Source organism: Pelodiscus sinensis, chromosome 1 (assembly GCF_049634645.1).
Source record: "Pelodiscus sinensis isolate JC-2024 chromosome 1, ASM4963464v1, whole genome shotgun sequence".
Taxonomy (NCBI): Eukaryota; Metazoa; Chordata; order Testudines; family Trionychidae; genus Pelodiscus; species Pelodiscus sinensis.
The window spans coordinates 163,144,624-163,288,349 of record NC_134711.1 but is presented as its reverse complement, the minus strand read 5'-3'; the positions used below and the strand labels follow the sequence as shown (position 1 = coordinate 163,288,349).

The following is a 143,726-nucleotide window of genomic DNA, read 5'->3' as shown; positions in this document are numbered from 1 at the left end:
TATGATTAAGGGCTCTTGCCTGTACTGCCAAAATAAGAACATGCCAAACTAGTTACAGGAAGACAACTATGGGCCAGCCAGGCTAGGTCCTTGGCAAGGATAACTCATCAGTAGTTCCCATCATTGCCAACTATTCGCTAGATTGTATGTGGATGCAAAGCCTATTGGGGGCCATGTTAAAAGTCGTAGCATAGACAGAGTCTAACAAACGATAGTTCCTTGCAATTTGGGAAGGAAGTTGGTGCCACTATCTGGATGAGTCTGCTGATGTGATTTGTTCATCTGACTGCCAGGCACTTTGCTCCCCATAGTTTTGTCCCCATCCACCCGTTCCTGCCCCAGTCTTATCTGTCTGTTTTTCATGGCAGCTCCTGTTTTTATAAAACAAAAACAAGCTTGGGCTGGGATTACTCTCAGCTGTGTGACTGAAAGGCAGCTTTGTATTTAAACAGCAAACTGCCAGCTTTTCAGCATTGTGTGGCATGGACTCTCTCTACATGTAAAACTGCATGATCAGTGAAAAAGGGAGTGACAGGAAGACTGGATTCTCTTTCCTAAGCAAGTGGATCTCATGCCCTCAGAAGTCCCTGCTAAACCAATTGCTCACCTGACACCACAGGGCTGATATTTTTGTTAATGTCTATGGGTATGCCTACACTACCCCGCTAGTTCGAACTAGCGGGGTAATGTATGCATACCGCACTTGCTAATGAAGCCCGGGATTTGAATTTCCCGGGCTTCATTAGCATAAGCGGGGAGCCGCCATTTTTAAATCCCCGCTGCTTCGAACCCTGTGTAGCGCGGCTACACGGGGCTCGAACTAGGTAGTTCGGACTAGGGTCCTATTCCGAACTACCGTTACTCCTCGTGAAACGAGGTGTACCGGTAGTTCGGAATAGGCACCCTAGTCCGAACTACCTAGTTCGAGCCCCGTGTAGCCGCGCTACACGGGGTTCGAAGCAGCGGGGATTTAAAAATGGCGGCTCCCCGCTTATGCTAATGAAGCCCGGGAAATTCAAATCCCGGGCTTCATTAGCAAGTGCGGTATGCATACATTACCCCGCTAGTTCGAACTAGCGGGGTAGTGTAGACATACCCTATCTCACATAGTGGGAATAGTTTATATATCAGGATATTTGTGTCAGTGTGGATGCATGGGGATGGCAATTTTTCTGCACCTGCCACAAATTATTATGAGTAAAATTACTTTTACTGCAGGACTGCACAGTAAGGTATCGGGTGCTTGCTTGGATCTGATTATATTAGGTATTAGCAGCCCCCAAGAGGTTTGTAAATACCAGGCCAAATCCTCAAGTGGTGTCAGTCAACAGCATTACTGAAGTTTACAGTGCTGTGCCTGTTTTAACCAGGTGACAATCTGGTTCACAGTATAACTGTGGTTTTGAAGTGTACAGACACTTATTTCATAATGACTCAATAGCAGAGCTGGGAATAAATATGACAAAATTAATTCTTCATCCACTGCATTAGACACTAACCTATACCAACTCCCACATTCTATTTTAAGTCAAGACTGCCTCTCTCTTCCCCCATCCACCTATTTTTGTGACTTTGACACTTGCATATTACACTCCTCGCTAAAAAAACCCAACCCCCATGAAATCAATCAGTAACTTGTTCGTAGTGGGAAGCCAAGGAAATTCCTACTCTTAGCTTTCTTTAATTTATCTATTCCATGGCTCTAAATGTTCAGTAACTTCTCAGCTAGGGAGTGGATTTTTGCCCTTCTTTCTTTGTTCTCCTGTGTTTTTCATAACCATTTGTTAAATATATTATTATTACTGTATGTACTAAACTCACAGCTCTGAAGCCATTATGTGACTTCATTAGGAATTTCACCAAGAAATTATTGTATTGACTGTCATTAGTTCTTAAATGATTTCAGATCTTGAAATATACTAATACTTTTACCCTCTATAGGGACTTATATCAAAGTGCTTTACTAATATTAATCAATTAAGCCTCACAACATCCTTGTGAGGTAGAAAATTATTGCTTTGCTGGATTTTACAGTGGAAAAAATTACTTGCTCAAAGTCACCCACTGAATTAGTGGCAGAGCTGTGAATTGAAACCAGGAGGCATGATTCTCAATTCATTGCTCTCTTAAGAAACACTGCCTCTAGTACACGGTACACACATTTGAGCTAGAGAGTATATAAGGAACACAGTGAGACTGTCTGTAACCAGGCTGAGGAACCAAATATGCAGTTGGTTGTATACCACAGGAAGAGTGGAGTATTTTTTCAGTATGCCATGTATCATACTTGGTATTGTACCAGGAGCCCTGCAGCTGCAGCCAGCGTGTGCTACAGATAAATTTAATACACGGGCTTTGTGCAATGTATTTTACCCATATGCTACAGCACAAATTATGTATTCCACACTTCGGCTGTGTCTAGACTGGCCAGTTTTTCCGGAAAATCAGCCGCTTTTCTGGAAAAACTTGCCAGCTGTCTACATTGGCCGCTTGAATTTCCACAAAAGCACTGACTTTCTACTGTAAGAAATCAGTGCTTCTTTCAGAAATACTATTCTGCTCCCGTTCAGGCAAAAGTCCCTTTTGCGCAAAGCTTTTGTGCAAAAGGGCCAGTGTAGACAGCTCAGATTTGTTTTCCACAAAAAAGCCCTGATCGCGAAAATGGCAATCGGGGCTTTTTTGCGGAAAAGCGCGTCTAGATTGGCACGGACACCTTTCCACAAAAAGCGCTTTTGTGGAAAAGCGTCCATGCCAATCTAGATGCTCTGTTCCGAAAATGCTTTTAACGGAAAACTTTTCCGTTAAAAGCATTTCCGGAAAATCATGCCAATCTAGATGCAGCCTTCATGTATAGTATCTGGATTGTGATATTTCAGCCATATTTCTCCCACTGGTACATAAGCATCACTACGATAGGAGTGTTGCATGCATGCACAAAAGAGGGCAGAAATTGGCTCTAATATATGTCAGTGTCAATAACATAGACAATTATTAATATGTTTTATTGTTTAAACGGCCAGTCAGGTAATTAGAAATGTATGCATTGGACCTGTATTGTCATTTTTGGCAGTGTCACATGCTTCAGAGGAAGGAGCAAGAAACCTCATAATGAACAGCAGTTGAATCTCCTGCCAAAGGGGAAGTGTATTTCTAACCCCATTCGGTTTGTGGGCTCATTTATACCATGAAGCATGAGGCTTTATGCTCCTTCTTTAAAATGAAAAATTGTGTACTCTATCCAATGAAACAGCAAATGTTCTTATAATTCATGTAAATGTCTAATCCTATTTTAATCTTACTGAGTTTTTGGCTTCACTGGAATTGTGTGGCAATAAGTTACTCATGTTCATTATGACTTGTACAGAAAGTATTTCCTTTTATTTTCCCACTTTTTGCCTTTCAGTTGCATTGATTGCCCCTCTTGTTTTTGTATTATGAGACACTGGAAGCATTCTACATGGGTTCTCTGCACCATCATTATTTTATATTTCTCTAATAAATACCCTCTTAGTTACCGTATCTCCTCTCTAAATAGATGCAATCTTTAGAGTCTCTCTTCAAAAGAAAGCTTCTGAATGTCTCTCATGATCTTTATCAAGGCTGCAAAGTTTAGAAAAAGACAAGCCCAAAAGGAGCAAAATTCTTAACAATGTAAAAATGTGGCATTGTTATAGTACTAAAGAATCCCAAAACACTTTACAAAACATATACATACATATAGTAATCACGTCACCCACCAGTGAAGTGAAGCCATCTCTGGAGTGGAATATGGCAGCTGTTTAACAAGGCACAGGAACTCCACAGAGCCATTTAGAATAGTATTGCCAAAATCATAATATCCAATGAAACTGAAAGGGGAATTTACTGTTGAGAAACAGAAGTGCCATTCAGCTACATCATCAGAACTCAGTATTTGATCCAAAGCACTTTGAAATCAATTGACTTCAGTGGGCTTCGTGTCCGGCTGTAGGGATACGTCGATACAGTGGCGCTATTTCAGTATAATGTCCATTATACCAAAATAGCGCTGTGCGCATCTTAACAGCATACCCATTATTTTGAAATAGATTTGAAATAAGGGAAGGGGTCTTATTTTGGCTTCCTGTAAGCCTCATTGCATGAGGAATAAGGAAGATGCCAGAATAGTGCTCTATTTCGAAATTTGGTGCTGTGTAGATAGTGCCAAATTTCGAAACAGGCTATTTCGAAATAAGCTACACAATTTGCATAGCTCAAATTGTATAGCTACACGCGACTGTTTAGACGTACCCTAGGAGTCCTGCCCTCATATCATAGTCCACGGGGCCTTTTCTAGCCAGTTGCAGGATTTGGTTTTATGTCTCATGTGAAGTACATTTTCTGAAATGGATTCTATTCCACACTTGAAACAATGTACATGAGCTGCTGCATAGCAGAGAAAATTTGCTGAGCTGGCAGGGACTGAGGTCTGGAAAGCAGAACAGAGGAAAACATGTACCCTAGTACCCATAGTTGAGAGTAATTGTGGGTAAACAGCATTTACCCATTTGTCATTTAGGAAATAAGGTTCGTTTACTCACTTTTGCTTGTTTTTTATCACTGCACATATCTATACTTTTCAGACAACAGATTCAGTCTTTGCATAGTGATTAACTTTTAAACAACTTGCTGCTTTATCCCAGCCAAAGAAAGACTTTTGTGACCCTAACATTTGAAAGCCATTGACATTTTTAACATTAGCTATTACACACTCAGAAAGTGGATGTTCTTTCTTAATTTTTTCTAAAATAAAATAGACTTTGCTGGAGCTTTGTGGCATTCCTTTAGTCCTTTGGGTACAGATATTTTTTCTTACTGATCCTTTGAATGACCTTGCTCTATTCATTTATGTTCATTAGCTAAGTAGACTATTGGAAACTCCTGCAAATTGAGTTTCTTATCAAATTAGCAACAAAGCAGGATGTCTAATGACCGTTGTTATGTTATTCAAAATAAGGGCCTATTTTTCAAACCTGAGCACATAAATCAGGTCAAGAAGTTTGGCATTTGGGTGTTTAAGCAGTCACTTAGCTGCCGAAATTTATATTTTAGGATACCAACTGCCAAGCTGAGTATCTCAACACACTCTCTCAGACTTGTTGAGTGCCCATTTCTTCCTGGGAGTTGCAGGAAGGAAGCACCTTTTGAGATCTAGCTGCAAATGCAGCACTGGGAGCCTTACGTTGGACATTGTGCTCTATGTACAGTAGTTCTACTTACAGATGCCTTCCTATCACTCCTTTGTAAGTCAATTTCCATACCCCAAGTCACCCCACTTAACAACAAATATTAATTTAATTTATTCTTTGCACTAGCCTGACAAAGGTCTTTGACTGAAATGACCCTGTTGGTAATAAATAACCCATTTGTGTGCATCTGCTAAATTCTTACAAGAAACTAGCTTTAATCTTTTCTGTTATCAGCATCACTTGTAGATCAAAAGTGTTTCTAACCAAGGGGATGCCGGGAAGGTATTTATAAGCAACTGAAATTTGCATTCACAAACAAAGCAAGGCCATTTTGGTGATAATACTTTCATCTAGTTTCATGATATTAAACACAGGATCCTTTTTTGTGAATTAAATAACTGCAATTCTATGCTAGCAATGAAGGGAGGACCAATGTCATTATGCCACATGCTAAAACAGAGTAAGAAATATCCAAAGATATCTATTTATCAGCCCTTCAGCCAGATACTGTCTGAAAGAGCCATTTCCCCCATATCTCTAGTGAAATGTGGAACATAAAACTGTCAGCAAGTGCAGCCATAGTAAATACATTTGGATTTTTGTTTTGTTTTAGTTTTAAAATGCTTCAGTGCCATGTATAGCACAGGTGCTGTGAGAAGTGAACTGGCATCTGGAAAAAAAAAAGAAACTGTTCCTTTGAATATGTTACATGATAGCTAGCACCAGCCATGGGACACACAGGACAGACAAGGTGCAGTTACAATGATAGCACCTTTCCAGCGGAGAATCTCAATAGGAAATATTCAAATGACCATTTGAGCATTTTGTTTAAAAACGTGTGATTTTGTGTGTGCGTAGTTACTCCCCACACCCTTATACAGTCAAATCATCTGACCTGGCCCGGCTGCTGGCTTTGCTTAACCTGCTGGGAGGTCTTGTGTCAGTTGTCAGTTCAGCAGGCACTGCAGGCAGTTCCTCTCCTGGCAGTTCCTGTTCCGCTGCCATCTTCTTCACCTCCAGCTCTTCTTCTGGTTCCTGTTGCTCCTCCTCTTCTTCTTGATCCTGCTCCTCTTCCCCTGCCTCTACCTTCTCCTCCTTCTGCTCTTTTGCTTGGGCATAAGATGGTAATCTCTCATCAAAGGTCCTGGAAAGATCTTCTACGGGACCCATACCAAGCTTCTCATCCAAGTCATTGAAAGAAGACGGAGGGGGAGCAGTTTCTACCCCCACTTTTGTCAGAGGTAAGTAACGGGACACCGGCTTCTCTTCCTCCAGCAGCTTGTAGCCCTTGACCTTCTGAATGGAAGAGACTGCAATGGAGTGGAGGGGCTTCTCTGGGATCTCCCCCCGTTGTTGCTCTGTGGGCCTCCTGAAAAACAGGCGAATCTTTTTCAAGCTCAAGTAACTGATCTCCACAAGGTTGAGGACGAGGGATACTGAGGCTACAGCCAGCATAAACATAATGAAGACTGTCTTCTCAGTGGGCCTGGATACAAAGCAGTCCACAAGGTTGGGGCAAGGCCACCGGCCACAGCGGTACAGGGGTAGAATTCGGAAGCCGTACAAGAAGTATTGACCTACTATGAACCCTACCTCGAAAATGGCTTTAAAAATGATGTGACAGATGTAGGTTCCCAGGAGTGTTCCCTCCAGTCGGAACTTCTTGGCCCCCTTGGGATTGATTTCATTGGTGTTCCTGATGTCCTCTTGGTCTGGAGTTAGCGGTAACCTCTCTTCATCCATCTCAGCTTGCTGTTGCCTCTCTGCCTGCTCTCTCTCTCTCCTCTTCTCCACCATCCGCACATGATGCACAGCATGCCCCACATACACCAGTGAAGGAGTAGAGACAAAGATGATCTGCAGGACCCAGAGCCGGATGTGGGAAATGGGGAAGGCTTCATCGTAACAGACATTCTCACAACCAGGCTGCTGCGTGTTGCACACAAAGTCTGACTGTTCATCTCCCCAGACAAATTCAGCAGCTGTTCCCAGAATCAGGATTCGAAAAATGAAGAGCACTGTGAGCCAGACTCTCCCGATGACTGTGGAGTGCTCATTCACTTCTTCTAAAATGTTCCCCAAGAAACTCCAGTCACCCATCTCTTACTATCTAAGAGAAGAGAAGGAAAGAGAATGGCCATAAACCACATTAAACAAACAAGAATCATTTTTCTACTCATATATAACTTGCTTCTGACTTTAAGTCACATGTATTTCTTCTCCAAAGTAGCTTATACCTTGAAAATGTTTTCACCTTATATTACAATACTGGGGGGGAGGGAATAAAAAGACAAGGAAATTTCCTCTGTAAACTCTCTCTTTTGTGGCTGGGAAACCTCTCTGGGTTTTTCTGTCCTTTAGGAATGACACAAATAATTCAACAAGATAAAGACGCATCAAGACTAAAATGGAGTCATTATTCTGGTCCTTCTACCACATGAACATTTATGTCCACATCTCTGTACAAAAACCATTGAGAATGTGATGTCATTCTCCCATTTATACACCTCAGATGTGCAAGCTTGGTGAGCCACAGTTTGGTGATTTAAACAGTAAGACACATTTCTGCTCTATCAGCTACTAAAGTTGTGTAAAAAAGTGTATTAATGTGAGCACTTACTTGAACAAATACAATACAAAGATTTTATTGTTTACATACATTATCTAAACGGATTTAAAAGTTCCATTTCTACAAACACACATAGCATTTCCTGATTAATAAACCAGATAATTAGTGCAACACAATATAAATGTCATTCTCCATTCAGTGTAATTAACAGTCCCACAGATATTCTACACACTTTGCAATAATCTAACACCAAGATCCTCTGCTATCAATAAGCTGCCTTCATTCCATCTTGGAAAAGTGGCATTGTTATGCATTATAAATCTGTTTATCCTCTGACAACTCAATGCAATAGAGAGAGAAAAATGGCTTCATACTACTTTCTTCTAAAATCCTACATGCAACTTGCTGCAAATGGATAAATCTTCTCAGGAACTTCAATAAAGTAGCATCACACATTTCAAAAATCTGCCTTGTCCCACATTCTACTTAATGAGCCTTTATAAATTAAATGGTTCTTAAGCTGCTGCATGTGCTCTTCCCGGCACAGCCCCCCAATCATCTATTACAATTAAATTGGACAAAGCCTTAGAAAAGGTATTTCAAGGGAAAATCCTGCATTGGCTTGAGTTGCATAATATAACAATTTCTTAATTTCTTGAATTCGATCAGAACTGCCCATATCAATCCCCTAAGGTCCAACATGAACAACAGTTTCTTGCACATTTAGTTTGGGTTGTGGCTTTTTTTTTTTAAGTTATAGATTGGGAGTTTCAAAAGTGCCTAAGTGAATTAGGAGCACAAGTTCCATTGAAACCCAACAGGATTTAACAATCCTTCCATTAAATTCCAAATCCTACGATTTGATCAAGCTAGAGACAAAAGAAAGCATATATAGATTAAGGCCATCCACCAAACAACTTGCCACAGTAAAAGACTCCGGTGAAGGAACGTGTCCTCCTTCTCTCTTGGCACTCTGCAGCGAAGAGTGAACTTTTGTCTCTTTCCTTCCCTACTGTAAAAGTCCCAACCTTGTCGCACGACTGAGCAGATATGACTGGATCGGCTCTGATGGGTGGGTTTTAGTTACCCTGCAATATTTAAGCTCCAAGCCAGACAGCTTTATGAAGTGAGCGACATTTGGTGATGTAGAGAACAATAGAGGAGAAAGAGAGTCAGAGATGGAGAGAAGAGGTGAATGCATTGAACATGAAAGGGTGGGGGAGGGCAAAGGGGTAGGCAACAGGCAGTGAAAATTCAACCCATGCATAAATGGAGTTTGCACAGTCCAGAAAAGTTTGTTCAGACTTTCACTTGCACAGGGGGGAAGCTATTAAGCAGGGGCTGAACCTTCCCTGCTATTCTGCTTCACTCTAGCTGAAAAAAAGAGCACTCATCTTTCTCATGATGGCAGATCTGACTAAATGCAAGCGAATGCTGCCTATTGCCCTGTTCCTAGTTCTGGTAGTGGAGTTCCAAAGGCGATTTCTAGAGTCTGCATCAAGCAGTGTTTCAGGCCAGATCTTTTGTAGCATGCAAACACAACTGGGAAAGATCCATTCTTTCCGTCACCTTTCAGCCCAGGCGTTAGGCATTTACCATTGGGGAGGTTTCTTCAGGAATTGGGAAATGTAGTCACATGCAGGGCTCAATCCTCATCTGGTGTCAATCAGATCAGCTCCACTGAAATCGATGGAATGCTGGCAGTTTACATCAGCTGGGATTATAGACCTGAGGCTCTTCATGTTTCTAGTCAAATATCAAACAGTGCACGCATGCACACACACACCCCCCAAAAATAACTAGATCAAATTATTTAGTTAATGAATGCAGTATGATTCCAATAGTCCAACAAACAGAGGGAGCAGCACAATACAACCATCTTCGAAACTGCTGAGGCATGCAGGAGAGCCAGATCAAGGGAAAAGCTACATTTTTGTAACCATTTGCTCACCAACAAGCAAAAATCAATTCCTCCTCCCGAAGCCTGGCTAGAAATGAAAGCAAGAGAATTTCTTGTCACGTCATTCTGAAGCCTCCTCCCTTTGGCCTATCAATATGGAGTTTGAATGTTTCCTGGGGGCAGAAAACTGAAAATGGCACTATTTAAAGAGCAGGGGATTGTGGGAAGCGGCATTATTATGCAGTTTGAGAGCCTCTCAAACACTTTGAGAGTCAACAGATTCAGACATTACAAGAAAAGAATAGGGTCCAAAGAGAATGTACAACATCTGCAGATGACAGGATTTTTATGAGACATCTGTAATCAGATGTGCCAATCAACAACTGGCTTAGTTGCTCACCAACAGCATCATAGAAGATGATATCCATTGATCGATGGCTCAGTCCGTAGTAGTAACTATTATGCAGCAATACAGATAGCATACATCATATTCTGGGGATTCAGTACAGACCAACAAGAGTTGTATCACAGACTGTCCTGTAATCTTGGTTACCTTAAAAAACTGCGGCTGTAACTCTGAGCTCGGACATCATCAGCCATCAGACAAGTATGCAAGTCCCAGACTGTCTGTGTGATGGGCAGCCCAGCTTCAGTGCTGTGAGCCCAGCATACAATGTTAGCAGCTCCACAACCAGCCTTGGTTACTATTTGTAGGGTGACCCCAATACACTTCCTGTCCAGAACTTCCCCAACACTATCCACTCTAACGTGTCTAGCCCTTTCCTTAAGTGGTCAGAATTAATAAGATTTGTTGCTTTTTTAGGGAGGCAAAAGCTTATTACTATAACTGGAGCTAACACATCAATTCAAACAGAGCACAGAGTTGATCTAGAACAAGAGTAGAACAATTGCATATCTTATTTTAAGGCTATTTCAAAATAGCTTATTTTGTCATTTGGCGCTATCTACACAGCACCAGATTTTGAAATAAAGCTCTATTCCAAAACGTCCCTTACTCCTCATAGCATGAGGATTACAGGGACGTCGGAATAGCGAGCCCAAATAACGGGCTTGCTGTGAAGACGCAGAATAGTTATTTTGGGATACTCCAGTATCCCAAAATAGCATTGCAGTGTAGATGTAGGCAAGATGACCACATGCAGTCGTCTTCCCATGCCCTGCTGATCTGTATGTAAACAAATCTTCCTCTTTTTTTTTGGTCACACCTTGCTCAGTTTAATTGGGGACAGGTATATAGCTGCCTTCTCTCCTGTCTACACTACAAAGTTAGTGTGAGTGTGAGTATGAGTATGTCTACACTACAAAGTTAATTCGAACTAACAGCTGTTAGTTCGAATTAACTTTGATAGGTGCTACACAGGCAAACCGCTAGTTCGAACTTAATTTGAATTAGCGGAGCGCTTAATTCGAACAAGGTAGACCTCATTCTACGAGGACTAACACCTAGTTCGAATTAAGCAGTTCGAATTAAGGGCTGTGTGGCCACTTAATTCGAACTTGTGGGAGGCTAGCCCTCCCCAGCTTGCCCTGGTGGCCACTCTGGGCACCACGAGGGAAACTCGTCTGTCCCCCTCCCGGCCCCAGAGTCCTTAAAGGGGCACGGTCTGGCTACGGTGCCCGTGCCAGGTGCAAGCCTGCCAGCACACAGCCAGCAGACCCTGCACCTGGCATGGCACGAGCCGGCCACCCGCTGCCACCCAGCCCTCCGCCTCTTCCCAGGACCAGGCTGGCGGCTCGCAGGAGCCTGCCCGGGGCCGCAAGAGGCGGGCACCCGCCCGGTCTAGTGCGGACATCGTGGACCTCATCCATGACCTCCGCACTAGGCACAGGAAAGTGGCCGTCTAGGGCAGGAGAGCTGCCAGCCTGGCCACCCAGGAGCAGGTTTGCATGAAAATCAAGGTGGTCCAGTGAGACCCCTGACCCGGAGCCCTGAGCTCAGAACATAAAAACTTAAGAATGGCCGTACTGGGTCAGACCAAAGGTCTATCTAGCCCAGTAGCCTGTCTGCCAACAGCGGCCAACACTAGGTACCCAAGGATGGCAGCCTGCGGCAAGTGCAGCCGGGCTGATGGCCGAGTGCTGTGATGTGCCGAGTGTGGGCATTCAGGGCACTCCAAGCCAGGACTGCTTTGCTGTCCCTTATCGAGTTAGACAAGCGAGTGGGGAACCCCTGAGAACTGTCTGTCCGGGGTGGGGGTCAGGTCCCTTTAAGCACAACCCTCAGCTAGCCTGAGACAGCAGCACCACGCTCTAAGTCCTAATCTGATGCCCTGCCAGCACTGCTTCCGGCCAGCCTTAACTTCGGTTCAGGGTCCACTCAATGTGGACATGCTAGTTCGAATTAGCAAAATCCTAATTCGAACTAGTTTTTAGGTCTAGATGCACTAGTTCGAATTAGCTTAGTTCGAATTAACTAATTCGAATTAAGTTAGTTCGAATTAGTGCTGTAGTGTAGACATACCCTATGAGAGAACCTGTTTCTCTCTTTAGTCACAGCCATTAAAATGTGCCAAGAAAATGGGATGTGCCTGGGATGGGATTGCTTCTCATGAAACCATACAGAAAAGTGACAGAATCACCAGGCAAGTGAAAGGGGCTGGCTGGGGGCACTCCTCTCCCTCCATCCAAGACTGCCCCAGCTCCAAGCCTCTCACTCCCAATCATTCTTTAGAGTGGTGGGAGAGCTGAAATCTCCCCCTCCCTCCGCCCAGATTTGTACAGGGACATTGCTGGCTGTTCCCCTACATAAGAGAGTGATGGAAAAGTACACAGTTTTCTGCATTCCTCACTCTAGCTGGGGAGAGCAAGAGGCAGACGAGTTATGCACTTTGCTATCGCTCCCTGACAGGACCAAGAAGAGGAAGAGCAAGCAGCCCTGGTACAAACCTTTGGGGGGACGGCTTTGCCCCAACTGCTCTCCTAATGCCTTCTGGTCTTCTGACCCCTCCTACACTTACACACACACATATACACACAGAGTTCCCTGTCCAGAGTCCCTCCTCACCTCTCAACCGTGACACCTGCAGCCCACAAACTGCCAGCCCCCTGCCCTGAGCCCATCCTTAAGAACAAAAGGGTAAACCTACATTATATTTATGATTTATTTTGCTATAATGTTTACTTTTAAACCAAACTGTAATAGGAATAGGGACAATGGCTAACCTTAATATTTGTTTAAACTTTGAGCTGGCAGTGTGACTCCCAACCCTAAGTCTCATTGACTAGTGCACTTAAAATTGAACCCAGCTGCAACAGCGCAAGTGGTGGAAGGGGCTAACCATCCCTTGATGCACCTTTGGCCTATGATGGGCATACAGTTGAGGCTCCAACCCCAACCCATCCCTGTGGCTACATGCTGCGTTTAGCACACTAGCTTGAGTACTAGTATACAAGTCTCCTTTCGCTGGGAACCATAGCCTCAGTGTGAAGTGTAGACATACCTTTGACTTTCTACAGAAAGCAGTGAGAAGGCGGTTGAAAAATGCTTCCAGGCAGGATGCAGAATTCCTGAAGAATGACTGCAAATTGCCAAATGTGACTGAGCGGTCAAACCACTATCCCAGATCCAAACACTGTGGAAAGATCAGAACACACAACTTGGCTAGACTCTGGCTATGTCTACGCTACAGGGATCTATCAGAAAAAGGTACACAAATTGCACTCTGCAATTTGCATACCTTTTTCCAATAGTTTTTTTTGGAAGAAGCTTTTCCAAAATTTGGCCCATTTACACTGGACCAAATTTTGGAAAAGCCTCCTCTTTTGGAAGAACCCTTCTTCCTCATGGGAAAAATAAAGCAAAAGAGCAGATGCATTCCCTGGACACAGTTGAGTTTTTCTGGGATACCTCTGGTTTCCTGGAAAAAAAACTCCATAGTGTAGACATAGCCTCGAGCTCTAGAATAGGATGAACCAAAATCCCATGGTCAATCAACCCCAGATTTTATGGAAGCCCAGATCCAGTGATTTGTGGCTGATGTCCATTTGTAGACTAAACCGGCTGCTGCCTTGTAAAGTTTCCTTTAACCATTTTGTACTCATCCTTCTAAATACCCAGAAACTGAATATTCTGAATATGCAGAATAATCCACCTTGAAAAATATGGCCAATACACAAGCTATTTGGCAAATATAAGTCATCCATCCTTTCTGTACATTATTACCCTTTCACATAACCATCATAAGTCTTTTTCATAACTATGGTATAGCCCTTCGACATGGGTTGAAATAAGTCACTATGCAGTTAGTTTCTCAGGTCATAGACATTTTTGCATTGGAAAGTTCTGCAGTCTCTTCAGCTGGATTCTGGAAACATTTGCAGCTGAATGCTGGGTCAGATTCTCGGTTGTCTTTCCAGGTCACCATATGGAAGCAGCTTTAACTCAGCTGCAGATGGCTATTAAGGAACCCCTTTGTGCAGGAGAACTCTCTGCCAGTGGAAATACGGCAGAGGCAGTATTGCTGCCTCCTAATCCAAACTTGAGGGGACGGGGCAGAACAGTGCTCCACACCTGATCCTGCAGTTGTATGGGTTGGAACCTTAGGCTGGGCTGCAATTGGCTCCCTGTGTCCTTTCCAGCTCCCACATCTCCATTTGGTCCGAGCATAGTTCAAACAGAGTAGAAAATCAAGACCTTTACCTTCAAGTTCTGGGAACCTGTCTTTCCCCAGCTCCAAAGCATACATTGCATCACCCAATCTCAGTCAAGGTAGTTTCTTTAACAGGGGGTACTGATCTCTACTTCATCTTTGGCCTCCCAGCTTCAGGGTCACCCCTCCCAGGGCTCTCTAGTTCTCCAGCTCCTGTCAGTTTCCTAGCTGCAGTTAGCTCTGCTACCTTCCTAAAGCCACAGTTGCATGACTGCTTTCCTGTGCCCAGACCACCTGGTGCCAGGGACCCATCACAGGTGCTCACTCTACTCCCCTGTACCTTTCCCTTCTGATGGCCCAGGCCTGCCTCCCATAGGAGCCCAATAGCAGCCCTTTGTAGACCCAAATACATCCCAGTCCTCTTTAATTAGCTGGATTGGGCTCACCTGCTCTGTCCAAAGACACTGGGCTCAGCCTAGGACCAACTACTCTGTGACAGGCCCATAAGGCCCACACTGTGGGGACCACAACTTTGGAGGCATTGTTGTGAAGGGCCAGCATTTTCAAACATGGGTTCCTACAATTAGGCTCCTGAGCTTGGATTGAGGTTCCGGACTAACAGAATTTCTGAGGCGCTGAGCGCCTGTAGCTCCCAGTACAGTCAATTCTAGCAAGTTCAGTGTGGTCAGCTAAGCCAGCTGAAGTAGGAAGGTACGGCAGCCCCATGCAGGCTACACAGAGTAACTGAGAAGAGCTTTCATTCTGAGTAAGGTTTGATGTTCCTCTGAGTTGCTCTTTCCTTTTAAAGAAGTGGAAACATTTCCTGGGCCTGGTATCTGTGGCTTTTGTTTAGAAAGGAGTTATCTTACTTGCTGGGGTTGCTGTTCTTTAGCCACTTTGTCCTGGTCTACATTAGGGAGTTATTATGAAATAATTCCCCTTATTTTGAAATAATAAGTGGAGCGTCCACACTACCAAGCCTGTTATTTCGAAATAAGGGGCTGGTTATTTCAAAATTATAACTCCTGCTTTCCACAAGGAATAAAGCTTATTTCAAAACAGTTATTTCAAAATAGTGGCAATGTGGACGCTCCACTGCTGTTATTTTGAAATAACTACTCCCCAGAGTTATTCAAAGTAATTACTCCCCAGTACTTCCCAGAGCTCTAGGTCGAGGGAGCAGGTCCACATTAAGGAAGCCTGCCTCAGACTAATTTCAAGGCTTCCCTGTAGTGTGGACATGCTATTTCAAAGTAGTTATTTCTCAAGATATTATTTCAAAATAAGTTACTTAGGAATAATTTCCTAGCACAGACATGCCCTTAGAGAGGATCTTCACAGGGCTCCCCTTTATCGCTATGACAGGAAAAAGCTAAGGTTCCACTACTGCCCAGCCTTTTTATGAGAACACAGCACATGGTCTTCGGTGCACTGACTGGGGGTGGGGCAGTGTGGGACTTGCAATTCCAAAAGGATTTTCTGTGCAGACATGATGTCAGGACAAGGCAGGGTAGCTCTATTGAGCAGCTCAGTTCATGCATGAAGGCAGATTGTGCCATTTATACAGAGCATAACCCTGGATAACTGGACATCTCCCTTTAACAAAGTTATCATCTCCTGATCTGCATAGCTAGAAAGCAGCACATGCTTCCTGTTCTTGTGCTGAACACACAAATCTCCCAGTAAACATTGAAGATGAGCACTGTCATGTTCAGATTCCCTCCAAGAAACTGTGGAGCAAATTTTTCTCTTATTTACATCCGAGAATATCCAGAGCAATGCAGTTGAAATATGACTGTTTTCTAAGGATGTTTCTGTCTGTCTATTCTAGGGACCTACTGGACTGAGCACAGCAAAGGGAGCTGTTGTATTTTAGTCCCACCTCTGCCACCTACTGGCTTCAATGCTACATTGGGAGTTAGATTTTGTAACCTCCTATGAAGTAGGCAAACATCACTACCCGCAATTTACAACAGGGGAATATAAACTGAAGCTCTCAAATGATGAAAATATTGTCCAAGTTCACACAATAAGTCAATGTCAGTCACAGAGAACTCAGAGGCTGTACAACATCCAGGCACAAAGGGAAGGAAAGAGAGAAGGATAGAAAGAATCAGGAAGGAGGGAAATTTGGGAGAAGCACAGGGAACAGGAGGGGATAGTAGGGAAAATGGGAACTGTCGTCTAGGTAGGGGCTAGGCTGTACAGAGCCCTGAAGCTGAGGATCAGCGGCTTATAATAGGAACACTCATTTTAAGCTTAAAGGATGGAATGAGAACAGGCAACAGATAAGGATAAACAAGGCAAAAGTGTCTATGCTTGCTATGTGGTGCCTTTCAGTCCCTGTATGTCTGAAAGTCCAGTTCTCTGAAAATGAACTGGTCAAATGCCTGCATGGGCTTTAGCAGGTTTTGTCTCTCAAGAGATTTCCAAATCAAATGTGTTCAGTTTAATTTTTTTTCTTAATGGTAAGCCTGGCAAACTCAACCTGAGAACTAAGTGTCAAGCTGAGAACTTTTTAACTCCTGCGTCAGCCCCAATAATATAGATTTAACAAATGGAACAACAAAAAGCTAACGAGAATTAGAAAAGGTGGCACAAGACAGGGAGGCTTAGAAAGAAACTGTTGATGGCCTATGCTCCCATAGGAGTTAAGGGCAAAGAAGAAGAAGAAATGGATCATAATTAACCATCCCATTGATGATCTAAAAGCCAGAAGAGAATACAATTCCCTGTCCAATAGCTTTGTTGACTAGTAGGAATAACTTATTTTGTCATCATTGGAGTAATCAGTTATGTTTCTGAATATGGTCAGGGCACAGACCTGCTCGGCACAAAGGTGCCTGTTATATACTGGGCCTTTTCTAACTATAACTATACTTTCAACTTTTTGTTCTTTTAAGAGACTTGCTATTTTATTTTAAAATTAAATGAATTTTTCATTAAAAACAGTATATTTCAGAGAAACAGAGTTCAATTATCAGATTTATGCATTCATAGTACATCCATAAACAGTAATAATCTCTTGTCTACCTCTTGATATATCAATTAAATTTTCACATTTTACTTTGATGTTGTTTTTAGTGGGTTATTTTCCACAGAAAGTTAGTAGGAACAAGGCTTATCTACTTTTCACCAGTAAAATTGTTATAGTAGCACCAGCAAAGCAAATTTAAGTGTTGGTCTCCAGAAAAAATAAAATTGTTCAGAAGCATTCAGTCTTTCTCCACCAGGGGGCAATATTTTATCACTTCCACTCTACACTGTAGTAAAGAGAATAAAAATGCTACAGAAAAAAGCGTGATGTGATCCAAAATGCTTATTCTTTTATGTTTTTTGCCTAACTCCTTCCTTTGCTTCCCCTAGTCCTCATACTTCACAAATCTTTTCTTCTGCAAAAACAAATCTCTGGCCAGCTCTGTCCTAGACACTTTTTTTCTATACAGAAATGTTGGCAAGAAAAGTGCGGGTCTTGGGGGGTTTTTTTGTATTTTTTTTAACATTTCTATACTGGCAAAATCTCTAGTGAAGACAGATTTATATAGGTTGAACCTCTCTAGTCTGGCACCCTCAGGACCTGACTGGTGCCAAAACAGAGAATTTGTCGAACCATTGGAGATCAAATTGTCTAGCAGCATTATCAACACTTCCACTGCTTACTGGACTCTTAGGGTGTGTCTAGACTACATCCCTCATTTTTTTTAGGAGTACAGGATCTTTCAAAAAAGGGTTTTATTTTTGAAAGATCCCCGTCTAAACTGCTGGATTTTTTTTTCGAAAAAGCCCCGTTTCGAAAAAAAGCAGCAGCCGCCATTATGCAAATGAAGCATGGGAAATTCAAGTCCCCGCTTCATTTGCAATATCAACATGCCTAATTTACATCCCTTTTTTGAAAAAGGGATGTAGTCTAGACACACCCTAAGAGTCCAGTAAACATGTATATGCAACCGCACTGAAGTTGCAGCCCTCGGCATGAGCTGTATCATTGTGGCCCCAGCTTCCAAAGTTGAGTAGCCCTGCTCTAGAATGTCTTGAACTCGTTGATAGAGTGAATGGACCATCATGACTTCAGTTGCAGAGTTCTCAGCACTTTGGAAATTCTGCCCCTTTCCCATAGATGTCTTAACATGGATTTAGGCAACTAAGTTGAAATAACCAAGTTCCCAAATGGTCACCTGACTCTTTAATCCAGGTAGAGAGCAAGTCCAATAGGGTCTATTTCAGACAGTCACTGACTAGATGTTATTGTGGGGCAAGCTGCTTTTCCATTGACTGCAGGCCTTGGAATCTCATAACTCACAGGACCAAATGTAAAGGTTATGCATAAGGAGATGTATGTTAAAAAATTAGTAAGAGGGCCAAGGAGTGGACAAGGAGACACAGTTGCTGTAACTCCAATTACAAGAAGCCAGAAGGAGATGTACATTAAATGAGAGGATGGTTTACATGTACATATACCTTCCTATGGCTGCCTTTTAGTTGCGGCACTCCTCTGGCCCCTCAGTTCAGACTCAGTGATATGAATTCAGAGGGCAGGTATAAGTTACATAACTTACATGGTACTGAGTAATTATAAAAACTAGAGTCTATTCTGATGTAAGCTACAGTTAGGGAGCTGACTGTCTCATATCCTCTCTGTCCTATGCCCTGTAGACTACAGCCTCTCCGCCTCCTTGCAGCCAATCTTTCTCCCTCTACTTGCCTGCCATGTTCCCCTTTTAAGAAGGTCCCTCCTTAGGGAGGGTGCCCAGAAGCTGCCGAGGGGAGGATCTTCTTGGGCCAATACCGTTATTTCCATTTTCACAGTCCAAGACTCACACCTGAGACCAACAGGTCTGTCATAGGAACCATAATCATGGCAAAATCCAGAACAAACCATATATAAATGGCCTGCCAGGCCCAGAAAGCATCATATCTGCCTCTTTGTGGTAGGGTTGGAGCATTCCACTAGAGCTTGGACTTTTTCCTATTAACGAGTGTAGGCACCATTTCCTCATTAAATCCCACAGGTACATTACTTCGTGATTAGCTAGGTGGCATGTAGTGGGGTTAGCTATGAGTGCCACACTTCCAAGGACTTGCAAGACTGTTCTGACATGTTCTAAATGCTCATTCCAGGACTTGCTATAGAGCACAATGTCAAAATACACGGCTGCGGCCTGGTCATGAAGATGAAGCAAGTCATCTATGGGTCTTTGGAAGGTGGCTCCTGCACCCTATAGACCACCTAGGATAGTGTTGCCTGATTTATTGTTTATGGATTAATTTATAGATTCAGTTTGCACTTTGTCATTTGGTAGTTTCTTGTCCCAAGACTAGGTCTAGTATTATCCAAAGTACTACTATGGGAGCCACGTGGAGCACAGCAGTGACAACACTCAGGCTGTGTCCAGACTCCATGCCTCCGTCGACGGAGGCATGTAGATTAGCCAGCTCGGAAGAGGGAAATGAAGCCGCGATTAAAATAATCGCGGCTTCATTTAAATTTAAATGGCTGCCCCGATCTGCCGATCAGCTGTTTGTCGGCAGATCGGGAGAGTCTGGACGCGATGCCCCGACAAAGAAGCCTTTCTTCATCGGCACAGGTAAACCTGGTTTCACGAGGCTTACCTGTGTCGATGAAGAAAGGCTTCTTTGTCGGGGCATCGCGTCCAGACTCTCCCGATCTGCCGACAAACAGCTGATCGGCAGATCGGGGCAGCCATTTAAATTTAAATGAAGCCGCGATTATTTTAATCGCGGCTTCATTTCCCTCTTCCGAGCTGGCTAATCTACATGCCTCCGTCGACGGAGGCATGGAGTCTGGACACAGCCTCAGATGCAGGAAAGCCCTTCTGTAACTGCAAACGTTTCATTATTACAGTTATCCCCAAAAAAATCCAAACATGAACAATGAGATGAGACAGCACTGCTAGGATGCTATTTTTACTCTTTTATACTCACTCTGTCCTTGGGGAAAGCTCTAACTGTTGAGACAGATCCTAATCCAGCTCTGGCCTGCCAAAGAAAAATGCCAGTGGTTATACCTGAGACCAGATATTTTACAGGCCGTGATGTCTCTCGTGCATATGTATACATAGCTCTTCCCTTCTTTACCATATCTTAACTTCTCCATAATAGTGGGATGTCATTAGCCTGTAGTTAGTATGTTAATTAGGCAAAGCTCATTACGATATATATTAATTAGATGACTATGGTAACCTGAGGTTGAGCATATTCCCCTCTGAATATACTCTAAACTGCCTTCTTGCAGTTAGTTACCAATCAGCTGTTTGTCACATTTATAATTAAAGTCTTATGCCGTCTTGTTACTTAATGTCACTATTAGTTTACTTATTTATGATAATGTGTTGAGCACTCTTCTACTCAAGCCATAAGGCCTTATACTAATTACTCAAGTTATTCTTCTATGTCTTCTCTTTCCGACTTTTGCTATCAGTTCCTTATCCCTTTATCCTATTATGATTACTGCCGTAATTACTATGTGGCTACAACTGTTTTAAGTTGATATAAGCCAAATAGTATGTAGAAATCTGTCTTTCTTTTGGGAGGAGGGGGAACTCCAGCCTTACAGGGATCTGCCAATAAACCCTGGTCAGGTCAAGAGCTGTGACATACCTGATTTCTCCTAATCTCTCTAACAACTTGTCAACCCTTAGCATGAGGCAGGCATCTAATTATGACACTGCATTGACCTTCTAGAAATCTGTGCAAAATCTGGTAGACCCATCCTGTTTAGATGCGAACACTATAGGGCTTTGCCACTCATTATGTGACTCCTTGACTATCCCAAGGTCTAATCTAGCTTGCATTTCTTTCTGTATTGTTTCCCACCTATGTTTCAGCAATGGCCAAAAGTTCTTTCTCACCTTTTCTCCTGGTTTGATCTCTATGTGATGGAACACTGGGCGAGTCTCTCTTGGAACTGTGGAAAAGACTAGGTGAATTTTTGGATCTGATGCTTTTGATGCACCTTCAGATCTTCTTCCCTTGGGACTTAGTTGGAACCCAGGACTATATTGCTGAGCTACAGTTCTGGAGCAAATGACCTTACCAGGAGCTCTTCCCAATCTTTCTACACCTCTACTGGGTTGACATAATACACCTTAGTATCTATTCTCTTGCCTTATAGTTTACTCCTCTAATTAGTCTGTTTATTTCAAAGGGACCTTCCCATCTGACCAACCATTTGGATTCTGAGGTGCGAAGCAGGAGTAACACGTGGCCCCCTAGTTGGAGCTCCTGGTTATACACTTCCCTTATTATATGCTTGTGTTTGCCCCTGTTGCACCTTGACTAAATTCTCTCACAAACTCACCTAATATCTATAACTTCTCTCTCAGCTGCAGCATATATTGTACCCAGTCTTTGGTCCTGTAATGACATTCCTTCCATGTATCCTGAGAGAAGTCTAGTATTTCCCTTAGCTGTGTCCCAGGTCCTAATTCAAATGGGGAGAGCTCTGTCAATGCCTGAGGGATTTCATGGTCAGTGATGAAGTGTGACAGAAGTAACTGGATCCACTGGCAAAGTTCCAAGGCTACTAACTACTGCAGCATCCTTTTCAAGTATGTTCAATCTCTATTCCAGTCCATCAGACAGAAAGACACACTGATATTCTTAGGACTTTTATCTTCAACAGTCTACACAGTTCTCATATAACCTTGGACATAAAGTTGGTATCCTGATCTGGGATTGTTTCCCATGGACTCCCCACCCAGATAAACTCTTTACAAAACTCTCGGGCAAGGACCATCACCTCTGTTGAGCAGAGCAGAATTGCCTCACCAGAGCCATGTGGCATAGTCTAACATGACCAGTATGTGCTGGAACCCTGCTGCACTCTCTTTTAAGAGGTTCACCATGCCCATGTCAGTCCTCTCAAATGAGGTCCCCTACCACAGGCAGAGAATCAACTGGGCCTGGGATATGTTCCCTTCACTTGCCCACTAGCATTCTGGGCAGGAGGTGCAGTACTCTCCTACCTCCTGGTGAACACCTCCTCAATAAAAACAAAGTGTCACTTGGCAGAATGTTGTCTCCTGACCAACGTGTCTCCCATGGGATTTTTAGAGTGTGCCATGCAGATCTCTTCAACATGGCTCTGCAACCTCAGCTGCACCTTTTTCATGGGGTAAGGATACATAGCCCCAGGATGCACTGCAAATACATACATTCCACGAGGAGTAACGGTAGTTCAGACTAGGAAGCCTAGTCCAAACTACCTAGTTCGTGCCGCGTGTAGCCGCACGGCACGGGGTTCGAACGAGCAGGGATTTAAAAATGGCAGCGCCCAGTTTATGCAAATGAAGCCCGGGAAATTCAAATCCCGGGCTTCATTTGCAAGTGAGGTATGCCTACATTACCCCGCTAGTTCGAACTAGGAGGGTAGTGTAGACATACCCTTAGAGACTAACAAAAGTATATATAGTGTCATGAGCTTTCGTGGGTAAGACCCACTTCATCACTCCAACTCATCTGAGGAGGTGGGTTTTACCCTCGAAAGCTCATGATTATATTGTTAGTCTCTAAGCTGCTACAGGACTACTCATTGCTTTTAAAGTAGGTCCCCCCAGAGGGAACATGTCAGCTGCTGCTGAGAGGCAGGGTCTTTGTGGCACAATATTGTTCCAGCACTCCCTTAGCCTTAGCATGGGACCTGTAAAACTCCATCAGAGCTCATCATCCCACAGTGCCCAGTGATTCTCCAGCCTCTAAGCATTCCAGTCACTGTGGCTCTTTCCCCCCAAAAACACACACACACGCTTCTTTTCCCCCCTTCTCTCGTAGTCTATCCCCTGTTCTCACACCCTGCAATTGGCTGATTGCTGAGTGGGGAGTGAAGACACCCCGGATATTCTAATGAGAATATCTGGCAATGAGAATATCCGGGGCGTCTTCACTCCTCTCTCCACCATGTCTTCTGCTCATTGACTGGTGTCCATGCTGCAATGTTAAAAATTGTGGCGGGGGGAGGTGGACTGCATGCAGACCTACATATTCCAGCCATTGCGGCTCTTAGGGGGAAATGGTACTAAAAGCCTGACTGGGGCAACAATAGTGGTAATAGGAAGCAGAGTTTGGGGCTCCTCCTGGGATTTGTTTGGTTTTTGTTTTGTTTTTATGGTCTGGAGAAAGAAGCAGATCTTGCCTTGCCCTGTGAGACTCTGGCTGAACCTGACTTCCCACTTCTCACAGCAGAGTGTGTTCCCAGCAGCTGGCTGGCTCCCTCCAGGGAGGACATCCGTGGGGACTGTTCCTGTTTCCCTACCCTTCCAGCCACTTGCCTTCCTGAGGCTGATATGATTGTTTCCCTGGGTATAGCACAAAGATGCCAGCAAGGAACGGAAGCCTCTCATGCTTCAGCAATTTATTAAAAAGAAAAGGTTATTGAACTTGGACGTCGTTGAGCCAGTGGTTCTCTTTTCCTGATATGGGAGATAGCCTATTCACAGACAATTTGTCCATCCACAGGGGGACAACAGGCATTCTCTGGCCATTGAATTACCCTCCTCCTATGTGAATGTCCTGGCTGTGAGGAGAAAATGTCTAGGTGTGCAACACTTTTTGCCCTCGCCTGATATAGTGGGAGCCTTAGAACCCATGTGGCTTCGCCCACTCACATATTCTGCCTGTACACTTGCCCTACCTATCAAGGTGACATAGGCCCAGTTTCTGGAGCAGTGGGAGCTCAGTGGGGTTCGGTTTATATTATTTTCACAAATACTAAGTCCTCCCTAACTGTGCACAATTCATCAGAGCAAGTGCAAGTACTTGTGAACTTGTGTCACTCTCCAGTGGCGGGAGTCCTGAAAAGGAGGAGCTAACCCTCATCCTAGTGCCAGCCAATGGAGAATCTTCTTTAGCTGAAGAAGCAGAAGGTCCAGAGTGCTATGTATGGGTATTCAAGCGAGGGATGTAAACACTGGTTTAAAAAGGTAACTGCATAACTGCTAAAAATCCTAGTGGTTACATGCTGCAAGCTCTGCAGTAGAAAGCTTATTGAAGCTTATTGAAGCTTTCTACTGCAGAGCCCGCACTGAAGACTTGCTCCCACGGAGGCTTCACTGCCACAGAGAAGCCACTTCTCTGGGAGCAGAGCCAGCAGGGGCTGCTGGGCGCACGCCTGGGAAGGAGGCTTTGCTCCTGGGGAGGCTTTGCTGTGGGCTCTGCAACAGGTGCCAGCATGTAACCTGCAATGGGGGGGCCAGGCAGGGCACATTGTGTAACCTGTGGTGGGTCTGTGACGTAGTGGGGGGTACCTTGCTGGTTGCTATGCTGGGCAGTAGGTTGTGAGTGACCCCCACTGGCTGCTGGCTGCAGCACAGCCCAGCAGGGCAGGGGATGAATCATTATGCCAGGGGGCTTCCGAACCTGTCCGACCAGTATCTCCCAGGGAGCAGAACAATGGGAGAGTGGGAGTGGAGCCCTACCTGGGGGAAGGGCAGGAAGTGAGTTGGTTAGTTTCTGTCTGGGAGCATGGAGGAGACAGCCTAGGGAAAGGGGCTGGGATTTAGGGGCCCAGTCTCCCCCATCTCATGGGAGGCTGAGGCATCCTAGGCCTACCCTGTAACCGGATTACATCTGTGCTGTGCTGTATCCTGGAGAAGCAATAAACACCTCTATTCTACTGGCTGCTGGAGTCTGTTCGTGCCATTATAGGGGTGCAGGAGACGGGAAACCCCCAATGCGCCATCACAGAGTCTCACAGAGCTGGAGCAGCCGTCCGCCTAGGGCGGACAGGGAGCTACTCCAGGCCATAGCAGTTAGCCAGAATTGGTCAGTGTGACGGGGTGACGCAACCCCGCCACTTGTTAACGCTGCGTGCCGCGGCTGCTAATGAGGGAATTAGCGCCACGGCCGCAGCCGCGCCAGGCCCCGGAGCTAAAGCGCAGGCACGTCAGCAAGACGCGCCGGGGAGGGGCGCTGACGTCAGCAGCGCGCCCGAGAGGAGGGGGGAGGGGCACCCGGAAGTGCGAGCGTCCGGCGGCGCCGAAGGACGCGCAGATAAAAAGGGCCCTGGGTGAACGAGAAGGAGGTTGGTGCAGGTGCAAGGAGAGGGGAGGAGGGGGCCGGGAGAGGCCGAGAGCTGGGCTGATAACGGCGCGGCGGGGCGGACGTGACCCAGGGCGGGCCGTGGAACCCGGGAACGGGCATGTTTTGGGGTACACCCCCGCCTGTTACCGTCAGGAGGTTCTCTCCTGGCGTTAGGGCCCTGGGTCGGGGTCCAGAGAGAGGGTGGGCCCGGACCCCTCGCCCCTCCGGCGCGAGCTATAATCTGAGGAGGGGCGATTCGCTCCCCAAAAAGGGGGGATGCCCCGTGACAGTCAGCATTACCCGTTTAAGGCAATGCTTACAGGTTAACAGTTAACCGGTTAACCTTTCACATCCCTGATGCAAGTGCAGCTTATCTCAGTTGTGGGTACATCATGCAACCAGGGATTTTGTGTGTGTGTGTCCCTTCATACAGGACACCATCATGTGTTCCTGTATGAAGGCAAATATCCTTCAATGGTACAGGTGTCAATAATGGTTGACTTGTTCCCACTACAGGGCGTCCCTGCTATACACTGTCCCGGTATACATGGGTTCCACACTAACATCATTGACACTTGTAGGAACTGCTGTGTTATAAGTCCCCCCATTCCCCGCTCTTACGTCTCTCTCTCTCTCTCTCTCTCTCTCTCTCTCTCACACACACACACACACACACACACACACACACACACACACACACACACACACACACACACAACCAATCCATGCAAACAGAAGTCAGCGATGGGAAAAAAATATTCTCCGCTGCTCCAGCCCATCCGTGCCCTCTATGCTGTGAGCTGCTCTGGCCAGGCTGGGCCCACTGTTGGCAGGAGTTGCTCTAACTGGGCCCACTGGGTCGTTCTGCGGGCAGCCGTGGGGGAAAGGAGCTCTAGCCGCCTAACCACTGATATCCCTAATTTTCATCCTCATCCACAGCACAGGAACTGTCAAACTAAGGGTGGGCCCATGCTACTGGGTACCAGAAAGCCTCATTTATGTTGTTCTCTGTCTCTCTTAGTTCCTTCTGTTCAACTATGGGGCCTCAAGTGCCTGTACTATGTCTCTAAGGGCCATGAGTTGCTTAGATTTCATGCATACACATGCCCACAAGGCAAGTAACCAGACATGCTGCATTCAGTGCAATAAACTGGATAGTCCCCACTTTGCTGCAGATGTCTGCCTGCCTTTTTTACCTTGCATGTTTTTTTAATGGGTTGCTTATTGACCCAAATTTAGAGCATGTTTGTTAGGTGTATTGGGATTGGTTTAGATATTTTCTTCTCTCTCTCCTCCCACCTCATTCATTTTCATGGGGGGCTTTTCTAGCACCTTTCTAGTAGTTAAGTTATAGCCCCTAGGCCTCCTCCCTCTGCCACTGAACACTTATTGCTGCCAAAATGTCCTGACCTTGGTAGCTCACTCTGTCTCACAGCTCCTAATTGGTAGCAGGGATCTCTCTGCTTGAGACTTGGATCTGAAAGGAATGTTTCCCACACACCCTCACATAACTGTTCCCCAGCTCTTCTGGTCACACAGGAGCTGGCTTGTTAAACTCTTATTCTCCATGGGTTAGCCCCAACCCCTTGTCAAGTGATCCTGAAGGAGTTATGGATAAAGAGATAGAAGGCTGGAACTTTGCTAGTAAGATATCAGCCTAGCCTAGCACACAGCCCCTGGAACATGTCACTCTGGAATCTTCAAGCACACGACCAATTACCAGACAAACTCGCCTCACAAATCACATCACTTCTTCTTCACCAGAAGAACTCCCTTGCAAAACTCCTCTGTTTTCTGCTCCTGTCGACTAGCTTCTTTGCTACCAAATGTGAGACCACAACTTATCTACCATAAGTTTGGATGAAGGCCCTAACTGCCAGTGCATTTCCTCACTTCTGTGAAAGTCATTAGACATTTTAGAGCTACACACTTGATGCCACGGCTTTGTTTGAAGGGCTCAGCTCTATGCTGCCCCTTTTAAGTCAATGGGAATTGAGTAAAGCATTGTCAGAACATACACAAAGCAAAGGAGATTCAAGACAGAATATTCATACAGTTCAGAAGCCATGTAATCAGCATGGAATAGCTACCATGCTGTTTCACCTTCCCTGAAGTCATGAGTCCACAGTCCTAAAGAAAACAGCAAATAAGTGCCTAGACTGCCTCCTTAGGAATGCTAGGTGGCTCTCTGAGCATCCAGTAACAACAAAATCCTGCATATTTTTATGAAATAAGCAAACCTATTTGCTCCATTGGTATCAGACTCTGGGTAAGAGTCACCCAACTATCCTGTGAAATATGCTGAATTGTTTGTCCATGCCATCAGCATATACCTTCTCATCAGCAAGAGCAGGCACAAGTGTCAGTATGTGGAAAGTCTCACCGATAGGTAATCTCCAAAGACCAATACCCTGCAGCCCATTTACTGTAAAAATAACTCGTTCCCTTTCTCACAGCACCGACCACTCCTGATTCCCCTCTCTCCAGGAGTAGGATGAAGGGAAGAGACACTGGAGATCAAGCAGTGACTTCCCTCTTTCTCACATCCCCTTACCACGAGAGAAGTGGCCCCCAAATCCTCCCTATCCAACTTCCCATCCTGGAATCTGAGTGCTTGCCTATTTCCTCTGCATTCCCCATTCTGTGCCTGAGTGGCATGTATCTGTTCTATGGATAAACAAAAGGCTTTATTCTCCATTATGGCTGAATCCACATCATTCATGATCACAAACTAATCCCTAAAAAAAACCCTATTAGCAAACTTCTCCCATTGCTTCTCAAGAACTATGCTGCGAAACCACAAGCCTGCCTAGCAAGCAATCACAACTTTGCAAAGTTCAGCAACTGGACATGAACGCAATAACGTAAGTAACATGAGTAAAAAAAAAATCAAACAGGTATTTGCCACAAAAATTCAGTACCAGCAAATGAGATATAAGAGACCAGTAGATGATTTGAAAGAATGACGGACAAGGGAAGTAGTGGGGGCAAAAGATCTATCTGGCTTCAAGATTAAACTAAATGGGTTTATGAAGGGGATGGTTTGATGAGAGAACATGATCTTGGTAACTAATTGACCTTTCATTATCAGTGGTAAATAGGTCAATGGAGGGATGATAGGAGTTACTATAGAGAACTTTCTGGGTGTCTGGCTGGTGAGTCTTGCCCACATTCACAGGGTTTAGCTGATCGCCATATTTGGGGTCAGGAAGGAATTTTCCTCCAGGGTAGATTGGCAGAGGCCCTGGAGGTTTTTTGCCTTCCTCTGTAGAATGGGGCACAGATCACAGCTGGAGGATTCTCTGCATCTTGGGGTCTTCAAACTATTTGAAGGCTTCAATATCTGAGATATAGGTGAGAGGATTATTCTAGGAGGGAGTGGGTGAGATTCTGTGGCCTGCACTGTGCAGGGGGTCAGACTAGATGATCATAATGGTCCCTTCTGACCTTAAAGTCTATGAGTCTATAAGATTGCAGAAGGGGAGGAGTGAAAAATGTGGAACTGGTGTTACTGAGAAGCGAAATCAGAGAACTGCTTGGAGCACTGCTGGAGAACTGCTGTTACTGACAGGAGAAATCAGAGCAGCAAGGAAAAGAAGGAGCAGCAACCAAAGCGGTAACATAGACAGGACCAAAGGCAGCCCACAGAGAGCTACAACATTATGTGTTCTCTGAACGGTAATAAAGAAGTGTGCCCCGCCAAGACGCTGTCGGGAGGCCCCAGGTTTTTCTCAGTCCAAAGAATATTGGACATTGGAACATGGACTCTCTACATTCAAGATGAAGGTGGCTGCAGTTTTCTTTATTTTCTGCAAATTAAGCTGCAGATTGCAGCTCCTGGTGAGCTGCCAATGTGGCCTACAGATGGGAAAAATGTATGTGGCCCTGTGAAGACATATGAAGGGTGAATTTGCTCACATTGTTACCAGGTTGAAAACACAAAAACTGAAATGATTTATGCAAACTGTATTTGAGGTTGCTTATTATATCTGGAAGTTGTCACATGTCAGTTTCCAGCTGACTGTCACACATACAGATACCACATGCAATCTATAGATGTCTACACCTTAGCTGGAAATTGACATGTGGGCTGATTTCTGGAAGTGACAAATTTAGACAACCCTCCCTCTCCTCCACTTAAATTTGTTGGTGGGCCACAAATGCCTTATGGAGCCACTTCACTTCTGACAAACAACTGAGTGTTGTTAGTCATCTTGAATGTATTTCCATGTTTGCCTAAGCCTAGACAATGGGAGCACAGATCAGTGATGTTGCATACTGTATTACTGGAAAAGGAAGGCATGAGTGGGAATGAAAGTGAAGTGTTTTGGTTTCTCACCCTCCTTCCAGGAATGGATTAATTGCCTCAATCATCCAAGAGGACTCTGGGTGAAAGCAAGATGTCAAGAGGGGTAAGAAAAATCTCACCTGTGAGATTGCAAATCAAAACATATTTCTCATGATAGAAGAACCAGGGGAGAGTCAGGCTGGGATTTTCGAAAGCACTTTGTATTTGCCTAACCTGAAAGCAAAAAGTCCTCTTGACTTCAGTGGGTGCAGAGCTAGGCCAATACTGAGTGCTTTTCCAAAGTCCACCCTCGTTGTAACTGAAAGGCAACAAATTTAAAAGTGACAAAACACAATGCATTTTTACACACACATAATTAATCTGTGGAATTCACTGTGTCAAGATTGCACTGAATCCAAGTCTGAAATCCTAGATCTCAGAAAAGGATTGCATAGCTGTATGGGAATAATGAGAATATCTGCAGTTCCATTGGCCAGCAGAAATCGGCTTAAAAAAAAAGAGTCGACATATGCAAAGAATGGGGTCTGTGTGTAGTTGAACTGAGTCATTACCTCAGCTATTATACACAGTGATAAAGCCCAGATAAAAAGACAGCCAAGCAGCATGAAATGCAGTTTGTGAGGGATAAATGGGGGTGGAGTGGATGTCCATCTTTCAGATCTTAACAAAACAATTCATTTTTAATACCAGGAACCAGATACATGCCTAAAGAATACAGGTTAAGGAGCAAAAAGAGTTACCATCAGGAACTGTACAGCACAAGCGAGAATTTGGCAAGATTCTGGCAGAAGGCATCAAAGCTGATCATTACAAGGGCTGTTTAGGGTCCCTCGTGGCCAGATTGTGCAAACAGCAGGCCTGTGCATGTGCTGGCTCATAGCGATAACATTGTATGCTGAGATTGGCACGAAGTCCTGGTGAAATCATAATTGGAAAGTCTTTCTCCACTCTCAGAACTGAATAGTCACACACAGAGCTCCTAGTTTCCTCCTCAGCCCTAAATGCTATTGCATCTCTCCCCTGGTCACCTCCCCAAACTCAGTCCATTCCACTCTCAAGGGAATATTTTGTCTGGTTTGGCTTTCTTTCATCATGTTGGCACAAGATTGAATCATGAGCAGCCATTGTGTTGTCATGGGAAATATACAGAATGTGACCAGGCAACTTTGGTAATGAGTAAGGGCCCAGATCCTTACCTGGCCTTCATCAGCATAGCTTCACAGACCTCAGAGGCCCTAAGTCCATTTATACCAGCTGAAAATCTGGGATCTTTGCAAAATATTTTCCATTATTCCTACTATGGTGTGAGATTTTTATAACTTTCAGAAACATTCTTATCTGAAGCTGATTTTCTGCCCCACTTCTGGTTTCTGCCAAGGTTAAAGTTATGGCAGAAACCAGAGAAAGGAGAAGAAAGGATTTATCAGTTGTTCTGGAGTGATGGGAATCCCTTTTCCATTGGAAAAAGCCCCAGACTTTCTGGACCAGAACTGCAGGGGGGAGAGGAATGGTTGAGGTCTTGAAATTCGAAAGTTAGGCATGGCCAGGGTCCTGGGCCTAAGGAGAATTAAAACAATACAAATAAAGAAGTTTATAAGCAATTGAAAAATAATAACTTCTGAGCTTATGTAACCCACACACCTTCTGGTGTGGTGTACTCATGCTCAGTGGGCACATGGTAAAAATTTTGAGCAGAGCCTAATAAAGACTCACTTAGGATATGTCTACACTACCACCCTAGTTCGAACTAGGGTGGATAATTTAGTCATTCAAAGTTGCAAATGAAGCTGGGCTTCCTTCCTCCTCTGAATCCAACCCTGCATAGCCGTTGAGGAGCAGGCCTAACTAAAGAGGACTGACCAGCTCAAGACCTCTGGTTATTAAAGGGACAGGCCACCCTATTACAGTGCTTTAACTGGAATATACATAACAACAATCTTGCATTGCTTGGACAGAAACAAGAGTTAATGCCTTAAGCCGCTACCAGGAACATTTGCTTTCAGGAGGTTATAGATGCCTCAAGATTGCATGGAGTTCAAGTGACACATATACAGCAACTGCTACTAAAATAACTGCACATAAAGAGTTTACAATCTAGAATCCCAATCCCACAAAAAACCTAATGATCATGCTTAGCTTTATTTTAAGGCAGGGGTCCTCTCTGTCACGGGCCCTCCCCCCATGCTTTATGAAAATTGACTTATGAATATGCATAACTCGAGGGCATTTTAGGCAAAATACAAATATGACATCATTTTTAAAGTTACAGTCTGCTGAATATGTATATTCTATTTCTGTGCATGTGTCATTCTTGTATGTGAAATTTTAAATGGAAACCTGCTTTGTTAATATAGGTCTTCTTGTGAAAGCTATTAGTGGTACTTAAGGAACTTAATGGCCCAGTGATCAAGCCAATGATCTGTAAATGGTTTTGTTTTTCCTATAAGCCCAAACTATGATTGTTCCTACAAAGACGTGACTATGCCACCTGGTGCTGGAATCCATCTTTAATCTGGTATTTTTCCCTGGGGATGGGGAGATAAAACAAAGGATTCATGCCCCGAGGAAATGCCATTTAAGAAATGGAAACTAATAAGTCTTTGGTCTTCAGATGGCTTTTGAAATTGCTTCCCCACCCTAAGAGGATACACATGAAGAAACCAGAAAACAAAGAACTCTAAAGATGTCTGAGAAGCTGTAGACTCAGACTAGTGAAAAAAGATCAACTCTGTCCTCAAGGATTTTAACTGAAGTAAGAACTAGGATGAGAATTATGATCTGTAACAATCTCTCTTAGTGTATTAGGATTAGCTGGCATGTTTGTTTATTTTGGTTTAGTAACTTGCTTTGATCTGTCTGTTTTCACTTGCAATCACTTAAATCCTACTTTTTATACTTAATAAAAATACTTTTGTTTATTATCAAACCCAGTGCCAATAATTGTTATCTAAGGGGGAGATACAGCTGTGCATCTCTCTCTTCCATTGATAAAGAGAGCAAATATATGAGCTTTCTCTGTGTAAAACTTTTTTGCTCTGCTTGGGAGTGGTTGTGCCAACTCTATGCCTTGCATGGGGTAGACTAGAGCATCTGGCCCAGCAGGACAGGGTGATAGGGCACTCCAGAGGACAGGTTGATGAGTTCAGTGATATGATTAGCACACCAGGTGATAGTCCCAAGGGGATCTCTGTGATCAAACCTGTCACACACTCAAAGGGCATGAAGTTAACCCCATGCTTAAGTCTTTGAAGGGTCAAGCCCTAGAAATAGGAACACCATGCAAAAAGAGTGGGTGGAGGGGATATTATTTGGAAAGAGATCTGCATACACACTTTTTTCAGGTGTATGATTACTCAGATAAATACAGGTTTGAATTCTTGGTTTATAGTTGATTAAGTAATGATCCAAACAAAAGCCATTCAAAATTACAAGTTAGCCTAAATATGGACTCCCCCTGACCTCCCAAAGGCTATGTCTAGACTGCAGGCTTCTTTCGAAAGATGCTCTTTCGAAAGCATCTTTCGAAAGAGCATCTTTCGAAAGATCGCGTCTAGACTGCAGGCGGATCTTTCGAAAGAAAAATCCGCTTTTTCGAAAGAGAGCACCCAGCGAGTCTGGATGCTCTCTTTCGAAGACGGCCTCTTTACATTGAAGAACGCCTTCCTTCGAAAGAGGAACTTTCGAAGGAAGGCATTCTTCCTCGTGAAACGAGGTTTACCGCCATCGAAAGAAAAGCCGCGTTCTTTCGAAATAATTTCGAAAGAACACGGCTTGAGTCTGGATGCAGGGGAAGTTTTTTCAGGAAAAGGCTACTTTTCCCGAAAAAAACCCTGAGTCTGGACACGGCCAAAGTGGAAGCAATTCACTCAGTACTAGTGTATGCTTAACAACAACCCTATCATAATGGGTTGTAGGTATGATGAGTGCCTTTACCTGCTGAGCAATCCCTCATTGTTCAGACTCATGGTGGGCAACAAGTTTGGGATTCTATTTCAGTTAGGATAAGCACCACTGGCTACTCACACCCTGGGTTTCTCACTGGGGGGGGGTGGGATATCGCAAACTGGGTTAAAGGGAGACTGACTAAAGCTGAGTGAAATGTTTTGGCCAATAATAAATTGTCCAAAAATGCATTTTTAAGGCATGAAAGCTGTTCACAAATCGAGGTAAAATTATGCACATCGTTTTAGTAAAAAAAAAAACCCTGAAAATATTTGGAACTGTCAAAATGACAGGCTTTGATGTTTTTTAAAAAATTGATCATTTGGAGTTTTGTTTTGAAGTGACATTTTCAAAATGAAATGTTAATTTGAAACAACATTCAAAATGTTCCGTTCAACTTGGATTACATTTTTTCAGTTTTGTTTTAGTGAGAAAAAACAAACAAAAAAAATAGTTTCAATTAGAAATAGAATTGTTGCCCCAATTTTGGCCACTGAGCAGAAAAATCAATTATTCACTCTACTCTAGTTCTGATTACCCTGCTTTTCTATGTGGCTGGGAGGGAGAGGACTTCTTAAACTTTTTCAAATCGTAACATTGGGTCTCGGCTGGGCACCATTGGCTTAGCCCAACTAAATGAATGACTTGAGCCTGCAGAGCTCATAGAAACAGGTCATTCCTACACACACACGATTTCCCATACTTCTTTCATTTGTTACTTCCTGGTCCAGAGAACAACCTTCCTCCTAGAACGTTTGGGTGATGATTTGGTAGGGAAGGTGGTTTTCCATATCATCCAAACCACTTTGCCCATTACTATGTCAGATCAAATTCCACTGAGGGAACAAGAATATCCAGGACCACAGTGGTTTGGGTTTCTAATTGGTGGTGACTTCTATTATTGTCTTAAGTGGGGTTATATGGAGTAACAGGAGCCACTTTTATCTGAAGAAACCAACCTGGAAATTAATCTTTAGTAGACCTGGTCTACGTCATATGACTGGGGCCAAGAAATGAAGAGAGATGTCCTACCAGCATTCCTGAATGCCAACATACTTAGTTAATAATCATCCTGTTATATGAAACGATAAGTCCAAGTGGGTTATGAAGTGAAATAGCAAACAAATCCATCTGGAGCTCAGTAGCTTTCCAATTATTTTGTGGAAACATGGATCTGCTCCGAGCAACCCAATATGGAGAATCTGGATCTTGCTATGAATAGTGCCTCAGTAATCCTGGAGACTTAATGGCATTACCTGAAGGACAAATATGGCTCTGAGGCTAAGTCTAGACTACAGAGTTTTTCTGGGATATCCCGGAAAAACTCCGCCGCATGCATCCAGGGAACGCGTCTGCTCTTCCGACATTTTTTTGTGGAAGAGCAGATGTGCTCTTTCGGAAGCCTTGTATTCCTTAGTTTATGAAGAATAAGGGTTCTTCCAAAAGAGGTTTTTCCGAAATCTGGCCCAGTGCAGATGGGTCAAATTTCGGAAAAGCCTCTTCCGAAAAAACAATCGGAAAAAGGTATGCAAATTAAAGAGCACAATTTGCATACCTTTTTCCAAAAAAAAGTGGCAGTCTAGACATAGTCTGAGAAAGATTGGTGTGTCCTGTCAGAGCAGTGCATGGGGATACAGCTTTTACTTAAAGACTTCAAGCTCAGTTTCTAACCTGTAACACCAGACCTAACTTACCCAGAACTGAATTCATTATTTCTGGGATGAGTCTGATGGCTTGGATTTTCCATGTGTGTTTTACTATGGTACAACAGCATGTAAGTATTCAACTGTTTCCTTCCCAGTTCATCTTCTCTTTCTTACTCACTTTCATCTTCTTCATCCCCCATTCTGCTCCTCTCCCATTTCTGTATGTCTTTCCTTCCTTCTTTGTGTCATTCCACCCATTCATCTCTCAATGTGCATCCTCTTGAATCATTCTCTCCAGCAGCACCAGGGTTCCCAATCCCCTCTCAGTGATGTGGCAGGAATGCATATTTCAGTAAGACGAAACCTGTAAAGACAAGCAGACGTCTCCTAGTTAATGCCAAATGCTCATTGCAATACAGTGAGGAGACGCCTGTAAAGTGATAGCCTCATATCCGCAAAGACCTTTGGCATTTGGAATGCTCTCTCCTTCCATTTTCAGGGCAAACAGCTGAAGAAACTAGGAATTCTCCTTCCCCATGAGGATCTCCTCTCTCACCGAGACATCCTGGCCCTACAGATACCAACCTTACCTCCAGCCCCTGTTGTTCAGCAAATGCACTATCATATATCCCACTGTTTATCCAGCCCATGCAATCTGATCTGGCACCTATATCCAAGAGGGTGATTAGCATCTATGGGTGCTTGAGAGCTGACTTTCCAAAAGTCATGATGCATTTTTGGAATGGCAGGCGGAGTCAAAAGGCTTGTTAAGCCCTTTGATCAACTAGACTTCCCGTTAGCAGACATGTATCATCACCCGCTCCATAAATCCTGTCACTCATTCCCAGCTACACTACCCCATAGGCCCAGGAACTTATTTCTCAGTCACACTATCCTCCCTCCTCCAGTTACAGGAGTATTGCCTCCAGGTTTTATACGCATTCCCCAGCTCCCAAAGTATTCCAGTTATCATGAGGGAGTTACATTCAAAGGTTCAGACCGCCATTTTGTCACTTGTAAGTCCTTAAAAGCCAGCAATATTAGAGACGGGTTAATAGCGTTCCATCCTTTCTCATAGTTCCCTTTCCCTTTCCCCAGACTCTCAATTAATGCCCAATGTCAACTACCCCTATTAACGCCCTGATATTTGCCACTTTAAAACTCACTTAGGTGGTGGAATTTTGATATCAGAATTAGCCAGGCTTCCCTCCCCCTGTTCATTTGCTCCCTGCCTCTCTTTCCATTGCACTCTGCTCTCTTCCCTTCACCTCCTCACTCTCTGCTGCTCTCATGAGCTTCTCATTGCTCTTGTTTACTGAGAGCTTGGTATAGCGTCGTACCAAGGAAGACTTGGTTGCTTCTCCAAGAACCTTGCAAGCTAATGCAAAGAGATGGGACAGTGCAGGCATGAGACACATTGGGATGACCACATTGTTTCAGAATGGATCAGATTATCTCTTTCCACTGCATATCACATCATCCTACAGCTTCTGATTCAGGTGGCTTGGCATTGCAAGGCTCTGACAAAAAAGTGTGTTGTAAAGAGGGACTTAATGCAGAGAGGGGTCATATTTTTAGCCTGGTTAGAAAGGGATTTCCAAGTGCAAGGACGGGGCATCAAACAAGAGGTTAAGATGAGACTGAGGAAGGACCAAAAAGGGCAACCATGTGGGTAGCTCTGGAGTAATGTCAGTAGCAGAAGGGGAGACAGGAGGTACTAAGGGATGAGATGTGGCCAGGGCATGAGTGGTAGTGCAGAGTGCAGAAAGTGAGGCCGAGAGGTTGGATTTCATAGAATCATAGAATCATAGGACTGGAAGGGACCTCCAGAGGTCATCGAGTCCAGCCCCCCGCCCTCAAGGACAGAAGGCAACAGAAAGCCTGTCAAGGGTGTTGAAGATAGGGAACAACGTACCTGTAGTTAGAGTAGCAGGACTGTAAATGGCCTGAAGGAGGGTGAAGTAACGTTAGGTGATCACTGAAACTGTGATAGCAGTTGAATAGATAGATGGGTTTTAGTGTGGGGAACAGAAAAGAAAGGTCAGATATTAGACATGACACAGAGGAACATCTGGCCTGGGGCAGGGTAGGGCTGGATTATAACACCATGTTTGCAAACCTGGCTATCAATTTCAGCAAGAATAGTGAAATTGTTATAGTGAAGGGGAGGAAACAAGGAAGTTTACTGTTTACCATGTTGAACCTGAGATGTTAGCAGAACATTCCAAAAGAGATGCTGGAAAGATAGCTGGGAAAGAGAGTGGAGAAGCGGGAAAGGTCAAGGTAAAAAGGCAGCCCTGGAAGACATTGGCATAAAGACAGTAACTGAACTCATAAGAACAGATGTGTTTATGTTGATATAAGCAGAAAAGGGAGGAGGAACAAGGACAGAGAATGGAGAGAGCTAGAGAGGCAGTCACCAATGGTGATGCATATTAGAGAAATTCAGGATCAATTCCTGCCTCAGGGACAAGGAACAGAATGAAGGGAAAGGGAGGGATCAGCATAGCTGAAATAAGAAGAAAGATCAAAGAGGATCAAACTAAAAGGCTTCTCTCACTAGGCAGCCCTGTGGGGAACAATTTTGGGGCGATGAAGGTGAAGCTAGGCTGCAAGGGATTCAAGGGAGAATTATAGGGGAAAGAGAAGCCAAAGTCATGAGAACAAACAACACATTCAAGGAACTCACACAATCTTAATTTGTTTGTTAGCTCTTCAGGGCATTGAGCTACGTTCTGTGAAGCGTCATGTATATTTAAGGCACTGTATGATTGTAAATTATAAAAAGTAGGTAACAAGGCAAGAGTGGAGTTAGGGCACAAGGAGAAAAACATACAGAAATGCAAGCCTATTATTAGAGCTGGTTGAACTCTTCTGAAAGAAAGGGTGTCCCCATCAGAAATGGCTGAGTCAACAAAATCTGAACGTTTTGCAGCAACATGTTGATTTAATTTATGTTTTAAATGAAAAATTAGTGAAAATTTTGGGTTCAGTGAGGTTGAAGCACTTTGTTTCAATTTGTTCATGACAAAACAGAAATATAAAATCAAAGTGCTTCAATCTGATCAAGAAACAAAGCCTTTCGATAAAGTTATTTTGATTTTTCCAGCACAAAATTCTTTAGAAATTTTGTTCGGCAGGAGATTCGATTTGTCATTCCGGTTTTTGGAGAAAAAAGTTTGTAAATGTCAGAAAATAAAAGTTTAGTTTTGACCGGCTCTGTTATGTAACAAGTGACCAATGTATCTCCCCGCCCCTCCCCCCCCCCCCCCCAAGGCTAAGCTATGAGTATTGGGGTATGACTGTGCTATTGCATCTAATCTAATGGACACACTCCCTTAATTCAGTAGAGGTTTGTGATTTTACATCCAAAAGTCTTCCTGGACTGAAATTCCTGCAGATGACCTATCCAGGGGAGACGTGGTAAGTGGTATCCCACATGGAAGAGTTCAGTTGTGGTGAATCCAGGCGGAGAGAGGAGGTAACAATTGTATATTCAAAAACAGAAGCAACACTGAATGACAGTTAAAGGTTGTAATAAGACACGCCTCATCCACCCAAAACCTTGAGAGCATGGAAATAAGAAGTGAAGGGGAACACTTGTGAATTTCTTTCCACCTTCATATTGACAGTGTTGTAGGCAATAGCTCCACCATTCCATAAAACTTTCACTTCCAATTCCAATACACACCCCAGCTTCAAACTTGCAGGCTAATGCAAAACCTTCACAGCAACCTCACATGCTGATCTACTGTTAAAAAAACAACAACCCATATCTGATGTTCCCTGTATTTGGGAAGTTTTTCTGCCTTACTGTCTCAGGTTATAGCTATCCTTTATTACCTTGATCTGGACCTTAGTCCAGGCCTGGAGTAGATGCCTGTTCAGCTCATTCGGCCTCTCGTGCTCTGCAGCATTCTCAGCCGAGTTGGTCAGGAGATTACACCCGGGCTGGTATGTTATCAGAGCTGCTACGAGGTGAGTGAAGACGCGATAAGGACGTGTTAAAAGTCAAGGAGGTGCCACTGACAAGGACCAAAGTTGGGCTTGAACTTCCCCGCCTGTCATGTGTGCACTGACGCTCTACAGTCCACCACTGTTTCTGCCAGCTGCTTCTTTGGCAATTCGTACTTCTCTCATTTGTGTGCACTCCTCTCTGCCCAGCCAACTGATCTCTAATGGAAGTACAACCATCTGAGCTTGTGGGGAATGAATCCTTTCCTGTAAAATCCTCACTGTGCCAGATTCCCCAGAGAATGGGGAGGAGGGGCACTTTTCATTCCCCCCCCCCCCACACACACACACATACACACACACGCGCACTCTGATGTGGAGGCAGAAGGGTGGTCTTTACTTTCCACACCCTGATTTGAGAGGACTTTTTAGCTGCTGAGCTCTGTGGAGAGCTCTGATCCAGAACATTTACCATTCCACTCACAAAAACAGACATAGTACAATCCACCTCTTTCCCAATTCCTTAATTCCAGGATTCTAGGGCTCTGTTGTGATTTAAGATCCTTCCCAAGCTATCCAGATCAGTGTGCACCCTGTTTTCAGAACAGCTTGATTCAAAATACTGTTATCGTGTGTGAGGTGGTGGCGTTTTTAATGCCTGCTAGATGGACTGAACTTCATGTTACAGGCCCTAACAGTGAATGCAGCGTGGTCAGTGGACCACAAATGGTCTGTGACCATCTTGTAGCTAGCCCGCAGGCTCAGGATTTGCCTCCCTCCCCGTCCCACAGCGGGAGCCCCAAACATTGTGAGCCAGCTCCAGCTCACAGTGGGAGGAAGCAGCTCTGCATCCTGCTGCTCTCTTTCCCTCTGGCTGGGGAAATAGTAGCACTCTCACCCTGCTCCTGCACCCAGCCTCCCAGCCAGAGCCTGCACTTCACCCCGTCCTACACCCATTTTGTCATCATGGGATACATCTACACAGCACCCTAACTCCAAAAAAGATACCCAATTTGTGTTATGCAAACTGTGTATCTTATCAAATCTATTTTGAAATAGCTTATTTTGAAATTTGGCATGTCTACACAGATGCACCAAGGATTAGCAGGATGGCAAAATAGTGCACCCGTTATTTCGAAAAATATCTCTGGTGGGTCGCAGAAAGGTTTGTGTTGAGCAGGGTGGGTCACGGGCCAAAAAGTTTGAGAAGCACTGAGCTAATGAAAAGTCTCCTTTACAGGAAAATCAGTCTAGCTCCCTGCACTGAGGCAGGACCAAAGAAACCTAGATCATCCCTCACAGGTGTATGTCCAATCTATTCTGAAAGGCCTCTCATAATAGGGATTCCACAGCTTTTACCAGTTTCGCAAATGAAGGGAGGACTTCTATCACTAGCACTGAACTTAGTCTAAGAAAGAGAGAACATGCCTGATTTAACTGCCCTTTTAGTTGGAAAGCTTTCTCTAATATGCCGTCCTCCATGCTACATTTAAGCCCTTTATTTCTTGTTCTAGAAGCTGTAGACAGAGAGAACAATCGATCATGCTCCTTTTATAACAGCTTTTAACATATTTTAAGACTTGTCAGGTCCACCTTTGGTTTTCTTTTCTCAAGACCAAAGATTTTAAACCTCCCAACTCTTTTTTTCAAACTCTCCACATAGAGAAAAGGTTTGGAAAACTTGGCCATTTTTGGTGCTGTCTTCTGGAATGTCTCCAATTTGTCCACATCTTTCCTAAACTGTGGTGCCCAGAACTGGACACAGTGCTGCAGCTGAGGCCCTCGTCAGTGAGGAGTAGAGCAGCACAAGTATCTTCTGCGAGTTCAGGGATCAGTTGTATCTAATTATATACAAAAAGTATCAGCTCAGCCCAGATCTTCCTGCTAGAACAGCCAGAGGAAAGCTCCCATTTGGTTCACCTGGTAGAGCTACTGCCAATTAGGGATGTTAAATTTCTATTAATTAACTAATCAAATAGTTGATGGGATTTTCATCGACTATTCAATAAGAACTAGCATGGCGTTCCGCCTTTGAAATGTACAAGAGCCCCAGCAGGGGCTCTTGTGCATTTCAGAGCAGAAGCGCCTGCATGGAGCCCGGGGTCAATGGGGGACTCCCTGCTGACCCCGGGCTCCACACGGTGTTTCAATCTTTGAAATACATGTACATTTCAAAGTTGGAACACTGCCGCTGCGACCCTGCCCCTCCCACGGAGGTGGAGCTGGGGGGAATCGTGGCAATGATCAGGATGCACACCCCTGTCCAGACAGTGTCCTCCCCTAGCTCGTTATAGTCCAAGCCCCTGCCCAGGGTTTCTGTGAAAAGAGCTGATAGTCTCAGTTAAATTCCTCATGGGCATGAGTCCACATCAAACAACTGGCACCAATTGAGCCCTTGTTAACATTCTGAGCAGAGAGTCCCAGAACTGGATGGGGTGGGAACACAGGATGACATAGTCACCTAAAGACAGGGTCCTCCCTGCTCACGATGGGGGCACACAGACCACATAGGACTAGGAAATTTACATGGCTGCTGCCCATATTTTGTAAATATTGCAAATGAAGAGAGATCTTTTATCTCTAGTACTGAACTTTCACAAGTAGAGAACATGCCTCTATCAGTCACCAGTCTCGTAAACATCAATACTGTCTCTTTTTTCAGTCCTTATAAACAAGGTCATTGAATGGCTGCCTGGGGGCAAGAATGGCTTCCCCACAATCCATGGGCTGATCTACAAACCCACATTACAGTTATGCTACTTGTAATCAACAAGTATGTGGACAGAACTCTTACCCTGACCCCTCTAGATGCCTGGGAGAGAAAGCTAGTGTGCAACTGTGGGCCTGGGAACCAGAAACCATGTAGGGAGAACAGCCCCCTACAATGCAAAGGAATTAATATTATCTCTGCACTGGCATGGCCTAAGGCTTTTGAAGGGTGTATTTTCAATTAGACTATTCTGCAGCATCCAGCACTGACAATAAAACAAAAAGTCCATTATTATCAAAGTTAAGCTCAAGATTCAAAGGGGGACACATCTTATCAGAGGCTTATATTTGCCTTTCAAGAAAATCTAGTTTCTTATATTTCAAGGACACTTCCCATGTTGCTGGTAACTCCGCTCAAGCCCTCATCCTCTGCAGATTTTGTACCTTAGGGTTCTGGTTCGGCCCGCTGACAGATGTGTGTAAAAGGGAGCAACTAGCCCAGTGATAGCAAAGAGTCCAGAATTTGTGGCAGTGGCCAGAGCCATGGACCCCTTAAACTGTTGCCGGAGCACCATGCCGTGTGCTCCAGGCCGCACTGAAGACTTCCCCGCCCCAGCCCTTCCCCGGAACAACACCTGAGTGCTGCAGCCCGTCTTGCTGTTAAAAGTCCACTAAAGGAGCTAGGCAGGGCAGATATGCAGTTATGTCACAAAAGACTTGTTTAGGGTCTGCTAAAATTCTTAGTGAAGGCCATGAGAGCATGATCTCAAGTAAATTTTCATGAGCCTGTGATTTCAGTACCTTAGCAAATGCACTAGTCCTAAACAAGAATCATGGCCTACCAAGATACACATCACAAACTTCAACCATTTTTCCTGGATTCCTGTTTTTTAAAAAGCATTGGCCCACTTTTTTTATGGTTGGAGAGTGTTTCATTTGAGTACATAATCATTTACAGTGTCCCCTGGCATGTTGGCTGCCACCCCCAGCAAGGGACCAGTGATTTGTGATCTTAATTCCATCATGTACTAATTGGGGGGGACGCTGTACCCCTGACAGACCCTCTCAAAGTTGAGGAAAAAGTTCTCTACATTATCTCCCACTTGGTACACGGGGAGTTTCCTGGGGGGTTGAATAGTGATGGAGGCAGGGTTGTTGGGTGGGGTACCTGGAGTGTCCGATCGCTTCGCTTTCTCTAGCGCAACGTGGGCCTCCGCTTGTCTCACCTGTGCTTCTACTTCTGCTCACCTCACCTCAGCCTCCACTTGAGCGTGCTTCAACTCGGCCTCTGCTCGCCTCGCCTCCACTTGTGCACGCTTCTCCTCCATCTGCAGGAGAAACTCCATCTCTTCCTCCATTAAAGGTCTGCCTGCTTTAAAGGCAATTTCCCACACAAAAGGCAGTGGTGAGCAAGGAGGAGGGCTGCCATCTGCTGCTCCTGCCCCCTCATGGTTACTTCCCCTTGGACTCACAGGGACATGCTGTTGACTCCCCTGCTCGGGGTGTGACTATTCCCTGGAGCTGGACATCTTGCCTTGATCTGAGGCTGTTTCTACCTCAGGGTATTGCTTAGGATGGGTTGGTTGCTCTAGGGCTACCTTGCCTGACTGCAAAAGCATGCACTGGGCTGTTTCCCTGCCCTATTCTATCCTAACTATCCAGTTGCCCCGAAAGCTAAAAAAAAAACCTCTTTGGGTTGGATTGTCTGACTTTAAGGTTCACCTGCTGTGTGCCTTTTCCCAACACACCAACTGAAAAGAAAAAGAAAAAAAACTCCAAAGCTTGCAACTAGTCAAAATTAAAACATGTGTCCTTTTAAAATTCTGGGTTCTCAAAATGATCCCACCGTTCTGCCACCATATCAAGGCTGTTCCTCACTCTGGCACGATAAATGCAGAAGTTAGGGGCCCACATGAGCACTCCAAAACCTTGCCTCTACAGGTTCCGGTAAGAAAAAAACTTCCCCCCAAAATCCTAATGTCCAGATTTTGGAGAATCTGCTGCCACCACCCAAATAATTCCACGAAAACCAGAGAAGAGATCACTTGGGAAATCTCCTCCTTAAGGTAAAACTCTCCCCCTGCTCTAACCTCCGTTCTACTTGGAGTTGGGAAAAACAGAGGGAATCCACAGGCAACCATGGACTTTTCCCTTGTAACTAGGTGCTGAGTCCTAAAGACACAACAATCAACCAATCCTGGTTAATTAGAAAAGAAAACAATTCTTTTATTATCAAAACATAATAAAAGCATAGTAAAGTGGCTAGATGGAAAGAGACACCAATTAATATAGATACTAAGGGAAACCCCCTGGGTTAACAGACTTAGTTACAAAAGAAAAAACACAATTAACAGCTCAGACATTATTTCCAAATCCCCAAACAAAGAAAACAATAAACCCTGAAGGACTAACTAAACTTTTCCCTACTTACACCTTGTAGGAAGTCTGTTCTTGGAGAGAGAAGTGTCTCCCATCTCCCTTAGTACTTGGAAGAGACTGCTCTGAATCTCAAATAAAGAAGAGAAAGAAAACCCCTCTTTTCCAGTTTGAAATTCCTACCTGCATTGTTATTGGCTGACCAAGCCTGACTTGATGACTTCCTGAGGTCTCTTCCGGCTCTATGATTCTATGACAACTGGATCCCTGGCTGGATACAGAGATAACCCTTTAGTTACCAGGTGCTGGTCAGCACTCCTGATTATGACACCAACATCTCAGAATCTCCCAATCCAGGTGGGCATTCCTGGATGACAGGTGCAGGTGGAAAGATCAGGGCAAAGGCAATTTGACAGATGTGAACCTAACTCCTAACTCACCTTTCACAGCTCAGAGAGGTTCCTGCAGCACCACTCAGGATGACCCTAGCCCGCACCAGGATGGCCTGCACCAGGGGTTGAGCTGATCCTCAGCAGCTCCTCAGTAGAGAAAGTACAAGCCAGCCTCTCACTGTCCCTGCATCAATGCTTGTATAAAAGGGAAATTTTAGTGAGACAAGGGAACTGCTCATTGCTCAGCCAGCACATAAATCTTAACTCAGCTTGTATGGATTCAATATGCTTGAACTAAGCTTTTGCCACACTAGTTATTCCTTCTTTTGATATTTAAAGCTGCACAGAGCCATAAAACTGGGGAACAAAACTGCCCTTTCCATTGGACGCTTTGGGGTGGCCACCCTAGATCCCATGCTTTGGGCATCCCACAACGGCTACCTCAACCATCCTATGGCTGGAACAATCCCTCATATCAAGGTTATCCTAGGGCAGACTGGGGGATTACGTGCGGGACCTGGCACTGGGCAGCAGCAGGGGTCGGGCCTTTGCACTCACCATGGCAGTGGGAACCACAGGAAATGGAGTGATACATGCAGGAGCTTGCTCTGGTCTGCCTCCATCTCCAGATGAGCACTAGCCCCTGCTTGCTCCTCCACATGCTTGGGGGAAGGGAGGCACTGCATGTAACCATGAAGGTTAGCCAGTGAGCCCAGACTTACCGGTTAACCATTTAACTATGTACACTATCACATCCCGAACTGATACCCACCCTTAATCCATGCCTGTTCCCATTCCCAGCTCCAGGAGTTATGGCCACTGGCTGCACTCAGGGCTAGAGTCTCCCTTCTGCTTATGGCCTCTTTGCAGCATTCAGGCAGAGTGAAAGGGCCAAAAAGATGGATTAATCAGCTACCTGGGGAGGATTCTTCTGGGGTAGGGAAAATCCCTGGGTGGCTCTGTGCCATTTCTCCCCCCAGCCCTTGGTGTGGGACAGTGTTTCTCAAAGCGGGCTGTGGACCCACTCTGAGGCTATGTCTACATTACGAGGTTATTTCAAATTAATAACTCCTGCAATAACTCTTTTGAAATAAGCTTATTCCTCTTCACAAGTGGGAGTTGTTATTTTGAAACTAACCAATTAGCCCGTCATAAGACAGGATTTTCAGGTCTCTCCTCCACGTCAGTCTTCTCTCCTGAGCCTCCAGTCTCTCGTTCCATCTCTCTCTCTCTTTCTCTTCTCCTCCTACTTCCTCCCCCCCCCCCCTCAGCTCTCCTCCCCCTCCTGCCTCTCACTCGTGGAACAGTGGAGCCCAAATGGCCGTTTGGGCTCCGCACTCCCCATGCTGCATGGGGGGCGCGGAGCCCAAACGGTCCCTTGCGCTGCTTGCTCCCACGCAGCGACCTGGCTGAGCGGCGCAGAAGTCAGCCGAGAGCCATGGCGGGAGGCGAAGGGAGGTGGGGTGATGATGTTCACGGCCAGGGGGCGGGGCCTGGAGCCGCTGTCAAGCTGCATGTCACCGCCCCAACCCCCTTTCCCTCCCACCGTGGCACTTGGCTGACTTCTGCGCCACTCAGCCGGGCCGCCACGGGGGAGCAAGCGGAGCAAGCGGCCATTTGGGCCGCACACTCCCCATGCAGCACAGGCCGCCCATAGGGAACAGCCAGCATTTCGGCGTTACAGACTCACAGACACTGGGCTACTATATATATGATAACCAGCCCCTTGTTTCAGGGTTATATAAGAGGCTTGGTAGTGTCGTTGCTCTCCTTATTTCGAGTGAAGACATGCCCTGAAAATGCTGCTAACGGGCCGCTTCAGTTTTTTTACTTACCAGCTCCACACCCACGGAATCTCATGGCTCCCATTGACTGTGGTTTGCCGTTTGCAGACAAGGGGAGACACAGGAAGCAGTGTGGACCCGGCCGCTGCTTCCCATGGCTCCCCTTGGCTGCCAACAGTGAGCCACAGCCAATGGAAACTGGATGAGTAAACAAACTGGAGTAGCCTGTTAGCAACTTTCTCAGAGTGGGTCGGCGGCCCACTTTGAGAAACACTGCCGTAGATGTGGCTGGGGGGAAAATGGTGTCTGGCCAGAGCACATCTGCACTCTGGATGTCCCAAGCAGCCAGAATGGCCTCCTGAGATCAAGAGTAGTCAGGCAACAGCTGTGAGGTTACTCCCACGTACACTGGGGTCTAAACTAGTCCTTGTCTGGCCCCAGAATTGGGGCGGTTTAAAGGTGGTGCCAAGCCTCTCTGGCCCACCCTCTTCACTATGTGGAGCACGGCTCAGACAGACTCTAGCATCAGGGCCAAAGAAAGCATCATGCTCAGTCAGTTTAATGAAGTATTTGTGAAGTCTCCAAATGTCTGTTGGGAGCCACATTGCCCTAGTGCCCTGTTGGGGCTTCAAGGTCACATTAAAACCCCCTTCCAGAGAGAAATCCAGGAGGGTTCCATGTCTGCATTCCATTCTGGCCATTTTAAGACTAGTTCCATAGCAGCATGTATGGAAATGTGGGTGTATAGGACCCAGTTTCTCTCTCCATTGGGTCATAAGAAAGAAAATAAGAGATGATGCCTGGGGAATTCTGCTCAGACTAGTTCCAGTTTGCTATAACTGGAAGAAATGACACTCAGTTCAAAGCCTTGACTAACAAGCCGTCAGTATCCCTCACTTGAGCAGGGACAGAGACAGCAGGTCCTTTGTGCCTTCAAGATTAACATTAGCATCAACACCCAGCAACAATGCCATAGTTTAGAGAGGCCCAAGCAGGCATCTGACTCAGCGTCTAGGCAGGATATTGATTAGAGGCACTATTCTTTATTCCTCTGCTATTGTTTAAACACTCACTGCCCTTGTGACACAACCACCAGCCGTGGGAAATCAGCAGCTATGGTGTTAAAAAGTGCTCTTATCACCAAGCTCAGCAAAAAAGTCTGTTACAGATGGTGTGTCTGATAGGCAGAGAAAGGCATTATAACAGCATCTGATTCTGGGAGTGGAGTGCAAACCGGGTGCCCGAGCATACCTCCCTACACATATTATTTGATTTAGCTCACCAGCAATCCAACACTTCCTGACCCTGAACTCTCCACGCTGTAATTAGAGAGGCTGCTCAGTGTACCAAATCCCTAAGCTGCCAGTAATGTGCCAAGTGTACCGCTACTTGGAGGCAAACACAGGAAGAAGTGCAAGAGACTCCACTAGGAGATAACTATTGCTATTGATTTAACATGGAATATGCTCAAATACTACAGTGATGGGTGGCAGTACAAAACTCTAGTTAAGAAAGAGTATTTTGAGTCATCTGCTAATCTGGCTATCTCCCTGTTCATCCCTCTTTCCAGAGGGAAACTTCAGAACTTTCATTCATGCTTAAATTTGATACTTTCCAAATGGGCCTTAACAAAGATGTTAATTATCTTACCCATTACAAAGATAGCTTCCCCTCTTATCACCCCTGATTAGCCATTCATTGACTCATACATAGCTATTCCCTCCCTCCCTCTTCCTCACCCCACCTTCTGTACTAAATCTGATTTGTCAGTTTAATAATGTGTTCACTTTTTTCATTGTATTCCTTTGGTATATATGGTCATGCCAATTCTCTTCCAGAATATGATCTGAGGAAGTGGGTCTGGCCCATGAAAGCTCATCACCTATTAAACCATCTTGTTAGTTTTTAAAATGCTACATAGCTTTTCCTTTTGTTTTAGCAAGATCAGACTAACACGGCTACCTCTCTACTACTTGCTCTTACATGGATCTTTGGAACACTCCACTTTTAATCTCTTTCCATGCTGAAAGTTGACAAAACTTCCTGTTCTTTATTTTCTAGCTTTTTAGTTTCTGATCTATAACAGAACTTTCCCTCTCAGCCTGTAACTACAGGCTGAACCTTCAAAATCCAGGACTCTTTGTTGTGGCAATATCTGTGGTCCGGCAAGGACCATGGATGTTGCTGGCCAGAAACCCTGGTGGCTGGGAATGGGGCCCGCTGGGAGTCCAGTTGCAGGGAGGCTGGCGGGTCAGCTGCAGCAGGACAAGTGCGCTGGGGGAAGGGGAGCTGGCAGCAACTGGGAAGCCCCCGGCTTTGCCAGCAATGGAGGGACTGGCAGTCACCAGGGAGGAAGCCCCCGGCCAGACCGGCAGCTGCAGGGCTGGGGCCAGGATTCCGCAGCCAGGAACCCCAGCCAGGTGGGACGGTGCAACCCCAGTGGCAGTGGGGCCAGCAGCCAGGAGCCATTCCAGACAAGGGCAGAATCCAAGGGGCTGGTACCCGGAGAGAGCTGATGGTCAGTGGGGGAACTCTGACCTCCCCTGGTCTGGCAAAATTCCTGGTTTGGAACCACTCGAGTCTCAAGGATGCCAGACCAGGGAGGTCCAACCTATATTGGTTTTTCTTAATAGACTTTTCATGGGCTGGGGGAAAGGGATTTTGCCCAAGGATTTTTGAAAAGCCAGATACATGGTTTCCACCAGTTCTCCTTTCTCTACTATTTTACTGACATGCATGAGAATTTCTAGTAGACGGGAGAGGCACAGTTATGTTTACAGAAACTATGCCAATCGGTCACTGTTATGGACCTGATCTGGTGTCCATGGAGGTGAATGTGAATCTCCTCAGTCCACAAGCCATATTTAAACAGGTGTTTTATAAGGGTATGTAATTTTTGCTTCAACCAATTTCCTGGTTCTGGCCTAGAGCCTGGCTCACTAGTCTGTCATTCCTCCTGCCTTTTAAAAACTAGATGCAACATTTCTTCACTTCACTTCTCCAGTATATTAGCTGGTTTGAATCAGAGACTGGATATTTTTGTGAGCTTCATTGAGAAGTTCCTCCCAACCTCTTTGCCGTGGACCATGTGTACCTAGCGACATGCTGCTCTCTAGTTTATCAGTTTGTTCCAGCACCTCCCCTTCTGACACTTTTTGTGACAATGCCTCAGCTTAACTTCTGGCACTAAAGAGTAACGACCTGATCCAGAGCTCTCATAAACCCCACCCCATCTGCCCGCCCACTCACCTGCCCGTCCTCCAGACAGCTTTCCATCTCTCTGAGACTGAAGTGTCTTTAGAACTGTCTTTAGTATCTATCTGGGGAATCCCCCAAGTATAAAGAATGTGCTCCTGGTGTAGATCTGACCTAGGTGGCCCTACTTCACCCACTCCTGACTCCAGCATCAGTGCCGGGGATGTCAAGGCATGCCCTGGAGCACTGTTGTACTTTGGAAATCCCAGCAGCAGCACAGACCCTGGGGCTCTCTGTAATTTAGAGCAGTCCTGCAGCTGCACTAAGTAAGGCCAGGGATGAAATGTCCCCAAGCAGTCCCAAAGACTGGAAAGGTGCAATGGTGGCTTAAGGCAAAAAAAGTTGCAATAAATTACTCTAAGAAAGTACATGCATACAATGTTAAATAGATGCAAATAGTAGCATTAAAACACTTTCGGACAATTGTTTTAAGTTTTGAATGTATTTTGAGCTTACAAACAGTTTTAACTTTGGTTTTGTCAAATAAAATTAGCATAGATCTATATGGTTATAAATTGATAAACATATTCACAACTTTCAAGGCTTTTTGATTTATTTAATATTTGCATCAGAGTTTGAAAGAAAATAACAGTGCAAGTGAACTCTTCATCTTTTATGTTTCGAGTCTTTCCAATAACAAATACATACCCAACTACATGTGTATTAAGCAAAAGAATCATGAATAATTACTATGAAATATCTATTACAATTCTAGCATCACTACTGAAAATGTATTTTTATATGGCAATACAAATTAAAATAAAATATGCATGAATCATGTATAATTATTCTACTCACCAACAGTGGAAAACCAGACAGATTCTCAGCTGGACAAGGACTGTGAAATTTGGAGTGAATTCAGTCAAGACAATTGCACAGTTGATTGTCAGTCAGAATGCAGTGATTATGCAACTTAATGTTGTTCACTGTTGAGAATGGCAAATCATACACATATATTAAGCCAATCATAGTTACAATGTTCTATGCCACTTTTCTCAAGTGTGGATACTCGGAGTCCAGCACAAGGTAGTCCAGAAAGTTTCAGATGTAGTTTCAGAGTGTTGCACCTTAAGCACTTCATCTGCTTATTAATTAGTAAACTCCAGCAGTAGTTTTGCTTTTCCAACATCTGAAAAGGGTGCTTTTGCTTGATCACACCAAGTGCCATTTGCTTATAGCATGAATGGGTTCCTTACAAACAAGAAGGTGTCTTTAACACTTTCAAATTCTTAGGCTATCTGCAGCAAGTGTTGAAAAAACCTGTCCAGAAATGGTGCCATCAATTCATGTTTGCAGTGTCCCAGCAGTTTAGCAACACTGCATATGCAGCATCTCCCCAGTTCCCAAATCACTTTTGAAGAATCTCAGCTTGTTCTAAAGTGAAGTGACACTGTTGTGGAGCTTCGTTACACTGTTATTTTGCCCCTATAGCTTTAAGTTGAAATCATTTAAATGACCTGTTCTATCAACAAGGAAAGGTGGGATGTTTGTGCTTGTGGCAACCTTCAAAAATACCTGTTGCTCTTCTACTTTTTTCCCTGGAATGTTATGTATATATTCCTCCCCATGAACTCAAATTCTGCATCACCTTCTCAGTACTGGCCCTCTGCTCTGCCAAAGGATGGCATTATGAAACAACAGGTCCTCATACTCAACAGATACTTCTGAAATAAATGTATTGAACTATCTGTGTTGCAGTGATGACTTGAACCATAGGAAGCTGACAAATTTAATCACCATTGACATTATCTTTGCATACTCGTTGCTAAGCTTTGCACAAAGTGGGATTTGGTGAATTACACAGTGATAGGAAATCAAGTGCACATCTTGCAGATGTTTTACAAACCTTCGGTGAGTACCAATCACAGCAGGCGCACACCATCTGTTGTAATTGACACAAACTGAGTCACGTCAAAGCCTTCATTAGACAAAACAGTTTGAACTGACTTAAACAAATCCTCACTTGTTGTATGATTGTTATAGGGTGTAAGGAACAACAAATCATCCACAAATTTCTCTCCAGCAAAAAAATCAGGCATACTGCAATGGGTGGCATATGAACCATGGGCCTGGGGAGGATAGCTCCTGGCTCATCTCCCCTGCCTGAGGTCCTATCCCTCCCTTGCCTGCCAGATCCCAGAGCTTCCCTCCTCCCCCCAGCCACTTCCCTCCTCACCCCAGCCCTGGGGTACCTGAGCAGCCCCCAGCCCTGGAGCAGGCAGGCAGCATGGCCCTAGGCCTGGAGTGCCAGGTGAGTGAGCAGCATAGCCCCCAGACCCCCCACCCCCAGAGCACTGGGTGGGCAGCATGGCACCAGCCTGGTCATGGAGGAAGAGCACTGGCAGGAAGCAGAAAGGGGGGTTTAGGAGTGAACTGGAGGGGGGATCACGCAGGGCTATTTGGGGGGAGACAGCCTCCCCTGATTCGCAATACCTGCCGTCCATGCATACGTGCTGCTTGAGTTGTATCCCTGATATCATAGGATTCATCTGCTGCCAAGGAAAAATTTCCCATTTTCCACTTCTCACACAAATGCTTGAAAATGTCTTGCACCATCATCTCAACATGCCCAGTAGTAGTTGTGTATGAGACTGGCAGTTGTCTGAAGGTATCAGCAATGTCTCTCTTCTCTGCATAGAGGGTTCCAGCTGTAGTAACCGCACACTGCTTAATAACGTCCATATCTGTTAAAGATTTCCTGTGTTTTGCCATTATTACCAATGCACCTCAATGAAACTTCAATTGCCTTTTCCTGAGTCCAAACAGCCTTTGAAATAATATTTGTGCTCTGAAAATAAGCATTCTTCAATGAAGTGTCCTTGTCTTACCTTAAACAGGAACTTAGTGGGTATTTACGGTCAAAATCCATGTGTTTCATTTCACAGTACCATTTGATATTTTCACTTAGTAATAGCCAGTGTCTGTACAAATTAAACATGCTGGTGAACCCTTTGTCTATTTTGTCAAAATAAAACAGTGTTAGTCCAGTCTTCGTTAAATGAACGTTTTTTGGTGTTACTTTTTTATTGCCATCTTTAATATGGTGCTAGTAGATGTCAAAAGTGCCAGAGCAGGATTTCCTTTGCTCTGGGGCTCTGCACCCCACAATCACAGGCTAGGGAGTGGGAATTCAGGGAGGGAGAGGAGAAGGGGGAGAGGTACAAGAGACCTCTCTTGTCAGAGGAGTAGAGGAAAGGGAAGAGCAGAATTGCCCCAAGGCAACTGAACTCTTTCTTCTCCTTCCTGAATCTGGAGGGGCACAGCTAGAGAGCACCACCTGCTTCCTGAAAGGAGCCAATCAGAGGAGGCTTCTCTGAGACTGACAGGAAATATGCACCGCTCAGAAGCTGAGGAGGAAATGTTGGCATTTCATTTGTAGGGTCCACAATGGTGATCCAGGAGTGACATTTCAGATTGTGATGGAGGGTGGGGATTGGTAACTTTAACCAAGGTTCCAGGGGTGACCTGGTTATTAGCTCTGGGACAGCAGGGCACCCATTCTCAGCCCTGTATGTGAGGGGGTTCAGCCGGTCAACCCTGCATGCCAGCCGGGACTCCCACTGTCAGCCCCACATGCATGACACTACTCCAGTTGTCAGCCCAGTGGGCACCATTTAGAAAGGCTGAGAGGGACCCTCCCCCCGAGTTTTGTGTCCATCCAGGGCAGCTGGGGCTCCGGCTATCAGCCCCTGGCCTGGCAGGTTCATGTGAGCAGTGCTCCCACTGTGAGGCCCAGTAAGCATGCAGGGTTGGCAGAAAAGCCAGGGACCCCCACCCGCCCTAAACTGTGTGATCTCTTTGACCAGGGGCACACAAAGCACTATTGCCACAGATGGGTTACTCCTGGCCTCACAAGTGTGTTGTGGCCCCTGTGAAGCAGTGAAATCCTTCAATCACGGTGGTAGCTGGTGGTGGCGGTGGCAGCTGCAGGGGAGGGATACAGTCTTGGTGCTATACTCCTCCACCTTACCCACAGACTAAGCTTCCCCAAAACTGCCAGCTTGTGGTCAGTCCTCTAACCGCACTATTCCCCCTTGTACTCACTGCCCACTCCAGCCCCAGAGTTTTTCAAACTCGTCAAAAATAGCTGGCAATTGGATCCAGCCTGCAGGCTGCCTATTGATATTCCTGCTCTAAAATGTGTTGAACTGCAAATAAAATCTTAGTATCCATATACTTTAGCACAATACAGCTTGTCATTGGTTCAGCAATCTCAGTACCATTTATCACATGCCATTACTGATCTTCTTGCAAGTCCCTTAAAAGTTACTCCAGCTATCTAGCTCACTGCCTCTCCAGGTAGCACCGTGGTGTCTACCTTACCGACTGATTTTAGTTTGCTGTAGGAGTATAAATCTGATTCATAGTGGGGTAAAATAACTCCAACATTTTCTTACTAGTGATTTCCTAAAGGATATTTTTTATACTAAGCAGCTTAGGACAGATTCCATGGGCAAGGAGAAGAGTCACACCTCACTGGAGACGGAGAAATGGAAAGGCTTGTTCAGGCGTTAAGATTTGCTGATGGGCACGGGAAGAAGGGCTCTCCTGACTTTTTGCTGGAGAGAGAGGAGGTGGCACTTGTGGTGGCAGGAGACACCTATTGTTTCCATGGTTTACAGGAGCACTGTAACCTGTGCCTGCTAGAGCTAAGCTGAATCTGTGAACCTGTTAGGTTGTCCACTCTAATCCCTTCAGTATCCAATGGCATGAAGAGCCATAACAACCGCTCTGTGGCCAGTATCTCTCATGTGTTCCAAACAATCTGGGAGCTGCAGACAAGTGCTGATATCTAAGCCCAGTAACTGGAACAGGTTGCTCAACATTTTCCTATCAGCACATTCAAGGCCCTTTAGATTCCTTCCCAGAAAGCCCTAGTCTGCAGCCATCTGTTCTCCTATACAAATTCAGAGCTCTCTATTATGGTCATAAAACTATTGACAACACAAACACAGAATCATGCAGATGAGAGTATTTAAGAAACATTTACCAGATGTGAGGTGATGCTACATCATTCTGTGCAGCACATTTCAGAACTTCCTTCTACTGAGAGCTGTTAAATTTTTACCATCCCTGAGCCTGGAAGTTAGCTCTTCACAGGGACTGACCTGGGCAAATAGTCAGAATTCCCATTTTCCCATCCACCCCATCCTCTGGAAAAATTTTGCATAGCTTTGAACCATTTCCATTTATATTCTCCATTGATTGCCCTTTTTGTGGTCATATCCCGTGGTGTTCCTGATTTGGTGACTGCACTCCCAAATACTAAGTGCATTGTTTTGAAACCAGTCTTGGATTCCCTTTGATCTTAGAAGAACCCACTGAAGTTTCTTTTTCCTTCTTCAGGGGGAGTGGACGGGAGGGGAGATTAGGGGAGGGGAGAGGAGGGGAGGTCAGGTCAACAATGGTTAATTATGTGAAGCCCTAGCTTAGTCCACATGGGCATCACATGTGAGAACCATCTATCCACTATCATGTGCCTCTTGGTTTCTCACACTTACAGAACCACAAATCACTGCTGAGAGTGGGTAAGAGTTTTCCTTGGGATTTGTTAAGGTTTTTCTTATCACCTCAGATGTCTCGCACTGAGGTGGCACTTCCTCTTGTTTTTTTTGTTCTTTTTAACAGTATAATTGATGTTTTCCCACAAGCTGTTCTCAAGGGGACTCAGACCATATTTGGGGACTGCCTGGATAGCTCCAGCTGAAACTAAATAATTTCTTAGCCACATCAATTTTGTAAATGATTTTTAGCCTCTCCCCGCAAAGCCAGCTCCCCTAGAGCTAATATCAATAACTAATCCAATGCTATTATGAAATTCTTGTATGAGTTCATATGTGAGTTTTGGCCCAGAAAAGATTGCACCAGTACCAATCCACTCTGGTACCATGTGACAGTCACACAATCAGTTAGATGCAAAATCAACAAGCCTCAAAGGGAACATGTAGATAATGGTTAAAAAGTTTGTGCATTTTATCTCAGCTGCGCTAAGTCCCATGATCATGCTGCACATTCCCTCCTTCTGATTTCAGATGCAGGATGCACATTCAGGATGGGAAGGAAGTGACTCCCATCATTGCTCTGCACAACCACCTGAGGCTGTGCAACACAGAAATTGCACAAAAAGTCTTTCCAGCTCTTTTTGGGCAAAGAAGGTCACTATAGTGCTACGCCTTGAGGGTTGACACACGTTGGCTAAGCAGCATAAAGCTTGCTTCTCCTCTTCCTGATACAATAATTGCTCTGTTCAGAGAGGACTTCAGTCTCTGAGTCAGACACCAGCACTAAAATCACTAATAAAAGGAGCAGACAATAAGAATTTTTTCTCACTTATTTGTGCAATTAAATAGCTCTTCATTTTTACCTATTGGGTCATGTCTTTAAACGTTTTAAGAATGCTTCTAAAGATAGCCATCTGGCTTCAGGTAATATGGCCTGTCAAAGGAACTCCTTATACCTCTCCTTCTTTAAATTCTTTCTTCACTCCCCCCCCAGAAAGATTCCATCAGGGAAGAAGGCTCCAGAACCTTTAATCCTAATGGCAAAAGCACCATGTTCAGGGTAGGATCAAATCTTGGGTCCCCCACCTCCCTATCAGGGTTAATCATCATGGTTGTGAAGAAGGCCCCATTTTCTCTCTTCCCACAGCAAAAATCATTTTCTTTGAAGTGAGGCAATTCACCTCCCACACCTTAGTGTCCTCCCCTCTTTCCTCTCCCCATCACGCCCTCCCACCTCTTCCCATCCAAAGGTTTCTAACCTGGTGTTGTTTTCTTACACTTCTGGCACTTTCCTCCCTCTGAGACTTATGCTCTGGAGCCAGGAATCCCTCCCCTGCAACAGCTAGTGGGGGAGTAAATGGCCTCCTGAAGCAGGTGCCAGCACTGGTCTCCCCACCACTCTGAAGATAGAGGTCCCAGAGCATTTTTACCTGGCAGTAACTGTCCACTCAGCAATTTCCAAGTTATCACATCTGCCTTCATGTTGCCACAGATGGATTATCACTCTACATGGTAACCTGTTATGCCTTTTGTGGCAGGCATTAGCATAGTATATATCACAACTGGCATATCACAGAAGTAACATTTATGCACACTGGCAACTTCACCCATATGAGCAGCGCCATCACAGACAAAAGGACTATCCTCATACATAAAGTTTCTCACATGCCCAAGTTTTTGCAGGATCAGAGTCAACAAGATTAATATGACAAGAATACCTGCTGGTGTTTGGCTGCAGCATACAGGTTTCAAAGCCAGAAGCCTGGGGTGACTACTTGTAAGTGACTAGGTTATGAATAAGTTACACGGGTTACTCCAAACAACGCATCTAAAACATTTACCCTAACAAACACTATCTGGTGTTTTGCTTGCAGCACATTTTAGACCAAAGATATTTTTAAAATATTTGTGAAGAGCTTATATCTGCCATAACCCCCTGCCAATAAAACAGGCTGTCTTCGGGCCTGCGTCAGCATTGCACTTAGGCAGGTGCTTGCCTAGAAACAAGTGTTTAAGCCTCACTGAATTCAATGGGATGTAAATATGTCTACAAAGTTAAGCATGTGCATGATTATGATTCTATGTAAGGGCTTTGCTGAATGGGAATGCTCTGATGGACCATGACTTTAAAAGATGTAAAGAGCTCAAAGTGACAGACACTGTAAATATACTTTTAAACCTCTAGGAAGATGCCTTTTCTGCATATCAAGAGGTTGCAGTTTTGACAGACAGTATCTTAGGATCTTCCAGAGATCATTTAATCACACAGCTCTCTTATGAATCATAGCAGGGACATCTAGCCCTAGCAGGCTCACACCTTAAATGTGTCTCTCTGACCCAGGGCTGAATATTGTCTGAGACTTCAGAGAGCAATGGAATTTTAAATCCCTGCTTTTTGAGCTGCTCAGAGGTTGGGAGTGTTAGAATGTTGTAGCTGTCTTGGCTTAGGCTATATCAAGACTACAGAGTTTTTCCGGGATACTAAAGTTATCCCGAAAAAACTCTGCCGCGTCCAGGGAATGCGTCTGCTCTTGTGACATTTTTTGCGGAAGAGCAGACGTGCTCTTTCGGAAGCCCCGTCTTCCTCCTGCTGTATTTTTTTCCTTTGCATAGCTCAAAGTGGCTGAGTACCACTCCCCAACTTTCACATAAAAGCATAGCCTGGGCTAAAACTTAGTATGGAAGATTTCAACCAGTAAGGAGATTTTTCTGGTGATATCTTGGAAAAGTGTGGATGCACCTTCACTTTATCATGAAAATCCCATGCTGTAACAGCCTCCCTGAGTCACCCACCCTAAAATTCTACTTGCACTTTTCACAGACTAGAAACCTCTGCTCCTTTTAGATATATATATTTTTTTACTTTCCTGTGTTTTCACAAAGACATAAACAGGAATGAAACTGTGAGGCTTGTCGTGAGCCTTTCAAATAAATAGCTCTGCCATCTTTTTAGTAATTTGACAAGCTGGTTCCAGGCCCTGGGGAGGAAGCTAATAAACTTTTAGTTGCTTTGCTATTGTTTTCCTAAAACAATTTGACTTCCTTTCTAATAGCCCCAAATCCTTCATTAAAAATAGAGTAGCTGGGAGCCAGAGGAAGAGCTGAACTGGGGCCAAGTCGCTGCTGACAATACAGCCTGCGTAAGATCACATTTATATCCCAATCCAGGACGACTCTTTAAAAGAGCAATAGTCAGACAGCTGCCAGTGTATGTCAGGCAGAGCACAGGAGCTGGGAACCCCCAGCTTATTTCCTTCAAGCTTTAGGGATTCTCCAGCCAGTCAGCTAGTTTCAGTCTACAAGTGGCTATATTCCAGGAGCTGTCTGGGGTTTGTTTGCCCCATTATAAGGGGCCTCCCTCAGACAAGGAGCCCTACTGAGCACTGAGCACTAGCAGAGAGATGGGTTCTTGCCTGCCCTAGAATCAGTGCCAAAACTACTAGTAACCTTCACCCCCCTGCATTGTGTGTTGCTCCCCCACACCTGTCCAGAATCAGCAGAAAGAGGTAATAGTTTTTTATTATCTTCTTCATTATTTATTATTATTAATTATTATATTGAAATAACATGCTTGTGTGAGATGGTTATTGATTTAACCAGAGAGTGCATATTTAGAAGACAGAGAGTGAGTGGTGTCTGGTAGCTACAGTCAGGGATAAGCAGGCAAGACTCCTGGATTCAGCTATCTTGGCTCTACAAATGACTTGCTGAAGCCCTGGACAAATCACTTAGTCCTTCCCGGACTCAGTTTCCCCATTTCTAAAATGGGGACAACTGTCATCTTCATAGGCCTGCTGTGAGGCTTCACTAAACTCATGCTTCCAAATTGCTTTGAGATGCTCTGAGATGCTAAGGAGGTGTAAGGTAGTAAGTAGAACTGGCAGCAACAGATGATGCAATTCAATTCTTTGTTACATCTAACACAAGGCTCGCAGCTAACTCTTCATTTCATTTCATTTATTTTCGCTTCTGACTTACGGAGAGGGAAATCTGCCCTGATTTTTTACTCTTCAAAACTTTGTTTCAGAATTCAAATGAAACTGACATTCTTGTGCCTCATCTTTTTTCACTGTGTCTATCTGGGACTGAGAGAGATTCTGGTGAAAAACATCTTACTACATTGAAAACATTTAAGATTTTATACTAAAAGAATATGTGACTACAAAAACATGGCTCACTTGGCTCTCAGGGTTTTATCATCACACACTGCTGCAGTGTTCAGAGGCACAGTTCACCCTTAGGAACCATATTTTGGGGCAGAAGATTCCTTCACAACTGAGGGTCTACGGCAAGGAAGCTCTCCCTTTGTCACCTCTACACAAGGGAACTTTAGGGGAAAAACGGCACCTGTCTAACATTGCTGGTTTCACTGTCCTAGTGTAGACAAAGCTCCACTGGATTCCTGCACTGTTATCACATTGAAGATCAGGTTTAATGGTGAGGCCATGTGAGCCATGGCTACAGAAAGGTTCCTCCAAGTGCTACTGCTGCCATCAGAGAAAGCCCTGGTTAGATTTGTTTTTCTAAATTCCACTTGTGTAGAAAAGCTAGAGGATACATTCCTCTCGTGTAATGGGCCTCCTCTCTTCCCTGCAAACAGCCTCAGAAAACTACTTAACCTCCCCTGCTCCGGCCTTTCAAAACTGCCAGGCTGTCAAGAAAGCACATACCCCTGCACAAAACAGCCTTCCCAAAAGAGCGCAGTCTTCACAGAGCATTTCCTTTATGTGGTGCACCACCTTCCAATGCACATTCTCGCCTATACTGTGTGCTCACACACCTTTTCAAATGGAACCAGACTTTTTATTGGTTTAGTCGGCTTACTGGAACTCTACGGGGAGGAGAATTATATTAACTACAGATGAGGCCTGTGCTAAATACAAGGTCTATGTAGAAGGTACCACAGAGCATGCCTTATGCACACATGCCTTAAAATCCCACTTCCAAGCCATGCAGCAAACACCCCGAACCCAGGTTTATTGAGACAGGGCCAGGACCAGTCCCATACCACACACAACACACACACGCATATATGTAGCCCCATAGAAACTCCCTGTAGTCACTCAACTGAACAAGATCTTATCTAGGCGTGCAGATACCTTATGGCTCAGTCTTAGAGCAAGCAAATCAATGGCCTAAACCAGGAAAATCAGATCTGAATACTTTGGGTATAGAGCAAAGTATCACAAGGGGCAGGGACGGAGGTAGCTTCATCACCATCACAACACCACTTTGCACCTCTCTAGCAAACTGAAACCACTTTACAAGCATTAACAAATCACCCCTAAAGTCACCGTGGTCAGGTAGGTCTGTATTATCATTTTATGGATGTGCCTTTATGGAAAAATCCTATTAAAATTCATAGGGATAACAGGGCTCTATAGAAATTGAATAAGGTTCTAGAGAAATTATTCTAAATAACCTGAAGAATGTAATATTCTCCTTTCTACAGATTGTTGGTTGGTTTGCTTTTGTTTGTTTGGTCCATACAATAGAATTCCGTAGCAAGTATAAAACTTTCCATTCATTCCTATACAAAGGTTCAAAAAACCTATAGAGAATTATCAATTTCTATTACATAGGGCATGTGGTACCAAGACTTAAGATTTACTGCTGAAGGACACCCAGGAAATCAATGTTGGAGATGGAATTAGAGTTTAGGAGTTCCTGGTTCTTGGTCCTGCACTCAGTTCATGAGAACACCTTCACTTCTCAAATGACTTGATCTCTGTTAGCTGATATGGTCAGCAGCTACGGATCACTTTGAATTTATAAAGAACTACTTCTGACTATATGTGGGCTGACTATAGGGAGGGAAGGCCACCAGAGAAAGTGTATGGTCACACCGTTGTGCAGAGTAGAGTCTTTCGCCAAAGCCCAAATCACACATTCGTCAGCTTTGTTTTCTGTCAACAGCCATAGCTCAGACTGGCTGGAATCTCAGCATTTGTTCTCAACACTGAGGCCAAGTGTTAAATAGAAATGAACGATGGGATTAGACATGAGTATGGGTAATGATGAGCTCAGCCAACATTAGCTATGAAGAAAGCATTTTTAGAAGGGATATAAACTCTCAAGCTATAGGACATATAGCAACCTCTATGTGAAGGGGGTTAGGAAGACATGTCCCCTGTGGGCAAATCATTTCGTATTTGTCCATAAAGAGGTTTCTTGCCCCATCCACTGGCATATCTGGAAATGGCCATGGATGGTATTGTGGAGTGCTCAGCCATAGGACTGGGTGGATATGGCATTTCCCATTCCTGTGCTCCAAATGAAGCACACTGTATTTGGGGTTTAACTTTTGGAGCTGTGCATGTATTTATATTTAGAATGTTTATTTTGTTTTTCTTGTGTGTGAGGCATCCTTGGCTAAATAAAAGACCCTTCTGCACCGTGGGAACTCAGCTTTGATTGGCTGGGCTTTAATAAAGAAGTCAGAAACTACCTCCCAGCCTTGCACTCCCTTTAGTTTGCATACCACAGGAACTTCGTTGGCTGTGGTTGGGATAAACGAGGGGGCAGCCCCGTCTCTTTTAATTTAAAGGAAGGTTTGAAACCAGGGCTTGTTATCTAAGAGAGGAGGTGTATGAGCTATGTATATTGGCAATTGGACGGGACAGTGAGAAGCTAGCAGTCAGTGCAGCGTGATCACAGGGAGGAACAGAACACTGTGACAGAGAAAGTCCAAGAATGGCAGAAAACACAGTGAATTGATATTTTTTTAAAGAAGCAAAAACATGAATAACTGGATTTGAGAGAAAGTGTGACGGACAGAGAAAAAGTGGGGGGAGATAGTGGGGAGGAGACAGAGAGGAACAGTGGAAAGAAATAAAAAGGGAGTAGGTGGAGAGAAAGAGGAAGAAAGGCAGAAAGAGGGTGGGGGGAACCAAATGAGAGACAGACAGAGAAAGTGGGTGGAGAAGAAGGGGAACTGAGACAGAAAGATAAAAGGAGTACAGAACAAACAACTGAAAAGAAGAAAAAGAAGAAGGAACCTGGGAAGGAGGAGGAGACCAGAGAAGAGATACCAAGCATCAGGTAGGTAAAAATGTCATTTACAAAAAAGCATACAGCTGCAGAAATATCAAGGGGAAGTCACATTGCTAGAGTCAAGGGGAAATGGTGTGTGTGTAGGTGGGGGGGAGGGTGAAGATAAGGATATCCATAAAAAGAATAAGAACTTGGACACACATAGACTAGTTATCCATTTATTTCTAGAACATTCACACAACAGTAAGGAGGACAATTAATAGGCATTCTGAAAATTTAACTCCTTCCACTACAAGAAACTTCAGAAGTTACAGAGGAACCTGTTGGCAGCACGCTGGGATAGCTCTCAATGAGGTAGAATGAAAGTACCAAATAGCCTCCTTACAGTGAAATGTGCAGACTGCAGCATGGTTAAAGTTAACCTCTGGTTTTAGTGAAGCTGTCCCTGAGGCAGGGGGTGGAGGAAACGCTGTGTGATTGAAGGGGTGCAGTGTATAAATGTTTCACTCGGTAAATTGCGAAGCAGCTTTCTTCTTGTGCATGCTGAATGGTTTAAAAAATTTGCCTGTTTCATTTCCTTGCGGGTGTCACATCCCAGCTCGGCTATTACATGGAGCTTGAGAATGTTGCCCAACATTCCTAGGGAGAGCAATGGAAATGTACAGTGCCACCTCTTTAAAGTCTCCTTATCACATGTACTGTGTGCGATGTGCAGTAACTGAGTCTCAGGGTTGTGAGCCCTTTGTTCTTTGAACTTCCTCTTGGTTCACATCCTAATCCCAGCAAGCCCCGTTAAAAACTGATAACTATAAAGCCCTACAAACACTCAGCACTTTCCATTCTCACTAACAGCTTTTCTAAAACTTTTCTCCCAACTATCTCCTGGTTTTTTTTTTATTGTGTTTACCTTTCAATATTGAGCATTCATTGTATCAGTAATAGATTTCAACGCATAACCAATTTGAAATTGTTGCCTTTATCCTTCCCACTGGGGGAAAGCTAGTGGCAGGACTTGTCATGGGAGACAGAGCCTTTCATTTCCTAATTGCTGGGTCCAATCCAGTCAAAGGCTCTAGTGACCCTATTTAATCTCATTCTAGCTAGTTATAATATCTGAGCACCTTCCACATAAAGTCAATACAGCAACAGTGAAGTCCCTAGTGGATTTTTCAACACTCTGAAGGCAGGTCAATGGGCCGCTAAATTGAGTAGGGGTCGCAGTCCAACTGATAGAGGATAAATAACCACACTGCAAAGGACTAAATCAACAATTTGTTGGCAAAACTCAGAAGAGACATCCTTAAATGGAATGGGCTACAGCAACTGAGCTCCTCTCTCACTACTAAACAATGGGGTTTCTATAGGTTAAGAGTGAAGTACATTGGTGGGGCAGCATGCATGGGAGATGTGTATTGCTATGGGCTATTCTGTCCTAAATTGGTGAATAAAGAGTGGAGGGGGAGTGTGAGCATGTTTGTGTATGTATGGGCATAAGTTAAACAGCTCTTCCCTGTTGCTACATGTTCAGTATAAGCCAAGTAACTATATATTTGCTCTTTTTCTAAAATTCCCACCGCAGAGGAGAGAGCCAACACTTTTCCTCCCATCTTTTGAATCTGCTAGTTTGAGAGAATTCCCGAGGGATCAGAGTTTAAAAAGCTGGTCTGATTCTCTGAAGCTCTGTTCACTTGGGAACTATGCTAAACATTTCTGCAACTTATAAGCATCAGCTATTTTTTCCCTCTCTATGTTATATTGTCTCCCAATACTTTGGGATGTGAATTCCAGTGCTTGGCTAGAAGGAATCTGAAGCCTACCAGAAAATTCAGGACTTCCTACTCCAACCCTTTTCCTTTTTTTGACTTTCACACAGATTTCACACTTTCTGCTTATTTGGCCTCATTTTCTGACTTATCTCAGTGTATTGAAACTAGACGAACAGAAATAGTAATTCAGCAGTCCAGCATGGTCGGCCTGGAGCGCATTTCAGAGCATATGTGGCACGCCTCGGGTGTTGCTGTGTGAAGCATGAGGATAAAGTCTTAAAATTAGAAATGGCCCTTAGGAGACACCAGGCAAGCTTCGATCTTTGGGAACAAAATGTATAGAGAGGGAAAGAAATCAATTTTCAGCTACTGATAGAAAACAGAAATTGTTGTGAACAACATTCTGCACATCAGATCTTTCCTGGGGAAAAGGGGAGTACTTATAGCCCTTACAATGAGTAATGAGTATGTAGATATTAAAAACTGCCTGCCAGTAAATTAATAAGGGGTCAACCTCTCCTCATGGAGGAACTAGAGAGAACTTTGCCACATGGGTACTCCTGGCCCTCTTCGTAAGGTATCGTTGAGACTATGCTCTTACTGACATGTCCTGAGAGCTGAACCATTTGAAATTGTTCCTCTGAAATTTCATTTTTCATCCAGGAAAAGAAGCTCCCTTCCTCACTCAGAGCATAGGAGGGAGATGTTACAGGGTGGTGTATGGAGGGAAGGTGGTGTTTGGAAGACACCTGCTTTATTTGATGCAGAAACCAGAGGTGTGTGGTAAATAAGTTAGGGGACGACAGAATCAAAAAGGGCAGTCTCATGGCTAAGGCACATGAATACTGCCCTGGAGAATTGGATTCTATGCTTGTTTCTGCCACAAAGATTCTATCATGCAGTGCTAGAAAAGTCACTTCAACCAGACTTTTCACACATGGTCACTATTTCTGGAATCTTCATTTTCTGGGTCTCCAACTTGTGGCTCTCTCTTTTGAGGCACTGAGCATACACAGTTAAAGCAACTGCAGTCAATGGAAACTATGCTTTGAACCTATGCAATGTGTTATGTAACCTAGGTACTCAGAAAAAGTAGGTTCTACATTTCTCAAATTGGGAGCCCAAGATTAGAGGGTCCTTTTGGCCTTAATCTCTCTGTAGTGCCATTCCCCATCTGTCAAATGAGGATAATATTACCCTTTCACCTCACAGGAATGGTGTGGAGACACTCCTCAGTGTTTGTGAAGCACTCAAAACTATAATGATGAGCACTATGGAAAAGGCCTCAATAATTCTGGCTTCAGAGCAGGATTTGAATAATGTGTAATAAAATAAGGCCTATGACCATTCACTGAACAAGGAGGATAAAACAAAATCCCAAATAGCTGCTCATTCAGTAAGTACTATCCATCCCAAGCACTGAAGGAAGCAGAGGTCATGTGGAACTCATAATATGTGATCATGTAATTACAGAGAGTATTATAATGCATATACACAAGAGGGCCGAATGAAGGATGCACAGGTAACTTTATTACAAGGACTGCCTAACTTTAGAGTGGTTGACTTTGCAACCTTAATAAGGTGCCTTAAACGTGTGTGTGGGGGGGGGGGTTACACACACATCATACAAAATAAACCCACCCACAAATTGCATCTGGACTTTGTTCTCAATGTAAATAACTGTCCAAATCTGCTACTCATCATCACTTCTGTTGAGAGCTAACATGGTCCAATATTTTAGCACTCAGGACTGAGATGGAGGTGAGAATTTCAGAGGTTTTGTAGGGGAAGAAGAAAAAGGATTTGCACTGGACACCTCTACCCCCCTCTGCAAACAGTGATTGTTTCACTTTGTCTAATTTCCTTTCACTAATTTTTGGTCCATATAGCAGCGCTGCTTACATCAAAATAAACTAAGGTTTCGAGTAAAAGCTTACACAGTGCTGTATCACATACTTTATTTAGCTTACTAAAGTCTGGTTTTATTTTATCTACTGCATTCCTTCTGCAAATTAGGGGCCCACTCCTGCACATGTTGAAAGCATCCTCAGGGACTCTGAAGGTGCTCAGTACGGGCCAATAGCAGGCCTTATTAATGCTGTAATTTGACTTTCTTTTAAATGAAAGTTTTAAAACATTATGGGCCAAATTCAGTCTTGATGTTACTCCACTGAATTCAGCTTGGCCACACCAGGGCTGAGTTTGCCTCCAAATATTTGCCTGTATTAATGCATGATTCTACACTGATCAAGAACAGAAAGCATCAGGTTCCACAGACCAAACAATAATATTCAGCACCATTTAACTCTGCAACAGGAAGAGTTTAAAACTTCAACCAACTCTTCAGATTCAAATATTGCCTTGTATGTGTCTGTGTTCAGTGGCTGAGAACTAATTTAAATCCCTTATCTTCTCATTCGCTTTATTTGGTGAACTCTTGAGATTTTCCCCATTTAGAGTGTGGGAAAGGACACTTACTTCATCAAAGAAGGAATAATAAGCTTTGCGCAACTGCACGCAGAGGGTCCAGACAGTGTGATCCTCATGCAAATCTCAGTGAACTTAGAAGGGGGACTAAGAGAGTGGGGAGGCATCTGGCATACACACAAGCCTGGCCAAAAGGCCTGGAGAAGAACCTGAGTAAACCTGCAAGTCCACTCTATTAAGCAAGAGGGTTTGAAAGGCAGGCTGCTCAAGATCTATGCACAGATCTGACCATTGGCACAAAGTCGGGCAACCGGCCTGTTTCATTGCATGCCTTGGTAAGGAAGACCACATAACCAAACCTGAACACCGGAGGGGGAATCTAGAAGACATTGCTTGAGTAAAACTGTCACATTCCCCCATGCTTTATGGAAACTGGCTTATGAATATGCATAACTCAAAGACACTTTATGCAAAATGTAACATGCCATTTTAAAATGTGCATGTATCTTCCTTATATGTGAAGTTAGAAATATTAAGTGGAAACCTGTTTTTATTAGCCCGAACATTATATCTAGGAAAGCCAGATACTTCAGGAACTTGATGCTTCAGCGATCAAGTCAATGATCTGTGAATGTTTTTTTTTTTCCTGAAAGCCCAAACTGTGATTAGTCCTATAAAGACATATGCCCAGGCCAGCTGACTCTGGAACCCATGTTGGATCTGGTATTTTCCATTCAAGGTTAGAAAAATATGAACTGAGCACAAAGAATTCCCACCTCGGGCAAAAGGGATATAAGAGGGGAAAACCAAACAATAGGGGCAGTTACCAGATGTCAGAAGATCCTCTCTTGCCACCTAAGATGCCTGCTGGAAACATTAAGACGGAATGGAGTAAGGACTGGGCCTAAGCTAAGAGGCTGCCTAGCTTGTGAAAGAGATAGTTAGAACAATTGTTAGGGTAAGAATTTGCATGCAACAAAAGTTTCTTAGTGGATTAGGATTAGCTGTCTTGTTTATTTTGGTTTAGCAATTTACTTTGATCTGTCTGTTTTCACTTGCATTGCCTTAAATCCTACCTTTCATATGTAATAAAACACTTGTTTATTATCAAGCCCAGTGTAAATAATTGTTACCTATGCAACCACATATCTCTTTAATTGATAAAGAGGGCTGACTTTATGAACTTTCTCTGTTTAAAACTTTTACACAGAATAAGATGGATTTTGGGGGAAGGTTGGGTTCCTGGGTGCAGTTAATGGCCCTATAGCTGAATCCTTTGAGAGCTGAATTGATTCAGCATCTGTGTTGCTCTGTCAGAGGGTGGTATCCCCAACTCTGTGCCTTAGCTAGGGGAGACCAGAGCTTCTGGACCAGTAGGACAGGGTAGTGAAGGCAGGCTCAATGGCTTGATCAGCACACCAGGTGACAACCCCAAGGGGACTTCTCTGATCCAAACCATCACAATCACACAGTGCTGTGTTAGGTTTCAGTACCACTTTGAGCTCCAACTGAGAGAAGCCTCCTGAATTTTAAGGGGCAACAAAAGGTGCATTCTCACTTTCCTGAAATGCCACTCTTATTATAACATGATGTGTCTATATTCCCCAAAAAGGCTTCGTTTACACTAGAAATTTACTACATCACTCAGGAGTATGACAAAGCCACACCCTTGAATTACGCAGTTAAACCAACCTAATTCCCCATGTAGACAATCCTAGGTCGACAGGATGAACTAGCTACTTGCCATTTGGGAAGGTAGATTAACTACACAGATGAGAGAAGCCTTCCAATTCAGACTCTGGCACTGAAGAAGAGCAACATCCAGTGGATGCAGGTCATATATATTCCTGAAAGGAAGGATTACTTCTACCTTTCTGGTGCATTGATTGGATCTGTGGCCTGTAAAATATGCAACAAGTGACACCATTTTGAGATGAGCTCCTTACTGGCTTGTCCAGTATATATACTGGGAATGGCAGAATGGGAGCTCACCTCAAAGAAGCTCTTCCTAGTGCCTAAAGAGCACCGGCTTCCAGTTGGAGCCTGGGCTGTAAGTTGTGATGGGACCTGTTAAAGCAGAGCTCTCTCACTGCAATGAGAAAAGCGGCCCAGTCTATTGATTAGTACGCAGGTTTGGGAGTCAGGATCCTGGGTTTGTTCTCCAGCTCTGCTTCTGATTCAGTGTGTGTCCTTGAACACACCGGCTGTGTCTACACTGGCAAGTTATTCTGGAAAATCAGCCGCTTTTCCGGAAAAACTTGCCAGCTGTCTACACTGGCCGCTTGAATTTCCGGAAAAGCACAGACGATCTAATGTAAAATCATCAGTGATTTTCCGGAAAAACTATGCTGCTCCCGTTCGGGCAAAAGTCTTTTTCTGGAAAACTGTTCCGGAAAAGGGCCAGTGTAGACAGCACGGTAGTGTTTTCCGCAAAAAAGCCCCGATCGCAAAAATGACGAAAAGTGCTTTTCCGGAAAAGCATCCTGCCAATCTAGACGTGCTTTTCCGGAAATACTTTTAACGGAAAACCTTTTCCGTTAAAAGCATTTCCGGAAAATCATGCCAGTGTAGACGTAGCCCCCATGTTGGCCCACATCGTGATGGGAATTAGGCACATCCACACCTTTGAGGATCTGGGCTTCAGTCTCTCTTAGGGATGTGAATGGGTAACAGGTTACTAGGTAATCACCACCCAGGAGCAGCCCAATGCTTGCCTCAGGCAGGGAGCTACTCCAGCCCCACAGGACTGCTGGCTCTCAGCCCAGACAAGCTGGGAGTCAGCAGCCTCATGTGGGGAGGAGAGGATAGAAGTGGCAGCGGAGGGAAGGGGGGGCAGACAGCTGCCCATGAACCTGCATGAGCTGGGAGCCAGCAGCCCTGTGATGCTGGAGCTCCCACTGTCCGCAGCACAGGGGCCATCTCAGCCTGGCCATAGCAGGCAGGGGGCCACTCCAGCCCAGTGGGATAGAATGGCCCTCATGCCTGCTCCTGTTTAATCAGTTAACTGGTTAAACATAACATGTAACCAGTTAACTGATTAAATGGGATTTTACATTCCTAGTCTCTCTTCATCTCCATAATGCAGATAATGGCACCTACCTTCTTCACAGGGAGTTCTTAGGCTTAAAAGTGTCATGTAAGTAGATACAGATGAAAGCTACACTATGGAAAAGTGTTCTTATCTGAGCTTGGGATCTGGAGATCTAAAAGAGCTCTCTGTGGGTGACTGCCTGTAAGTCATTAGCACCTCTACAGGACTTGAAAGGCCAGATTCTCACTTCTGAGGCAGAACAAAGGAGCCCAAGAGTCTGGCTGTAACCTAACAACTGAAAATCCCGCCCTCACAGGGAATAGTTTTCTCAACTGGGGCAAAGCTCCTCCACCAAATACTCCTTGCCCCCCACTGTAGATGCATGCTGGGAGAGGGAGGTGTTCCACTCTGCCAGTTCTTACTTGGTGTATGACTGTCCAGCTCCCTGACTCCCCACTTTTCTCACTCACACACACACACACACACAACTTCCACCTCACTCCAACCAAATGTCAGATATGTGAGAGATCATGCCACTATTTTCTTTTGTTGCTCTATCTCCAATTAACAGATCTTTAGCAGACAAATGAATATTTGCCTGAGAGTTTCTTTGAATGTGCATGGTCACTGTGCCCAAATCAGGGTCCATGCCATGTAAAGGAGAGAAGTGAGCCCAGAGAAATGGAGCAGACGCATTGCTATAATCAGTCCCTCTGCTAATTTTAGAAACATCCTGCCGGGCCAGCGTCCTCCTGTCACCTTTTTGTGGGAAAAGTTAGTGTGAAGTGTTGATCTCAGCTATTTATATCACTGCTGCTGATTTTCCAACCAGTCCTCCAAAGAGGGGAGCTGGTAGATTTTTCGCAACTTTACTCGAGGGCAGAAGGAGAGGGAAGTTTTAGAAGAAGAAGGACATTGTGAAGTCCAGAAATTCATATAGCTGCAACAGCCACTCCCACCTACCTCATTGGTGTACATTTCTTAACCTCTCCCTGAAGCCATTTCTTGTCTGTCAATCTCAGTGCATCACCGAGAGCAAGAAATCATAGTGCACATTGGCTAAATAGTTTCTGTCTGTCATTCAGGCCATGTGCTCTCAATAAAGGAACTTGAACACTTGCCTCCTCTTGAAGGTAACACAAATGACAGCAGATACGAGTGCTTTGTACTCAAGCCAGCTTGATGTTCTAACAGGTGCTACTTTTGCTGAAGCATTTTTATCTTAGAATTCTTCTGTTGCAAGGCATAAAGTTGGTTGGATTCCATGTGTAGTCTGCCTCTTTGATACTTCGTTTTCCCTAACATTAATACTGTTCCAGGTGATGATTACAACTGGCATGGCCCTCAGTTTGTACACAGCTGGTCTTTGTCACGTACACTTTCTCTGCTGAACTTCCACTGTTGCCAAGATCTCATGACTGCACACAGCTCGTTTGTTGATTTACTGTAACAATGTAATAGGGTGGGAGATTCCAGAACTCTTGATACATAGGCAGAGTTCTTTTGTTGAGTCATCCAGATATCAGGGGCTGGGACCCCACAAAGATATGCAGAGGTATTTTTGCTGAGTCACACCGGGATTGGATCATGGGGGTCTCCAATTAGCTCCAGTTTAGGAGTATACATAGGTGCTGGACTAGGAGTACTGGGGGGTGTTGCCATACACCTGGCTTGAAATGGTTTTCATTATCTAGGGTTTACAGTTTGATTCAATGGCTTTCAATGCCCTTATTCTAAAAATTATTCCAGCACCCCAGGAGTATAAAAGATAAGATTCTCACAGTATTATTAACTTGCCACACTGCACACAGGTCTTGTCTTCACTGCAAATAAAAGCGGTGTTTTTAACTTGCATTAACTACCATAAGGTAAAGGCCTAGTGAAGACAAGGCAATATGGTATTTTCATTAGTTAGAAAGTGGCGTTAAAGACTATAAAGGAGCCTAGTGTTTGCCTCAATCTGCTCATTCCTGTTAAAACTCCAAACTGTCAAGTCTTCAGTAGAATTTCATCTCATGTTAGCTACTTGAGTTAAGAACACAACTTGATTTCTAGTGAAGACTCAACCCATAGTATATAAAGTCCGGTGTGTATTTAAACAGTCCAATTAGATACAGAAAATATTACGAATGTGTAATGTGGGTAAATTAATGTTACTCTAAGAATGCTTTGCATTATTTTCTGGACTTTTCATATATTTTATCTCCTTAATCTTGCATTGATATAGATTATTAAATTTAATTCATATCTAGAACTGCAGAGTCCTGTAACTTGAGCAACAAGTTTTAGAACTTTGGAAATATCGGAAACCGTTACTGAAACCGTCATAGCTGCTGAGAAGTTCAGCAAGGTCCATGATTCCAGTCCACAGAAGACCAGAGTGCCAACTATTTGAATTTAAAACTTCACTGCAAAAGAGGGCACTGGAAATTCTTGCCTTAGTAAAAAGGGCAGACAGGTAGAAAAGTCAACTAGTATCAACCAGGATTGATAGGATATAATCATATCAGCAGTATCATCTGCTTCAAATTAGAGGACGATCCCTGTCAAAGACATAATCCTGGAGGAAGACAAGCAAATACAAAAAACATGAATACACATAAGATGAGGGAAAAGTATGCAGCCAAATCTCTGTTCACTATGCCATGTAGAAAAAACATTTCATACATCCAACTATTCCTTGGCACACTGGATGCCCGGCTAATATGGACTATTGACAGAGCTATCAGGAGATAACAGGGTAGGTACCACATCATAAGAACATAAGAATGGCCATAATGAGTCAAACCAAAGGTCCAGCTAGCCCAATATCCTGTCATCGGACAGTGGTCGATGCCAGAGGCCCCAGAGGAAGGGAACAGAACAGGGATTCATCAAGTAATCCTTCTCCTGTCACCCATTCCCAGCCTTTGACAGAGGCTAGGGACACCATTTCTACCCATCCTGGCTAATAGCCATTGATGGACCTAACTTCCATGAATCTATCTAGGTTTTTTTTAACCCTGTTCAAGTCCTGATCTTCACAACCTCCTCTGGCAAGGAGTTCCACAGGTTGACTGTGCGCTGCACGAAAGAAAAACTTCCTTTTTATTTTAAATTTGCTACCTATTAATTTCATTTGGTGACCCCCCCCCTACTTCTTATATTATGGGAACAAGTAAACAACTTTTCCTTATTCACTTTCTCCACACCAGTTATGATTTTATAGGCCTCTATTATATCGTCCTTAATCTCCTCTTTTTCTAAGATAAAAAGTCCCAGTCTTTTTACTCTGTCTTCATATGGGACCCATTCCAAAACTCTCGTCATTTTTGTTGCCCTCCTTTGAAATTTTTCCACTGCCAATTTATTTATTTATTTTTAGATAAGATGACCACATCTGTATGCCGTATGCAAGATGGACGTATCATGGCTTTAGATAGAGGCAATAAAAGATTGTCATCTTCTGTATCCCTTTTTAAAGGATTCATAACATTCTATTTGCTTTTTTTTTTTTTTTTTTTTTTTTTGACTGCCACAGCACATTGAGTGGATATTTTCAGAGAACTCTCCACGATGACTCCAAGATCTCTCTCTTGAGTAGTTGTAGCTAAATTAGTCCCCATCATTTTTTATGTATAGTTGGGATTATTGTTTCCAATGTGCATTCCTTTACCTTTATCAACATTAAATTTCATTTGCCATTTTGTTGCCCAATCACTTAGTTTTGTGAAATCTTTTTGCAGCTCTGCCTCATTCCCAGTGGAGTTACCATATACATAGAAATAACTCATATCACCTACAGATCAGCCTATACTTAATCCCTTGTCCACTTATAGCATTTTCATACAACATTCAAACTCTACATTAACTAAAGTCAGAAAATTGAGGAAGTGGCACAGATCCTCAGTGGCACCAAATTTACACCCAATGCAGTTGTGAGGTGTGAATAAGTAATTAAGCCACCTCTCTGCTTTTCCAGTTCTGGGATGGTAGGTGTTGAAACAGCCTCTAGTATAATTCAGAGCAGTCTCAGGGTGGCTCTAAATTATGGCTACTGAAGTGGTCTAGTATGGAACTAGATGTGTCATCTTGGATCATCCAGAGTCCTATCTACTTACTCTAACCACTCCCATCTATAGCATGCCCCCTCTTCACACTGAAACATTCCCTACACAGAGTGGGGGAAATTAACACCACCTACCAAATCTCCCCTGACTTCTGTGTACTTCAACTTTTGAGAATGTAAAATATCAAACATATTGCTGCAGTAAATTTTCATCATTTAATAGAAACTCCACTTTCCAAGGAATCCATACAATCTTTGCTTAGCAAGAGTCATTAGCTCGGATAGACAAGACAAAGGATGATTAGAAAAGACTCACATTTCTGAACCTTTGTGGCATCAGTATTTCCCTTGTGTGGTGATTTTTAGTATTTGCCATTGTGGTTAGTACATTTTCCATCTGTTAGGATAGAAAGATACTTTGTCTTTACAGGAGTATTTTAGATGCATTCTTGTCATCAAAATATTGTCCAATTCTACCGCACCTCTGCTCTTGGGACCACAACTGTTTCTACAGAAATGCCTGCCTCATGATAACCTTGTAAGCAGAGCCCTGCATGGATACAAAATTAGTATCTGCATCTGTAAAAATTATTTATGGATATCCGCATCCACATCTGTGGATGTAGATACCCACGGATATAAAGTGAATATCAGTAGATTTGTGGAGCTTTACCTGTAAGGTAAGTAGGTATGGTAAATATAATTGGACCAGATCAATCTTTCTTGCATCTCTTACTCCAGAGTTACAGAAGCTGAGGTAGCCGAGATAGTCTGTATGGGATAAACTTAAAAAAACAACAAATAGTCTGGTAGCACTTTAAAGACTAACAAAACATGTAGATGGTATTATGAGCTTTTGTGGGCACAGCTGAAGAAGTGGGCTGTGCCCACAAAAGCTCATGATACCATCTACATGTTTTGTTAGACTTTAAAGTGCTACCAGACTATTTGTTGTTTTTTTAAGTTTATACAGAGTTATAATAAGGCTGAATTAAGACCACTATTTCCATATTACAAATGGGGATTTGAGGGACAAAGGGATTAAGTTACTTGACCAGATGAATTCTAGCAGAATCTGGGATAGACCAGAACCCAGACCTCTCAATTCTTAACCCTGAGTTTTCAGTACAAGATCACCTTTCTATGTCTCTTCTCTAATCACTTAACTAATGGTCTTTATAGATATTTTAGTCCCTTGGTGCGCATCAGAGGAAGGTTTCTTTTAATCTGAATGGTCGGTTTTGATTTATAAACTTAAAAATAGCAAGTCCTGATGGTAAGATTTTGTAGTATTCCTGTATCAGACAAAGGACTGTTCTGAAACAACCATTAAAGATCAGAATTTCGATTTGGAAGCGGACCTGAGATCATTGCTGGATCAGAAAATGTTTATGATTTATGACTGAAATTGCTGGAATTAACTACACACAGCAACAACAAAATGGAATCATATAGTTTAGGGTTCTGCACATTGTTTTCATGGTGGCACTCAATTCTGAAATGAAATCCAGCAGAAGAAAATGCTGCTGCATTCATTTCAAACATCTAGTATGTCTGTGCCACTGATGAATCCATTTTAAAAGGAACCATAAAAATCATAGAATTGGAAGGAACCGCAAGAGATCATCATTCCAGTCCCCTGCACTCATGGCAGGACTACATATTATCTAGACCATCTAGACATCCCTGTCAGGTGTTTGGATATTTTTAAGAGCTTGTTAGACAATGGTGAAGATTCCATAATCTCCCTAGACAATTTATTCCAATGCTATACCATTCAGTTAGGAAGTTTTTTCCTAATGTCCAACCTAAACTTCCCTTGCTGCAATTTAAACCCATTGCTTCTTGTCCCATCCTCAGAGGTTAGGACAAGAAGCAATTTTTCTCCCTCCTTCTTGTAGCAATCTTTTATGTACTTGAAAACTGTTATCACGTCCCCTCTCAGTCTTTTCTTTTCCAGAGTAAACACAGCCAGGTTTTTCAATCTTCTCTCATCGGTCATGATTTCTAGACTTTTCATCATTTTGGTGATCTTCCCTGAACTTTCTCCAACTTGTCCACTTCTTTCCAAAATGTGGTGCCCAGAACTGGACACAGTATTCCAGCTGATGTCAAATCAGGCTAAATAGACTAGAGCAGAGGCCAGCATATGCAAGAGGAAGTGCAAGGATACTGCTCAGTCCTAGCTTTGGATTCAAATCTCACCCAAGTATCAGTACATTTGGGGAGTCACAGGCGAATAGTTCTGCTATTCATAGAGCAGAAGGAGAACCACCTTAGAGATGCAGGTGCCATAGAGAATAAATTTAAGCTCAGTCCACAGTGCAAATATTTCCTGAACCAAGAATAAAGTCTGGTACAGCCTAGATAGTTTAGCAGCCCAGTTAACACTCTGTAATCTTAATACTAATGTGCACATTATAGAAGCTACTGCAGAACAGAACAGATGAATGAACAATCTAAGCTGGCATCTTGTCTCCAGCAGTGACACTGAAAGGCAGATGCTGAACCCACATGGCTACAATGCATTGAAATGGGGGCAGAGGGGCGTTTCTTTCAGAAGGGTGTAACAGTACACAGCCTCGCAGAAGATTCCTTACTAAGCTTCCGAGCCTTTCACATGCAGCATTTTCTGATTTTAGGACATGAGTTCCTCTCACCTGACTCAGAACCTCTCTCTTTCTCTCTGTCCTTTTTCCACAGAGGCTGTGGTCCCACTGAGCAGAGATGGATAACTGGAGCTTCTTGGGCGAATTCCTTGAAGAAGTCCACAAGCATTCCACTGTGGTGGGGAAAGTCTGGCTAACTGTGCTTTTCGTCTTCCGGATGCTGGTACTGGGCACAGCAGCGGAGTCCTCATGGGGAGATGAGCAATCTGACTTCATGTGTGACACCCGGCAGCCTGGCTGCGAGAATGTTTGTTATGATAAGGCTTTCCCCATATCTCATATTAGGTACTGGGTCCTTCAGGTCATTTTCGTCTCTACCCCTTCCCTGGTGTACATGGGGCATGCAATGCACACGGTGCGCATAGAGGAAAAGAGAAAAATAAAGGAGGCAGAAATGAGGGCAAAGGGGATTAGAAGTAGCGGTGACTCTTACCACCAACAGGAGTATCCTGCAGCAGAGAAGGCAGAGTTCTCCAGTCGGGAGGATTCAAATGGGAAAATAATACTCCAGGGTAGCTTGCTGAACACCTATGTCTACAGCATTTTGATTCGCGTTGCTATGGAAGTGACCTTCATCGTCGGACAATACATCCTCTATGGAATCTTCCTGAAAACCCTGTACATCTGTCACCGGGAACCCTGTCCTCACCCCGTGAACTGCTACGTCTCGCGGCCCACAGAGAAGAATGTCTTCATCATCTTCATGCTGTCCGTGGCAGCGTTGTCACTCTTCTTGAGCCTGGCCGAACTGTACCACCTGGGGTGGAAAAAAGCGAAGGAGAAATGTGCTAAATCTTACAAACCCAGCCCCACAATGGTGACTAGCAAATTGGCGCCTGCAACCCAAGTGGAGATGGCTCAAAGTTGCACTCCCCCTCCAGATTTTAATCAATGTTTGGTCAATCCCAATGGGAAATTCATCAGCCCTTTCAGCAATAAGATGGCCTCTCAGCAGAACACGGCCAACTTTGCCACTGAGAGGGTCCACAGCCAAGAGGATGCAGCTGGAGAAGGCCAATTTATCCAGATCAACTATGCACAGAGTCCTGAGGCACCCAATGACTCTGCCCCCCACCAGGTCTCCAATGGCTATTTCAATGAGAAACGCAGGCTCAGCAAGACCAGCCATGCCAGCAGTAAGGCGAGGTCAGATGACCTGTCTGTGTGACTTGTTGCCGGGTGGGGCAAAGAGGAAGGGAAAGACCTCAATACTAAGCAAAATGTCTGCAGCGTGGCCTTGAACTCCTCCTGCCATTCTGCTCTCTGATGACCCTCTGCTCCTTTTTAGTGAACGGCACTGCCATGCTCCAGACAGCACTTCTCAAGCCTTAGCACAGCGAGGGGCAAGCTTTCCCAACTTGCCAGGAGCCTGAACACAGCACTTAATTTGCAGAAAATGCAGCAGATGGTAGCCAGCCTCATATTTAATGGAGAGGCACCACTTACAGGGACTACAGAACCTGCCATTACTTGCTATTCAGAGATGGAATGCTGGTGAGCAGGACCTGAAGTCTCCAGAGTTTGTATCTCTCCTGTAAAAGTGAGGCTGGCTCTGAGCTTAATATTGAGTTCACTAAGCTACACATTGCCCACCTTGCCGTTACTTTGGAATTGCTTTAACATGGAGCTACATCCACTTTGCAAGCACATCAAGTTACACCTTTTCTGAGAAAAGCAGTAATAGAACACTAGGTTTTTGAACAAAATGCTTTATATTTGGCTCGCTCTCTTTCCTTTTCTCTGCCTGTGCCCAGACACATTATACCACCTTGCCTTGCCTATACCAAGTAAATGTGCAATGAAGTCTACTTGAATTTTTGACACTATGTATGTAGTCCCTTGAAGATCTGATGTAGTTAAGAATTATCTGTTTTCCTCACAAAATAAAATGCCTTAGGCTGTGTCTCCAGTATGGTGGATCTACACTGTGGTGACTGATCTGCCAGGGGTCGATTTAGCAGGTCTAGTGAAGACCCACTAAATCAATTGCCGAACACAGTCCTGGCAATTCCAGTATTCCCTTGGAATGGGAAGCTTAAAGTAAGTTGATGGAAAAGTTTCTACAATCAACCAAGCACCATATAGACACTGCAGGTAGTAGACCTAAGGTACATAAACTCCAGCTAAGTGTTATTCACATGTAGACCTGTCCCTCGGTATCCAACTATGGAAATAACTTCATCGCAGGGTCAAGCCAGCAGAGAGAGCCTGGCATCCCTGAGATATTACCCAAACTACCCACTGAAGGAATTTTCACAAGATACTTATACTAGTTTCAAGAGGAAAGTCCACTTAAACAAAATAAATAGATTTTCCCTTGGAAGCAAATATGTCACTGGTAAAAAGGAGGGACTATGTTGTGGAAAGACATGATTTTTTTTTCTCTTTAGCAAATGTTTTAAGCACATTTAGTTCTACTGAAATGGTGCTAGACTGACAGCTCTGGAGAGTGAAGTTCTCTCTCTGTTCATCCACACTTGAGGTACCACACAGGTAGTGGTTGTACAAGCTTCCTCCACCCTGCCCTTCCAATGAAGCTCAACCTTATTCTGAAGGGTCCTCTTGGACTGAGAATACTGTCTAGCCGCCATGACTCAATCAGCCCTTGGTCACTTTGCTGAGTCTGCCAGTTCTTATGACAGGCAACTATTTGTTAAAAAATCAATGAACTCAACTCTTTCCACCATGCAAGCCACCCTGAGCCACCATCTTATGGCAACGCTGGGTAATGAGATAAACAAGGATCCCAAAGCAAGGATGTTCAAGTAGCACTTAGGATGGTTTCTAGTTCCCAAACCCAAGTTTGACCCCCATTCATCTGGTCATTGCAGAACTGAAGCAAGGAGATTAAATGTATCTTTCTGTCTTTGGAAGATAAACTAGCCTAGTCCAACCCACTCCCTCTCATTTACCCTATCCTTTTGGACATGTGCAGGTGCTTATAAATGGTTGAATTGTGTGGATAAAGGCTTGGAGTGATTTAAGAAAGGACTGATCCTGTGATATCTGATGTTGACAAAGATTGTCACTCCCTGAGTCCAGTACAATGCATGATTTGGTGCACTTCCCAGCCCATGCACCAGGAGGAAAACATATTAGTTTGTAGGTGATTTATGTACATGTATTTTTAATCAGGAAAAGATGTATGCTCTTCTGAACAAGAGATTTTAAACAACCATGCCTACTTTGTCCTAATAAAGTTCTGATTCCATCTCCTTTTGTTCATGTCTCTCCTCTTATGTGGCCAAAAATAAGCTAAGAAAGAATGAGCTGCTAATGTCTATGTGTTTCCATCTCAATTTCAGCCTGTCAATGATCAAAGAGATTCCCAAAACAAATGTGAGACACTGTTTGGAATTCTGTGTGTTTGTGAGGTGGCAGGCTGGGGGGGTGGGGGTAGGAGGAAATATATGGTAAATATAAATGTTGAAAACTATTGTTTTACTGGCTGGTGGAGTAAAGGGAACACCCAAACCCCTTTAGTTTATCAGAGAAGGGAAGGAACACAGGAAGCCAGCTAGAGACAAACAGCACTGACTCTAGCTATGCGAGGCCTTCCACTGGGGACCAGATTCAGCCATTCTTCTGCACCTATAGGCACATCTCAAAGGGATCAAGGGTAGCAAAATCTAGCCTGAAGAGATCAATTGTTCATCCATCAAAATCAGTCAGTCAATCAAGAAGAGAGTGTTAACGTCAACTCCCAACCAGCAGGGCTGACAGCTTCGCTAGGCCACTAGGCAGGACAGAGGGAGGCCCTGCTTTCCACACCCAGAAGAGGAGGGGACTTGGGCAGAAGGGGCAGAGCTAGGGCTAGGCAGTCCTCCATGCTGCCCACAGCACAGTGCGCAGTGCTCTGCTAGCAATTTAAAGGACCCCGTATAGCAACAGCCAGGAGCTTTGGACCCTTTTGTATTGCCGGGCCCTAGGGCAGTTTCCCCCTCTTTGCCATCCACTCCCGTCGACAGGCCTGCTCCTAACCCATACGGCCTTGAAGTCTGGGAAACAGAAGTAAAAGGGAGCATTGTATCCTATTGACAATAAAGGGGAAACTTAGGGAGACCATAATTACTCAAACTGGAATTTGGTGAGGTTACCAGGGCTAGGACCTGCACTCCACTCTTAAGGAAAGTTTTATGAATTCTTTAAGGTCACAAGTGACCAGAACCATGATTTGACATCCCAGCTGAAAGATGGCACCTTAAGCACCACAGTGTCCCCCAGCACCATGCAAGAAGGATGAATGAGGCCTTATGTTCCAAATTTTCAAAGCAGTGCACCTGCACTTCTGAATATGCCTGTCTGACGTACACAGACTGCCAGTATGCACATGCATTTGAGGGTTTGTGTGCCTAAGGCGAAAGCAAAAGTACCCACAAATGCCTGAGCAATCAACTCTTTGAAAATTTGGCAACTGAGTTATCATCCCATGCCCTCATTTTTCTATCCAAGTATTAAACCACACCTGACTAGTCTTAGTTTATGAGGAGGAATGGATCCACAGTGTAAAAGCCACACTCTTATCAAATGCATCCCCAAAAATGGAGTGGTATTTGCTTCGATTCATTATAGATATGGGAAATTAAAATATGGACATGTACCAATTAGATATGGATATGTACTAAGACTTCAGCCCTTCTAAATTCAGGGATGTTCACACTTAAGAACATGGTTCATACCCCATCTCTTTGACAAAAATCACAGTCCAACCATTCCCTAGAAAACATGTGCATCAAAACCAAGCACCAAGTATATATTCTCCGGTTTCTGTTCCTCTTTTGCATGCCTTGTTGGCTCTGTCTCCTGGATATAACAGATGGAGGATGTGTGATGGATAGATGTTTGCATTTGCTGACAGATCGTATGCTTATGATGCTTGGAATCCATTGTCAAGGCTGCCTATCAAATCACATCACAATGGGAGTATTTATTTCTAACTGCCAGTAAGCAGGGGAGCAAGAGCTGTCTTTTCAGGCAGATTTCTTGCACATTGTATTGGATTGGATGGCTGGGCAGATGGCAATAGGGCATGAGCTAAGTCAATAATACAAAATTCAGAATTGGAGTTGGCACTCAATCTTTGACTCAAGCTATGAGGAAGACAAGGTACAGCTGTCATTTACTTTACAAAATATTCCATATAAAAGATTTTCATTTTGCATCTGAGCTAATTTACTGGGGCCCTCTCCATATATTCCAGTTCCATGTTCTGAGTAACTCTCATTCCTGGAGTGTGAGCTGGAGTTCCGGATCAATTTAATTAAAATGTACCAGCTCCGTGATGTCTGAGCTTCTCCTCCTGTCATACCTCAAACCAAATCAGCATCTATCTCCTCTTCTCTGCCACAGCATGCCAGACAAAGGGGCTGTCTGAACAACCCAGCAGTCAGCCTCACTCTCCAGCCTTTTGCTGCTCAGCTGCTTGAGGTCTGGATTGCTGACTCTGAGCTATAGCCAGCCAAGCTCTTAAGCAAGAATATTTAACCCTATAAAAAGAAAATCTATATTTAAAAAAACACTCTAATGCCAAACCTAACAGAACAGGGCAGTGACACCACGATGAATTCAAGACTACAATATGCTCTCCTGCCTCATCCAAACAGCAGAGAATGGGACTGTTCAGAGAGGAGACAAGCGAGAGAGGTACACAAACTAACGACTGGCCTAGAGAACTCAAGCTGGAAGTTCCACAGTTAACTAAATTGAAAGGGAACCCATATCAAAATGATAAACTGGAAACAAAACACTGCTTTGCCAAGACCTTAATAGTATCAAAAAAGGTCTTGTTTATCTACATGAGAACATTTACATAAAACTATGATTATCCTATGATGAGACAAGATCATCTGTTTTTCCAGTCCACTCCTGACTTCTTGCACCACAGAAGCTTGCTCAGACATCATCAATTGGATCTCCACACTGTGCTGCTTACTTAGGTTCCCTCCACCAATACCTTTACTGCTTTGTGCAGCAATACTAAGTACAATGGTCTTGTTGCCTCAGATCTTTCCACAGAACCGAAGAAGAGGAGAAGGGCAGGGATCTCCCTTTCTGAAGAGCTGTCTGACTGGCCTTGGTTGGCCCTATCCCTCTCCTTTGCATTGCCTTTCTGTGCCCTTTTATCACCTCATATCTGATGGCTAATTAATGTTTTAATTCACCAGCCTACTGTCTTGATTAGCTTCATTCCCCAACCAGGCTTCTCTGAGGGAGCTAATTTGTGCCAGCGTGATCAAAGCGTAGATTCCCTGCACTTTGTGACATTTGATTACGTACTTGGGGAAATATTTATTGAAGTCTTCTGTCTTTCCTGCATTATTATTGATAATTCTGCCATTTCCTTCTAGTACTGACCCAAAACCATTGTCAGAATTCTTTTTGTTTCTAAAAAAATTTTTAAACTTCTTATTGTTCTTAACTTTGCTGGGCATAGATTTTGCCTTGTATCCTCTGGCTTTCCCCTATCAATTTTCTATTCTTAATTTCTGGTTTATATTCATGACTATTAACTTCCCTTTTATTAGCTATAACTACATTATTTACCTGGCATTGTTGAGTCCTTAACTCAAATAAGTTTTGTTTTTCTTCATTTAAATCATTGCTCTGGGGTAAAGCTGGGGATGAAGGGTTCAGTACGCAGGCTGCCGGAGGAGAGAACAACGCCAACCCTCTCTCACTGCAGCAGCTTGGAGCCAGCTGAGAAGCACCTGTCCATGGCTGCTTCAGCTGCAGTGGGCACAGCTGGGGGAAGGGTGCATATCCCCAGCTGGGGAACAGACACACAAAAACAGACAAGCTCTCTGAAATATATAGTAAATAGCTGTCCTTTTCTCCATGGCTGTCCCCTACTAGCCCAATGGGGTTATAGCTGTCCCGATCCCATCTCTGGTCCTTTGCTGCCTTCCTGTGGTCATTCTGCAGTATAAATGCCCCTCTCACCAGACCCCTCCCTTTCCATTTTATGAAAAAACAATCACATTCCATGCATATCCCATTGTCCTGGCACAACCAAATCCTGCCCTTCCTTTAAGTTATGATAAGAGGAAGCTGCATACCGTATTTGGTGGTTCTAACTCTTATCAGTTAGGACAGGGGTAAGGCCTGGGGGCGGAGGAGTGCCCAAAGCCTTCACCACTCTGCCCCCGCCCTGCGAGCAGTGTGTGGTGCTTCAAAGAGCCATGCGCTGCTCACAGGGCTGGGGTAGAGTGGAGAAGGCTTTGCACACTCCCCCGCCCCAGGCCTTAATTGGCCTGGGGGTGGGAGAGTGTGTGAAGCCTCCTCCCGACCTGCCAAGAGCACGTGGCACTTTGAAGCACTGTGCACTGCTCTCGGGGGGGGGGGGGGAGAGCGGAGGAGGCTTTGCCCACTCCCCCGCCCCCAGGCTAATTAAAAGCTGGGGGCAGAGGAGCTGTGTGAAGCTTCCTTCACCCTGCCCCAGCCCTTCGAGGAGCACACGGAACTTCAAAGTGCTACATGCGGAGGAGGCTTCCCACGCTCCCACGCCCCCCAGACCCTGATTGGCTTGGGGGTGGGGGAGCGTGCCAAGCCTCTTCCATGGCATGGGTGCCTAGTGGGAAGGGGGGGGTAAAGGGGCTCCCCCACCCCCCAACCAATCATAGTCTGGGATTGGAGTAGCCCTGCCCCTTCCCATTTAGGCCCCACCCTTCCAGGGTGGCCTGGAGCCACTTCAAAAATGTTTGAAGTTGCCCCCAGGCAAAAATTATTGCCCACCCCCGAGTTAGGAGTGGATTACTCGAATATATAGTAGATTACTGATCTGGATTTTATTCTGCTTGTATTTTATAAACATGAGCAAGTCATGATCACTTGTACCTTAGCTACCATTAATTTTTAGTTCTGTGATGAATTCTTCTTTACCTGTTAGGCTAAGGTCTAACATGGAATTCCCCCATAGTGGTTGCAACACTTTTTGAGTTAAGAATTTGTTATCCATCATATTTAGAAAATCCAAGGATGTTTTACCACTGGCAGCATGAGACCTCCAGTGTATATCATTTAAAAGAAGTCCCCATGATGACACGCCATTTTTCATATATATCACTGTTCCCTAGTGCGATTTGGTAGTTGGTAGCAGATACCAGCTAACACTCCTTTCTTCCCAGTTTTTGCTTTTTCTGTTGGGACACTGATCCATAAGTATTCGAGATCATTTTCTTCCAAAATTATCGGTGATTCAGAAATAGGTAATGTCATTTTTTCTACAGAGTACTATTCTACCACCCTTTTTCCCTCACTTGAGCTCTCCTAAATAGGTTAGAACCATTGATTTTAACAATTCAGTTGTGTGAATTCTCCCATCAGGTTTCAGTAATACCAGCTAGATTGAACTTATGCTCATAAATGAGCAATTGAAATTCCTTTTGTTTCTAACCCAGGCTCCTGGCATTGATGTATAGGCAATTCCGGAATTTCTTCTTTTTGTATCATTAGGTTCTCTGATTAATTTTATTCTCAACACCTTGATTATGTGCTGTGCCCTCTTTTTACCCTTCCCTTTGGTTATTTGCTTTTTTTCTAGACAGCTATCAGAGGCAGCAGCGGGGTGGGGTGGGGTGGGGAGGGACAGGCAGGAGCTGATACTCATGGAGCTGACTGACTACCTCCCCCACCCCCGCGCTGCTGTACCGGCTCCCACCTATCCCCCCTCGCTGCTGCTTAAAAGCTGATTCCCTAAGTGCACCAGCTCCTGCAGAGCCACCTTTCCCCTACCCCACAGTGTAAACATATAACCGCTGAACATTTCGGTGGTTACACGTTTACAAAAAAACCCACAACCCTGCATTTTAATATCCCTACATTTCACAAAGCCAAAGTCCTCCACCCCACATCACTGCCAGCAGTTCACTTGAAAAATCTTCTGCCATCTGTGTTCCTTCGCTCAAAGGACAGGATCTCAGAGAAGATGGGTTGGGAACTCTTTCTATTCAGCACATGGCACCAGACTGACACCCATAGGGGACATTGGCAAGGCAGGAACCTTTAAATTCACTGCACAGAATTCTGCTGCTTGAACTAACAGAGTACTTGATAGCAATAGTAAGTTGTCCTCCTATATGTGGTCCAGCCCTAAAGAAGGGGTAAGTACATACTTCCTCATTGGGTTTCTCTGCTAGTTGCTGACTCTAAAGGAACGATGAGACTCAGAAATATTGGGTTCAACTTCAGGAGCTCCAGTTGGTACAGACCCTTGTACCTCTGTTCCCCCCAACCCTGAATTCTTATGCCCATCCCATTTTGTCTTCACCATCTCATCTCTTTTCCAGTCTCCTCATCTAGACTGTCCCAGGTTCCAACCCCCTTCCCCAGACTCTCCATTCCAGTCCCATACTCCCTGTATAGCTAGTCAGTGCACCCACCACTTGGGATCCCATGACAGCCTGCTCCTTCACTCATCCCTGCTCCAGTTCCCTCACATGCCCCTTATTCTACTCCCCTTTCCCATCTAGTCCTATCTCCTCCCTGCCACTCCAGCTCAATATCAAACCTGTTTCCCGTCCCCTTCTTCTCCCTATACCTCCCCAATTTGCCTTGCTTCCCTTCTTCAGTATGTTGGCCCAGTCAGCCCTGCCTAGTGGTGTTTCAGTCTCAGTCGCTCCTCTCTTCCCTCCTTCCCAATTCCTTGTCCCACCCACCCTCAGAGGTCAAACCCTTCACCCCTCTGCATTTGAGTTAGTTGGCTTCATCCACCACTCTAGCTAGGCTCCTCCTGTGGGTGCACTGACAGCACGACAGCTACAGTCTACTTGCTCTTAGTTCCAATGCCATAGCAACTTGTAGTTTCTAAGAGCAGGAACTGCAAGGAAAATTCTTCTGAGCCCTGGTTTAGAGCATGCTCAGTGAGAGGGAATCTTCAGGGGAATGTAGCTAACAAACTTTCACAAGTCTCTAGTGACTATGTGCAAACATTCTCCCTCCACCACCCCCTCCCTAGGCTTATGATTTGGCTAAATTGGGGCAGCTTCTCATGAGAACTGTGAAAGGCACATCTGGGACATCAAGGTGACCCACTTGCCAAATTTCAAGTCTTTGCACCGAAGCATGAGGCTACTACAGCTTCTCAACATAATACATGTATGAACTTTTAACATGAATGCCTCAGCTTCTACCCCTATAACAGAATAGTTGTGTAATGGGACATGGCATGGGGAGAGAACCAGAAAAAGGAATGAATGTATTTGAGAGGAGTCCAGGTGATCGAGCAGAAACAACTGTGTGTAGCCATGTAGAGGAACAACTCATGTTCTCTCAGTTACCCACTTCTACTTACAAGTTTCAGAGAAAGGAAGGTCTCAGAGCACTGGGAGCTTGCCTGCTGGGAACTGGGGTGCTTTGTATTCAGATCCAGCAGCTACAACACCCCACACAGGTCCAACTGGACTGAAGGTTTTGAGGCATGCGATGTAACCACAAAAGGGCTGCATGGAGCCTACCAAATAGCTTGATCTCCTTACCGAAGTTTGTAACTCCTCTTGGATCAAAAAGTCAAGCCAGTGACTCACAGTGGAGCAACAATATACACATACAAGAAACAAAAACACATCAACTGACTTTTTGGTTATACCTTTGCTGAACGTTAAAAACAATTCCTCTCAGTGCCACTCAGCAGAGCCAACACACTCATTCGCTGCTACATGCAAGGACTATACTGAAAATTACTTTACTCACCAGCTCCTACCCTTAAAAGGAATCAAATTAGCAGGGAAGCAGCCAGCTCTGGGTCAGAAGCATGCCTGCTATTTTTGTTTTTAAGTAGATGCTGTGCCAGCTGTTCACTCCTGGAAACAAAGTTGGAGTTAAACATGAAAAATATCCTTTAGCCTAATCATTCTGATAGGTGCTCGGCTAACGTCAAGATTTTCAAAAATGGATGGCTAACGTCAGGCCTCTAAATCCATATTCAGACATCAAAGCTAGTGACCTGGCAGGGCTCAGGGCTTCTGAAAACTAGGCTGTCAACTTAGGTGCCTAAATATGGATTTAGCCAGGGAAATTTAAGCAGTTGTTTTTGAAAGTCATGATCTAACTCTAATGGCTAGTAATTCACAAATATAACAATGGCACATACACACATAGGCAATCACAATATTTTCTTTCTGATCATAGATCTAGGACGGGGGTGGCCAACCAATTAGACACTAAGAGCCAAAAGAGCTGTGGATAGTAGTGCAAAGAGCCACACATCCCTCCCCCATGCCCTCCCCAGGTACCCTAGCCCACCCCCGCCCCCCCCCCTGCTGACTCTAACCCAATGCCTGGGTCTCACTGGAGCTGCCACCGCCACGCACTTCTCCCTCCAGGCACTGGGGCACGTGCACAAAGTGGGCATACAGCTCCAAAGGAGCCATAACCCTAAGAGCCACATTTCTGTAAGCAAATTGCCGCGTGCGGCTCAAGCACCACAGGTTGGCCACCCCTGATCTAGGATCAGTGAGGAAAGTTTACAGTTCCTGAAAGAATTTGTATTGATCAGTGCTAGAGCATTTCAAGCCCTGGCAATTCACAAGATACCAGATCTTAACGACAGCATGATCTAAAAGAAGTAAGTTCTACTCACAGCCCTGCCATGGACTTAGCAGATGCTTTAGACAAAGATTTTGAAAAACAGAAGCCTCATCACTCCATATTTAGAGCACTATAACTTTCCTCACTGATCCTGGATCTATGATCAGAAAGAAAATATTGTGATTGCCTGTGTGTCTGTGTACTATCTTTAGATACGTGAATTACTAGCCATTAGAGAGCGAGGTCAAGGTTTTCAAAAACAGGGAGGCACCCAGAACTGCAGAACCAAGATAAATTCCAGAACCACAGGCTACTCAGCATTTGAAAAATCATTTATTTAGGAGTGTAAATATGGATTCAGAAGCCTAAAAATTAGGCTCCTATTTTTGAAAATCTTGATATTTAGCCATTTATATCTCTCAGCTTTCTCATTCATGAAAAAGGAATGATACATATTCACTTCCCAAAGGTGCTGCAAGTCTTGCTCGGTTAATTGTTCAAAAGTGGTTTCAAAATGTAAAGTATCAGTATTACTTACATAAAATTGTGTCTGATTTCCACCTTGCTTTTTTCTACTTGAAGCTCCAGTGCTGCAAAGTACTTACACATGTGCATATAGGAAGGTATTATCACCTCCCCACTTTCTAAAATTATGTGGCAGACCAAAAATGCAGGGGTTTTCAACTCCATCTCATAGTGAAAACACAGTTTCACTTTTGTTTGCTCACACCATAGGTTTCTCTAAGTATTATTGTTTCTCAGCTTTCCCCTTCTATATTTTTCCTTAGATGTTTGAGTTTCTCTTTTCCCAGGATCTTACTCATTTTTTTAATTTCCTCTCCATATTTCTAGTTTCTCTATGCCTCTTTTTTACATTATTTTCTGGTGTATCCAATACTCTGTACATGACATTAATGAGACCTTTACTGGAATGCTGCTTCCAAGTTCGGGAGCTTATGTTTCAGAAAGGATACTGACAAACTGGAGCGGTTCACAGAAAAGCTAGGAGATTGATTCGAGATCTGGAAAATGTGTCTTATAGCTAAAGAGTAAAGCTCAATCTACTTAGTTTATCCAAGAGAAAGTTAAGAGGTGATTTGATCTTGGTCTATGAGAACCTATATTAGAAAGAGTAGATGGCTATTTATTCTACTTTCTGCTAGGTTAACAAGAACCAAATTCATCACAGAGAGGGTAATTTAACTATTAAGAACTCCTTCCCAAGGGAATTCAGTGGATTTTCCATCATTTGTGGTCTCTAAATCAGGAGTTGTGTGTGTGGGGGGGAGTTTAAAATTAATATCAATCATAAGTTATGGGCTTGACACAAAAGAATATTGGATGAGTTTCTTTGGCTTGTGATATCAGACTAGAGTCATAATTGGCCTCAAGATCTGCCAATCTATGAAGAAAGCCTTGCATCAGATTGACAGACTGTTGTTTATTATTATTGTGCTTTGTTTACAGTGTCCCAATCAGTTTTCAATCCATTTGACAAAAGTGCATTAACCACCCAATTTGAATTAATATTATTGAGAGTAAGATACTACATGATAACACCTTTACAAAATGATCTACCAAGTTCCCTTCATTCATTCATTTTGTAATACTATCAGATCATAGTTAAGTTTGGCTGGGAAACTTGCTTTGCCAAAACACAATTTTGGGCATTTTAATTTGAGACATTTAAAAGAGATCTGATTTTCACAGGGTGGCTATTCAGCTCTTGTTGAAAAATCAGTTTGCTTTAAGGTACGTCAAGCTAAGCACTCCAAAAAAAGTGAAGGGAACCAAATTCAATAATCCCTTCAGAAAAATCTTGCCTGTACATGCGTTATAGGTCAGCAAATTGATTTTCATGAAACTCTGAGAGAATAAAAAAATAAAAGTGTACTCTCAGGTTGAGGGAATCCATTAGCTAAAAATAAGGTGATGAGTTATGAACCTTTCAAAAAGGAGATTTATAATGGAAACTCTGACAAACCCTGAATTCTGGCAATGCATTCAGGCACCACTATAAGCCACAACATCTTTCAAACCTGTTGGGTACTTTTAAAGTGGTCTAAATATAAATACAGAAATGGAGAAATATATATATATATTGTTAAGCAAAGAACAGGTGCTCCTTGCAGGCAGTGTAAAAAAAGATGAGCCATGCATGCAATCACCAAACTGAGCAGACTTGACCAACCGCAAAAACATCCCACATTCCCTCCTTTCCTTCAAGATTCTCCTAACCTACAAGCTATAATCATCTCTCCCTAGAGTACTGCAGCTCCCTTGTGGCAGGCCTGAGGACTCCCAAACCTTTTCACCTCTTTCGCCCAATATATTCACACAATTCCGCCCTCTGACCTCTCAGGGATTACTGGATTTCTGAAAATAACATGCAAGAACAGCTGGTGTGGACAGAAATGCCTTGAATGTAAATACCATGGACTCCAAAATAAGGCCTGTGTCCCTTCTTCTGCCCCCACCTCTTTTGTGATCCCCACCCACATCAAGTGTAGGGGTCTACATTAAAATAGAAAACAATTCAGAGCACCAGGGGCAAGACAAGGATTCAAGCGCCATTGGATATCACGTCTCTGTGCATGCGGAAACACACTATGTTCCATCAACAAAAGTCAGATCAAAAAACCTTTAACATTTCAAGATTTACTCAAGTCTTCATCAAAATGAAGAGATAATGTTTTCCCCCGAGGTTCTGTTATATCACTTCTCATCCCCTCTTGATGCAGTGTATAGGTAGGTGGGCATAGGCACAGTTTGACACACACCAGTCCTGTTTTTCAGAAGCATCTCTCCATATTTGAAAGCATACTTCAATCAACTGTTAGACCAGGACCACTTTGTAAAAGTCAGAACTGGTGCTTCCCACCTCTTCAAAAGCAGAAGAATAGTTATAATAACTATCATGTATATTATCACCTCTCACTCCAGATCATCCCAAAACACTTTACAAATTTACACAAAATAGCAATTTAAGTGGCAGAGGTTAAGAATGTGAAAGAGTTAAATATAGCCATTAGAACAGTGATGGACAATCTAGGCTAGTGAGCGGGCGGCATGAGTAGCCCTCCTTCCCCTCAGTGGGTCACAAGATTGTCGTAACCAGATGGTCTCCCAGGACAGGGTAGTTTTGTTAACTGTGCTGGCGTACCTAGAATTTGTGGGGTGTGCCGACTGAACTGTAGCAGCACTTTGGTTGGATGCAGAGGGAGCACACGGCTCTCACAGTCAGTGCTGTGTGCAATCAACACACACCCCACTTCATGTGCCTTTGCTTTATATCAATGTCACTTTAATAATACCACTAGGGGAAATATACTATGCAGACAGAAACCAGCAGAATCTGGCAACCCTGAGCATGGTCATTGGTAAACAAAGGTCTCATGGGTCACACACAGAATCCTGATGGACCATATGTGCCCACTGCATTAGAACATAAATTTGCCATAGCAAGTCAGAGCACTGATCTATCAACTGCAGTATCCTGCCTTGGACAGTAGCCTCTATCTGATGCTTCAGTGGAAGGTGAAAATACTCACAGTACACCTGGACAATTTTGCTATCCAATCATAAGGTGTCAAAGCTGGCGACTTTTGCCATCTTGTCAAGCTAATTCTTAGAGATGCTACCTTGTTGAGTTCTTGCTAGTTCTGAGGGGTGCTACTCCTGAACCTAACTCCTCCTATACCAAATCCCTCCCCTCCCCTTCCGCTAATGTGTATAGTTGTGAAGAAACCTTTCTTGTTGTTAGTTTACTGTAAACCAGTACAGTACTGTTTGCCTGAATCTGCAGCCAGAAGAAACAAATCTGAATTATGTGAATTGTCCCAGTTCATCCAAAAGTGATGGTAGCTATAAAGCACAATGATTTTGTTTAAGTGTTGACACTTACATTTTTTAATTTGTTCAGCAGAGAAATAAAGAGGAACAATGATAAGATGACAACAGTGCATGCAGAACACAGGCAAAAAATAGAAAGGGACACCACAAAGATGTGCTATGACTGGGGTGTCATTTTGCTGTCTGAAGCAAGTGGGACATGCTTTGCTGTGGCATTTAGGAGAATACCATTATTATTTTTTCCAATTCCACTCCTGTTGATCACAGAAGTTAGAAATGGCAACATTCCTTCCATTTCCAGACATGACTTGTTCACAAAGCAGTTGGTTACAGAAGCTCTGATAACCAGACTGAGTAGATTAAGTCACTTACTCACTACAGCAGGCTAAGATGCAATATAGTGTAGCATACCTATTTATAAATATAATTCTGCCCCCTATGGATGGAATACAGCTAATGCGTCCATGCAGTTATAACAGTAATCTTCGCTACAGTGACTGGAGACTTTAAACAAAAAGAAATTAGGGTGGATTATAAGAGAAGTCTATATTGGCTGTAGTGTTAGAGGCCTATTTTTTTAAAACTGGACTGCAAGTTATGTTCCGTATGACAGATATGCGAAGAGCTGACAACCAGAGTCACTGTGGGCTTATGTAGCCACGAATAATTAGAACGGCCAATGGAAGACAGGCCGCACTTAACTATGTTATCTCATTAGCAGAATCCAGAGAGCTAGTCACTTCAAGTGAATTTGGGGAAATGGCATAAGAAAGTCAGGAAATCCTTTTCACCATCTGATCTGGGTAATTTATTTACCTACAGCAATTCATTCAAAGTGGACAATGAAAGCACTCTGACCAGCTTTCACTTTCTGCTCATAGTTAGTTTCACTTGCAGGTTGTCCTGAACTAGCAGGATACTGGTTATTTGTTTGTTTCCTAGTACTGCAAGAGACTATTTAAAATCAGCCTCGCCCCAACTCACTACCCTACCTAAAAGTAATGAAAGAAGCCCTCGGGTCTTATAATCCCTCTGTTTTCCTTATTCCGTTTAAAAACAAAACTTTCATTAGGGGCCTAAAACTATGTCTCTACATTTGTATCAGATAGGTTCATCAATGGTGCAGCTCCACTGACTTAGTGGTTTTACACAGGCCCACCAATGGGAGGGGGTGGTGAAATAGCCACGTACTATTTCCTGAGGACCCAGCAATTAAAAGGGGCCTGAGGCTCTGGCTGCTATAGCTGTTGCAGTAACAGTGGTGAAACCAGGGCCCTAGGAAGCACTGCGCAGAGTGCTCGGGACACTGCTAAGCACTGGAGCGGGTGCTGCGCTCCAGGCAGCACTGAGGGATGGCTGCCTGCATCCCCACCCCTTCTGCCCATGGGGCCACCGCTTCCAGGAGCACATTGCTCCCCCTCCCCGCCCACCACCACCACCACCACACACACACTTTGTCCAGGGACCTGCGGAGGCCATCAGCTCTGCTGGTTTTACACAAATGGTGATTCCTTTGTCTAGAAGGACACTTCCTCCCCCGCAACCTACATGAACCACAATGAGCACTCAAAGCCAGATTTGAACTTTCAATGCTCACCAGGTTTTTAAGTGCATTTGCATTTAAAAATCAGAATACAATAATAATAAGGAAGGTTGGTCTTGTGCTTAAAGCAATGTACAGGAAGCTCTGTCTCTACTCATAAAAACAGCCACGTACGCACTGTGTGACCTTGGCCAAACCACAAACTCTCTGTGCTTCAGTTTTCCCCTTGTGTAGAGTAACGTACCTTACAGAAGAGTTGTGACACTTAATTCAGTTTGGAAATGCCATAGAAAGTCAAAGTATGTATTTAGTAATGATCAATAATAATAAAGAGATACAGATATTTGCAGTGCTGCTAAATTTCAGCCACGGGGAAATTTGGAATCTACTTTTGGGAGGCGAGTTTGCCTTCAAGCTGTTTAGCTATTGGAGAAGAATTAACTCATACCAGTAACACAAATCACATTAAGGTTGGTATTTTAAATAGCAATTCTCCTTTTTCCTGATCATATTAATATAGACAAAGGAGGGAAAAACAGGTTAGTTAGAAAAAAATTTTGTAAATATAAAGCATCTTAGAATAAATTTCTGCACAGTTGGACAAAGGGGAAAAGGGCAACGCCATATGCTAAAAAATGGACAGCCGCCCCTAATGCTATTTTGGGGAGCCCTCCTCTAATTGCACACACCTGCTGTGGCATGTTATATTTTAAAATATACGCTTAACAGGAATGGAACGATGCAGCAAGAGTCCAGTCCTCAGAGAGACAACATTATGCTGTCTCTCTCTCAGGAGATTTACAGAGCTGTGGGCTATCTGCCAGGGAAATACTAGCACAGAAAACAACATGAATTAAGAGGATTCACTAGTCTAAAAGTGGGCCTGTTTCCTTGCTTTTCCTTTCTACATTTACATTCCATAATTCCATTCTCTCTTGCTTGCTGTTCTGCTATTTTCACTCTTTTTACTAATCCCTTCACACATTTATTTTCTGCCAGAAAACATAATTCTTTTCCTGACCACATTCACACACACCCAAAGTTTGGGGCAGCTTCTTCTTTCTCCCTGTTTCATTGTCTTGGTCCCACTTTCCTCCTCACTCCTGTTCATTCCCCTTTATTTCTCTCTATTTTCTCCTCTCCTCCATGTTTCACATACTGCCTGCTGGGTTAATAAAATTCAAGGACTCCATGACCATAAAACTAAACTGATTCTTCATTAACAGGACTATTCACAGAAGTGCTGCAATTGTAGCTGGCATACTGGCCATGCATACACAGACTGACTTCTTGGTAACCACTCCAACCTGACCTCCTTCCTCTATATTCTATGCAGTTTGCTGACCCCTATCTTCAAGCCTGCTCATTCCCTGATCTTTGTCCTTCTCTGTGCACCCAAATCCTGCCAGCTTCATGAGACCACACCACTGTAATATATATCAGCAGTCTGCTGTGCGCTACCCCTTTAAAATGCCAAAGCACCGCAGAGCCCAGAGTTAGCTGGGGACTCCCCAGTTGACTCCGGTTACTCATGGCATTTCAGCAGAGCCCTGGGACTTCCCAGCTGACTCCAGGTTCCGCACATTTCCCCAAGGTGACATTTTAAAGGGGCAGCGCCGCACAGCTGAGCCAGGGATCAGCTGTGCGGCGGCTGCTCCTTTGAAATGCCACCTCCATGTTTCAAAGGGGCAGCCATGGAACCAGGTGTCAGATGGGAACTCCCCATCTGATCCCAGGCTCTGTGCAGCATTTCCCCAGAATCCGTGGTCAGCTGGGGACTCCCCATCTGATCCTGGGCTCCGCATGGCATGCAGCGCAGCATGGAGCCCAGGGTCAGTGGGGGACTCTGAGTCCCCCACTGAATCTGGGCTCTATGGCTTTGAAATGCACAAGAGCCCCAGCTGGGGTCTGTTGTACATTTCAAAGCAAGCACCTGCAGGCAGCCTGGAGTTAGTGGGACTTCCTGCTGGCCCCGAGCTGTACGTGGAGTTCCACATTTCTCCTTTGAAATGTACAAGAGCCCCAAAGAAGGAATGTGGAAGTGCCTATTGACTAGTTGAGAAATTCCATTGACTACTCAATTAACCGCATTTTAACATCCCTAATTGGTAGAAAAGAAAGTCACAGGGACCACTTTGTCATGTCAGAGAGAAGAATGCTCCAAGAGGTACTTTAGTCCGTCACTTGGTCTAGGGAGCTGAAGAAGGATGGTCTTCTGAGAATGGCACAGGATTGCCACTCAGAAGGTCTTGGATCTAATTCCTGACTCTTTCACCTGACTTCAGAAAGTAGTCACGTAGTCCCTCTGTCCTTCAGTCCCCTATCTGTAAAATGGGGATAACGCTGAGGGCTCATCTAGACTACACTAGAGTGTCGAAAGAGGATATGCAAATTCCCAAAAGGGCTGTCTGCAACTCCACATTGGAGGATAGGTCCATCTATTGCTATTAGCCAGGATGGGCAGGAATGGTGTCCCCAGCTTCCATTGTCAGAAGCTGGAAATGAGTGACAGGGAAGGGATCATGTGATGATTTCCTGTTCTGTACATCTAGGGCATCTGGCATTGGCCACTGTCAGAAGACAGGATACTGGGCTAGATGGATCCTTGGTCTGACCCAGTATGGCCATTCTTATGTCCACATTAAGGCTGTTGTAGTGTCTAGTTTACACTTGATAATTGGTTGATGAAATCTAAGTATAAGACCTCACAAACAGTTTGGGGTTTGTGCCCTGGTTAACCATCTGCCCTGAGCTTGGTACTGACACTCTTGAGCCACAGCAGACAGCATTACAATGCACTCCCCATTTTGTTTAATAAGGATTTTCTATTATAGTAGTAGCATAACTGTTCAATTAGTTTCCTTTTGTATTCCTACTTGATGCTCTCCACCCTCCCATGAAGTGACTGAAGCAGGATAGTGCAGCAGGCAGGTGAGCAGGTAAGTGAAGCACAGGCAGCAGGGAAATGAAGAAGATCAGCAGAGTTCCAGAAGAGTAGTTCTGCTGTAAAAGTTTCTCCACAGCACGTCTGGACTGGTCTGTAAGATTATACAGAATTTTCCTAGGAGGCTCCAGGACTTGGAGATCTCCAAGGCCCCACCAAGGAGTGGTAGGGATGATGCTAGCAGGTGACCCAGTGTCCAACAGATCTGAAGGGCAAGAGCACTCCACTGGACAAGAGTGGATTCAGGAGGCACAGAAGGAGAGAGCGTCTACACTTGCATGTGCCTTTGCGCAAGAGATGTGCTTTTGCACAAGAGCATCCGTGCCAGCGTAGACGCTCTCTTGCACCAGAAAGCTCCAATGGCCATTTTAACCATCGGGCTTTCTTGCACAAGAAATTCATGTTGCCTGTCTACACTGGCCTCTTGTGCAAGAGGGTTTATTCCTGAGTGGGAGCATCAGAGTTCGTGCACAAGAAGCCCTGATTTCATACATAAGAACGTCAGTGTTCTTGCGCAAAAGCTCCCCGCCAGTGTAGACAGGCACCATGTTTTTGTGCAAAAGCGGCCACTTTGGCGCAAGATCGCGTCAATGTAGACACAGCCATTGTGTTTTAAATTCAGACCTTACCTTAATCTAAATTAATTTTCAAGTGTAGACATTAGGTGAGTCCAGGTCTGATGGTTGGGGTTTGGATTTGCGCCACAGGCAGGATGGAGGGCGCTTCCTGAACATCTTGTGGTGGACAGTGCATGGCAAACTATGGGGAGGCAGGGGGGTGCTGGAGCAGAGGAATTACGCAGAGTGGGTTGCCTTGCCTCGACAGCGTGGAGGGTAGTAGGACCAGAGCTAGAAGCGAGCCAGTGCACCCAGCTCCGGCCACAGCTGGCTAAGCCGTGTCAAAAACCCAGCAGGGAGCCATGTAAAGAGCTGGCAGGGACCGGGCTGCAACAGGGCCTCTGGGAGCAGGGAATGGGGGGGGCGGGGCTCTGCTCAGCAAAACGGAGGGGGAAGTGCCGGCAGCGCGATACGTCTCCGCCCCCCCCAGGCCGCCTCAATGCGCTCCCCGCCGCGCCTCGCGCCCCGGCACTCAAGGGACTGGCGCTGCCAGCGCAGCACGTGGGCCACGGAACTTGCCCCTAGAACGTCAGCCAGTCTTTTGCGCGTGCGCCGTCTCGTGCCCGGGCCACCTCCCTTTTCACACGAGACCACATAGGGCGCCTCCGGGAAGGCGGCGTCCACCCCCGCCCCGCCGCGCCGCCCCCTGGGAGTTGTAGTCCCTCCGCGGCCTCCCAGCCAAGAGCCCGGGCTGGTGGGCGAACTACGTTTCCCAGCATGCTAGGCGTGGCTGCGTTCTTTGCACGGGCTGGGGGGTGATCGAGCTGGTCCCGGCCGGCGGGGAAGGTCCCGGGCTGGTGCAGCTGCGATGTGACCCTCCCTTTGCACCCGGCCCCTGCTGCCTCCGCTCGCCCCGGCTGGCGGGGAGGGAGGAGCTGGGCTCAGCCCGGCCCGGGTTCTGCGAAGGGAAAGTGGGGGGGGGACCTTCTCCCGCCCCCCCAGGGTGACCAGACGCCCCCGCCCCCCCACTAGGGGCTTTGTCCTCGGGGCGCAGGTATCCAGCCCCTCCCGACTGCGGGGACTGTCCTGGTTTGTCTCACGTGCTGTCTGCTCACCTTTCCCCCCGTCCGCCTCCTCCCTGCCCAGGGCGGGGCATTTGCACAAGGCTGCTCGTCTGCAAGCGGCACCTGTAGGGAGCACAGCCCCTCCCTCCTCATGGGGCTCTGGGCTCGAGTGGGGCTCCTGGGCACCCTGGCCTTCTGCGTGCACCAGAAGCGGGTAGTCGTGGCTGAGCTGCGAAGGGACAAAACTCAGCACAGCAGCACCCGCCACCAGCTGGAGCTGAAGTTGGTCCAGGTCATATTTCGGCATGGAGCTCGCACTCCTTTAAGACCCGTCCCGAAACAAGAGCAGGTGAGAGGGGGCTACTGGAGACTCCGGAGGGAACTGATCTGAGGAGCAGAAGAAGCTGCTGCCTCCGGATCGTGGGGGCAGAGAGGGGACACTCCACAGTGCCAGGGTGAATACCAGAGCAATGGAGTAGATTACAGTGAAATGCCTTGTTTTTTTAAAAGTTTGGCTGAGAGTAAAATCGGACTCCATCTAATTTTTGTCCAGCTCAGCTCTGAATTCCCAATTGTTGTACCATATTTATAAACAAGTATAGCTGGTGACAAAACAATAGTAAAATGTAGACCCTGACAGATCAATTAGAGTAGCAAAGTTGCAGATCTAGCATTTGGATCCTTCCAGTCCCAACACTATTTTGGTTCCCAAATTTTATCATTTAATAATACTTCTTTTTTTATTACTAGATTAGAAGACTTACCTGGTGTTGCATGGATCCTTCATGGTGGGAGTTGCAGGAGCCATGGCAGGGGCACGTGGATGTGGGGGGGCTCAGGACAAGGGACTGAAGGTGTGGGGGAGTGCAGGAATCAGAGTTGGGGGTGAGGAGGGGTTCAGACCAGGGAGTGTAGGAGTCAGAGCAGGAGGTGGGGGCTCAGGGCAAGGAGTGAGGGTGGCTGGCAGTTTCTCCCTGGGGGCAGCATGGCATGGGTAGTGGCTTTTCACCAGGTCAGGGCAGCAGGGGTGGGACAGACCAGCTGCTCCTTGGGACCAAGCAGAGGCCACGCTGGCCGGCCAGCCAGTGGCTACTCCCTGAGGCAGGTCAGAATTGCAGGGACTATGCTGCTGGCTGGTGGCTGCTCCCCTGTAGTCATTTGTGAGGGTAACTGTCCCTGCTACACACCCTTCCTTCCTTTCTGTTTGATGAGAAACAATCATATTTCACAGCACATCCCATTGTCAACCAAATCCTGACTTTGCTTTAAGTTATGATAAGAGGAGGCTGCATATCAACTTTGGTGGTCCTAGCTCTTGCTGTTTAGGAGTTCTTGAGTACACGGACTCATAGATGGATGGATGGACACAATGACGGATAGGTGCGCACATTCTCTCAAATATATAGTAGATTTCAAAGTGTTTTACAAGGGAGGTATCACTATCCCCATTTTGCATGTGGGGAAACTGAGGCACAAGGGGGTGTGACTTGCATATGATCTCCCTGCAGCACAGTTAGGACTGGAAGTTAGGTCTCCTAACCCTGTGTCTATTAAGCTAGAGGTTCTCAAACTGTGATCCATAATCCACAAGCTCCATTCAGTTGGTCTGTGGATAGCTCCCTCACTCTAAGGTGTGCACTTGGGCAGCTGCACATGAGAGAAGGAAGGGCCACCTCCCCAGTTAGTAGAGCCACACAGAGGTAGCTCCACTAATGAGGTATCTGGGGAAATAGGTGGTAGGTGAGCCCCAGTGGGGTAAGAAGAGGGGCAGAGGGGTAATTTGGGATATGCAGGATTGTGGCAGCCAGAGAAAGAAGCAATCTTTCCCCAGCTCCAGGACTGTGGCTGCCTGGGAGAGAGAGCTCTCCTTCCCGGCCTCAGCTCTGCCTGCTGTGGCTGGTTAGAGATCCCCTGCTTCCCAGCCCCATCTTAGTAGCTGCTGCAGAGGGGGAGAGACATTTAGAAAAATCATTAAGTGGTCTGTCAGGTGGTCCACTCACAAAAAAAAGTGTGAGAACCACTGATCCGGCCATGCTAGCTTCCCACAAAAACCGCTTACATTCAGTGCCCTTGCACTAGAAAAGTCTGGTTCCCAGTTCATTCTCATGCAATAAAGCATGGGGGAAGAGCAGGAAAATCCACTGCTGGATCCACTTAATTGTTAATTTTCTCCCACAACTCAATATCAATTTCTAAGTATAATGACAACTAGTATTAAAAGAAAGTGCTCATTCTCCCTTACCTCGCCATGTGCATTTATTTATAAGGAAAGAGCAGTTACGTTTTAGGGAAGTGGCAGTGTGGTTTATCAAGAGGGGAAAAGATGATGAACAGGATGGGGTTGGCTACCAGGCCAGTTTTTGTTTTTTAAGTTTATCCTGTACAGACTAACTTGGCTACCCCCTGAAGCTTCTGAAGATATGGCAGTTCTTTGTCTTGGGGAGCCTGGTGGTTCTTGAATCTAACATTGGGCAATGGTGCCACCATGTGGTGGGGCTATCTGGCCTAGACTTGTTTTGTTTGTTAGGGGTATCGCATGAGAACACCTGGAATTCCTAGGGAAGGGCTTTGGACCCAAAACTCTAATGACGTTTTACCTCCCAGACGTAGTCAGTGCCCTGCTTCAGAGACATTTGCACTGTCAGGGATTCAGACTTAGTGCATCTTCCAACTCCTGCATGTGGTAATTGGAGCCTATCAGAACCTGTCTGTTTTTGCCCCTAACCTTAGGTTTTTGCTGTTTATGTAGACAATAAATGAAGTTGGTGTGATGGAAGGACAAGGAGCATCTTCTCTAGTGTTGGTCAAATCATATTTGATGTTAGTGTGTTCAGTGCAACTGTGCATATGAGCATTTGGGTCCAAATGTGGCCTAGACTGCTATCAAATCTGTAACTTAGTTAAGTTAGCAAGGGGTGGTGTAATGTCTGTCTTTAAAACGGGAATGAGATAGATCTCTGATTCAAATAGATGTATACACAAATCCAAGCAGGATAAAGGGAGTCAGAATTGTTAGGATACCATCCTGGAAAAAAAATAGCATTATTGGATAAAATAGTAATTAATTAAAGTTAGATGCAGTTAACAGTACCATAAGGCCTTGCTCATTTGGTGTGACAACAGGGAGTCCCATTACCAAGCACTGATTTTTTTTAATTAGGAAGTGAATGGAATAACAAAGCTATTTCATTGTAGTGTTCTCTATTCATTTATTGTGACAGCTGTAGTTTAATTTTCATTATTTATACAACATGGCATAGTAGTAAACATACTCTCTAATAATGTGCAAAAGTAATGAAGTCTTGGCACTATGAAACCTCATTTACAGGAGTCTGCTGTTACATCTTTGCTGAGAAGAGGATTCACACCATTTATTTAAATGTAGGAATTAAGAAGTTGTAGTTTAGCAAGATTCTAATGTAGTAATTTAAAATGTAGTTAATATTGAGTGCCCAAATATGTCCTATTCAAGTCAGTGTGGGTGCATAGCTGAGGGCAGTAATGGGTCTTATTACTGTATATGTAAGTACTCATAATTGTGCTCACTAATTTAACTACACGGAAATACTATAAATACCCTTTTGTGTACTGAGAAGCTGTTGACGTCCTATCCTTAGTCACACTCAGTATCTGATATAAAATAACGTTGGCATCTGACACTCAAAAAGGTGTATGTGTGTCACTTCCAACTCAAGTAGCGTCATGTTGTAAGTGCAGAGATTCAACTACAATGTCACATTTTCTCCAAACATATGTAACTGCATATTGTTACTGTAGAAGAGATGTATCTGTTTAAATGCACAAAGCCACTTTTAATTGCATGTTTGCCAGATACCAGCTAGATCCAAATTTTTACTGCCCTTTTGAACCAAAATCCATCAGAGTCCACACCTTCTTTGTATTAGTACAATGGACATTGCCTTCGGTTTTCTGTTCTAGTTGGCACAAATCTAGGGAAGAGTAAAAATGGCTAGATCTAGAGTAACAACTTGGGGGTTTGAGGCCATTTTTGTCTAGATGCCTCTGGTTTTTTTTCAGGAGTGTTGTCACTCGAGCTACCTTGAAATAGGGCACCCAAAATAAGATATTGGGATTTGGGGGGAAAATTGGCTAGGTCCAGCTTTTGCCTTCTGTATTGCTGGCAGCTATGCTGGATACAATAAATGTACTGTTGTTTGTAAGAAATCTGGCTGGGGAAGCCTTCAGATTCCAAAGCGCACACTCACCCTCTGGAGTCCAATCCATTAGTTGCCAGTAGAGCACAGCAGTATAGCTCATCCCTTTCATGCACCCTGCCCTTCAAGTGGCAAAACCGTTTCTGTTTGCCACTTGAACAATGTGCTCAACTCGTAATACTCAGACACACAGATTTGTTCCGGGGCAATGAGCACTTGTATGCAGGCTGCTATAGTGAGCAGGCTGTACACGACCCCAATTACCTGGGCATCATTGTGATTGACCTGGCTTTTTATGGACTCTGACTGGGACCTCTTGAATCTGAGGATATTCGCTCTACCATTTAGCTCAAGAAGAAATTCAGTGTGCTGTTAGTAGCAGGTGTGATCTGTTACTACTTCAGCTGTTAGGGAAGTATGGCTGTCTCAGTGCTGGTGCTTCCCAGAGCCAATACAGAGGTGATGTTGCATGTTGTGGTAGTGGAGGCTCTCCGACGACCTACCACCATACACTCCAAGATGCTTGCTAAATACCAGGAGATGCTGGAGTCATGGACTATATATCACTTGATCCTGTCTCAGTATCACAGAGATAGTGCACTTGTGTTCTCCCAGGCTTTGGTGTAGCCCAGGGTAGTTCTGATGCCATTGCAGATTATTATTTTCTACTGAATCATTTCTCTTTTGTTTTTTGCGACAGGTGGAGTGGCGCCCAGCTCTGTTAGAAGTCCCCGCTCAAACCCAGTTGGATTACATAGTAACTGACCTCTCTGGTGGGCCAAAACCCCACTCTCCCTATGAAGATCAATACAAAAAGACCACCCTGAACGTGAGAAACTCTTCCCTGTTCCCTTTGCAAGACTTGTATCTTTCCATGCACTGAATGGTGATTGCTGTTTCTCTCCCCAGGGTGGAGTCATTGCTGGGCAGCTGACAACAGTGGGGATGCAGCAGATGTTTGTCCTGGGGGAAAGACTGAGGCGAAGCTATGTGGAGAAGATCAATTTTCTGTCTCCGGTGTTCAATCCTTCCGAGGTTTTGTGAGTTTCTGAAAATTTCTGCATGTGTCCCCCACAACTGCTTTTTTACCTCTTGGATGAAGGCTCCCTGACTACACACTCCTCCCCCGGTGTATCACACTGCTCATTGCAGGCATCTGATGCCTCCCACATGGCCAGTACAACTTGGAGTCTCTAGCGCAGGGGTTCTCATACTTGGGAGTCACACCAGGCTAAGTGGGAGAATCACAAGCTGTCAGTCTCCAGCCCCAAGCTCTGCCTCCCCTCCAGCATTTGTAATAGTATTACATTTTTTAAAAGTGTTTTTAAATTGTAAGGTGGGGTCACACTTAGTGGCTTGCTGTGTGAAAGGGGTCACCAGTACAAAAGTTTGGGAACCATTGCACGCAATTCTCTCATCAGGTGTCTGAATTGCCATTTAAGTGATGCTAATGTTGACAGTGGATATCTGGAGCTGCTGATTCATGTGAGATCAAGGTCCCGTGTCCTACAACGTGTTCTTGGATGTGGCCTTGTTTACAGGAGGAAGACCCATGTCACTGTTTAACAAGCTACTTTTTCTCTTTCAGTGTCCGTTCCACTAATATTGTTCGCAACCTGGAATCCACACGGTGTCTGCTAGCTGGACTGTTCCAGCAACATAAAGAAGGTACCAGGAGAGGAGCATGTCTGGTTGATGTGCTTCCTACCCTATCTACCCTACATACTCTCCCACACCCCAACTGCTCTGGTCCTCATGTCGCTGTCTCCCCACCCCTCCATCTAGGATCTTTTGCCTAGTGCACGTATTGTCAGATTGCCCTTTGCTCTGTCTCTTCCTTGGCTTCATATTGATCCCCATCTTTGATCCCTTGCTCTGCTTGTCTGCAGCATTTACTGGCATCAGAAACAGGCAATGAGAAAGGGAGAGTAGGCCACATTATATTGTCAGGTCTGAAATGTCTCTCTAGAGAGACTGGAACATTCTGCCCTTCCAAGCCCTGTTCAAAGTTTGACCATCCAGAAACACCTTCATCTGCACCCTGACGCTCACTAATGTGAGACTAGTGTCTCAGGATGCATGTCCTAGAGCTATGATTGTCTTGAGAACATCTCATTTGCTGTTGGTTTCTGTGGTTGAATGCCCTGGCAGCTTTGTTCTGGTAAGTCACTTTTCTGCTGTCTTGGTGGGCTTCAGGGAGGGATACATTTAGTAGTCCACAGTAATACTAAATTCAGCTATACGAAGTACCACACACAAACAGAGTCCTACAGCAATAGACTCTTGGGGACAGAGACTTGCCACTTACGGTAGGTATGCCCACAGCGTAGCACAGTGAGACCCCCAACCTGGATGGTCTCTAGGTATTACCACAATGTCAGTGACGGTTAACAAAAATAGAATTTGGCAGAGTCTTGGAAGGGCATCAGATCAAGGGTACCAGTCATTTTCCTTGCACAACAAAACTGACTGTGTAGGGAAATGGTTTGCACAAAGGCCCATTTCTGCATTCCTGTGTTAGTGAAAGGAAATCTAGTATGAGGCAAACCTGTGTGCGCTAAGGCTAACAGAAGCCTCATCTTGTCCTTTCTATAGGCCCTATCACTATCGTCACTGATGAAGCAAGCACTGAAATCCTCTACCCTAATTACCAGAACTGCCAGCGCCTAAAACACTTGAGCAGGTAATTCCTTGTCACATCATCCCATATAAGGTGACCACAGTGTCAATTACTTAAAGCACCATAATTTTCTCATTCGCTGAATTCTTCCTATCACAATAGTGGTGCTCCTTGTTAAGGTGTAGCTGCATGAAGTACCAGTGACAGACACTACTGTATTTTTTCCACTTTATGGGAGTAACTATTTAATGGATCTTGAAAGATCAGTTTCATCTACTCACTGCAAACACTTGTACACAAATCATAATTGTATATGAGGGTAGCTGTGTTAGTCTGTAACTTTAAAACCAGCAACTACTCTTGTGACACTTTATAGACTAACAAATATATAGTATCTTGAACTTTTGTGGGCAAAACCCACTTGATCAGAAGAGCTCATTTGATGAAGTGGATTTTGCCCACGAAAGCTCATGATACTATATATATTTTTGTTAGTCTCTGAGGTGCCCCAGGAGTACTCATAATTGTATGGTTATAGCATGGAATGCCTGCACAGCACAGTTGAGCTGTCTTGGGAGCCTTACTTGTGCAGTTCCATCCTTCAATGCATTAGAATTAAATTTAAAATAAATCCAAACTCTGAATACCCAAGATGTGATAGTGTTTCATTTTGGGATCATTACAACATCCATGTAACATTTCTAGTCTTACCTTACAGGCTTGGCATCTTTTTTAACAAAGATTTTATCTGAGAACTTAAAATATTTTCTTATCAAAATTGACATGAAAAGAACTTTAAGGTTGCAAAGTCAGGCATTCAAGTTAGTAAATGCCAGAATTAAGAGTGCTGGTGCTCTCTCTTTCTCCTTTGCACATATGTACCATGCTTGTCTTGGATTACAATGACGCTCACTTTTGTCAATAGCACAGTAGAAACGATCAGAATTCATTCGCGCAGAGAGACAACCTTAATTCTGGTATATAACAACTGAATGCTTGCTTTGCAGTGTAGGGTGTATTTGATGAGGCCAGGACTAAGGAGCAGGCAGGCAAGTAGGCTAACTGTTGCAGGTAGCTCAGTGAGGCCTGAGAACTTGCACACTGCTGCTGGAACATTGACAAAACTAAGAAGCAAGCACTGAAACAACTGTATGCGTGTAAAATTTTGGGCAGGATTGCTGAATTTTCAGGGGAACAGCAAAACACTTTCCTGACTCAAAGGCCTGTCAAGCTGGTAGTCCCTGCTCCAGGGGTGAAGTGCTAGAGCTGGTGAAAGAAATGGCCAGCCTTTTTTCCCTTTTAATATTAATAAAGCTGTTTTCTGCTAATCTAGTTCTGGGAAATGGTTGAAGAGTTTTTGCTGAAACTCCTGCCCTCATTCTCAGCCCAAAGGGTTGAAGTTTGGCAATATTTAAAAACATTTGAAAAGAGGGGCTGCTTGTGGAAGGTTTTAGGCCACGTTAGCTTAAAGCGTCACTCTGCATTGCTTGTACAACAAATGTAGAAGTTTTGTTCACTGCTCTTTCCTTGTGAGGCTAGTTTGGCAAAGGAGTGCTCCCTGGAGGCGCAGGTGGGCTGAGTTCCAGTGTGACACAGATTAGTAATTGAGATGTAATCATGGCTAAGTGTGTCCTTTTCTTTTGAAATGCTTGTGTCTCATTTAGTTTTCCTCCTTGGAATTAACATCTCCTCCCCCATCCCCAGGTTGGAGTTCTAATGACAAATCTGAAGTCTTGGCATCAACTCAGACACTGAGAATCTGTCACTTCTAGTGTCAGCATTCCAAACACTGGGACTCAATCCAGCACTCAGCTGTTTCCATTCTCTTTGCTCTCAGGCCTGGAAGAGAGCCCTACCCACCCAGCAGGAGGTTCTGTTGCAGCTATCTTGTTTCCTCTAAGTGCCTGAGGATCTAAAAAGCTTTCTTTTCCTTGACAGGGGTAAAATGGAAAGTGTCTTGTTGCAGCCAGGCATCTCTGATGATCTGAAGACGATTCGAGAGGAGATGGGGATTGAAAGTGAGAAGTCTGTGGATTTTTTTCTTCTGCTTGACAACATTTTTGCTGAGCAGGTGAGGTTGGATGGAATTGCAGCAATGTCATAGAAATAGCCTTGGATGGTTCCTGTTTCAGGCCCCTATCCTGCAAGCTGAGCCACACGGGTAGATCCCTGTGCATGGGCCGAGCCCCCTAAAATCAGTTTTGTTACACAGGCATCTGCCTGTGCAGCCCAGTTGGCCGGATGCCGCCCCTAGTAGCAGCTCGAGGAAGATTGTTTCAGTAGGAAGTATGATTCTGCAAGGTTCAGAGCACCCTCTTCTCTAACCATTGAGTGTTGCGAGCACATGATTATAGAACAGAAAATTTATTTAAATAGCAAGTTCTCCCTAACCCGTGAAATAAAATATTCAAGAAATATTTTTCTTCCTTCACTCTGATTACAAAGCTCAGTAAATAATTCAAATATTGGCCTATATATTTGCAAAGTTTTCTCCTACTTTTATTTACCTAGCTCTAATCAGCATGCCAGGAACTGGGCCTATGGGCAGGTGGCATTTTTACCAGGCTCTACCACAGTAGTTAATCTAAATGTATTGCCTTCCTGAGATTTGCCTTTATTGTTAACTTACGTAGAACCCGGTCTCAAAGGAAGAGACTCAAAACCCTTCATGTATCCCTATTGTACATCAGAGCTATTAATAGGATGCACTTGGGCTAGCTGGCAGCAGAATAGCTCTGTATCTCCATCCCAGGTGTTAAGAGCGCATTCAGTGCTCTTTATGTGAGTGAAAGCTTAAGGAGAAATATGTATAAACCTTACAATTGGTGTAAGGGCCAGCTCCTTATATTAAAAGAAACTCTTAATGCCCATTACAAGTTAGTTTCTACAGCAAGTGCAGACCTATGAAGTGTGCATATTGTGAAACTTAGCCCATGAATACCAGTGTTTAGGTATGAGTGTGGGTGTAGGTCCTTGCTTTTGAGTGGTTACGTGCTGGTTGTTACGCACCGTGTATTCTTTCAGGTACATGACTTGCCCAGCTGCCCCGTGATGAAAAATTTCCTAAAAATGATTGAACGTCGGTCTGTCGACTCAGTACTGTACATCATGGAACATAATTCAAGGTGACATCTCATAACTAAAGCCTGAAGGATAGTTCTGCCCTTCACTAGTTTGAAAGGGGAAGGTTCCAGTATGGAAGGCTGGAGGAGCAAAGAATCCCTTTTTCAGGATGTCATTTCAGACGTGAGAGAGCTGAATCCCACCAGGCATTTAGCCCACAGATCATCACCTGTAATACACAGCAGGGCTGTGAAGAGAGAGGTTGATACCACTGAGAAGGGTACCTTCCTGGCCTGCAACACAGGACTTACAGACCAAACCAGCTGATACACACAGCTGAGTAACTGTGTCACATTTATTTGTAAGAAGTCATACCACAGGACACAGTATTTGTTTTCCTTTAATAATATAAAAAAAAACAGCCAGAAGCTATTGTCTGGTGGTGGGGATGCTGTCCCTTTCCATTAGGGCAGTGGTTCTGAACCTTTCCATTTGTTGACCTTGCATTAAAAGAAAATGTTTCAGGATTCCCCATTTCTCTGAAGCCATCCAGAAATGGAGGGTATAATCATGACCCCAATACAGATCACAGCCCCTAGTTTGAATGTCCCTATACCAGAGTAAACCAAATGGGGAAATGAAATAATCTATCCTATGAGAGTTCACACCGTTTTTTTTAAATGTATAGATCAGTTTTTTGTTCAGGCTAATTTCAAATTCCATCTGTTCTAGAGAGGTTCTCCAGATGAGCGTTGGTCCTCTTCTCTATGCACTGAATGATAATATTGTGAAAGCAGTGAATCCATCAGCTCCTGCTACAAAAGCCAGGTATAGGACAATATAATTGTCTGCCCAGCTACCATCGGTTCTGATTGGTTGCATGTGTAAAGAGCCAATTCCCTTAAACATTGAGTATGTGTGAGTAAAGGAATGGCTACGTATGTAACCATTTGCTAGTTTTAAAAGCTAATTCTCTATTAGCAAAGACATGCAGCTGATAGAGATCCACAAGAAATAAATTAAAAACGTTTCTTTTATTCTCTCCCCCACCCTCACACAGAAAGCTCATACTCTATGCTGCTCATGACATTACTCTCATCCCTCTGTTGATGGCACTGGGGACCTTTGACCACAAGTGGCCACCCTATGCTGCAGATGTGACAGTGGAACTGTATCAGCATCAGCAGTCCAAAGAATGGTTTGTTCGTCTGTCTTACCAGGGAGAGGTAAGGATTCAGTGGATCCTTTGCAATTCAAGTGCTAGACAGTAGGCTTTGCGGCAGAATTCCAGCCCTCTAAGCAGTGGAATGAGACACATTCTGATTGCACAATAAAATACTCACGGACAACATGGCTGGGCAGGAACCTCCTTCTGTCTGCCAAAAAGTTCCACTGGCTCAGAGGCCAGGCCAAAGTTCTTTAAGCTCTGCCTCAACTTGCCTAGTTGAAATTGTACAAGGGATTTGGGCAGCACAAGAACTAGTCACTTATTAATTGGGTGGAAACTTGATTGTGCCTCTGCAGGAACAAGTGGCAAGAGGATGTAGAGCTGGTCTCTGCCCCCTGGAGGAATTTCTAAGTGCTCTATCCCACTATGCTGTAAGTCCAGAAGAGTACAGTGTCCTTTGCTCCCAGGTGGAGGAGGAGCAGTAAATTAATTCATAAATTGTTTTTAAATAAAACTCCATTTCCTGCTTAACCTTTGGTGTTGGAATTCTTTCCTCCATCTCATGAATCACTAGGAAGGTGACTAAACCTGTTCATGCCAGATACAGGACTCTGCAGGTCCAGTACGTACAGCTGCTAGCATATGCACTTGTAGCAAGAGAAGGCAGGGTGTGAAATGTAGAACTCCGCCTCCCAGCTGGATAGCTCATCTGCTAGGATGAACTATTGTCAGAACATGGCATTTAGAGAGTGTGTCACTTTGAAAGCAGCTAAAGATAGCTAAGGAGGAGAGAAACTTGGCCTGCTTCACTGCTGCAGCCATGGAGGAGGAATAGTGCCTTCTAACAGCGAAGGCTGGAGTATATTGGAGAATCTGCAGCCTGATTCTAGAGATGATGCACTACATGGTTCCTCTTGTGATGTTCGATGTTGAAAGCAATATAGACTGTTGCCTTACTCTCATCAAGACAGCTGCTGGGCAGAACATGGCTATCTTCCCTTCCTTCTTACCCTAGTGCAAACATGGTGCTTGGGACACAACTGATAGTCTATAACACATACTGCCCATGGAAACATCTCCCAGGCAGTAAAGAGACTGCTGAACTCCCTTCCTGCTGTTATGGTCCAGATGGAAGTTTGCCTGCTTTGAGCATACAACTATACCAATCTAAGATTAAATAGGTGTGTGCTGAGTGTATATTCCTCTAGGTGAATTTAACTTCTCAGTTTAACAGAGAAGCCTAGTAACGGACTCTGCCCTCTGCTTGCAAATTTTACAAGCTGGGTAGGGTCATGGCAGCTTGAGAGCACTCCAGGAATACACCCATTTCTGTAAAAGTGCTGTTGATTTAAGTAGCACCACTTTTCTTCTCTGACCCTACTACCCTAGTAGAGCGACAAGTAGCACTGCCTTAGCAGAGTCCATGGTTTAGTTAGTATTGAAAACTCAGGCCCTTGGTAGCTGTTAAGGGTGCTATGCAATAGCCCTCCTATCCTAGCACAGCTGGTTATTTACATGCATGTCACCTAAATAGCCCCTCCAGTACCACTGTGTAATATTAGCCCTGGCCACCTAAGAGAAACATTAGATACAGTATTGTAGTACTGTTGTAATGCATGGCTAGGTGGATGACTGAGGTACTATAGTAATTCCTGTCTGAGAAATGTGAGCTGAACTTTCCTCTAATATCATTAAACTGCCCCCAGCAACCACTACAGGGCAAACCACAGGTGTTCCAAGACCAGAGAGTTCTGGTGGAGGGCTGGTGGCTGGGCTCCCTGGCACATGGCAACTGGGCAGCCAGGCACAACCCAGTGGGGGTGCTTGGCAGAGCCAGGAACCCAGCACTCCACAGCACAGGGAGCTGGGCTGCCCAGTATAGCAAGGAAGGGGTAGGGACCAGCAAGGCTAGTGGTAAGGAAGAAGCTGGGAGGCCAGGTATGACCTCCCCTGGTCCAGCAAAATCCCTCATCCAGGACAGGTCAGGTCTCTAGCGTGCCAGACCAGGGAGGTCCAACCTGTATTATATACTGACAAAATGCACAACGGGAAGAATGACTTGAATGCATGTATACATCACCAAGTTCTAAATTAAAGGCAATCAATAGCAAAAAAAAGCAGACAAAATATTAGTAAAGTTTAGGGCTGTCAAATAGTTAAATCATGATTAATTACATGAAATGTATTCCTGATTATTCACTGTCTGAATGGCACTATTAAGCAATAATAGAATACCATTTAAGTATTTTTGGGTGTTACTTATTTCTGTGCTACAGCTCAAGGCAGACAGTCTCACAGTGGGTGCAACTGTATGGCCAGGCTGGATTCACCAGATACATGCAGCAGTGCCCTGCTGAGCATGGCATCCTGGGCAGTGGACTGACTGACTCTCCCCGTTTCAGCCAGAGTTCTCTCAGAAGTGTGGAATCGGCGTGCATTAAAAAAAGCTAATGCTTTAATTTGAGTTAATTGCATGTTAATTGCAATTGACAGCCTGACTAACTCCTTATATAAACATATAACATAAATCAATAGTGCAGCCTCATCTGGAACACCATGTTCCGCTCTGGGCACACTAGGTCAAGAACATCAGCAGAAAGTTTTCCAAGAGCAGCAATAGAAGTGATTGCAGGCATAAAGATGAATTCTTTACGTGGAGACTGAAGATATGTGGAATGTCTGGAAAGGGACCATTGCAGGACATCTACACAATAACTAGACACACAAGTTAAAATGGCAGCTTGTTTATCTCCATCATATAAGATGAAGCTGCCAGCCAGTGAAACTGAACAGCAGCAACATGTTCTGTAGAACTCACTGATACAAGGCACTCTGAAGAGCAAAGACACATTTTAAAAGGATTCCAGATTGGTACAGCTACTGAAAAGAACCAGTTACCGTAGATAGGATAAAATACATTTTAGAAAAAGTGTAAAATCCTCATGTTTCAGTTCAATTGCCAACTTTGAGCTGACAGATTACAAAAAAAATTCCCCCTCAACAGGTTATTCCATAATGTCACGTATGGGGTTTCTGGCACAGGTCACTGTCCGACAAGATACAGAACTAAATGGACTGCCTAGCTAATTCAGTATGACAACTCAGTATAAACACAAGATGACCACAGTACCATTGTGGTATGATGAAATTAGGCTCAGATCTGTTGAGGAATCTGCCATCTTTTGCTCACTACCAATGACTAGCAGTAATATTTCTCTCTACACTCAGAAATAATGCAGCAGGAGCACTACAAAGGCACTGCGTGCAGGAGGAAGGGTGGGGGGGAAGGATCTGTCCAAGAACTCCACAGCTAGCTACTGTCTATACTGCCTAGTAGGGATGTTACATTTAGATTAAGTGGCTAATTGAATATTTGATGCAATTTGCATTGACTATTCGATTAGTCGATAAGCCTCCGCCTTTGAAGTGTAGCAACAGCCCAATGGGCTGTAGGGAGCATGGGGCCAGCAGGGGACTCAAGCAGTCCCCTGCTGGGCCCGTGCTCCCTGTGGCATTTCAAAGCAGCAGCTCAGGATCCTCAGCTGATCCCGGGCTCCATGCCGCACTGCCACTTTGAAACAGCATGGAAAGCCTGGGACCTCCTGGCCCCAGGCTGCCCACGGTATTTCAAAGCGGCAGCGCTGCATTGAGCCCAGGCACTGTCGCTTTGAAACACTCCTTTTCTTCCCTCACCTCTTGCTACCTCTTTCTGATAGAAGCCGCAAGAGAGGTGGGGGAGCGACTAGTTGAAAGGAATTTGATGGGAGATTTTCTTTGTTAAAAACTACACGAGAAATACTAGAGGCAGAACTTAAACTGAAGTCTTTAGGACTGGATGATAGTGAAAGTATAAAGTAGCTGAGGTACTTACGCAAACATGGATATTTTTCAAATCATCGATTCCAAACAGGGAACAGAGCTTTTCTCTGTAGGAGTTGTAGGAATCAGTAAATAAATCCTGCTACTTACAGTTCATACAACATATGTCTAAGGATAGACTAGTAGAGCCAATGGTTAAGCTGTATCTAAGATGATCAACTGAATAGCTTCTGTAAAGGAAAAACTAAGCCAAGGTGTAATACAAGTTAATTCTGGGCATCCAATCCATTCCCGTCAATTCAGCATCAGACTTTCATTTTTTATTTAAACTAGAAGTCCCTGAAACTTAAGAAAAGTAACTGTGGGGAAATATTTGTGCTGCTGATTTAAGGATGGTGAGCAACGAACAGTCAAAGTAAAGAACTGTTTTCCACCCAGAGGAGTTAGTAAAGAGAATGGTTCTAAAATTTGTATTGGAAGTTTCACTAGAGAAGAATTAGATACCGAGTTGGTGGTTTGTCTGTGGCTCCAACATAGTAGATGTTAGTGGAATTTTAATGATTAAAAAGACACTACGGCTGTTTAAACTACAGTATATAGCACAAGGTATTGAAGTGTCATGTCTACAATAGGCAGCTATAAAAATAACTATAAATTATCTACACTGATCAGCTTTGAGCCTGAAGGATCTGCTACTTAAAGTGGGAAGAAAATAAAGGGAGCCAGCCAGTGGCAGAAGTGAGAGGAGATCTCTTTAATTTTAAAAGTATCTGTTACCAGGTTGATGTAGCAGACCATGATATTTTAACTGCAGCTGTGTCTTCAACTTTGGTGTTTCATGAAGAGAGATAAACAAATAGTGAATCAGTTTGACAAAGGACTGCATATATAGGTGTGTATGTGAACATATGAGTGTGAAATTACATGTGGAAAAAGATATTTACATTAGACATGACCAGGGGATGACAAACTGCGGCAAAATCCACTTGCCATCCCCGCACTGTGCATGCACCAGACCCGCATTGCACATGCCACCGGTGAACGGGCGGGCGACCGGCTGAAATCTACTCGCCACGGGCAAACAGATAAACTAATTTGTCAAGCCCTGGACATGACTGACGTATTCAGAATTGTAGTGAAAATCAAATGCGCCTTTTTCTGCTGTCAGAAAAAGCAGATTCTTGACTGCATTATTGGTGCTGGGATGACACAGTTAAATCTTTTATGATGTATATTTGCAATCTGTGGCTTACAGTACCTTAATGTATCAGAACAGATGCTAGATTTAAGAGGGCTACATAGCTTCCTTTTCCTAATTATAAAGGTGACTCAGACAAACTATGCAAATACTTAAATTCAAAGAATGAGGCTTAGGTAGATGTCGCTCAAGTAGTAACCTGTCCCAGTACCTTCTGATTCAACATACGTTAGAGCCCGAGAGCATAAGGAATGTTGTTATTCTTCCTCTGAAGCATCACTTAGTTTTCTGTCTTTTGGTGGTACCCACTAAGCTAGCTGGTACGATAATTTGATTGCAAGATCTTCACTGCATGATTCTGGAGATTAGCTAGCCTCTGATATGGTCTGCAACCCAAGGTATGTACTGTCTTTTAGACCTCGATACTGAGAATTGCATGTGTATCTTTACAGACTAACTATTTGCAATACCACAATCTACATCTTTAAATAGATTTCAGGCATTTACCATGTTTGTGCGATATAGCAGGGGTGTTACCACTAAGTTTCAAAAGTTCATTATCTGGGGGTTAGCAGAAAAGCCCAAAAGGTGTCAGGCTGTGCTGGGATTTGAAATTATATAAACTGAACAGCAGAATATTCCCTCCCATGTTACTAGGAAGAAAGAGCAGCCAAGCTTGTATGAATAAAGTCTGCCTCCTACTTTATTCTCAATTTATCCTATTTATTTGAAAGTGTGGTTTTACTCTGGAGCAGGGGCCAGCAAGATATAGCCCATGGGTTGAATGGATATGGCCTGCCAAGCCTTTTAATCTGGCCCACCCACCCACCACTGTAGCATGCAGCAAGTCAAAGTGGCTAGCTGCTCCTCGTAGCTGTCAGCACTATGGGGGGAGGAAGGGGAAAGGCTTTGTGCACTGTACCCACTCCCAACAAAGTCTGAGCTCCTACTGTCTGGAAACCAGCCCATGGGAGCTGAGAGATTTTGCTGAGGGCAGAGGCAGTGCAGTACAACTTCTCAGCTCCCGTGGGCTGGTTTCTGGCCAATAGGAGACGAGAGATTTTGCTGGGATGAGGAGCATGCAAAGCCCCTCCTCCCCAGTGCAGTGAACCATATAGAACTGCCAGTCAGAGGCTGCTGGCTGGGACCTGCTTAAGCACCTCCTGACCAGAGCCTGCCTCTGGCACCCCACCCTTTCCTAACTCCCTCCTCTTACTTTGCACCCCCTTATACACCTTCCACAGGCCAGAATCCTCTCCTGCTCCCATACTCTCTCCTGCACTCTACACCCCAGTGACTTGCCCCAGTTCACCACCCAAAACCTCTGCACCCTCCTCCCACTGCCCCAGCCCACAGCTCCCTCCCAGATCCTGTATCCTCTCCTATCTCCTTCCCCAGGCTAGAAACCTCTTGCACTCTTAGCCCCTACCAGATTGTGCACCCCACGCCCCTGCCCTGGGCCACAAGCCCCTTCACCCAAACTCCCTCTCAGACCCCACAGCCTCTCCTGCACCCCAGTCCCCCTATCCTGAGCTCCCCCTCAGTATCCTAACCTCCATCCCAGACCCTGCAGTCCCCTCTATAAAAAAGTGTGGCCTTTGATCACTTACCAAAAAACCTTGGTGTGGCACTCCATCAAAAATTATTGTCCACCCCTGCTCTAGAGAAAGGACTAAAGTTTTAGTATCCAATCTCTTCTCCCCATGCATGTTACATAAAACTTGACTCTTGAAATTCCCTCAAAAAGGTTTGAAACAGCAGAGATGGAATTAGACAGGATCAATGAAACAGCAGCAAGGCAACAATTTACCCATCACTGTTGTCTAGATAAAACACCTGCCCACCGTCACCTTTGGCACTTATTTTTTTCTTCCCCTTTACCGGAAACCTGTAAGTCAGAGACCCTGCCTTACTCACTAGCATTCCAGTGTGACAAAGCCCTTTGGGCAGAGGCACTTTGGCAGTGAAAAGACAATTGGGAGAAGGTAGGATGCTGTATGCAGCAGAGAAGACACTTGCCTTGCAGTGGACCAAGAACGACTGATCCACAAGGACTGTCCAGAAGCAGGAGCCTACCAATTCTCCAGTCCTCAAATGCTGAAAGAGGCTGTGGTTGCCATCTCCAGGGCTCAGGTCTGCCCCCGAGGATAATGCCAAACTCTAAGAAACAAGTTCTGCTCCGGCCAGGTAAAAAAAGTACCAAAGAAATCAACTGACAGAGACCCAGCTGCCAAAACAGCACCTTTTATAAAGATACAAAAGCTAGTCTCATCTAGCAGCTAGTATGTTTGTCACCCTAAAGAGGGATCAAACAAGGTGAAGTTTGATAGTCATCTGAAGTTCACAGGACACCACTGGACTGAATTAAAAATTAAAAGAGTTCATTTTTGTAAGAAACAATATATTTTATTTTTCTGACACCACAGCCCTAGCGAGTGGTTTTGTACCAAATTTAATGGAGGTTACACAGAACGTTTTACGCTGGGGAGGAAAAAAAATAACCACAAAAAAAATCCTGTATAACTTTTAGTGTCTGTTCCACTCCCACATTAATAAAATCACTTGGGGTGTCTAAGAAAAGGAGAATAGGAAACAGTGAGAGAGACTACTGTAGGATGTAACAGTGTCCAAGTCCAGCCCCTTCCTGAAAGTGGGAAAACGCCCCACATGAGGAGAGGCTCTCCTAGATTTACTCCCCAAAATAATACATTGTATTGCAGCTGCCAAAAGGAGGAGACAGAAGGGGACAGAGAGAGAAGCCTATTTAATAAGGAGTGGGAGGGAGAGACAGAAGGTGCTGGACAGCACTCCATAATTTGAAAAATATGTCCTTAATTTATTATTTCTTTTAAAAGATTCCCCTCACTGAACTTAAGTTCCTTTTTGTGCTTTTCATTAATACTCTGCTCTGAGGTCGTAGTTTGGTTTTCTATACATTGGAGTTGAAGGAAAATAGTCCGTAGTTCTGAAGATGGATTCTCCACCTCAAGTAAACAGCCTAGAATCCCATTCTCCTCTCACCCCCAAAGACTAAAGTCTCTGCTAAAATCCCTTTTACAATATAGTACAGTACACACAAAAAACCCAAAAAATAACCGAGTCCTGGGAGAAGCCAGTCCAAAGGACGTAAACATACAGAGAATGGTGCAACTTGTGACAAATGGCAATTCTCAAAATACAGCTACAGATTCTCAAAGCAGGTGCCATCATGGGATACCGAAATCCACAAAAATAATTTTTAAAAAATAAATCTTAAAAAAAACCTGTTAAAATGAATTATTTGTTTTTCAGGTAAATTCCATACATTCGAGATTTCCCAAAGCATCCTCTGGTCTCTTTTCACCTATTGCATGGCCAAACTGTACTCCTGAAGCTCCCCCAAAGCCCTCAGGACTTGGAATCTCATCTTGACAAGGATCACAACATCCAGTCTTATGGTAGCAGCTTAAAACATCATGTTCCCTGGATTTCCAGGGCCTTGGCTAAATCCTCCCATTCCAACATCAGCAGCCATACCTCGGGGTCTCATCTGGGGGGGAATCATGATGTTCTGTTGAGGTCCCATCATGCCTTGCATTGACATCATCATACCAGGTGAGCCCACCGGTCCTGGGTGGCTATATAGCCCAGCAGGGGCTCGGTCCTTGCCTGGAATCATGCCCACTGCAGCTACTGGGTTACTCATTAGCGTGGGCTGACCAGGCATTGCCGTTTGTGCTGGTGACATCATCCGATGGTGAGGTCCCATCATGCCTTGCTGCAGAAAGGCAGGTGGTCTCATGGGATTATGGCCTGGCATAGATGGAGCAGTTCCGAGGGGGATATCGGCAGTGCCCACTGGACCTGGGCCCCCCATGCCAGGTAATGCAAGTCCCATCCTTGGAGTCTGCTCTCCTATCATTCCCTGCATATGAGAGAATCCAGGCCCAGGACCCTGTGGCTGCTTGCGGCCTGGAACCTCCCCACGAGGGAAATACTGCAGTGTCTGGCTAGGCTTCTCCGAGGGAATAATCCTGGACAGGTCAAACTCTGGTATTCCAGTGGCCCCAGGGCGGATCACCTCCTGCAGGTCCGGATCAGTGAAAACTGAAGGCATGTTTCCTAGAACAGTGAAGGAGTCCGGACCCCCAGGGCCTCCAGTCTTGCAAAGTGCTGGATCCGTTGAACTTTGGGGCAGGTTGGTGGGACGCCCCAGAGGTCCTTCTCCATGGAAGCCCATTCCAGCTGGGAAGTTGCCTTGCCCTCCACTGGGGCCATTGTGTGGAAATGGCACCTGCTGGGGCGGAGACTGTACTGGAGGAAACCCCTGTGGGAAGCCCAGGCGTCCTTGAGGTACCATTGGAGGATCTTGGGAACCATGGCCCATCATCGGATTGTGTGACATCAGGCCAGGTCCCACAGGGACCCCATGAGGAGGTATACTGGGTCCCATAGCATTTGGAGAGGGCATCTGATTGGTATGGGAAAGAGGCTGGGTCATTCCCATTGGGCTAAGGGTTGGCATTGGACCCACTGGGTTTGGACCTGAAATTCGAGGATTCTGGGAATTAATGCCCATTCCTAGAGAAGAAAAAAAAAAAAAGAAATTTAGATCAGAGGCAATCAATAAAGATACAAGAACTGTGTCATGTTTCTGGCTCTGATTTATGAAATTAGTGCCAGTGAAAGATGCCAAAGCCTCCCTTGCTAAGGCTACTGTTCTATTTAACCGTAAAACAGCATGGACTTCAGCAGCCCTATGTTGTTCTCACAGCGTCCAATGTGACCAAAAAGGGCTCCTAAAGCAAAAGGAGAGGTCACTAGATCCAACTGATGCCTTGGCCATTTTGTCAAGACTGCTTACAAATGTATGTGGAGGTGGGGATTGTTTAATCAACATACAAAGACATTTGCCAAACGCCTCCCTTCCACAGTCATGGCACCTGCAAGTCAGGTGGCTCATCTGTTAGATCTGCTCAAATTAATTAGTCCACGAATGCAGCAATTTGTCATCAAGTACTTAACAAGTCACTTTTTTCATATACGTGATCAGCTCCAATCACTAGTATCCTGGGCAGACCATAAACTGTACAGTCTTCAAATGCCTGTTACCAGACTCCTGGTCCTGAGAATTCTCTTTTTCAATTGTGGTCTTTTCCCAATGGCAGGGGAACAATAAGCAATCTGGGGCAGGGGCTTACAATGTAAACACATTTCACACACAGTAGGGCAAGTCACTAAGTCCAAGGGGACAGGAACATTTATTTATCTTCTCCCTTAACGCCTGGGTACAGAAAAGAGCAGCTTCCCCCTTACTACGGCACAGGCCAAACAGGCACCCTGCTCATCCTCTGTCTAAAAAGAGAGTGCAGGTTTCTGGGAAGCACTCCAATTATTTCTTCGCCAACTGAAGCAGTGCGCAGAAGGCTGGGCAGGAACCTGTCTTACCTGGTAGATTGTTCATTGGTGGCAAGTTTGGGGAGCGTGCTGGAGGAGAGTCATCATCCGAGCTGGCCACAGTCTTGATGGCATCATGATAGAGTGGCGTAGAGCTGGGCATGGCAAACTTGGACATCCTTGACATCATGATGGAGAGAGGATTCTGGGAAAGCGTGGGCTCTGGCGGCATTGTATAGGGACTGCTGGAGGGAAGATTTCCAGGGAGAGCCACAGGAGCAGACTGGCTGACAGTGGAAGGTGGTGGGCCACCTAAAAGAGGAAAAGATTTAGAGTGTTTTTCCTTTTAAATAAAATTCTCAGAAAACTTCCTCATTGGTTCCAAGAATCTATGCAAATAGACGTCATGAAGCAACCAGCTAAAAGTATGATAGAAATACACATCATACTGCTAGACAGTGGATTTCTATCCATATGGTTTCTTTTGGGAAAGAGACTAGCATGTCTCACAATACTCAGTCCAGAATCATGGGCAACTAGTTTGAAAAACTTTCCCAAACTTCCATGGTAATTCCTTTCCCATTCATGCCTCAAAATGCAAGCACAGAGACAGAAACCCGAGGACATACAGCCATTGTGGGCCATAAACTATAGTTATCCATGCCCATTTCTGGAGAGCTCTATTAAAAGTTTACACAAAGTTTCCTGTTTTGATTTACACTTAAGTATCTTATATAAAAACTCATTACCATTACAGTCTCAATGAGTGTTACTTTTCCTGTTATTTTAAAATATCCCTTCCTTATGGAATAGTGTAAACACAATTTTCAGCTGATCGTAGTCCCCATGTCTCCCCACCAATAAGCTTCAAGATGCCTGGCTCATTTTTGGAGCAAGAGGTCACTGTTTCAGGAAGACATTTAAGGCACTCATGTCAGCCAAGCAAAAGCCAGCTCCAAAAAAACCCACAGGAAGATTATGTATTAAAGGCTTCGCTAGACACAAGAGTAGCCACATATTAGAAATTCTGGGTCTAACTGCAGCAATTCAAGCCCACATTCAATGCCAATTTAACACTCCGCCTGGGAACTTTAAACACAAGCATCCAGATTCTTCCTTCCTCTCAGTGTGATGTACACAACGCAGAATAAGATGGCTAAATGACAGATATTGGCATATGGCGGACATTAGGTGTCTACAGTGAGAACTACTGCTGCCATAGAAACTCACTGGCACATCCATTAGAGCCAAAGGAGCAGTCCCCTTCACTTTGAACAGGAACAAGTCTGATCTTTCAATAGTTATCTTTCTGCAACACTAGAGGGCAATGTAGTCATGCGTTTTCCACAGGCTCCTCATTAACTCCTGCAATAAGGAGGTTTCACAGGCTGAAAAGCTCTTGAGAGCTGGTTCCATCACACTGCTGCTTCTGCTGCATGGAAACACTGCACACCAGGGATTTGCATATTTGGAAGCTTGTGGGAGGAACAGACTCTGTCACGTACAAGCTCTGAATCTAGGAGCGAGAGATGGGACTGGTGCTGCTGAAATGCCAAACAGATTGTGTGCATCCCGAAATACATCTTATGGTCCTTGATTGTAAAAGTCTTTGGGTCAGGGACTACCAGCACCAAGCATAATGGGGTTCCAGTCCATGACTGGGGCACCCACATGCTAGAATAATACAAACACTGAAACACTCCATAGACCGCTTCACATCTCTAAGGACCAGCTGCATAGAATCCACCTGCTACCTCTAACTATACATGAAACAGACAAAATCTGAACTGGTATCAGCAAAGCTCCTCCCAGGAGAATTTGTAAAACAGAATTATACCACCAGCAGTTACTGCCTGAACAGATTGTGAACAATAGCTACCAGGGTCACCACACTTTTATAGGTACTTCTTGTTTCTCCTCTGGCCTAACAACCCCATTTTGAGGGTTTGTTATGATCTGAACAGCAACATTTCTCCCCAGTGCTACAATATTTCAGTTAGGAACAGGCTGGCAAACAAACTGTTCTAAGCTTTCTTCCGCAAAGAGAGGGATTTCCTTCCCCACCCTTTTCTACTATATTTGAGAGTCATCTTGGGGACAAGGGGAGTATTCAACATGTGTACACCGGCAAGATAAGATGAGAAGAGGCAATTTGTTATGGAGCTCGCCCACACGTTCCACTCACTTAGCTCGGAGCCTCCACACAAACTCATTCAAACTGGCAGGAAAAGCTCCATATTCTCTTTCCTCCTTGCACTTGCTGCTCCAAATGCCCAGCAGGTAAGCCTCCCTCATCTCACATCACACATCAGGGTGAGCATATGTGAACCCAAGAATTTACACTTAGATAGAAAAGGAAACACTGACCTGACTCCACATTCCCCAGCATGGCTGGAGAAGACATGGTGAGAGATGCTTTGTGGTTCGGGGGAATCCCAGGACTCTGCAGGGGGGGCTTTGGAGAGGAAGTCCAGCCAGGAGAAGGTGCAGGGAGCGAAGGAGACTTGAGGTGGACTGGCGAGGCAGCAGCTGATCCCAAAACAGGGGGAGACTTAATGGAAGCAGCAGCAGCTGCAGCAGTTGGCCCTGCAAGCATTCCTGCCAGCTGGGATGGAGTCTGAGGGGACTTAAGGTTCCCCGAGGGAGAGCCCAGCATGGGAGACTGGACCTGCCGCATTGTGGGGGACTTCAGAGGGTTGATGCCCGGTGAATGCACCTGACCGGCTGCAACAGAGATATCCAAGGGCTTGCGTCCTAGGCTGCGCTGAACAGGGGGAGCTGTGTTGAGGCTATTAGGGTTACTGGTTGGGTTGAGAGGTAGTGGCGGCATGTGGCTGAGCCGGTTGTTAGTCCTTTGGTCAGGCCCAATCTGCTCTCTGAGATTACGGAGACCACCTCCCGGGCCCTGAGACATAGAAAGGAAAGGCCTGGGACCCATGCCATACTCCTGTTGGGGATGCTCTCCAAATGGCAAGGACACCATTTTCTGCTGAGAGGAGAGCATCTCTGAGACTCCTGGACGCAGCTTCATCATCTCCTCTGGCCCCACTCCAGATTCCCTCATCTTTTGAGGTATCATGGGTGGGTTGGAGCCCATGTTCACATTCAGACTGATGTCCCCCTTCATGCTGCCAGGGCCCATCCCAAACTCTAGCTCCCTACCAGGGCCCATCTGAGGTGGCATTCCTTTCGGGAAGTCTCCCCTGGAGGGGCTCAGGGGCCCTTCCACAGGCATGCGAGAGAAGATGGGGTTATTCCCAGGCTCCATGTGTCTCTGGGAGGAAATCATCCGGTTCATCTCTATGCCAGGCCTGATGCCTTCTATGCTCAAACCAGGGGGAAGGCCCAGCTGCTTCTCTGCCAACTGCTGTTGAAAGATCTCTTCTGGCAGGCCCTGTGGATTTGGGAAACGCTCCCCTCGGCCAGGGCCACTGAAAACACCCTGGCCTGGAGGGAAGTTTCGGCCATCTGGGATTTTTGGCACATCATCTGGCCAATTGACTCCTGAAAGCCCAGGTCTGGATGTGGGATTTGGGACACTGGGGCTGTCCATGTCAGGGTTCATCATTCCTGCAAATCCAGGCAGGCGCATCTGGCTCCCAGGCATATTGGGGTGAGGGGCCATGCCTCTGGGAGGCAGAGAATGGGACACATTCATGCCATCAGCAAAGGATTCTGGACCACCAGGGCCCCAGGCCTCACCAGGGGTCATCTGATAGGGAGGAGGAGGCCCTCGAACCACCCCTCGAGGCCCATGCTGGTGGACCATCATGTCCTGCAGGGAACACTGCTGCACCACAACCTGTTCTTGCTTCCTTCTCTTCTCCTCATAAAACTCCTGCTGCAGCTTCAGCCAGGCCACTTGCTCTGGAGTCATGTGATCCAGGTGGTCTGGGCCTATGGGTCCAGATTGGGAGTTCATAGACGGCGGCACCATTTCATCTGGTGAGAAGGGCATGTCTCTGTGTCCTTGAGGGCCAAATGGAGCCCCTCCATCTGTCCGAGGCCCTGGACCTTTGCCTAAACTTTGGGATTGAGCCATCATGGCCTGTATGGGCCCTTCAGGTTTCTTTTGGGGACCATCCAGAACCCCAGGGTTCTGGGGAGGCCCCCCACTTTGCCCTCCAGTGAATTCTTTCTCATCGGGGAAAAGCATGCGCTGTATATCTCGTAGAGTTTGCAATGAGCGCTCTCGATGTTCCAGCTGCTCCTGGGATAGTCCATCTGGGTTCTCGCCTAAACTGGAAGGGTCACTACTGGATACCTGTGGGGTGGGACCTTTGGGATCTGCAGTGGAGCTATTACTCCCCTGGGAGACTGGGCTGACTGCTCGATTATTTGGGGTTGAACTCTGCCCAAATCCTTCAGTCTGCAGTGGGGTGGAGTTGGCAGGGCTGCCAACAGACATCACTTTACTTTCTACTCCAGGACTGTCCTGATCCATGGGACAGGGGGGACCAGTGGATTTAGATGCTGGTGCTGAGATGGGTGGAGTTGGCTGCATTTTGGCATTCTGGGGAGGATTATGTTCCTGCGAAGCAGGAGGCTGTGGCTGAGGTGGAGGCAGAGGCTTGGTTTCATTCCGAAGTGCTGTGACCGGGGTGTTCTGAAAGACAAAGCAGAACATTTTAATTGGCTCGCTCTAAATGGGTGCAAAGGGAGCGAGGGGGTAAAGACCAAGCTGTACTGTGTCATGCCCACCTTCATCACACAAACCCACTACAAACACTTTCAGCAGGAACTGCTGCCTTGCACATGCAGTTTGCTAACTAGATCCTTGGACAAAAATGAAATGTTCTATCACTCAAGTGTCAACACCAACCAAGCTAAAATACTACTCTGGAAACTCAAACACCTTTCCTTCATTCTGCACACTGCTCCTTCCAGCCTAGAACGTGGTTTTCAGAGCTTGAACAGTCACCTTTCCCTACTCCCTCAAAGCATGCAGGTGGATGTATGCACACACACACACACCCCCCTTCTATCAATGAAAGGCTCCCTACCAGGGGTACAGTATTTCGTTCTGTTTTGCTGTTTGAGATGTTCTGGATATGAAAGGACACAATGGTTTCTGCCTGTCCCTTCAGCACAGCTTCTGCAGCCCTGTAAAGACAGACAGACAGAATATAGGTGAGGCAGCAGTCGGATGATTACCTTTCTTCAATCCCCCTGGCTCCCAACTACAAAGGGCAGGGAGAAAAAAAAAAACCAGTGAAAAGCTGGGTCATCAGTCTTTTGACCCCAGAGGTCTGGGAGAAGAAGAAATGAAAAAAGAAGAAAAATCCTCACATCTACAGAATCTCACTATCAGTATTTAAGGTTCATGTCACCATTTAACCCACCCCCTAAACCATCCATGGTGCAGCTCATGAAATAGGCTGCCAACAATTGCCAAAGACAAGGCTAGGTGGGAGAAACTGACCAGATGTCGATAACTCTTCTCCCACAAGGGATTTGAGGGAGGAAACAAGCTTTTGAATTGGATGCAGTGAGGTACACACAAATGCAGAGAAAGACACAAATGACACATTCAACCATTTACGTACTTATTGGCCATCTCAGTAGAAAAGACATAAACCACTTTGGATGGAGTCTTTTGTCCACTAGGTGGCTCCGAAGTGGCAGTCAGGCCATGGGAGGGTGTGGAAGACCTTGGGGCTGATGCATTTGAAGGAGTCACGGAGTGTGGGGTATGCTGGGAGTCCTGGCTCTTCATATGGTCGGCAGAGTTGCAGTCTGGAATGCAAGGGGGTGGGGAAAACTGGTCACCAAGCTCGGAAGCTGTGAAAACGTTTGATGCTCCTCTCACTCTTGACTCAGTTGGCATCACACTACCCAACTTTCCTATAAAGAAGGCTCATATTCCTCTCCCAACTAGTACAGAGGAAGCTGTTCTGTTACACTGTGGATTCTCTCCCCCACTTCCCATGCCAAGAAACTCTTTGGGCACTGCTGGAGGAAGCTCATACTATCTCAGCTCTAGCAAGTCCCATGGCACTTACAAATGACTAGGTCAGAAAGCATGCGACACACACACAAGCAGATAAGCATTTAAGTTCTTTAACATGGAAAAAGTTTTGTATGAGACCTCTTTTATTCCCTTACCTCATGCCACCTAAACCCTAGTTTGCTATACTGTCAGCCTGACCACACACAGCTTCTAATCTCGCCAGTTGGAAACTAACTCAAACAGGATCCATGTCCTTTAGAGCCAAAGCCCTTTTGTTGCCATTCTGTCAAAGAGCCTAGAAAACATAAATGCAAATCCTACAAGGCCTAATACAGGAAACCCCTGAGTGCCAACCCCCAGCACTTACAACCATTGTTGTAAGTGGGGAAGAGGCTGAAAACACCCGACTTACATCCTTGGCCCGCATTTACAACACCCCCGACTTGTGATGCTTCCCTGGGAACCAATCACGTAACAAGTCGGGGGCCGCCTGTATCGCAGAGCAGTAATAATTATTTGTACTTCTGTGCCACCTTTCACAGGAGGATCTCAGGGTGATCAAATATCACAATGGAGAAACACAAGTATGTATCTATTATACTGCACCAAAATCCACAGTTAGGAAAGTAAAGAGTGAGGTACAGTAAACCTCTGATAATCCAGCACCTTTAGGACCCAGGGGGTGCCAGATTATCAGATATGCCGGACTATTGGAAGGGGGGGGGGGGGCTATGAGGGATCTGGGGTGGGGTGGATGGCAGGGGTGGTGCTGCGGGACCAACTCGGCAGCATCCCAGCTGCTCTGCCCCAGGCATCCCCAAGTCTGCCGCTGCTGAAACTGACCAGCGGCTGACTCGGGGAAGCCCGGGGCAGAGCAGCTCCAATTATCCGGCTGCCTGGAGCACTTCCGGGTTCCAGGTGGTGCCGGACCATCAGGAGTGCCGGACCACTGGATTCCGGACAACTGGAGTTTTACTGTAGTTATATGTCTAAGCACCCTCAATGGAAGAGCCAGGAATAGAGTCTAGGAGATTTGACTCTCAGTTCTGTGTTCCTACCTATAGTTGCTATAATAGAGGGATGTTAGAGTGTAAGCGACTAACCATTTAACCAATAAGCTGATGTGTAGCAAAATACGTTGCTGATCCTGAGTAGGGCTTTTGAAAATCAGTGCCATACAAAGAAGGCAACAATGACAGTAGAAATGTTGACTTAAGTTTTAAGCCCTCGCCTTCTCAATCTCTGCATAGGAGAATTCCTGCATATGTTTTCCGACATGCTTATCGATATTAACCAATATGCATATCTGTTAATGATGTCGGTTACACTCTACCGGCTCCCGGGGAGGTGGTTTTGCTGTGGCAGGGAAGAACATAAGAACGGCCATTCTGGATCATCTAGGGTCGTCTAAGGTCCAGCTCACCCAGTAACCTGTTTTCCGACAGTGGTCAATGATGCCCCAGAGGGACAAGGAATCAAGTGATCCCTCTCCTCCTGTCATCTATTTCCAGGCTCTGATAGAGAGGCTAGGGACACCATTCCTCCCCATCCTGGCTAATAGCCACCGATGGCCCTAACCTCCGCATGTATCTAGTTCTTTTTTGAACCCTGGTCAAGTCCTGGTCTTCACAATATCCTCCAGCAAGGAGTTCCCCAGGTTGACTGTGCAGTATACAAAAAAACACTCTTTTGTTTGTTTTAAACCTGCTACCTATTAATTTCATTAGGGAACCCCTAGTTCTTATGTTATGGGAACGATAACTTTTCCTGATTTACTTTCTCCACGCCCATCATGATTTTATAGACTTCTATCATATCCCCCTTAGTCTCCTCTTTTCTAAACAGAAAAATTCCAGTCTTTTAGTCTCTCATCATATGGCAGCTGTTCCATACCTCAAATCATTTTTGTTTCCCTCTTCTGAACTTTTCCCCCATGCTAAGATATCTTTTTTGAGATGAGGTGACTACATCAGCACACAGTACGAAAGATGTGGGCGTGCCATGGATTTATATATAGGCAGCAAGATATTTTTGGTATTATTCACTATCCCCTTAAAAAAAAAAAATGATTACTACCATTGTTTTTGCTTTTTTGACTGCTGCCACCCATTGAGTGGATGCAATAATGAAGCCAGCAGGGGCTGGTGACCCCACTCCCAGGGAGCTTCGCAGCAGGCTCTGCAGTATAAAGCTTAAATAAACTTATTTAAGCTTTATACTGTAGCATCTGCAGCATGTAACCGTATAACTGGTGAGATTTTCAGCAGTTACATTGTTACCTATTGAACCAACTTTCAACATCCCTGGTATAATACCACCCAATACACCTTGCCCATCTGTATTCACAAAACTGGTTTGCATGCTGGTTCTGACACTCCAATTCAAAACACAGTAGCTCCTGGGAGGCCACAAGACAGAATGGGGTGGAAGGAGACTGACAGTTTGTTTTCCCAAAACCTCTGGGGGAATTTCAGTGTTATCAAGAAACAACTTTTCAATCCTAAGCAGGGCTGGACTTCAACTGAACACAGAGACATACATTTATCATTACCAGCTGGGAAAATCCTCTCCCCTCTCTACAGGGGATTTAGCCTCCTTCACCACAGTCACCACCTCAGGCAGACAGAAGCTTTTGCTAACCCCCCACAAGCCAAATAATCATCTCACACCAAAACTTGGCACTTACCTTTAATTTCTGAATCATCGCTGGGAGTCCCAGTGTCCCTCTGTTCGAAGGAATCCGCTGAAATGCTCCTCTCTCGCTTTCCCTTCCCCTTGGAACCATTTCCAGCCCCATTCTTCAACCCCATGCTCCCAGCTGGGCCAGGGAGCACTTTAGGGGGGTGACCTCCAGTTTTAGGGTCACAGGGAGAGGGCTGGGATTGGCTGGTAGAGCCCCCCTGTTTACCCGGGTTGGAAAATTTGGAATCCAGCTGGGGGTTTCCAGACGGGGACATCACTGTGGGAGGACGGACCATCACCTCCTGCTTTGATTTGGGGCTACTGGGGAAAAAAAGAAAGAAAAGAGAGAATTTAAAAACAGAGATGAGATTGTCAAATCACTCCAGCAGGACTGGGTTAGAGAGAAGCACAGCAGCCACTGCTACTGCCTCTCCAGAGCAAGGCAGTTGCTGTGGAGTAAGAAATGCCTACATGCTTATCTTCATCCAGCTGCTCTTCCAAACATGCCTTGCAAGGGTTATTATCCAATATAGGATCACAGTGCTTAAGGAGGCACAAGAGCAAGCAGCAGGCCTGCCAGATCCCTGCTCAGTCACATGAGGACCCACCTCTGGGGCTTCTGTCAATAAAGACAACGGTTTCTATGTACACAGAAAAGCCTCTCACACCAAGACCAGCTCAAAGTAAACAAACAGGGCACCATAAAGTTCACCACACTACCCATCCAGACCCAAATGACACAGTACAGCTGTGATCACAGAGTGGAGAAACCTACCACAAGCCAGCCCAAGACAGCATAAGGAAAACCCAGCATTATTACAGCACTCATCACAGATTAGGGAAACTCTGCAGGCAAATACAAACCTCTGACCATGAAAACAATTAAACCAGCTACAACCTGTCTTTGAATGAGGAAAGAGGAGGATACTGTCTCCACATACACTCCTGAAAAATGCGGTGGAGGAGACTGCATTAGCTTTTACAAAAAACAAACAAACAAACAGTATTTTCCCACTCTCTGTCCCATTACACAAACTACATCCTAAAACTATGTGGTCTCCTTAGATTTCATACAATTACAGTCTCCCTTCCTCCCTTTATTTTAGCTACTGTCAGCCCCTTCCTTTCTTCTGTAGGGATTTACTAGGAGCTCATTTTACCCCACCCCCACCCAAAAAGGCAATGCATTGTAGCAAGGCTCACTAAGGAGCAGCATGCTCCTTTGGTTGGCCAGACAGCTGTCTCAGAAGCACCCCCTCCAAGTCACTGTCAGCTCTTGCTGACCCCTGGAGCGAAGCATCAAACCTAGGTGGGCTGTCAAGCACATCACACATCCAGTGATCACCTTTCCTTCAAGCTTTTCCCTCTTCCAAAGCCAATGGAGGAGGATGTCTGGCACAGGCAGATGAATGACATGGACGAGGATTGTGCAATGATAATCAGTTCCATGCTGCTCCTCTCAGCAGCACAGGGAGGACTTTGTGTTGGAGTACAAGCACAAAGATCATCTGTGCTTGACCCAGCCTTGAGTAACGCTGCAGCAGACATGGGACACCTCCCCCTCCATCCCAGAACAATTCACTGGCGCTCCTCACCTCTGTGTGTTTCCTGACGGGGAGTTCCTCACTTTGGGGTTACTGGAATGCATTGACAGATATCCTGTGCTCTCACACGCACACGGATGGGCTCTCGTCAAGTTCCTCTGGGGGCCCTGCTGCTGCTGGCAGCTTTGAAATATTTTCTGCCACACGCTTCTCTCACCGCTGTCCGTCCACTTGTCTTTTTTCTCTTTGTCTCTCTGTGTCGCTGCACTGGACCCTTCCCTCCTGCAGCTCCAGCATTCTCTGAACGCGTGCCTCCTGCTGCTGAGGGGAAGTCTCGCATCTCCAGGGCACACTGTGTCAAATCGACCCCCCAAAAAAGAACAGAAGACAGGTAAAGTACATTCCAAGCCCTGAATTACCTGAACGAAACCGACAGGTGCCTGGCAATCCTTCCTCCGTCACTAACAGGGTGCAGCTGGCTGGAATGCCCAGCAAGGAGAAGCCTCTGGAAGGTATTAAAAACTCACATCTGGTGAAGCTAGGATGTAAAATCCCATTTAATTGGCTAACTAGTTAAACATATGGTTTAAATGGTTAACCGATTAAAGGGGGACGAGGGTCGAGGTGCTCCAGCCCAGCTGAAGGGCCCCCCCACCAGTGAGCTGAAACACTCCTTTCCCCCAGCTGGAGCCTAGACAGTCCCTGTGTACAGGGCATCCTGACTCACTGCTAACAAAGGGTGCTCTGGATGGGACTAGGGATGTAAAATTGTGATTAATTGGCTAATTGAATAATCAGTGCAATTTGCATCGACTATTAAATTAGTCGATAGGGTACCTCCACCTTTGAAGTGTAGCAACAGCCCCTGGGCTATTGCTACACTTCAAAGGTGAAAGTACTGCAGGGAGCACGGGCCAGCGGGAGACTCAAGACACTGGCCCCATGCTCCCTATGGCATTTCTAAGTGGCAGCACTGCATGGAGCCCAGGGTCAGTGGGGGATTCCCCAGCTCAAATGCTGTGTGCAGCCCAGGGTCAAAATGGCAGATCCCGGGCTCCACACGCCTGCCGCTTTGAAATGCGGCATACAGCTCGGTCAGAGCAGCCCCTGCTTATGGGGGTTCCTTGGCTCACCACTGACAGAGGCTGATCCGGCCAGGCAGGCCTCCAGCAAGGCTGGAGCAGCCCCCCTGCCTGCAGCAGGCAATGAGCTGCTCCAGCCCCACCAGTTAACATTAACTGGTAAGCCTCACCCTTAAGGGTGAGGCTTACTGGTTAAACTTTCACATCTCTAGGTGAAGCCATTCTCCCTTAACCCAAAACAGGTTACTCTGGATTCAGACAAGCATGGCAGACAGAGGTAGTGAAGTTCACCGTATTTAAGGATGTTAACTAGCGGTTAACTTACTAGTCAAGTAGTCGATGGAATTTCCATCAACTACTCAACTAGTCGAAAGGCACTTCCGCATTCCTCCTTTGAAATGTACAAGAGCTGCAACTGGGGTAGAACTCCATGTGCAGCTGGGGCCAGGAGGAAGTCCCACTGACTCCGGGCTGCATGGGGTCGTGCCAGCTTTGAAATATACAAGAGTCCCCAGTGGGGACTCTTGTGCATTTCAAAATGGAAGCGCCTTCATGGAGTTCGGGTCAGTGGGGGACTCAGGGTCCACCACTCACCCCAGGCTCCATGCTGCGCTTCCAATTTGAAATCCACCTGGAGCCTGTGGAGTCCACAGCTGACCCAGGACTCTGCATGGTGCTGCCCTTTGACCACCACGTTGGTGTTTCAAAGTGGCAGCGCCTCACAGCTGATCCCAGGATCAGTTGTGCGGCGCTGCTGCTTTGAAGTACCCCTTCTTCCCCCCTTTGCTGCCTCTATGTAATAGAGGCAGCAACAGGGCGGGGGAAGAGGGAAATCGACTAGTCCTTAACATCCTTAGTCATATCCAGACTCTTTCATCTAGGTCATGGAAGAATTCATGTCTGTGAATGTGTATGACCTAATTAAGCCTGCCCCACACCAAATCACTAGGAACATAGGACTATACATATCAATTGTCCCAATTGTCCAGAATTCCCACTACGAATGGCCATTACCTGACGTCTTAGAGGAAGATAAAGACTTCCCCCCCCCACACACTATCCCAACATAATTAGCCATTAGTGGAATGCTATGTGGTGGAAGATACACAGGAGGGAAAGAGAAAGAAAATACCTTCCTGACCACCTGTAAACAACCAGTTCATGCCATGAAGCATGAGACTTGATTACTCAGAGCATAGAAGAACACATGGTCAATTTTTTTTTAAACTAAATCCTTTTAACTGACCGAATATGGGAGAACTGTCCATCCAAATTTGCTCAGCATCATACAGGCTATTTAAAAACACATTTTAATTTAACATGAACAATTTTGAGCTTGTTTCTGAAGAGAGGCAACAGGCATGATACTGGCCCATACAGAACATCATAACACAGTTTATTCTACATTATTAGAGGAAAATATTGGAATTGTGTGTTTCTTATGCTCCTTGGACTAAAGAATTTTGTGGAAAAAAATCTGGTTAATATTGTAACTAATATTTTCTGTTTATTTTACCTACTCAGATGTAAATCCACTTAATTTAGAATATAAACATTTAGAATATTGTTCATGTATTATATATTGCTAGTTAAAAATTATTCAAATGTAAATATCCCCATTATTTCTTCTCAGCAAGGAAGAAGCAGTTTCTTGTATGACTCAATAGCAACAAAATAAAATTAACCAGGATGGCAGGCTCTTACCTATTATGAAGTAACTAGGACTTTACGGGTAGTAAGAGGACATAAATCAGTTCACTGATGCATTGCTACTGGAGGATTAAGAAATACCTGCCTCCATATGATCACATTGTTGCCAGTGAGAAACTCGCTAGGAAGGCATTTGTATGGCGTTTTGTGGCTCTCCAGCGCCACTAAGTGATTTTGGCATGTCATCACACTTATTTCATGATATCATATCAGCACCTTGATGCAACTTCAATACAGTGTCAGGACATCACAATAATTAATTTGTAGATCTCAACAACTCCAAAGATTCTCCTCTCCACAGTGCCCTTGGCTGCTATAGAGCAATCCTGGTGACTGCAATGTGTTTGCTCAATATTTCTGCCTTCACTGCTCTGCCCAAGTCCCTTAATGCAAGGAACATTCCTGCATTAAGAACTTCATTTGTATTGGGTAGAGCAAGAGCAGTTCGGAACCACAGAACTCAACAAGAACCACACACATACACATATCTAAAGCTGCAAGGAGAGCATCTCATCAGTTTTTAGGGCAATGTAGTTACAGTGTCAGTGTTATTTCTATCATGCACAAAGGTGTGCAGGGTGCTGTATCATCATATCTGAAAATCAGCTCTTCGTACGTGCCTACATCCCACTGCCTCTCAGTGTCTGAGGTTCCTAAGTCCCTCTTGAAAAAAAGGAATTCACATTTTCAAAAGTGCCTCAATTCCACTGCTGTAAAGTCTTGGGAGAAAATTTTACTCATGGTCATTCTCATGAAACTGAAGTTAGGCCAGGGGTGGACAACAATTTTTGCAGTGGAGCCACTTCACCAATTTTAGTATGAGGTACCAGGACAGCCCCGGAAGGGGTGAGGTCTGAGGTGGAAGGGGGCTGTTCCTTCTAGCTGCCTTGTGCACTGCACAGAGGGAACGGCCAGCTGTTTTGAACAGCTAATTAAAAGGTAGGACCGCTAATTACTAAGGATGGAGTGAAGGTTAAGGATAATCTAGGAATGGCCCAATATCTAAACAAATACTTTGCTTCAGTCTTTAATGAGGCTAATGAAGAGCTCAGGGATAATGGTAACCTAACAAATAGGACTAAGGATATGGAGGTAGATATTACCATATCCGAGGTAAAAGTCAAACTTGAACAGCTTAATGGGAGTAATTGGGGGGCCCCGATAATCTTCATCCAAGAATATTAAGGGAACTGGCACACGAAATTGCAAGTCCATTAGCAAAAAATTGTAATAAATCTCTAAACTCAGGGGTTGTACCATTTGACTGGAGAATTGCTAATATAGTTCCTAGAATTGCTAATATAGAAAAAAAGCAACCCGGGTAACTATAGGCCTGTTAGTTTGACATCTGTAGTATGCAAGATCTTGGAAAAAATTTTGAAGGAGAAAGTAGTTAGAGACATTGAGGTTAATGGCAATTGGGACAAATTACAACATGGTTTTACAAACCAACCTGATCTCCTTTTTTGAGAAAGTAACAGATTTTTTAGATAAAGGAAATGCAGGGGATCTAATCTACCTCGACTTTAGTAAGGCATTTGATACAGTACCACATGGGGAATTATTGGTTAAATTGGAAAAGATAGGGATTAATATGAAAGTTGAGAGGTGGATAAGCAACTGGTTAAAGGGGAGACTACAGCGGGTCATACTGAAAGGTGAACTATTAGGTTGGAGGAAGGTTACTAGCGGAGTTCCTCAGGGATCAGTTTTGGGGCCAATTTTATTTAATCATTTTATTGCTGACTTTGGCATCAAAAGTGGAAGTGTCCTGATAAAATTTGCGGATGACACAAAGTTGGGAGCTATTGCCAATTCAGAAAAGGATCGGGATATTATACAGGAAGATCTGGATGACCTTGTAAATTGGAGTGATAGCAATAGGATGAAATTTAATAGTAAGAAGTGTAAGGTTATGCATTTAGGGATTAATAAAAAGAATTTTAGTTATAAGCTGGGGACACATCAGTTGGAAGTAACAGAGGAGGAGAAGGACCTTAGAGTCCTGGTTGATTATAGGATGACTATGAGCCGCCACTGTGACATGGCCGTGAAAAAGGCTAATACAGTCTTGGGATGCATTAGGCGAGGTATTTCCAGTACAGATAAGGAGGTGTTAGTGCCATTATACAAGGCATTGGTGAGTCCCCATTTAGAATACTGTGTGCAGTTCTGGTCTCCCATGTTTAAGAAGGATGAATTCAAACTGGAACAGGTACAAAGAAGGGCCATTAGGATGATCCGAGGAATAGAAAACCTGTCTTATGAAAGGAGACTCAAGGAGCTTGGCTTGTTTACCGTAACCAAAAGAAGGCTGAGGGGGGACATGATTGCTCTCTTTAAATATATTAGAGGGATAAATACCAGGGAGGGAGAGGAATTATTTAAGCTTAATACCAATGTGGACACAAGAACAAATGGATACAAGCTGGCTAGTAGGAAGTTTAGACTTGAGATTAGACGAAGGTTTCTAACCACTAGAGGAGGGAGGTTCTGGAACGGCCTTCCAAGGTAAGTAGTGGGGGCAAAAGATCTATCTGGTTTCAAGATTAAACTAGATGGGTTTATGAAGGGGATGGTTTGATGAGATAACATGAGCTTGGTAACTAATTGACCATTCATTATCAGTGGGAAATAGGTCAATGGAGGGATGATAGGAGTTACTATAGAGAACTTTCTGGGTGTCTGGCTGGTGAGTCTTGCCCACATGCTCAGGGTTTAGCTGATCGCCATATTTGGGGTCAGGAAGGAATTTTCCTCTAGAGTAGATTGGTAGAGGCCCGGGAGGTTTTTCGCCTTCCTCTGTAGCATGGGGCACAGATCACAGCTGGAGGATTCTCTGCATCTTGGGGTCTTCAAACCATTTGAAGGCTTCAATATCTGAGATATAGGTGAGAGGATTATTCTAGGAGGGAGTGGGTGAGATTCTGTGGCCTGCATTGTGCAGGGGGTCAGACTAGATGATCATAATGGTCCCTTCTGACCTTAAAGTCTATGAGCTGGTGGTTGCCCCTAAGTGCTGCGCACCCCTGGTGGGGGAAGGAGACTTTGCATGCTCCTCCACCCTCAGGCCAATCGGGGCCTGGGAAGCACGCAAAGTCGTTCGCTGTTCAAAATGGCTGGTGGCTCCCTCCTGGCATCGCACGCCCTGGGCAGGTGGGAAGCAAGCCACCTGCTGCTTTGAATAGCAAATGTCTTTGCGCACTCCCCTGTCCCCAGGTCTCAACTGGCCTGGGGACAGGGCAGGGCAGGGCAGGCTGAGGGCCACCTCCGGTCCGTGCGTGGTATCTTGCCCACTCCTGAGTTAGGCCGAAGGCCACATCACGGTAGGTAAGGGAAGCATAATGGCCTAAACTTAAGCACAATTTGCTGCAAAAAGGCAAGATACAGAGGTCTGTGTGGTGGATTTCTTATTATTTACATAGTTTTTTCCATTTTATATGTTTTGTCATTCATGAATGCTGCCTCAAGTCTGCCCTTTGTGTATTTGCATTATGATACATTATACAAGCACACACTGTTTTTTCCACAGGACCCCATATCATTTAGTGCACAAGACAGACACAAAAGGCAGTGGAATTAAGATTGAACAGCCAACCATAAATGTGACATTTCTTAATTTTGGAGTGCTTCACTTGGCAACCAGGATATTGTTCTTTTAACATGCTCTTTATATAAAATACACACGACACACATTATCTCTCAATGGATTAGTATTGACAAGCTTAGCAGGAGTGAATTATAAGGAGAGATTTGAATGGAGGTAGTATTGAACTTTACTTGCTGAGGACAAAATGATTGTCAACTCCTATTTCTCCCCCTTTGCTTTCCCCTTCTGAACTGTAGAATTCTACAAAACTGCGAGACTCAAAATGGAAAGAATCACAATTTTTATTTGAGAGAGCTCACAGTATGTCCAATAAATGAAAATTCCCTTTCACTTGTGCTAATTAGGAGATGTTCTTCTCTTGCTCACATTTAGATTTGGGGGGAAATGGACTCCAGTCCACACTGCTGGAGTGTCTCTGCTTTGTTTATCCACCCATCTACTGGTGTACAATTCTTGTTCTAGAATCAGAAACTAGCACTATTGTGGGAATTTTAGAACTTGTCAGTAATGTGTCTCAGAGAGCCACGTAGATGGAGCCAGTGTCTTTGTAAATATTATAGGACCCAGCACTCTACCCCACAGGCAACTCACCAAGACCTCTGGTGTCACGACACTGCAGTGCTCATCGCAGAGGTGATGAGTTCAGGACCCCTTCACACACAAGGAAAGGTTACCTGAAAAAAGAAGAGGAGGGAAGAGCTCAATCACAAAGAATCCATCATACCCAAGCCCTTGGGCCCCTCCCTCAAAGTAGCCTCCCACGCCACAGAAATGAGACCAAACCTTTCTCTGAATAGCTGACAAGAGCGCCTAAGCTTAACACAGCCAGATTTGTTAGTGCTAAGAAACCCTTTCAGAAAAAAAATTGCAGAAAGGTTTGCAGTAAACAAATGCAGCAAGGGACAGCTTAGACCTGCTTTGGCACACCTCCAGTTCAGCTACATGGATTCCCATGAGCCCCAAGAACTGTAATCCCAAGAACTGGCACAGTGCCCACATGAGCATCCTCCCATTTTCCTTCTCCACCTAACCTGAAGGGTTTGCCTTCCCTTCACTCCATGAGCCCAGCTACCTACAGCAACCCCTGCTCTTCAGTTATACTTGTCTCTCCAAGGCCAGACAGCCTGTCTGCCCATATGTGAATGAAAATGCAAATACATTAGGCAAAGCTGGGTACTCTCTTCCATCAGTCAAAAGTATCAGACCAGCATCAGAATCAGAGACAATAAGGCAGCTTCATCTATCGCTCCATCAGCTACAGTTCCCACTGCAAAACACCGCTCTACTTGTGGACAGCTATCCTTTTGAAATACCCGGCATGGTATGCTGCAGTTTTGGTGGTACCTTTGAATGTCAGACACTGCTGGTAAATCACCGAAGAGGTCATTGTTGGACTAATTAACTCTACTCTCCCTACAGGCATTACTGAGTTGAACATCACATCAGTTAATGTTCAGGTCACGTGTAGGAACCATCTTAAACCACATCACCTAGCAAGTTTTACTTTAGCAAATGAAAACTTAAGATCCTGGATAGGAACATTTTAAATGGGATTTTATATTAACTAGTTAAACTATAAGTTTAACCAGTTAACTGGCTTGTTGCATCATGCCATGGGCCCAGCTGGGCTGGAGCACCATGGGTGGGGGGGGGCTGCTCCAGCCAGGCCATGTGCCAGTTAACTGGTTACTAGTAAGCATCACCTGGTATGGGTGATAGGGATGTAAGCGACTAATCGCTCCCTCCCCTCCCCGCTGCCTCTATCAGAGGCAGGGGAGGGGGAGGACAGAAGCCAGTGCTGGGGAAAGCTGGCTTAAAAGACAGTTCCCCCGGCCCCATATCTGTGGGGAGTAGGAGAGGCAGGGTAACCGTGACCGGACGTGAGTTGGGAATCAACCGATTCCCAGCTCACGCCCAGTCCCAGACACTGTGCACCTCTGCTTTTTAAATGTATTAAGACCCTCCCGGCTCTCAATACATTTAAAAAACAGAAGCACAAGGTGGTGGGGGGAGGCAGCATGACTTGGGACAGCTGATTCTCGGCTGGTGCAGGGTCCCCCTGCTGTGCACCAGCCTTTTAAAGGTATTTAAATTCTAACAGGTCACCCGTTTACATGCCTAGTCCTGGAGACCAATTCTACAGTCTATGGTAAATTCTGTGTCAAAGCTGAAAAACACAGAACCCCTGTTAGGCTTATTTTGTCTACCCACTCAATCCATTCTAACCTCCAAGAAACACCACTCTATTAACTTCAGTTTGAAGACATAATGGGCCTCTTACTATTTACACAGTGTGGTTAAAGCACAATTGGGAATCAGGAGACTAGGTTTTTATTCCCAGGTCTATCATGGACTTCCCATCTGACCTTAAGCAATTCTGTTAAGCCACCCACCTATGAAACAGAGAACATGAGTTGTGCTTTGAGGTCATATTCATTAAGAGCAGTGAAAATGTGTACATCTATAGCCCCTTCCTTCCAGTCACCTGGAAGTATCATCCATTCCCATTTGGCCGAAGCAGTATAGCAATGTCTAAACCAACAAAGCCACCATTCAAGTCAGCCAGCCCTAAAATAATGGAGTTGCACCCAGTCAATGAAACTAGCAATATGATGGACTCTCCCTATAAGTCACACATACAAACAGCATCTGACAAGACAATGACTACTGTAAACCATTTAATCAGGCAAAAACCTAGCCATAACAACACCAACAACCCCAGTTATAATCCCCCCCAGACCAAGCCATGCCAGCACAATGACTCCTCTCTACCTAAGCAGCTATCCAAGGTAGCCCAAATTTACCTTTTCACATGAGAAGAGACAGGAACACTGACACAGACTGGGATGTGAGAAAACTCCTCAAAGGGAGTGGTTACAGAACTACTGCTTGAGACATTCTACCTGACAAGAGGCTGGAAAAATGTAGTGTAAGGAATGGAATCCAGGGAAGGAGGGATTGATTACATGTGACCCATCTCTAGCATCTAGGAATTAATCATCCATGTTACTGCAGCCCAGGCCAGAAGTAAAACCTTCCCTCCAAACTGGTTTTTCTCCCTCAACAATTTTTGGACAATGTAAGTGTACTTATACACCTTTAATGGTGATGGATGGCTAGGCACTTGCAGTCATTTATAATTAGACAGAAACTCCAGCAGGAAGAACGGTGGTTGTTATCACTGATTAACTATTGTCCTTCCTCCGGCTTTGAAAACGCAAACATGAAGAGATGAAATAAAGACACCACATGTCATCCTGTGGCCTTGCTGAGATGCACGTGATAGAAAGGGAGACAAATTTTTTTCTTTCTATGGACACAAAATAATGTGCTTTTCCATTGTCTTTGTCTCTGCTGGCCTGAGAACAGGTATGTTGGGCATGTGCACTTTAGTTACCAGTGAGATTCCACTGACTGGCATTCTCTGGTCGTTTTCATCACACACCACTCTCCATTTTTATTAAGTTCAGCCTATTTTGTAGCTACAACATCTTATAACTCATATTCAGTTTGTGATCTACCATGACCACCACATTCTTTTCTGCAGGACTATGTTAGCAATGCGCAACCTAGGCTAGTGAGTGGGCCACAGGTGTTGATTTCAGATGAATTCTCTAATTTAAATCCAAGTCATTTTGAATTCTAATCCTGTCCTCCAGAATACTAGCAACCCCTCTTAGCCTCGGGTCATTTTGTAAACATATCTTCTACTCTGTTATCTACATCATTAATGAAAATACTGATGAGTAGCTGACCCAGAACAGACTGCTGTGGAATCCCACTAAATATGCCCTCACTGTTTGACAGTGAGCCATTGAGTAGAGTTTTTCTACCATTTGGGCACCTGCCTTATAGTTACTTAATCTAGACCAATTTCCCTACTTCGTTTATGTGAACATAACATGTGACTGCATAAAAAACATTACTAAAAATCAAGATATTACATCTTCTAGGCCAGTAATTCTGTCAAAGGAGGAAATTGGTCTGGTTTGGCATGATTTGTTCTTGACTAATATATGCTGGCTAACACCCTCTGATCCTCTCTCTGCGTGCTTCCAAATTGATGGTTTAACCCAGAGGTGAGGAACCTTTTTTGGGCTAGGGGCTGCTGACCCACAGAAAAAAAATCAGCTGGGGGCCCTCACACCAGTGAGAAGCAACCAAACCGTTACTGAAGTGGCCTGAGGGGGAGGGAAAGCCTCAGGGGCTGGATCAAGGCAAGCAGGGGGCTACATCCAGCCCCCGGGCCTCAGGTTCCCCACACCTCTGATTTAACTATTTGATCCAGTATTTACAGAAGCAAAAGTTAGGCTGACTGGTTTATAACTCCCCACTATGTTTGCCCTTCTCTAGTCCTCTAGGACCTCACCTGTCCTCCAGGAGTTCTTGAAATAAAACCATTAATGGTTCCAAGACTGCTTCAGCTAATTCCTTAAGTACCCTATGATGAGTTTTGCCAGACTGCTGACTTGACTACATCTAACTTATCTAAACATTCTTTAACCTGTTGTTTCCCTAGTCTAGCTTTTGTTCCTTCCCCCAGTTGTTAATATTAATTGTATTAAGCATCCAGTCAGCATTAACATTTCAATCAAGACTGAAGCAAAAGAGATATAAAACATTTCTGCTTACTTGGTGTTGTCCATTAGCTCTTCTTTCCCTCTGGACAGTGAAACAATACATTCCTTTGTCTTTCTCCTAATATATATTTGCAGAATCTATTCTTATAGTTTACTACCTTTCTTGGCGTAACTCATTCTGTGCCTTAGCCATTTTGGATTTTGTCTCCACATGCCTGCACTACTCTTTTGTACTCCTTTTAGCAATTTGTCTACATTTCCACTTAGTGATCTGAAAATCAAAAAGGATTCCCACAAAAGAGCTCCTGATGGAGCCATATTGGCCTCTTGCTATTCCTTCTCCTTCTTTCACGTCTAGATAGTTTGCTATTATGCCAGCTCTCCTAAACCTTTGTTCCCTTTGTCTTCCTTTCCACAGGATCTTACCTGCCCATTCTCCGAGTTTGTTAAAAGTCAAATGTTTTGTTTAAAACTACCATATTCATGTGCATCTTGTGGTGGGAAGACAAGGGGCATGTGCACTATATGGACCACAATACAGTTCAGGAACCCTAATGTCACAAAGTTAGTTATTTCTGGGATGTTAGCAATATATATCACTCTAAGCTATAATGCAGCAATAACCGCTCTCCACAACAGCGCCAGCAGTCGATTTACCAACATCACACTGGTTAGCTACCAACATGTAGCAGACAGCTCTTAGATTGGCAGAGCCTCACCACCCTCATCTGATTGTCCTGGCACTAGAGTGTCAAGGCAAGCTGTTCACACTGCTCAGTGAACATAGCTCTTTTCCTAAAGAAATGCTAAACCATCCCAGATCTGCATGCTTGTGGCCTTATAAAGGCCACATAGGGGTAATCCATAGCTACTGCAACCCATATCCGTAGTTTCCACCTTGACGTCAGCATGTGATCTTCGTGATATTCTCACCAAGACCCACAACTGCCTTTTCAGGGTCACTGCCAAAATGCTCTTCATGGTATATCATGTCCTCCATCTACAGCCTGTTGTATTAACAGTGCCAAATGCAGGAACAGGTTGGATTCACCCACCAGTTGGATGCACATCTTGGCACAGCTGGAACAGACACAAGTGAGGAGCCTGCAGAGCCAGAAATCCTTAAGCAGCAAGTTAAAAACTCTTCCACACAGGAGCTTGGGAAGGACAGACACGCTCTGTCACAAGACACTGAGAAAGTTTATAGAAAAGCTCAAATCAGTGCAATTCTAAGAAACCATGGGACATATCCCCAGAAATATTATCACCTCACCTGGATTACTATAGCACCAGTGTGGAAGCACCTAGATGAGTATGAATCAAGGCTGGTTCCACAGCGTGAAGGCTGGCAGGTGGACTTGGATTAGCCAGATACCCAGACTCAGGTACACTCTGGAGTAAAGAAATACCTTTTGCCTTTCTTCTAATTCACGTTCCTCACCCCTTCCCTGCTGTTCTTCCTGTGAGTGTGTAGAGGCATTAATCAGAAGACCAATCTTTCCTCCTTCCTAGAATCCATTCAGAGCAGGTGAGATGGCTGGAATTCCCACAGCCACCCCTATCCTGGAGTGATCCCAAGGTACTGATGCCACATACTGCAAACTGGAAGTGTAATAATAAGTATGTGCACTATATATGTGCATCTGACGAAGTGAATCATTTCCCAAGAAAACTTATGCTCCAATAAACCTGTTAGTCTATAAGGTGCCACAGGACTGCTCGTTGCTATGTGCACTATAATATTCGTAAGGTAACAAATCCATTCCCCTACAAGTGTCTCTTCACTGCTCATTTTCTCATCTCTTCAAGCCATTTGCCTGAGTTTTCCCATCATATACTGCCATTCCAAATATTTTCTCTTTCATGAAATGCATGAGAGAACACAGCCGTGGATTCAACCACTCTACCTGTGCATGGTGATGCATTGGTGGCAATGAGGCAGGAAGGTTTGGATGGAACAGGAATTCCAGCACAATAATCACAGGATTGGAAACTTGGTTATCATTAGAATGTCAACATGTGTGCTAGATGCTATGTGGCATAGCAGAAAGATTGGGTCCCTGCTCCCGAAACTCCACACATGGGGAACCTTGTTTATTACAGCAAGACTTCTCACAAGCTCAAGAATTTGCCCACACGTAATTTTAGATGCAACAAAACAGGTGGAGGTACCGAACAGTAGGGTGGATATGGTGTAAGGTAGGACTAAGGAGAGGGCAATAAGATCATGCATTGACTAACCGTAGGTATGTGCACAGCTTGACAGTACAAAAGAGCCTGTTCTATTTTATTTTAAAATAAAGTGAGTACTAATTATTTTCTGCATGTTTTCCTCTAATTTTCCAATTATAATAATACTATTGGTAATATAATTCAAAGATGTTGTTTGCAATAGCAGGTAAGATTTTTCAAACATTTTTAAAGACTTTAATCCATTGCATTATCACATCCACAATGTGCTCACGTGCTCCCCCAACAACCACTGAGGAAGTTTAACTGCTCCAGAAGCCACTTACAGTACAAATACACAGCCAGTCTCAGAGCCTGTGGGTCAACTGACTTCTGTTTGTGCTGCAAAGCTAAAAGTAGGGCTGAGCAACTGGGTCCCAGAGACTGGGCTGCAGTCTTAGCCAGAACAGCTACATTGCTATTTTTAGTCCAAGTCAGCTCACCCAGGTTCTGAACTCTCAGCTTCAAGGGTGGTGGTGGTTTTGGCTGTGCAGAAGCATTGTATGCATTTGCTAGCCAGGCTACAATACACGCACATTGTGTCTGCACCAAGGAAATTCTGCAAACATGTCCCGTTATCACTAATACCATTTCAGCTCCGCCAGTATTAGCAGTTTGAAACCCAGGAGCAGACAGGCAGCTGCTAGTATTTTAGGCCCAGGGTCAGCTAAGCATCCTAAATACATCAGCCTTAATGGACTTTGGTTGCTGCCAATGCTGCTGACATCAAACAGGAAAATCTTTGCTACATTTCTCTAGTGCAGACAGGGCCTATGTAGTTTAAGAAATTATATCTGCAGCTCAAAGTTAATGCCAGTCAACACAATAGGCAGATGTTCAGTAGATAATTCTATCTTCAAAGAGTAGGTCTTCTAGAGTTAGGAGCTATGCAAATATGTTGCCTATGCAGGCTTCCACATTTTTGCCTCCAAATTCTAGCTGCTCCTTAATGATGCGGAAAGAAACCAGGCTTGAAGCCAGTAAGTGACACCTACCCCACCCCACCGCCAAAAGAAAGGAAGTCACTCACCAGACTAAAAGATAGGTAACATTTCAGCTCAAAACTTCAGGACAGGTGAGAACTACATGGAAATGAGAAGAAGCCATCATCTCAAACATGAAACATTGTTAGGAACCTAGAGTCAATGGATCAGAATAGGGCAATGGTGCTCAACCTTATTACACAGAAGGTGACACACTCAAGCATAGTCTTGTGTGGGGCAAACAGACTCTACCTATTTTAGTTACAATTTAAAGTCATTTGTATTAATTTCTATTTCATGTTCAGCTTGTTTTGTTATATATTTAGATA

At 44.7% G+C, this 143,726-nt stretch overlaps 5 protein-coding genes and 2 long non-coding RNA genes across 10 annotated transcripts; 3 read left to right on the top strand and 4 right to left on the bottom strand.

The window, feature by feature from the left end:
- Window positions 1–3,302: 3,302 nt before the first annotated feature.
- Window positions 3,303–36,397, bottom strand: GJA8 (gap junction protein alpha 8). The gene is made up of 3 exons (XM_075909449.1): window positions 35,399–36,397; window positions 20,230–20,283; window positions 3,303–7,317 (listed from the first exon to the last, which is right to left on the bottom strand). The coding sequence occupies exon 3, from the start codon at window positions 7,305–7,307 to the stop codon at window positions 6,081–6,083; it is 1,227 nt and encodes a 408-aa protein (XP_075765564.1). The 5' UTR covers window positions 7,308–7,317; window positions 20,230–20,283; window positions 35,399–36,397; the 3' UTR covers window positions 3,303–6,080.
- On the top strand, window positions 25,243–32,520 carry LOC142820477 (uncharacterized). Its single transcript, XR_012897712.1, has 4 exons — window positions 25,243–25,324; window positions 28,106–28,187; window positions 29,674–29,735; window positions 30,323–32,520. It is a non-coding gene; the product is annotated as an uncharacterized LOC142820477 (long non-coding RNA).
- Window positions 36,398–43,015: 6,618 nt separating the features above from the next.
- LOC142826908 (uncharacterized) lies at window positions 43,016–45,407 on the bottom strand. The gene is made up of 3 exons (XR_012901169.1): window positions 44,700–45,407; window positions 44,443–44,530; window positions 43,016–43,255 (listed from the first exon to the last, which is right to left on the bottom strand). It is a non-coding gene; the product is annotated as an uncharacterized LOC142826908 (long non-coding RNA).
- Window positions 45,408–58,353: 12,946 nt separating this feature from the next.
- Window positions 58,354–79,341, top strand: GJA5 (gap junction protein alpha 5). Of its 2 annotated transcripts, none has more exons than XM_006124246.4 (2): window positions 58,354–58,697; window positions 76,160–79,341. In XM_006124246.4, the coding sequence occupies exon 2, from the start codon at window positions 76,184–76,186 to the stop codon at window positions 77,291–77,293; it is 1,110 nt and encodes a 369-aa protein (XP_006124308.2). In that variant the 5' UTR covers window positions 58,354–58,697; window positions 76,160–76,183; the 3' UTR covers window positions 77,294–79,341. The 2 variants fall into 2 exon arrangements, with proteins under 2 accessions (XP_006124308.2, XP_006124307.2); XM_006124245.4 differs by lacking the exon at window positions 58,354–58,697 and adding an exon at window positions 60,073–62,232.
- Window positions 79,342–97,343: 18,002 nt separating this feature from the next.
- ACP6 (acid phosphatase 6, lysophosphatidic) lies at window positions 97,344–109,165 on the top strand. The gene is made up of 10 exons (XM_006124243.3): window positions 97,344–97,957; window positions 102,484–102,612; window positions 102,693–102,823; window positions 103,372–103,451; window positions 104,379–104,466; window positions 106,342–106,474; window positions 107,428–107,528; window positions 108,199–108,294; window positions 108,527–108,692; window positions 108,991–109,165. Exons 1-10 carry the CDS (start codon window positions 97,760–97,762, stop codon window positions 109,117–109,119), a joined length of 1,251 nt encoding a protein of 416 aa, XP_006124305.2. The 5' UTR covers window positions 97,344–97,759; the 3' UTR covers window positions 109,120–109,165.
- Window positions 109,166–116,035: 6,870 nt separating this feature from the next.
- On the bottom strand, window positions 116,036–129,390 carry BCL9 (BCL9 transcription coactivator). 3 transcript variants are annotated; one of them, XM_075909379.1, is made up of 7 exons: window positions 129,255–129,390; window positions 127,664–127,980; window positions 124,574–124,763; window positions 124,031–124,130; window positions 121,395–123,633; window positions 119,079–119,339; window positions 116,036–118,211 (listed from the first exon to the last, which is right to left on the bottom strand). In XM_075909379.1, the coding sequence occupies exons 1-7, from the start codon at window positions 129,305–129,307 to the stop codon at window positions 117,097–117,099; spliced, it is 4,275 nt and encodes a 1,424-aa protein (XP_075765494.1). In that variant the 5' UTR covers window positions 129,308–129,390; the 3' UTR covers window positions 116,036–117,096. The 3 variants fall into 3 exon arrangements, with proteins under 3 accessions (XP_075765494.1, XP_075765503.1, XP_075765512.1); XM_075909388.1 differs by having other exon boundaries at window positions 127,664–127,977; window positions 129,255–129,389; XM_075909397.1 differs by lacking the exon at window positions 129,255–129,390 and adding an exon at window positions 128,131–128,316.
- On the bottom strand, window positions 129,352–129,543 carry LOC142820475 (uncharacterized). The gene has a single exon (XM_075909416.1). The coding sequence runs from the start codon at window positions 129,541–129,543 to the stop codon at window positions 129,352–129,354; it is 192 nt and encodes a 63-aa protein (XP_075765531.1).
- Between the last annotated feature and the right edge of the window lie 14,183 nt (window positions 129,544–143,726).

Excerpts from the sequence above, each read along its gene's own strand:
- GJA5 (XM_006124246.4), top strand. The coding sequence starts at position 76,184 with ATGGATAACTGGAGCTTCTTGGGCGAATTCCTTGAAGAAGTCCACAAG.
- ACP6 (XM_006124243.3), top strand. The coding sequence starts at position 97,760 with ATGGGGCTCTGGGCTCGAGTGGGGCTCCTGGGCACCCTGGCCTTCTGC. Across the intron at positions 108,295-108,526 it reads GCTCCTGCTACAAAAGCCAG|AAAGCTCATACTCTATGCTG; the intron begins GTATAGGACAAT and ends ACCCTCACACAG. Across the intron at positions 108,693-108,990 it reads GTCTGTCTTACCAGGGAGAG|GAACAAGTGGCAAGAGGATG; the intron begins GTAAGGATTCAG and ends GTGCCTCTGCAG.
- BCL9 (XM_075909379.1), bottom strand. The coding sequence starts at position 129,307 with ATGCATTCCAGTAACCCCAAAGTGAGGAACTCCCCGTCAGGAAACACA. Across the intron at positions 127,981-129,254 it reads CCGTCAGGAAACACACAGAG|TAGCCCCAAATCAAAGCAGG; the intron begins GTGAGGAGCGCC and ends TTTTTTCCCCAG. Across the intron at positions 124,131-124,573 it reads TCTACTGAGATGGCCAATAA|GGCTGCAGAAGCTGTGCTGA; the intron begins GTACGTAAATGG and ends CTGTCTTTACAG.
- GJA8 (XM_075909449.1), bottom strand. The coding sequence starts at position 7,307 with ATGGGTGACTGGAGTTTCTTGGGGAACATTTTAGAAGAAGTGAATGAG.
- LOC142820475 (XM_075909416.1), bottom strand. The coding sequence starts at position 129,543 with ATGCGAGACTTCCCCTCAGCAGCAGGAGGCACGCGTTCAGAGAATGCT.